The sequence below is a fragment of the Bos grunniens genome, chromosome 1 (assembly GCF_055505025.1).
Source record: "Bos grunniens cultivar Pamir isolate PY7600 chromosome 1, Bosgru_T2T1.0, whole genome shotgun sequence".
Taxonomy (NCBI): domain Eukaryota; kingdom Metazoa; phylum Chordata; class Mammalia; order Artiodactyla; family Bovidae; genus Bos; species Bos grunniens.
The window spans coordinates 15,909,547-16,053,725 of record NC_141165.1 but is presented as its reverse complement, the minus strand read 5'-3'; the positions used below and the strand labels follow the sequence as shown (position 1 = coordinate 16,053,725).

At 44.8% G+C, this 144,179-nt stretch overlaps 2 protein-coding genes and 1 long non-coding RNA gene across 6 annotated transcripts; 2 read left to right on the top strand and 1 right to left on the bottom strand.

The window, feature by feature from the left end:
- The first annotated feature begins 31,947 nt into the window (after positions 1 to 31,947).
- On the top strand, positions 31,948 to 97,918 carry FAM3B (FAM3 metabolism regulating signaling molecule B). Of its 3 annotated transcripts, none has more exons than XM_086340358.1 (8): positions 31,948 to 32,343; positions 37,753 to 37,896; positions 59,768 to 59,891; positions 91,605 to 91,663; positions 93,179 to 93,229; positions 94,303 to 94,390; positions 96,135 to 96,267; positions 97,677 to 97,918. In XM_086340358.1, the coding sequence occupies exons 1-8, from the start codon at positions 32,325 to 32,327 to the stop codon at positions 97,764 to 97,766; spliced, it is 708 nt and encodes a 235-aa protein (XP_086196484.1). In that variant the 5' UTR covers positions 31,948 to 32,324; the 3' UTR covers positions 97,767 to 97,918. The 3 variants fall into 3 exon arrangements, with proteins under 3 accessions (XP_086196484.1, XP_086196624.1, XP_086196549.1); XM_086340423.1 differs by lacking the exon at positions 31,948 to 32,343 and adding an exon at positions 35,971 to 36,139; XM_086340498.1 differs by lacking the exons at positions 91,605 to 91,663; positions 93,179 to 93,229; positions 94,303 to 94,390; positions 96,135 to 96,267; positions 97,677 to 97,918 and adding an exon at positions 62,706 to 62,889 and having other exon boundaries at positions 32,195 to 32,343.
- A 699-nt stretch (positions 97,919 to 98,617) lies between these two features.
- LOC147379052 (uncharacterized) lies at positions 98,618 to 101,800 on the bottom strand. The gene is made up of 5 exons (XR_015142259.1): positions 101,543 to 101,800; positions 100,775 to 100,978; positions 100,534 to 100,597; positions 99,963 to 100,067; positions 98,618 to 99,656 (listed from the first exon to the last, which is right to left on the bottom strand). It is a non-coding gene; the product is annotated as an uncharacterized LOC147379052 (long non-coding RNA).
- A 76-nt stretch (positions 101,801 to 101,876) lies between these two features.
- MX2 (MX dynamin like GTPase 2) lies at positions 101,877 to 139,003 on the top strand. Of its 2 annotated transcripts, XM_086339355.1 has the most exons (15): positions 101,877 to 101,995; positions 108,170 to 108,356; positions 108,461 to 108,769; positions 109,587 to 109,779; positions 111,852 to 111,983; positions 115,382 to 115,536; positions 116,872 to 117,010; positions 119,216 to 119,414; positions 126,403 to 126,481; positions 130,423 to 130,545; positions 130,766 to 130,907; positions 132,057 to 132,215; positions 133,805 to 133,881; positions 135,054 to 135,308; positions 136,946 to 139,003. In XM_086339355.1, exons 3-15 carry the CDS (start codon positions 108,530 to 108,532, stop codon positions 137,183 to 137,185), a joined length of 2,133 nt encoding a protein of 710 aa, XP_086195481.1. In that variant the 5' UTR covers positions 101,877 to 101,995; positions 108,170 to 108,356; positions 108,461 to 108,529; the 3' UTR covers positions 137,186 to 139,003. The 2 variants fall into 2 exon arrangements, with proteins under 2 accessions (XP_086195481.1, XP_086195568.1); XM_086339442.1 differs by lacking the exon at positions 135,054 to 135,308 and having other exon boundaries at positions 101,881 to 101,995.
- The last annotated feature ends 5,176 nt before the right edge of the window (positions 139,004 to 144,179 follow it).

Here is a 144,179-nt window from a genome sequence, read left to right as displayed (position 1 = left end):
AGCTCGGTGCTCTGTGATGACCAAGAAGGGTGGGATGAGGAGGGGAGGGAGCTCACGAGGGAGGGGATATATGGATACATACATCTGATTCACGTTGTTGTACGGCAAGAACCAACACAACACTGTAAGCAGTTATCCTCCAATTTAAAAAAAAATGAGTTAACTCTGTTAATAAGTGCTTCCAGAGGAAAGAAGCACGGGTGGCCTGGTGGTGCTCTCAAAGCATCCCCTGCAGAGCATCTCCGGGAGACCCCTGGACTGGCGGGGGTCTGCAATTCCAACAAACTCCTTCCCTGGTGCTGCAGGTCCTAGGCTGCCCACTGAGGGTCCGACGCCACGACAGCCTCTCTCCTGCCATCCTTTCTTCTCAAATCCAGTGCTTCTCACCTGGGACAGTTCTGCCTCCCAGGGAGAGTTCTATGGTGCTCACAACTGGGGCGATGCCACTGGCCACAGTAGACAGAGAATAGGGCTGCCACCAACCATCCTTCTGGGGACAGGACAGCCCCCAGAGTGAAGGATTATCTGGTCCCAAATAACAAGAACGCCCCCAAAACCTTATGTACTAACTCAGTAGTACCTAATTCTGTCTACATATGGAAGCTATCTGGATTTCTTTTACAAATGTCAGCTCCTGGGCTCCCTTCTGGACGATATCAGCATCTCAGGGGTGAGGCCTTGGTTCTGCACTTGGATGTGCCTCGTGATTCCAAAGTGGGTCCTCAGCTGAGAGCCAGCAGCCTCACCAGCGCCGACCGCAATGGTGGAAGTAGTGGGCTGGGGAAGACAGCTGGGACATGGGGACTTAATTTAGATTCCTAACTCCCAGCACACATATTTTTCTAACTCTGGCTGCCAGTGCGTGGGGAGGGGATTTGCGGGGGTAGGGAGCCCGAAGACAAAGTGCTTTTTGTGGTCTGTTCAGTGTAATGTCCTCCCTTTGCACATGGCAGGGGCGGGGAGCCAGGTGGTTTCCCACTCCAGCCCAGAAGCCCCATTCAGCATTTGTGTTTGTCACTGCTGGCTTCAAACTCCTCCAGGAACCCTACAGGGGAGTTTCCATCTCATCTTTATGAAAACTGTAGAGGCAGGTAGTTAACAATCATCATCATCACCATGCCATCTTAAAGGTGAAGGAACTAAGGGCTGGAAGAATTAGGTGAACTGATTAGAAATGTGGCAGAGCTGAGACTGGAACCTAGAATTTTTAAAGTCAAATTAAACATAGTCTTTACTTTATTCCATTGCTTTCCAGAGTTCATTTGTTCATTCATTTATTCAAAAGGTACTGAAAATTTGCTATGTGCCAAGTATGGTTTTAGTAACTGGATAAATAAGTCTTGAGCTTCCCTGGTGGCTCAGTGGTAAAAACAACAACAAAAAAGCACCAACCTGCCCATACAGAAGATGCAGTTTCGATCCCTGGGTCAGGAAGATTACCTGGAGAAGAAACAGCAACCCACTCCTATATTCTCACCTTTAGAATCCTATGGACAGAGGAGCCTGGCGGGATATAGTCCATGGGGTTGCAAAAGAATTGGACATGACTCTGGAACTAAAAAACAATAAACAAGTCCTATCCATAAGTAGGGCTTCCCTGGTGGCTCAGCTGGTAAAGAATCCGCCTGCAATGCGGGAGACCTGGGTTCGATCCCTGGGTTGGGAAGATCCCCTGGAGAAGGGAAAGGCTACCCACTCCAGTATTCTGGCCTGGAGAATTCCATAGACTGTATGGAGTCACAAGAGTCAGACATGTAAGGTGAATAGGCATTGGAATACAGCATGATAGATGACCAGCAGCCCCAGTCCCACCAGCCAGGTGACAATGAACAAGTCACCAAAACTCACGGGTCCGCAACTGATCCTCAACTGTCACATCTGTAAAGTGGGTCCTACGATTCTGCCCTCCCAGGATTATTGTGGCTGTGAAATGACATCATGGAAGTCACAGGTCCAAATGAGCCTCTGTTCATTCATTCACTGCTCCGTTAAGAGCTGGAGAAGGGAATGGAGGAAGGTGAAGACCAGGTGAAACTGAGCCTATGAAAAAGTGAAAGCTGCTTTTGTTTCTCTCCTTAGAAAGAAGGCAGACACTTTTATTAAACGGGCTTTAAAATTTTTTCTTGTCACCTCTTGAAAACGTGTGTGCGTGTGAGTATGTGTGTACGTGTAACTACTTGTTATTCTTGCAACTTGCTGATCACTGTTAGACTTTGTGAGAGAAAAGCAGCTTTAGATCATGGTTTTTAAAAGGAAAGTTTCCATTATGAGAAAAGAATGAGCCAGGTTCCTTGGCACGATGGTTGTTAGGCAATGCGACCAAGGAGTTTTTGCTTTGCATTCTTCACCAGATATTCTGACTTCTTTCCACATCATGACGTCAAGAACAATCTACAACAGTGATTTTAGTGTTTTTTTTTTTCTCTCAAGAAACATCTCTCCTCCAGCCAAATCCTGTGTTGTTCAAATATCTTAGCTGTCAACACCAATGACTGAGCTAATTGGAGGTATGACTCTTTTTCCTGATCTTGTGGCCTGAATTCCAGCTACAGTTACAGGTAGTAGCCAAAGCACTGTTTTATGAAAATACAAAAATACAAGCTTATTATTACTCCAGGTTGAATCCAGTTTGAGGCCCTTGAAGATCAGGCTTTCAAAGAGGTAAGATTTAGGGATGTCCCTGGAGTTGGACACGACTGAAGTGACTTAGCAGCAGCAGCAGCTGGAGGCATAGTGAGTAAGAATTTGCCTGCCAATGTAGGGGACATGGATTTGATTTCTGGTGTAGGAAGACTCCACATGCCATGCAGCAACCAAGCCCATGTGCCACAACTACTGAGCCTGTGCTCTAGAGTTTGGAATCTGCAACTACTGAACCTGTGCACCACAGTTACTAAAGCTTGCATGCCCCAGCTGACTAATAGGGAGCTGAACTAAGCGAAACCTGGACTTGTCACCCGCTTCGCATTTTCGTAGGCATCCATGCAGCACATAGTTTATTTCTGAGTGCTTCCTCAGTGCCTCAGCGGTGCTGGATGCTGGGGACATAAAGAATAAACATAGTCCTCACCCACCAGGAACCTATAGGCCAGCAGGTGCATCAGCCATCTGGCTTTGTAGCAAATACTCAAAAGACCTGCATGGGGCATCAGGAGAATGAAGGGGAGGTGGGGAGCATTTTCACAGAAACATTTTGATATGGAGATTAATTCTAAAGTACTTCAACCAGGGCTCCTCATACTTCTTCCCCCACCCCCCCACCCCCCCATCCCCCCAAGGATACATGATTATAAACGGACAAAAAGCCTCAGTGGGAAAGCTGAACCTTGACTTGAGGAAGTGGGCAGGGCCATGCTGATGGACAGAGCATGAAATGGGGGCTGCCTGGCCAAGGGAGCTCACATACCAAGCCTGAACAGGGCCATTTCCAACATCCAGCCCTTTTTTTGAATTTACTTTTTATTCACGTCTAGTTGATTTACAATGTTGTGTTCATTTCTGCTGTACAGCAAAGTGATTCAATTATATATATATATATATATATATATATATATATATATATATATTTATGGACTTCTCAGGTGGCACATATGGTAGAGAACCTGCCTGCCAACACAGGACACGTAAAGAGACATAGGTTTAATCCCTGGATCAGTAAGATCCCCTGGAGGAAGGAATGGCAGCCCACTCTAGTATTCTTGCCTGGAAACTCCCCTGGACAGAGGAGCCTGGTGGACTACAGTCCAAAGGATCAGATAGAGTCAGACACAACTGAAGCAACTTAGTATGTATACGTATATGTGTGTGTGTATATATACATATATATGTATATGATATAAACATATATAATCTTTCAAAACCTACTTCTCCATTATGATTTATTACAGGATATTTTTTTAAATTGCAGTATTTACAATGTTCTGCTAACCTCTGCTATATAGCAAAGTGACTCAGTTATACACATATATACTTTTTTAACAAATATTATTTTCCATTGGGTTTATCAGGATATTGAACATAGTTCCCTGTGCTGTACAGTAGGAATTTGTTGTTTATCATCCTATATTCTAATCCCAAGCTCCCAGTCCATCCCTCACCAACCACAATTTCATAGTGATACAGGCCTTCATCAAAAAACAAGAAAAATCTCAAGTAAACGACCTAACCTATCACCTAAAAGAATTCCAAAAAGAAGAACAAAGCCTAAAGTCAGAAGAAGGAAGGAAATAATAAAAATCAGTGAGTAAATAAATAAAATAGAGATTAAAGAACAATGGAAAAAAATCAACAAAACCAAGGGCTGGTTCTTCGAAAGGGTAAACAGAAGTGACAAATCTCCGGCCAGGCTCACCAAGAAGAAACGTGAACCAAGTACACAGAAGAAAGAATGAAAAGACAATAATCTCACCTGATACCACGGAAATACAAAAACTATAAGAAAATACTATGAACAATTGTATACCAACAAATGACAACCTAGAAGAAATGGACAACTTTCTAGAAACATACAGCCTACCCTTTCTGAATGCAGTCTCCTCTGCCTTGAGAACTTGGCTGTGGCCATGGCCTGCAGTGGGGTCATTTCCTTGGGCAATTTAAGCAAACACAACCCCAGGAAAGCCCAGGGTAGTGGCTGGGCCACCAGCGGTGCCCCCTTAGGAGCCTCCCGGGGGGCTCTCCCTGGTAGGGAGAATGATGTGGGCCCAAAGGGAGGAGGCAGGAGAGGCGGCGGCGGGCCCAGGGAACACGTGGGGAGATGTTGGGGGCGCTTAGGAAAGGCGGTGAGGGACCCAAATACCACACCCACGCCAGCATCTGCGGGACAGACGCGGGACAGGTCGTGTGGAGAACCACCTTTCTTCCCCTGGAGTTCACCGGGAGGGAAATCCCGCGCAGATTGGAGTGCGGCCCCCCAGCGGCGGCGGGAGAGGCTGCATAGACTCCGCCACGTGTCCGCGGACCGGCGGGAATGGGGATGGCGTGGGTGCGGCGCCTGCTGTCCAGAACACGCAGAGGCCGGAGGCGGCCATGTGGTAAGAGAAGGGGCGGGAACCAGGGTCAGGAAGGGCCAGGGGCCGGGCGCGATGGGGGCGGAACGGAGATGGGAATCTGGGTGGGGTCTGATCCCGGTTCTGGCCTAGAGGAGACCGGGTTGGGGCTGGATACCAGACGGGACCGCGGGGCCGGTTCGCGGTTTATGGAGACCGCGGGCCGCCATGCAGGCCAACAGAGGTCGGAGGGGCCTGCCTGGGGGTCTCAGGAATAAGCCCTCAGGTGTCCAGCACCTCTGGTTTCCGGGGACGGATACCCCACATCCGGGCTGCGCTTCGCTGGTCCAACTCCCTGGCTCTTCTCAGCACGTGAGAGACTGCACCCCCGACTCCGTGCTTGTCCTCCGAGGGGGCCTTGAGCGAGAACACCACGTGGCCTAGGACCTCCGGGCTGGCCGCCCCCCAGACCCCACCCGAGCGCCCCCAGCAGAAGGTTCCAGAAGCTGCGGCGGGGGAGGGCGAGCTCCAGGGGATCAGAGCCCCTTCGAACCCCGGCTGTTCCCCATATCAGTGGCTTTGGGGTTTCGGCACGTGCCGGGTTGTGGAAAAGTGGACGATGTCTGGAAAGGAAAGGTGGCAGGAAGTAGGGGGACCAGTGGGGGCTGTCGGAGAGACGTCATGAGCACCGCGTGGCACGGGGACCCGCAGGAGTCAGGGAGGGTGGGCAGGACGCCAGGGGGTTGTGCGCGGGTGACTTCTGTAGAGCCCCTGTATCTTCAGTTCTCCAACCACTCCCCGAGGAAAAGCGTTCATAATCATGTGCTTCCGAGCTGGAAGCACCCCAGGCTGGATGGAGGTCCGGAGGGCCGCGATCTTTACCAGAAGATGGGAAAGAAAAGGGGCGGGGTGGGGTTCACGTGGGGTCCCGGCAGCATGCTCTTGGGTTGATGGGGGATAGTTTGGGTACAGGGAAGGGGGTCCTACACGCGCGAGAACTGTCAACACGCTGCAGCTCAGTCCAACTCACCAAACTGAGTTTCAGAAATATTTTCGTTTTCTTCCTTTACATTTTTTTGGACTATTATATACATATGCTGTTGAGTTTTCTTGGTTTTCTTTCCTGAAGGGATTACCTTTAAGAAACATTTTTTTCTCCTTAGAATATCCTAGGACAGATGTCATACAGTGTTTCTTTGGTTGTCCCTTATATTTTTCTTAATCAAAACTGAAATTCAGCTGGTTTTTCTCTTGATAGCTTATGATAGTGAGAGACAAAATGACCCATTACCATGAGAATATCGACCTTTCATGGGGAGCCTTTCCTGCAATGTAGGACACCCGGGTTTGATCCCTGGGTTCAAAGATTGCCCAGGAAGAGGGCATGGCCACCCACTCCAGTATTCTTGCCTGGAGAATTCCATGGACAGAGGAGCCTGGCAGGCTAATCTATGGGGTTGCAAAGAGTTGGACACCAGTGAGCAACTGACACTAACTCTTGTGCATCCAGCCTCCTCCTAGGTATCTTCTCATCCTGTCTCTGAGGTGGCATTGTGATTCCCCCCACCACACACACTGGCTCACACTGAGGGACGGCACCAGGAGATACGGGTCAGTCTGATCCAGTTTCCATGCTCTTCCTCCTAAAATCTGAGCCACTAAAGCCAACAAAACTAGTTTCATGAAGAGTGAAAACTAGCGACAAGGAAAGGCATTTGGGTGTTGGGTTTTTGCTTTTGTTTCTCACACATCTTGCATTCCAGGAAGAATACATAGAATAGTGGACCATCAGCTGGCAGACGGCGAAGAGGGAGAGACATGGCGTGAGGGTCTCACGGTCTGTGTGTGGTCAGTGAGGGCCTGTGCACTTCTGCTCGCCATTCCAGGACCTGGTGACCTCAGTTTAGATGAATCGAAAGGTGAACACTTCCTCTCCAACGTTGGAAGAGCTCTGAGGTGTCAGCCCTTCTACCCTCCTATGACCATCCTGGGCTCTGTCACATGACATGGAGAGCCTTTCTGTCCATGTAGTTGACCAGCCAGCCAGGAGTCTGAACTTCAATCCTAATTCAACTGAGGCCCTGGCTGCCTCAAAGCCCTAGAGGACCAAGCGCAACATGCAAAAATAACGAAATGTCCAAATGCCTGCTAGCTGCAGATGGTCTGTGCTGGTACATTACTTCATTTAATGTCAGCAGCTCTGAAAATGATGTTACTCTTCCCATTGCACAGATTAAAAATAAACCTCAAGGGTCAGGGATATTAAATTAGGTACTCTACATCCATCAGCACAGTGTGGAACATTGATGGAAACACAGGTCTGTCTGACTGCAGTATCTGGTCCTTCCATTTCTAAAGGGTCTGCTCAGTATTCTAGTCAGGCAGCCAGAAACAGCAGTCCTCAAACTTTTTCATCTCAGAACCCCTCTGTAAACTTAAAAGTGACCAAGGACCCAGAAAAGCTTTTGTTTCTGTAGGTTGTGTCTCTGTGTCCGTCGCTCAGTCATGTCCGACTTTTTGTGACCCCATGGACCATAGTCCATCAGGCTCCTCTGTGCATGGAATTCTCCAGGCAAGAATACTGGAGTGGGTTGCCATTCCCTTCTCCAGGGGATCTTCCTGACCCAGGGATGGAACCTGAGTCTCCCACATTGCAGGCAGATTCTTTACTGTGTGAGCCACCAGGGAAGCCTGTAGGTTATGCATTTGTAATTAAAACAGAAAATTTTTAAATATTTGTTAATTCACTTTAGAATAACAGCACTATAGTCATTTTATGTCAACATATTTTTGTGAAAAATAACTTTACTCTCCAAAACAAAATAGTGAAAATAATGCCATTGTTTTAAACTTTTGCACATCTCTTTAATGTCCTCAGCAGAAGACAGCTGGGTCCTCAGGGCGCCTTTTGTATTCAGTCTGTTTTAAGGTGTCGTTTTGGTGGAAGGACTGGCAAAACTCTGGCCACATGAATACGTAGTCAGAACAGTGTGGAGTACCTTTATTTATATTTATTTATTTGGCTGTGTTGGATCTTAGCTGTGGCATGCAGGATCTTCATTGCCTCATGTGGGATCTTCATTGTGGTGCAGAGGCTCAGTAGTTGGAGTATGTGGGCTTCATTGCCCCTCAGCACTGGGATCTTAGTTCCCCAAGCAGGGATTGAACTCATATCCCTTGCTTTGCGAGGCAGATTTTTTAACCACTGAACCACCAGGGAAGTTCCAGTGTGGAGTGTCTTAGATCCTTCTTACATAACTGTGGCTATCCTGCTTTGATCCTATGCCAAAATTCAACAAATGATACTTTTTTTTTAATCATTCCCTATCATTTTCTTTTTTTGACCACACTGTGCAGCATGTGGGATTGTAGTTCCCAGTGTGTGCATGTGTGCTAAGTTGCTTCAGTCATGTCTGACTCTATTGGACTCCATGGACTGTAACCTGCCAGGCTCCTCTGTCCCTGGGATTTTCCAGGCAAGAATACTGAAGGGGGTTGCCATTCCCTCCTCAAGGGGATCTTGCCAACCCAGGGATCAAACCAGCATCTCCTACATTGCAGGCAGATTCTTTACTGCTGTGCTCCTGAGGAAGCCCCCTTAGTTCCCTGACCAGGCATCAAACCTATGCCCTGTGCAGTGGACGTGGGGAATCTTAACTACTGAACCGCCAGGGAAATCCCAACAAATGGTATTTTCTTAAAGATGAGTTGCAATGTAGAATCTGAAAATGAATTTTCCTTACTCTGCTATGTGAAATATAGTGGTCTGTCTGGCACTTGGAGTGGGTCTTTTGCCCTTGCATGATCTTGTATCATTTCTTATCCCTCGTTTGAAAATGCTGGTTCAGTGAGTCACGCAGACCTTCTCAGTAGACAGTGGAAAGCTCCACTGTATACTCCTGGGAGAATGAGAGTGGAAAAGGCAATTCATGTTACAGTGTATCAGTTTGGACCCTGGAAAATCCCTGAAGGGTCATGTGGACCCTTCAGGGGTCCCCTGAGCACACTTTGAGAACTGCTGGTCTGCAGTATAAATTGAATGGTCATTGACGACAAAGCCCTGTAAGAGGACACAAAAGAAATAAAAAATTAAATCCGATGATCTTAACACTTGAAAAGTATGTTTCATTCAGTATGTGAAATTAGGGAAAGGCCAAAAAAAAAGAGAAAACACAGATCACTTAAGTTTGCTAAGCATTAAGAAAAAGCAAAAGCACTTTGGGTCTCATTCTCTGTGTGTGAGTGATGACTGACCTGGGCAGCCACTCATGACCCCCAGTCACATCCATGCCGTGGCTCCTAGGCCAGCCTCCTGTGAACTGATTTCTACTGGAGAAGCTGGGGTGACCAGAAGCATGTGGGGGCCGATGTGGGAGGGAGACAGAAAGAAAGGTAGGCTTGGGGGAGGCCCTGAAGGAAGAGTAGGATACAGTTTAGTGGAGGGGGGAGGTGTCCAAGCTGAGAAAGGACCACCATTATTCCCTCCAGTCCCCCAAAGAAGGATGAAGGCAGCTTGCACTGTGTGCAGCCAGTCAGAGCCAAAGACAGGCTTCAGAGGGGCCACTCGGGTCTGAACTGGCTCTTGACCAGGTGGCTGGCGTGCCCTGCATCGGCCGGACTAAGCTGTAAATGTGCTTCCGCAGCACCGTCCAGCTCTGTCATCTCTGCCCACTTGTTTTTTCTTTTCCTGATAACGTACATGATTGAAGCACTCTTCGTACTTCAATATGTGTATTTTATGCAGTAAAGTACACATATAGCCCTATAACTTTTTATGTAATATTCTTGTGTACTCGCTGCCCAAATAAAGATAAAGAACTTTTCCATCACACCTGCACATTTTCCCCGATTCCTTTCCAACTGAGTATCTTTCCACCCCTGCACTCAGAGGAAACCACCGTTCAGTCTTCTGAACCACAGGTGACTATTATCTGCTCTTGAATGTCGTCTGAATGTGATCAGTCATTCATTCGGTATGGTATGCATGTTGTTTTTGTAACATTTATTGATTTGGCTGTGCTGGGTCTTAGTTGCGGCATGTGGGATCTTAGTTCCCTGACTGGGGATTGAACCCAGGCCCCCTGCATTGCATCTTAGACATTGGACTGCCCAGGAAGTCCTGATATTCATGTTGGTTTTGAGAGTTATCCATGTTGTTGCACTTAACAACAGTGCTTTCTTTTTCTTTTTCTTTTTTTTTTAATCCATGAGTAGTATTTTACCCTGTGAGTATACCACAGTTCATTTATCTTTTTTCTTATTGATAGACTTTCGGATTGTGTGTGGGTTCGGGCTATAATCTTCTGTGGATGCTATCAACATAAATGCCTGCAGTTCATGTTCTAGGGGATGGTGCTGAGGTGGAGTTGCTGCATTGTATACTAAGTGTGTTGGGCTTTATTGGAGACCACAGCAGAATACACATTCTTTTCAAGCTAGCATGAACATTCGCCAAGAGATACGGCTTTCTGGGCCATAAAACACAGTTTAACAAATTTAAAATAATAGAAGCTATATAATGTCTGTTGTCAGACTTACAATGGCATTAAACTGGAAATAAATAACAGATAACTGGAAAATACAAAAATACATGGAGATTAAACAACATGCTTCTAAATAAAACCTGGGCAAAGAAGAATGCGTGCGTGCTAAGTTGCTTCAGTCATGTCTGGCTGTCTGTGACCCTATAGACTCTAGCCCGCCAGGCTCCTCTGTCCATGAGATTTTCCAGGCAAGAATACTGGAGTGGGTTGTCATTTCCTCCTCCAGGGGATCTTCCCAACCCAGAGATCAAACCTACATCTCCTGCATTGGCAAGCAGATTCTTTACCACCAGCACAATGAGAAAATTTAAAATATTTTGAACCAAATGAAAATGAAAACATAACTTATCAAACTTTGTGGGATACAGCCAAACATTGCTTGGGAAACACTTACAGCAGTGAATGCATATATAAGAAAAGAAGAAAGACCCAAAGTTTCTACCTTAGGAAATTAGTGAAAGAAGAGCAAATCAAATCCAAAACAAGTAGAAAAAAAGAAATAATAAGAATGAGAGCAGAAATCAGTAAAATAGGAAATCAACAAAACAAAAAACTAGTTCTTTGAAAAGATCAATAAAATTGATAAGCCTCTAGCCAGGCTAAGAAAAAACAAGAGAACACAAATTACCAATATCAGAAATTAAATTGAAATCATCACTGCTGACTCTATGGGCATTAAAAAAGTATTAAAAGAATACTGTGAACAACTTATGCCTACAAATTCTTAATTTAGATAAGTTGGACCAATTCCTTAAAAGACATGTTGCCGGCCAAAATCTTGGCTTTCTCTGCACACCAAAGACAAATAAAAAAATACAGAGACAGAGTTTGTAGGCAATAGAAAGGTCGCTTTGATTCTCAGCCAGCAGAGAGGGGAATACAGTAGGCTCATGCCTCAAGAACTGTCCTCCTTCCATGAGGAGTCTAGAGGCTTATATAAGATGAGTGCTAGCAGTCAGGAGTCAGTGATGAGGAACAAAGGTGTTAGGATTTTGTTCAAAGACACTCATAGGCTCACGTCAGTCACCCAGTAATTGAGTCCGGCAGTCCAGTGGTTCTGCAGCCTTCTTTCTGATGTGTAAAAAAGAGGAACTACAAAGGGAAGAGGGTGTTGTAAGGCTAAGCAAAGGGTAATTAATACACGTGAAATGTAGCTCTTGCAGACTTAGGGAGCAGAAAAGCAAACTTAGTTACAGACACGCAGAGTAAGGAACAGTTAAAGTAAAAAAGCTAAGAATGTTCAGGCCTCCTCACTGTTTTCTTTATCTTCTTTGTTTGCAGGAAAGAGAAAGAAGGGAGGAAGGGAAATAGGTGTTGCTCTTGTCTGGCTGAGGACAGAACCTCAGTTTTGCTATTTGACAATCACTAGCTGTTCAGGGCAGGGGCCCAGCTATCTCCTTCAAATTTCCTTTGAGAGACATGAACCCTAAGAAATCTTTAGTGGGGTGATGAGGGACAGACTGTCTGTCTTCCATAACTTCTTCAGTGCTGGCATGGGACTCATAGACCCTACCTAGTGGGGGTCACGGAGCACCCATCCTGTTTTATTAAGGGGCCCCTGGGTGAGTTTTGTGGTTATTCCCACAGGATCTGTTTAGGGGAGTGACTGTAATCTCTACATCATCATTATCTTGATGTAAAACTGTTGTTATCTGGAGGAGACAAAACTTAACAGACAGTTTAAAAAAAAAAACAGAGGCCATAGATGAGTAAAAGAGTTATTGTAGCTAGAGGCCAAAGAAGAAGAAGCAAGATACATTTGATGACAATTTTGACTGTGATTCAGATAGGCTCAGTGCTTGGGTCTTCTTGTCCAAACGAATGGAGCAATTTGGACTCGGAAATAGTTGGAGGAATGACAACCTGCACAATAATAGACAAAATAGAAAAAAATTATCCGGATGCTAATTTAGACTTAACATTAGACTTAACATTAGACTTAACATTGAGGAGACTTGTAGCCAGGTAGCCGGTTGTCTGGGTTTATCTAAGTAGGTCTTAACCTTTAATGTGGCTGTTGGTCATTACACATGTGTTTGTTTTTTTGTTTTTGTCAACACATGATCCAGAGCAATTTCATTGTCTAAACATATAATAGTTACAAAAAGAGACCTTTAGAAAGTAAAGTTGTAGTCAGCAGCTGCTAGCAGACTTTGTTTTTAGAATGGCTGATGGCATCCTAAGTCTGACACAGCTCAGGAGACTCGAGTTTTTAACAATATAGGACTTGTCTGAAATACCATTGTGTCACCTAGTTATTTCCATAACTACTCTATTTTGACTTTTATTGTAATTTTTCCTTGTTAGCCAAAGTGATTGTAACCATCAATGATGTTAATGTTTCTCTAGGTATGAGAAGATGTAAAAATCAGGGCTCATAAAAATCTTCTCCTGAAAGTGTCTATCTGAAGGTCTCTTCTGCCAGTTTTTCCAAAGCACAGAGTGCCTCATTCCTAATTTCAATCTTAAACTCCTTTCAGGGGGTATTGAAGGTCAACAGCTTCAGTGGCCATGTTTTAATCTTTGTAGAGGTAGATGGCAATTGCCAACTTGCAGTTGGCAGAGCCCCTTCAGGGTCATGAATCTGACCATAGTTTGGGGATATTACATGACCATTTTGTCCCATGGTGCTAGGAATGCTCATTCCCAGATCTGGTGAAGGTTTCGTTGACAGGTCACTCAATGTGCTATTACTGGACTAGGCCATAAAACAGTATTCAAGATTCTCTGGACTACCTGTACTTACTAGTCCTTGTGGTCCAGGAAAATATTCCCTTTTGTTGTTTCTTCCCATATCTAGACTTACACTGTTACAGTCGTTGACCTTATATGGAACTGCATTTCTCATCAACTGCTCTAAGTCATCTAGTCATCATTATTTTTGTTGGAGGACTGGTTAAACACTGGGTACAGTAAGAAACAATAATCTTATAAAACAGGACCTAAGTAGTGCAGCTAATAACACTGAAAAAGTCATAGTGTAACAGGGAGACAAAAGCATAAGCAATTTGGAAACAAAGGACAAATTAAACAATGATTAATATATACATTGAAGTGAAGTCGCTCAGTCGTGTCCAACTCTTTGCAGCCCCATGGACAGTAGCCTACCAGGCTCCGCCGTCCATGGGATTTTCCAGGCAAGAATACTGAAGTGGGCTGCCATTTCCTTCTCCAGGGGATCTTCCCAACCCAGGGATCGAAGCCAGGTCTTCTGCATTGCAGACAGACGCTTTACCGTCTGAGCCACCAGGGAAGCCCTGATATGATTAATATAACTAGTTATAATTCAGTTGCAGTAAACCATCAAGTCCATAGGAGAGCCAGTTGGAGAAGCTAAACTCTAGCAGGATCAGGTAGGGTGGAAGAGAAAATGTTTTATCTTTGTTTTTATCAACCTGTTGTAGCTCACAGCATAAAAGAAAAGATATTTTTGAAAAACAGAGATTCAAGCTAGTATATTTTCTAAAGTCACAAAGTAATAAATCATATGTATCAGTTCATTCAGTCCCATGTAATTGAATTTTGATGACTCTTAATGACATGCCTATATTAATTAGATCAATAAATTTAAACATTAATACCAGTATCAACTTAATATTGGGTATTTCCCAGTTTACGTGAGCCTGAAATTCATTTTGGTCAGTTTATTTAAATGTAGCATCTTTTCTTAAACAATTATATAGAGCTCCTTATGAATTTAATTTCAATATTACCTTTCAGAAATAGAGATAATCTCATGTAGAATGGGTACACAGACATAAATAGGCAGACAAGAGATCTGATGGCTTCACTTAAAAGCTTAGTAATGAATCAGGCATTACAAGATAAGTTTAATAGTTTATCAGGTACTTATGACCTGTATTCATATTCTGGTTGAGACATTTGCAAGACAAAGACGGTTGTTTAGTTTTTCAACGAACGGTTTTGTCACCTTAAGTTACTAAAGTCAGTGACAAAATTTTTAATCAAACTGAAATTTATTTTACAAGTTCTATATTTTGTAACTTTAGAGTTTAAACGATTATGCCTTCAACGGTTTGTATAAGGCATTCAGCAAAGGCCTTTCTGAATTTATAAATTAAACCAAAGCAGAATTACTGTTTTTATTTTTATTAGCCCTTGTATGTTAGTTTCCAGTTTTTACTTATTTTGTATGGCGCAGGTAACTCTACTGGTTTATTCAGTATGTTAATATTTTCTTAGTGGCAATCTATATGCCTTATCTATCCCACAATATAAGAGTTGTAACCACCTGATATAAAGCTTAAATATATTAATTTTATATACCTTTATCTAAATTCCACCAACTCTTATAACTTTAGTTTTCATTTGGATCCAATCATCAAGCTTTTATCTTGGGGGAGAGTTTAGAAGGCTTTTTCTTTTTGTTCCTTACTTTATCTACTTGTTATAAAAGGTTCTGGGATCGGGTAGAGCCCAGGAAGGCAGATCCTTTCTCCTTTTGATAAGATTAGAGCTCCTGTTAGAGCAATCAGCTCAGCTCTCTGTGCAGAGGTGGAGGGGCGGGGAGTGCAGGCAGGGCTGCTGCGACAACTACCTGCTGCTCCGTAGCTACTCTGTAGCTGCTCCGTATCCTGCATACGTCTGACCCTCCTTCCCTAAACTACTGCCATCAGTAAAGAAGTGCCAATCAGCCTCACTCAGAGGCTTACCTGTCAAATCCAGTTGACTGCGGTAAGTGGTCTTCAAAACCTCCAGGCAGTTCTGGAGGATCTCCTTCTTAGAGAGTGAGGGAAGCAGGGTAGCAGAATTTAAAACATTGGTCACTCCAATGGTGACATTGGGATCATCAAGGAGGATTGCCTTATGTTTTCCCATCCTCTCTGATGTTAACCAGTATCCACCCTTTTGTTCCAAGAGGACCAGGACTTAATGTGGGATGTTCAATGTCGTTGTATTGTTGCAGGAAAGGGACCCCTTCCAGGGCCCAAAACTGGGCTCTTGTCTAACACTCGGAAATGAATTGTCCGAGGAGACACATCTGCTGACAAAGCAAGAGATTTTTTTGGGAAAGGGCACCCGGGTGGAGAGCAGTAGGATAAGAGAACCCAGGAGAACTGCTCTATCACATGGCTTGCAGTCTCGGGCTTTATGGTGATGGGATTAGTTTCCGGGTTGTCCTTAACCAATCATTCTGACCCAGAGTCCTTCCTGGTGGTGCACGCCTTGTTCAGCCAAGATGGATGCCAGAGAGATGGATTCTGGGAGGTGGTCAGACAGGTAGTGCCTCCTTTTGACCTTTCCCAAACTCTTCTGGTTGTTGGAGGCTTATTAGTTCCCTGTTCCTTACCAGGACCACCTGTCATAAAACAACTCATGCAAATGGTTACTATGGTGCCTGGCCAGGGTGGGCGGTTTCAATCAGTGTGCTCCCCCTAACAGTATGGGCAAAGTGAACCTTTCTGTAGATCACAGGTGGTGGCCACTGCTTGTAAGCAAGGGAGCCAGCTGGCAGCTGTCGTGTCCAGCTGTTTTGAAAGATAAGCTACTGGTCAGGGAATGTCTCCCACCAGTTGTATAAGTATGCCCAGGGCCATCCCCTGCCTCTCATGCACACATAGTTTGAATTCATTCTGGAGATCAGGCAGGCCTAGGACCAGAGCAGTCATGAGTTTCAGTTTCAGAGTTTTGTAAGCTTTTTGACAGTGTATGTGTTAGTCACTCAGTCTTGTCCGATTCTTTGGAACCCCTAGACTGTAGCCTGCCAAACTCCTCTGTCCATGGAATTCCCCAGGCAAGAATACTGGATTGGATTGCCATTCCCTTCTCCAGGGGATCTTCCCAACCCCGGTCTCCTGCATTGCAGGCAGATTCTTTACCATCTGAGCCACCAGGGTAGCCCTTTGGCAGTATCCCATCCAAACCAAAAGTTCAGAATCTGCACCTTTCAAAGTATGGTCTAATGGCTTTGCAGTTAGCCCCAAATTTGGTATCCTTTTGTGACAAAATCCCACAATTCCTAGGGACCCTGGAGTTGTCAGTGGCTTTTTGGTTTGTGCTCTAGAAACTTGTTTGTTAGTTTCTCTAATTTTGAAAGGGCCCATCATTTGGTCACCAATAAATTGTATCTCAACAGAGATTCAAGCCATTGTTGTTGTTCAGTCACTCAATTGTGTCTGACTTTTTTTGACCCCATGGATTGGCTCCTCTCTTCATGAATTGTCCAGGCAAGAATACTGGAGAGGGTTGCCTTTTCCTTCACCAGGGGATCTTCCCAACCCAGGGATCAAATCCGTGTCCCTTACATCTCCTGAATCAGCAGGTGGGTTCTTTACCACTAGTGCTCGTGTAAGATGAGAATTCGAAGTCAGGGGTCAGAGATGAGGAACAAAATGTTACAAACTTGTTCAAAGACAGTCACAGGCGGGCATCAGTAACCCAGTAATTGAGTCTGGCAGTTCAGTGGCTCTGTGGCCTTCTTTCTGATATGTTTTATAAAAAAGAGGAACCATAAGGTTAAGAGAGTGTTGTAAGGGTAAGCAAAGGATAATAGGTGCAAAATGTAGCTCCTGCAGAGTTAGGGGGCAGAAAAGCAAACTTAGTTACAAACATACAGAGTTAGGAGCAGTTAAAGTAAAAGAAACTAGGAATGTTCAGGCCTGCTCACTGTTCTTTTTATCTCCTTCGTTCTCAGGAAAACTCATTCCTCTTTTTCCTTTCCCCTGCAACAGACACAATTTGCCAAAACTCACACCAGTAGAAATAGACAACTTGAATAGGCCTACATTAATTAAAGAAATTGAATCGATAATTAATAACCTTCTAAAACAGAAAGCACCAGGCCTGAATTCACCAGTCAATTCACCAGATGAAATTCTGACAGACATTTAAGGAGGAAATTGTAACAATTCTCTATAATCTCTTTCAGAAGGTAAAAACAGAGGCAATACTTCCTAACTCATTCTGGGAGGCTGTTATTACCCTATTACCAAAACCAGACAGGGACATTACAAGAAAACTGTAGACCAATACTTCTCATATACGTGTAAAATTTTTCAACAAAATATTATCAAATCAAATCAACAACATATGAAATGAATTACATACCACAGCCAAGCAGGCTTTATCTTAGCTATGCAGGACTGAATCAATATTCAAAAATCCATTAATGCAATCCATCACATGAACAGGCTAAAAAAGACAAATCACATGATCATATTAATAGATGCATTTGACAAAATCCCAATATAATCACAGCACAGAGTTCTTGGTTAAAACTCTCAGGAAACTAGAAATAGAGAGGAACTGCATCAACTTGATAAAGAATGTCTACCAAAAAACCAACAGCTAGCATCGTACTTAGTGGTGAGAATCTCAGGGCTTTCCCACCGATGTCAGGTACAATCAAGGATGTCCTCTCTCATGACTCTGGTACTGAGCATTCTATCTATTCAGTAAGACTAATAAGAAAAAGAAATAACAGGTACACAGATTGGGGAGGAAGGAATAAAACTGTTCACAGATGACATGATCATCTGTACAGGAAAATCTAAACAATCAACAAAAAACTCCTGGAATTAAGTGATTAGAACAAGGTTGCAGGATCCTGGAACTAAGTGATTAGAGCAAGGTTGAAGGATACAAAATTTATTAACTTGACATTAAAGTCTATCACTTTTTTTATACACCAGCAATGAACAAATAGAATTTGAAATTAAGAACACAATACCATTTAATTAACACCCTCCAAAATTAAATACATATAGATCTAACAAAATGTCTGCAAAATCTATATGAGGAAAGTACAGAACTTTGATAATGAAATCAAAGAAAAATGAAATAAATGGAGAGATATTCTGTGCTTATAGACAGACTCAGTACTGTCAAGATGTCAGTTCTTCCCAACTTGATCTGTAGATTCTATGCCATCTCAGTCAAAACTCTTATGTTATGGACTTTGGCAAACTGATTCTAAAGTTTATTCATAGGGGCAAAAGACCTAAGATAGCCAACACAACTTTGAAGGAGAAGAACAAATTCAGAAGACTGTCACTACCCAACTTCAGTACTTACTGTAAAGCTACAGCAACCACAGCAGTGTGATATTGGTGAAAGAAAAAGCAAATACATCAATGGAACAGAATACACAGCTCAGATATAGACCTACCTAAGTATAGTTAGGGCTTCCCTGGTGGCTCAGAGGTTAAAGCGTCTGCCTGCAATACGGAAGACCCGGGTTCGATCCCTGGGTTGGGAAGATCCCCTGGAGAAGGAAATGGCAACCCACTCCAGTACTCTTGCCTGGAGAATCCCATTGAGGGAGGAGCCTGGTAGGCTACAGTCCATGGGGTCGCAAAGAGCCTGACGCGACTTCACTTTCACTTTTCAAGTATAGTTATGCTTTTGAACTGTGGTGTTAAAAAAGACTCTTGAGAGTCCCTTGGACTGCAAGGAGATCCAACCAGTCCATCCTAAAGGAGATCAGTCCTGGGTGTTCATTGGAAGGACTGATGCTGAAGCTGAAACTCCAATACTTTGGCCACCTCATGTGAAGAGTTGACTCATTGGAAAAGACCCTGATGCTGGGAGGGATTGGGGGCAGGAGAACAAGGGGACGACAGAGGATGAGATGGCTGGATGGCATCACCGACTCGATGGACTTGAGTTTGAGTGAACTCCGGGAGTTGGTGATGGACAGGGAGGCCTGGAGTGCTGTGATTCATGGGGTCTCAAAGAGTCGGACACGACTGAGCAACTGAACTGAACTGAACTGAAGTATAGTTAGCTGATCTTTGACAAAGGAGCAAAGGTAATACAATGGGACAAAGATGGTCTCTTCAACAAATAGTGCTGGAACAACTGGACATACACATTAAAACAGACCTTACACCCTTTACAAAAATTAATTCAAAATTATAAAACTCATAGAAGATAACATAGCAGAAGCCCTAATGGCCGTGGGTATGGTGATGCCTTTTTTGATGCAATGCCAAGGCACCTTCCATGAAAGAAATCATCAATGACCTCAGTTCAGTTCACTCACTCAGTCATGTCTGACTCTTTGCGACCCCATGAATCACAGCACTCCAGGCCTCCCTGTCCATCACCAACTCCTGGAGTTTACCCAAACTCATGCCCATTGAGTCAGTGATGCCATCCAGCCATTTCATCCTCTGTCGTCCCCTTCTCCTCCCACCCTCAATCCTTCCCAGCATCAGGGTCTTTTCAAATGAGTCAACTCTTCGCATGAGGTGGCCAAAGTATTGGAGTTTCAGCTTCAGCATCAGTCCTTCCAATGAACACCCAGGACTGATCTCCTTTAGGATGGACTGGTTGGATCTCCTTGCAGTCCAAGGGACTCTCAAGAGTCTTCTCCAACACCACAGTTCAAAAACATCAATTCTTCAGTGCTCAGCTTTCTTGACAGTCCAACTCTCACATCCATACATGACCACTGAAAAAACCATAGCCTTGACTAGATGGACCTTTGTTGGCAAAGTAATGTCTCTGCTTTTGAATATGCTATCTAGGTTCGTCATAACTTTCCTTCCAAGGAGTAAGCGTCTTTTAATTTCATGGATGTAGTCACCATCTGCAGTGATTTTGGAGCCCAGAAAAATAGTCTGAAACTGTTTCCACTGTTTCCCCATCTATTTCCCATGAAGTGATGGGACCGGATGCCATGATCTTAGTTTTCTGAATGCTGAGTTTTAAGCCAACTTTTTCACTCTTCTCTTTCACCTTCATCAAGAGGTTTTTTAGTTCCTCTTCACTTTCTGCCAAAAGGGTGGTGTCATCTGCATATCTGAGGTTATTGATATTTCTCACAGCAATCTTGATTCCAGCTTGTGCTGCTTCCAGCCCAGCATTTCTCATGATGTACTCTGCATAGAAGTTAAATAAGCAGGGTGACAATATACAGCCTTGATATACTCCTTTTCCTGTTTGCAACCAGTCTGTTGTTCCATGTCCAGTTCTAACTGTTGTTTCCTGACCTGCATACAGGTTTCTCAAGAGACAGGTCAGGTGGTCTGATATTCCCATCTCTTTCAGAATTTTCCACAGTTTATTGTGATCCACACAGTCAAAGGCTTTGGCATAATCAATAAGGCAGAAATAGATATTTTTCTGGAACTCTCTTGCTTTTTCTATGATCCAACAGATGTTGGCAATTTGATCTCTGGTTCCTCTGCCTTTTCTAAATCCAGCTTGTACACCTGGAAGTTCTCAGCTCATGTACTGTTGAAGTCTACCTTAAGGATTTTGAGCATTACCTTGCTAGCATGTGAAACGAGCTCAATTGTACGGTAGTTTGAACTTTCTTTGGCATTGCCTTTCTTTGGGATTGGAATGAAAACTGACCTTTTCCAGTCCTGTGGCCACTGCTGAGTTTCCCAAATTTGCTGGCATATTGAGTGCAGCACTTTCACAGCATCATCTTTCAGGATTTGAAATAGCTCAACTGGAATTCCATCACCTCCACTAGCTTTGTTCATAGTGATGCTTTCTAAGGCCCACTTGACTTCACATTCCAGGATGTCTGGCTCTAGGTGAGTGATCACACCATCGTGATTATCTGGGTCATGAAGATCTTTTTTGTACAGTTCTTCTGTGTATTCTTGCCATCTCTTCTTAATATCTTCTGCCTCTATTAGGTCCATACCATTTCTGTTGTTTATTGAGCCCATCTTTGCATGAAATGTTCCCTTCGTATCTCTAATTTTCTTGAAGTTTTAATTTTATTGATGACCTAGACTTCACTGGAGAAGGCAATGGCACCCCACTCCAGTACTCTTGCCTGGAAAATCCCATGGACAGAGGAGCCTGGTAGGCTGCAGTCCATGGGGTCGCTAAGAGTCGGATACGACTGAGTGACTTTACTTTCACTTTTCACTTTCATGCATTGGAGAAGGAAATGGCAACCCACTCCAGTGTTCTTGCCTGGAGAATCCCAGGGATGGGGGAGCCTGGTGGGCTGCCGTCTATGGGGTCGCACAGAGTTGGACACGACTGAAGCAACTTAGCAGCAGCAGCAGACTTCATTAAAATTAAATACTCTACCCTGCAAAAGACAATGTCTAGAAAATTATGATAAGCCACAGACCTTTAGCAATCTGATTAAGGACTGTTATCCAAAATATACAAAGAAGTCTTAAAACTTAAAAACAAGGACTTCCCTGGTGGTACAATGTGTAGAAATTTGCCTGCCAATGCAGAGGACATCGGTTTCATCCCTGGTCTGGGAGGATTCCACGTGCCGTGGCGCAGCTAAGCCCTCGGGCCACAAGAGAAATCACCACAATCATAAGCTTGTGCACAGAAATGAGTAGTAGCCTCTGCTCACCACAACTAGAGAAAGCCATGAGCAACGATGACGATCCAGCACAGCCAAAAAGAAATAAAACTAAATAAATAAAAATTGTAAAACTTAACAAGAAAACAACCTGTTAAAAAAGATTAAATACCTTGACACCTCACCAAAGAAGACATACAGATGGCAAATACACATAATAAAAGATGCTTCATATCATATGTCATCAGGGAAATACAAATCAAAATGAAAATGAGATACCAGAACACACTTATTAGAATAACCAGAATCTTCAACATTGCATGGTCCACCTCTCACACCCATACATGACTCCTGGAAAAACCATAGCTCTGACCATACAGACCTTTGTCAGCAAAGTGATATCTCTGTTTTTTTAACATGCTGTCTAGATTGGTCATAGCTCTTCTTCCAAGGAGCAAGCGTCTTTTGATTTCATGGTTGCAGTCACCATCCAGAATGATTTTGGAGCCCAAGAAAATAAAATCTGTCATTGTTTCCACTTTTTCCCTTTTATTTGCCATGAAGTGATGAGACTGGGTGCCATGATCTTAGTTTTTTGAATGTTGAGTTTTTAAGCCAGCTTTTTCACCCTCATCAAGAGGCTCTTTACTCCCTCTTTGCTTGCAGCAGCTTTATTAATAATTGCTCAAACTTGGAAGTAACAGATGTCCTATGTACATGAATGGATAAAGAAACTAGTACATTTAGATAATAGAACATTTCAGTGCTTAAAGGAAGTGGGCTATTAAGTCATAAAAGATAGGGAGAAACCTTAAATGTCTATTACTAAGTTAAGAAAAAAAAAAAAGAAGAAGCTAATCTGAGAAGATCATACACTGTATGGTTCCAACTACGTAACATTCCGGAAAAGGCAAAACTGCAGAGACAATAAAAAGATGGGTGGTTGGGGTGGAGTGGTAGGATGACCAGGCAGGGCAGAGGGGGTTAAGGCAGTGAAATGACTGGTATGAGGCCATAAAGCTTAGTAGATGCCATTGTCCATTTGTGCAAACCCTCAGTGCCTGCACAACTGAGAAAAAGGCCTAATATAAACGGTGGGCTTTTGGTGTCTTTCATGTGTCAGTTCATTGTAATGATGTGTCGGTTCATCAGTTCTAACAAATATACCCTCTGGGGGGGACGTTGATAACGGGGCAGGCTATCCCTGAGTGGGCGACAGGATATATTGTCAATTTCTGTGTCTTCTTCTCATTTGTGCTGTGAACCTAAAACCGCTCTAAAATTTTCGTGTTAATTGAAAAAAAAAAAAAAAAAAAGACATCTAGGATGTTTTGATCCCAGGACATAAAGATGTGGTTGCAAACATCCTCTGCTCCAAACATCCTTCATTTGTAATCTGTGTGGTCAAAAGGAAACAGGTGGTCTTTATTACCATTGATTGGATGCTTCCTTCTCTGTCTCTGATCATTCCCTCCCAGGATCCTGTGGATCCTCTTGTTTCCTGGGTTCTGCCCCTTGAGCCAGCCTCTTGCCCCTCACTCAGGCCAGCCTCATAACCCAGCTCCTGTAGCAGGGTGCCACCCACTCCTGACTTGCTGTCTCTTCCTGTGGGATCACTGGTTCACGCCTTATCCCTGTACTCAGTGTTCACCAGAAACTCATGGAGAAACCTGTTCATGTCAGGCTCTGTTCCAGGTGCTAGTGTCCCAGAGATGCTTACAAGGAGGTCCTGCCTTGGTAGAGCTTATATCCTGCTGAAGGAGACAGACAGTATATAGCTCCCCCAAACAAGGAAGAGAATTTGAACAGGTATAGAGGAGTGAAGAGTGAAGAAGAGTCCTAGGGAGGACTGCTTTGAAAAAGAACCCTTTAGAATTATAGGGTTAGAAATAATATACACATACACACACACACACACACACACAGAACAACAACAACAAACAACGAATAGGTTTAACAGCAGGTTGGATAGAGCTGAGCATATGATTAGTGAACTGGAGGGAAAGTCAGAAAAAGCTACACAGAGAACAAATAGAGAAAGGGTGAGCAATTTTGGAGAGACACAGTGATAAGATCTCACAGCTGCAGAAGAAGGGAAGTTAGTTTTCAGAAATTTCGGGGCATTTCAATACATCCAGCTGTACAATGGAGAAGGAAATGGCAGCCCACTCCAATGTTCTTGCCTGGAGAATCCCAGGGACGGGGGAGCCTGGTGGGCTGCCGTCTATGGGGTCGCACGGAGTCGGACACGACTGAAGCGACTTAGCAGCAGCAGCAGCAGCAGCAGCTGTACAATAAACGAGAAAAATCAGAATTGACTTAGTTGTAAAGAAGTTAAATGTCATTACGTTAAAGAATTTTTTGAAGTCTTAGCATTTTATGTGCTGTGAATTTTTGAGATGGAGAATGAAACTTCGGAAGCAAGGATGTTCATAGATACAAGTAGATGGAACTTAGGGATCATAGTTATTAAAATAGAATTATTAGGAGGCCCTGGAGTTGTCTTAATTGATGAGCTAAATAAGCAGATGAACTTACCGAGGAAGGATGTGTGGAGCCACTTTCAATCCTGGAGAAACTTCGATCACTAACTGATGAACTTCGTGACATCTGATGTTTTACTTCACCATCCGTAAAATGGTTCCGATATCTCCCCTTTAGGCTATTGTGCTGTTTGAAAAAGATTTCTCAGTAAAACATCCAAAACAGAGTGCAGGCTTCGTGGCTGGAGGGTAGTAACGGTCCACGAACCGTCAGCTGAACCCAAAGTTCATGGGGAAAGTAAACATGACCTTATTTATTAATGCAAAACAGAAAAAGCTCACAGACTTAGAGAATGAACTTATAGTTACCAGGGATGAAGAAGGGTGCGGATAGATTGAGACTCTGGGGTTGACATGTACACATTGCTATATATAGAATAGATAACCAACAAGGACCTACTACATAGCACAGGGAACTCTGCTCAATACTCTGCAATAACTACATGGGGAAAGAATTTGAAAAAGATGAGATACATGTGTAAAACTGAATCACTTTGCTGTACAGCAGAAATTAATATAACATTCATTGTTAATCAACTATACTCCAATATAAAATAAATTAAAAACAAATTTTTTAAGTTCATGTGGAAAGTAAACATGCACAAATCACTAGAAAATACCTACGTGGAAGGAAATAAGGCAGAAAGAAGAGAACAAAGTCCAGATATGTACAAGATTATCACACACGGCACTTAATATGAGGAAGAGACATTTCAAATCGATGAAGGAAGGTTACCATTCACCAAACAGTGAACAACTGGCTGAGCAGCTGCAGTTTGAATTTCCATCAAAACTTAGTATAGAGGAATCAAATATTTTGATTTAAAAATAAGAAAATATAGGGGAAAGGGAGGGAGAAAAAGGTCTTTCTAAGCTAAAAAAACTATGAAAAGAAAAATCAAACATGTTTTAGCTGACAAAAGAGAAAAATTTGATATCCAAAGTAAAAACAAACAGGGAACAAAATTTTTTATTACCTGCAATAAGGAATTAATAAATATAAAACTGTAAAAACTGTAATACACACTTTATAATTCTACATCCCTGTGTACAGCAGATGTCCCTCTGTGTAGGAAGGGGGGCTTTGCACTATAACCAAGGTGTTCCCCCCTTGCTATTTTAGTTGCTTCACATCAGAATGTGTTTTAAGGGAAGTCCCTTCTTAAACAGCAGTTCTTTCTCAAAGTAAGCAAGTGAAGATGAAAATCGAGCAGTAAAAATTTTCCTTGAAAAGCCCTTAAAGGGAGCCATGCACGAACACTGCTAGGGGGTGGGGAGGAGGGGCACATGTCCGTGAACATAGCCTCCAATCCGGGTCTGTTCTGGCAGAATCTCAGGATTACTGATAGACAAGCTCAGCAGTTCTTCTAGGAATTTATTTACTTTTCTTCACTTGTTTGAAACAAGTTGTTTCAAACTTGTTCTATGTGAGAGGTTTTCATTACAGAGTATTAGTCCTAAAAGAAGGTGGAAAAGAAACAGCTGAGTTAGGGAGCTAATAAACGGTGATCCATCCTTGCTGTAGGACGCTCTGCAGGTGTGGAAAGATGAAGAAAATCTCTGTGTGCGCAAGCAGCAGGCTCTCCAAGATATCTTGAGAGGCAAGAGGTGGGTCAGAGTGAGACTATGTTAGTTTAAGTGTTGGCCGGTAGGGATATTCTTTTTTTTTTTTAAACTTTACAGTATTGTATTGGTTTTGCCATATATCAATATGAATCTGCCACAGGTATACACGTGTTCCCCATCCTGGACCCTCCTCCCTCCTCCCTTCCTGTACCATCCCTCTGGGTCGTCCCAGTGCACCAGCCCCAAGCATCCAGTATCGTGCATCGAACCTGGACTGGCGACTCGTTTCATATATGATATTGTACACGTTTCAATGCCATTCTTCCAAATCATCCCACCCTCTCCCTCTCCCACAGAGTCCAATAACCCTGTATATGAGACAGCAAAAGAGACACTGATGTATAGAACAGTCTTTTGGGATATTCTTATTTAGTTGAATATGTATAAAGAAATTCTGGAAGGACTCCCAAGAAGTTAATAACCTACTAAAAACCTATTGGTTTTCTATTGGGTAGAGAAGATGCAAGAGTAAGGGGGCAATTTATTACTATCAACCTTTTAATATACTTTTAAAAATTGAACCATGGGGACTTCCCTGGTGGTCCAGTGGTTGAGAATCCACCTGCCAATACAGGGGACACAGGTTTGACCTCTGATCCAGGAACTAAGATCACACATGCCGAAGGACAGCTTAGCCCTTGTGGCAAAACTACTGAACCTGAGCTCTAGAGGCTGCGAGCCACAACTTCTGAGCCCGAGTGCCGCAACTACCGAAACCTGTATGGCCAAGCCCGTGTTCCGCAAAGAGAAGCCACTGCAATGAGAAGCCTGCACACTGTAGCTAGAAAGTAGCACCCGCTCGCCGCAACTGGACGCAAGCCTATATGCAGTACTAAACAGCCAGCACAGCCAAAAACAATAAATAAATACAATTTAAAATTTTTAAAATAAAATTGAACTATATACATGTATTATCTAGTCCACAAATTACTTCTCAGAGCTCCTAACATAATCAGAAAAAAAAAGTTAACAACTTAATAGAAAAGTGTGCAAAGTATATGACTAGATACTTCCTGGGAAAACAAACAGGCACCAATCACAAACAGCTTTTAAACCTATGGAAGTATGCAAAGGCCATCACTTTAATGACAGAGTCAATTGGAACAATACTAAGTTTTTTCAACAATACGCTGTATAGATCAAAAAGTTGGATAATGTGTCAGGATGGATATGAAAAATTGGGATTCTCGTGTGCTGCTGGCTGGCTTGTAAATAGGTGTAACTTCTCTGTTGAGCTGTGGGAAGTATCTGGTAAAATTCAGAATTCACATACCCTTTGATTCAGTAATTCACTTCTAGGAATTTACTTTAAATCCACCCCTATATGTCTGCCAAGACAGATGCATAAAGGTGTTTCCTGCAGAATTGTTCATAGTAGAAAAGCCTGGGAAAAAAAAAACAAAATGCCCTTCCATAGCCTATTTAAAGAATAGAGGACTTCCTTGGTAGTACAGTGGATAAGAATCTGCCTGCCAATGCAGGGGACACAGGTTCAATCTCTCCTCCTGGGTGATCCCGAACACCATGGAGCAACTAAGCCTGTGTGCCAAACTACTGAGTTTAGGGCCCAGGAGCCAGAACTACTGAAGCCTGTGTACCTCGAGCCAGTGCTCCGCAACAAGAGAAGCCATTGCAATGAGAAGCCCATGCCTCGCAGCAAAGAGTAGCCCCTGATCACCGCAACTAGAGAAAGCCCAAGCTAAGCAATGGAGATCCAGGGCAGCCAAAAAAGTTTTTTTAAAAAAAGAAAAGGATCACCCAACAATAAAAAATATGGTTAAAAGATCTACAATCCAACAATAAAAGACGGTTCATCAAACAATAAAAAGAATAGAAAAAAATAAAACAACAAAAGAATCCAACGGTAGAAAAGAATACAGGAATCCACTATAACAGGCCAATTCTGTGTGCGCTTGTGTATATAATGCTCTCTGAGATGTTATAACATAAAAGGTAGGTCGTGAAATACCATGTACAAAATTATAGCTTGTGTATAGAAAGGATGAGGGACTCATATGTGGGCTTGGGTGAGATAGCTCTGAAGGCTACAGGAAATGCTTGGGACAGTGGTGGTCTCTGAGAAGGGAACTCTGGACTTGGGGGAAGTACCTGTGAAGGAGAGGGGACTCCTATGAAACAGACTTGCTGGGTGGGGAGGGGCTGTGAGAGGAGAGTTTTGAGAATGAGCTGGTGGCCCAGGAAAGCATGAGGTATGGAGTGGGGATGAAGCAGAGGTTATAGGAGTTTTCAGTGCACATTTATTTTCAAAATTTTAAAAGTAATGTGGCCTTATACCAGCTTCCCAGGTGGCTCAGACAGTAAAGAATCTGCCTACAATGTAGGAGACCTGGGTTCCATCCCTGGGTCGGGAAGATCCCCTGGAGAAGGGAATGGCTACCCACTCCAGTCTGCTCCAGGAAATGAAACAGTTTTCACTTTGATGTGTTTCCAATCTCTTTATATGTACCAGTGTCCACTGTTTGTTCCTGCTTTGCCACTTAACATGTATTTCACGTACATGTTTCATGTGTATTACAAGTAATGAATGCTCCTGACAGCAATCATTTTAAATTCCTTCATAGCGTTAAGTGGTGACAGAGTAATTTATTTGAACAATAACTCCGTCATTTGTCACTCCCGTAGATTTCATTACCTTTTTCAGTGTTGTGTGTACATGGCATTTCTTCTTTAAAGAAAATTCCTTAGTACAGCTCCCCAGACATGGAACCTATGTTGTGTTGCTAAGGAGAACTTGAGGAAGTTTCTCATAGACAGTGTGAGAATCGGGAGTGGGGTCTGGAGTACGGTGATTACAGCAAACTGAAAGCAAACAGTAACCTAACTAAGTACACTGGAAAGTACAAGACTACAAAAGAAACTATAGAAGACACGAAGAAATGAAAAGACACCCAGTGTTCATAGATCTGAAGGTTTAATATTGTTAAGCTACCCATGGGCTTCCCTGATGGCTCAGACGGTAAAGAACCTTCCTGCAATTGAGGACACCCAGGTTTGATCCCTGAGTTGGGAAGATCCCTTGGAGAAGGAAATAGCAACCCACTCCAGAATTCTTGCCTGGAGATTTCCACAGACAGGGGAGTCTGGCAGGCTACAATAGGGTCTCAAAGAGTCAGACACAACTTAGCAATTAACACACACATACACACACACACACACACAAGTCACCTATACTACACAAAAGCAATCTACAGATTCAATGCAATTCCTATCAAAATATTTCTGCTTTTTGCAGAAATAGAAAAATCCATTCTTGGGATCATATGGAATTTGAGTTGATTCTGAACAATTAAAATAACCTTGAAAAAGAAGAATAAAGTTGGAGGGCTCACACTTCCTGATTTCAAAACTTATTATAAAGCAGCAGTCATCCAAAAAGTGTGGTACTGGCATAACGACAGACTAGGAAGTCTTTTCAACAAATGGAGTTGGGAAAAACTGAAAGTCCACATGCAAAAGAATTAGTCCACATGCAAAAGAATTAGTCCACATGCAAAAGAATTAAATCAGACCCTTACCTAAAACCATGTACAAGGAAATTAACTTGAAGTGGATTCAAGACCTAAAACTGTAAAACTCTTAGAAGAAAACATAGGAGGAAAGTTTCCTGACACTGGATTTGATAATAATATATTGGGTATGATACCAAAAACACAGGCAACAAAAAGAAAAGTAGATGAGCCAAATAAAAACTACATCAAACAAGACTTCTGCACATCAAAGGGCACAGTCCTCACAGTTAAAACTATGAATTGGGAGAAATATTTGTCAACCATATGTCTGATCATGAGTTAATGTCCAGAATATTTAAAGAACTCCTACAACTCAACAACAACAAAACCAACCAGATTTATTAATAGGCAAATGACCTGAACAGACATTTCTCCAGAGATAATATACAGATAACCAACAAGCTATGAAAAGATGATCAACAATACTGATATATTAGAGACATGGAAATCCAACTACAATGAGCTATCACCTCACATCCTTCAGGATGACTACTATAAAATAAAAATAATGTGTTGGTGAGCATGCAGAGAAATTGGAACACTTGTAAAATGGACTTATTAGGCCTGTAAAATGGTGCAGCCACTGTGGAAAACAGTATGGTAGTTCCTCAAAAGAATTAAAATAGAATTACCATATGATCCAGCAGTCCCACTTCTGGTACATACCCAAGAGAATTGAAAAGATATTTGCACACCTATGTTCATAGCAGCATCATTTACACTAGCCTAGAGGTGGAAACAACCCAAGTGTTCATCAAGGGATGAATAGATAAAGACAATGTAGCCTATACATACAATGGAATAGTATTTGGTCTTTTTTAAATTTTTTTATTTTAATTGGAGGCTAATTACTTTACATGAATATTGACAAAGCTATACATTGACATGAATCAGCTATGGGTGTACATGTGTTCCCCATCCTGAACCCCCCTCCCACCTCCCTCCACACCCCATCCCCTGGGTCATCCCAGTGCACCAGCCCTGAGCACCCTGTCTCATGCATCGAACCTGGACTGGCGATCTGTTTCACATATGATAATAGTATTTGGTCCTAAAAAGGACTGAAATCCTGTCTCATACTACAACACAGATAAACCTCAGGTTCATTATACTAAGGGAAATAAGCTGGTCGTAATAAGACAAACACTGTATGATTCCAATTATCTGAGATATCTGAAGTACTCAAAGTCTGAAAACAGAAAATAGAATGGTGGTTACCAGGTGCTAGTGGGGAGGGGATGGGAAGTTGATTAATAGGAGCAAAGTTGTAGTTTTGCAAGATAAAAATGTTCTAGAGTTCCGTTGTACAAAAATGTGACTAGTCTTAACATCACTGAACTGTACGCTTAAAAGTGTACATTTATTTTAATTTGGTAAAAAGTGATAAATTTTATGTTAAGAGCACTTTTGACCACATTTTTTTTAAATGAAAACAAACTCAGAGATAAAAGCTCCATCTCTGAAATGAGGTGAGCTCAAGACAAAGATGAGATGAAACCCACACTCCCTTTAATGAGCTGATTCACAGTGTTTGGTGTAGTTGTTAGGAATAGTTGGGAAATGACTTCTGAGTAGCACCATAGAGCAGCTCAGAAAAGCATCCAGAATGAAATGTGCCATGCTCAAGCTGGTTACCCTTCTGGAGTCCTGGGGTGAAGTGAGTTAAAGTCGTTCAGTCGTGTCGGACTGTTTGCCTCTGTAGCCCACCTGGCTCCTCTGTCCATGGACTTCTCCAGGCCAGAATACTGGAGTGGGTAGCCTATTCCTTCTCCAGTGGCTCTTCCAGACCCAGGAATTGATCTGGGGTCTCCTGCATTGCAAATGGATTCTTTTCCAGCTGAACTACCAGGGAAGCTGGAGTCCCAGAGAAAGAGTTAGAGAAGGAATACAGACCTCTGTCTTCTGGGTGGGTCACAGCCAAGCTTCCTTGGCCCCCCACCACCACCCAGGGTACTTTGGAATCTTCTGGGCTTTCTTAAGGGAGCAGAACTTCAGAAGCCAATAGATCCAGAGGGTGGTGCTCCCTGCCTCTTGGGAACTCTTTTTTCCACAAAAGTGACCAACTGCCCTTGGAGCTTTAACTTGCCCTTGGGAGTCTGAGTCCACCATGACTTTCAAAAGCCCCTACACCCTGATGGATATCCGGAGTGCAAGCCATCTGTGGGTGAGAAGCAGCTCTTTCTCTTTGGAGATGGTGCGTCTTCTGGGAAGCTCACTTCCAACATCTGCTGGCCTCCCGCTCAAGCATGCCTGGCCTCCTGGAAATTCAAGGACCTGCAGCCCTGCCATCCTGACCACGGGGCCTGGGACATTGTTCTGTTTTCCACGATCAACTGCCGGAGTCAAGGAGGAAGCAAGAGGCAGGAGGCTGGGCTGTGCAAACAGCAGTGGGCAGAAACTTCTGGAGGAAGCGAAGAGCCTTAGAACAGTGGCTGTGGTGACCTGGACTTTGAACCTGGATTCGGGTGGAACATCTTAAAAACTCAGAATATGGCTATCTTGGCAGTCTCTTGACCTTGAGAGATATTAATTGGGGTCTAGAGCTGCCAACCATAAAGGAAGGGCGTCCTCCCTTCAGAGCAAAACCCTCTGGTTCTCTCTGATCCCCTAGTCAGCCTGGGCTGCTGACCCAGAGCTCCAGGGCGCCGCCAGCGCACCTGCCGCGCTCACCTGCCCGCCCATACCGCCTGGCACACCAGCACACGCATCTGCCCGCCCTCTTTGCCGCCGGCCTGCCCCCCAGGGCGAGTCGCCAAGTGGTCAGTCCAGCCCTCGAGAAGCTCTCTCGGTCGCCCGGAGCTGCGGCCAAGGGTCAGAAGGGCCCGAGCCGCACCTGGAAAATGCGCCCCGTGGCTGCCGGTGAGTGCAATCCCCCACCGGAGGGAGGCGGGAAGGGGGGCCCCGGCACTGGAGAGTCGCCCCCTCGCCCTTCCTGGGACCTGCCACACGGAGCCAGAGGTGGGGGCAGCACAAGGAGGGTCTTCTCTTCGGGGATCAGGGATGCGCGAAGCGAATCCAGCCGTGGTGTGGGCTGAGGTTTCATCCGCCCTCCCGCCTGTCCCCACCGCCCCAGCGGCGTGCAGGGCGGAGAAAAGGGGGGAACCAGTGACTGTGACGCTTTGCCTGGAAAGCAGGCGGTGGCTGAGCGCAGCTGGAGCGGAACCCAGTGAGCCCTTAGGCGGGAGGTGCTCAAGTGCCCCCTCGCTCCAGAGCGGGGAGGGGTCCGCCCGAGCCGGTCAGAGGCCGTTGTGAACTGCACTTGGGGTCCCTCTGGCTGAAGCCAGGGATCCTGAGCCACAGGTCCACCTGACGAACCCAGGGAATTATGAAAAGTGCAGAAACTGAGACTGTTTTAAGTCACCTGTCTGCGGGTGGCTGGGAAGTGGGGGCTCATTATCAAGGAAGGCCCCATTGTCCCTTTTATGACAGTTCCGGTAGCATCTTTTTATAAGACTCCCTACTCCCCACTCCTCACCTCCAAACTACTTGAGCCTGCAGAAGGTTTGGGGGAAAAGTAGGAAAGACACTATTTCATCTCCTAGCACTCGGTTTTCCCAACAGTGGCCTCTGTGCGCCTCGCCCTCCCACCTGCCTGTGAATTCAGGCACTCTGGGGTCCATGTGAACCTCTGGTTCCTGCCACACATTCCCTTTCTAATCGATTTTGCTGTTTCTTCCGTAATCTGAGGAATCTAGATTCCTCCCAGAGTATGGCAGCATAGTGGGAAGAAATGAAAAGATCAAAAGCATTCTCCTGGACTCTCTAGAGGTCAGCCCTCCATCCCTGGGTGGCAGGTGATCTCCTTCCTCCCTGAGAGGCTTATGGTTGTGTGACCACACTGCAGAGAGTCCCACTCACTGCCTTTCTGCTCCATGCCCAACATGTAGGAAAGCCCAGTTTTAAGATTTTTATTGTATTTGTGTAAAATATCCGTGCTTTCTACAAAACCATCTTCCTACAAACAGTACTGCTTTGGGTAACTTGCATGGCTTGCCGGATAAATGTGAGAAGATGCACCTATTTGCTTGGGGGAAAATATATCTCTTGGGGCACTGACTTTTATTACAGCCATTTTGGAAGAATTTTTTTCATTATTTCTACTTTATATACTTGGGCTTTCCAGGTGACGCTAGTGGTAAAGAATCTGCCTGTCAATGCCAGATACAAAAGAGGCGTGGGTTCAATCCCTAGGTCAGGAAGATCCCCAGGAGGAGGAAATGGCACCCCAGTCTAGCATTCTTTGCAGAAGAATTCCATGGACAGAGGAGTCTGGTGGGCTACAGTCCATGGGGCCACAAAAACTGGGACACAACCGAGCATCTGAGCACAACATGTTATTTGGTATATACTTATCATATGATTTTGCTGCTGACTTGGTGGAAAATAATTGAATATCATTAGATTGCTTTTCTCCCTACCTACTACTTTTTCACACGCAGTCCTTGTGATTCATTTGTGAGCTATGTGGTCCTTTCATGTCAAGCTTTGAGGTCACACCGAGTTTGCATTTATCTGGGTGTGGCTGCCAGAGAGAGTACTCACAAAAGGTCAAGGCTATGCCACTTTTGATTTTGTGAGCTAAGGATCTGGCAATGTGTGGAAGTAGCATTTCCCTAGACACTTCAGTCAAGCCCCAGATTCGCCCCGGGTAGGGCTCTAGGAAGGACCTAGGAAGGACACGCAGACTGAAGGAGAAGGGCAGCCACCTGGAGCAGTCATCCTAATTCCTTAAAAGTAAGGGTGCTGGTGGGTGAACTCTGAAAGGTGGGTTACCTTGCAAACCTGCCAAGATGCTCAGGTGTGACACTTCCCAGCCCTACTGCCAAAAAGCCTCATTGACAGGACTGTGACAGTTGTGGCCACTGGGGCTAGCAGGGCCTGGAGCCTCAAAGCTGCTGAAATCCAAGTCTGGTTCACCCGCCCCTCAGCGCCCCCAGCCTCTCAAGGACAAGAAGTGCAGGTGTGGCTGCTCCGGGGGTCCAGGGGATGTGGGTCCCTGTGGGGAGGCTGCCAGTGACAAACAGCATCGTCATCCACTTGATATGGAAGGAATCCCTCTTGAGAGTGCTCTTGTGGGTTCAGGATTGGATGGGCAGGGGGATCCTGAGACCCTCCTTACCAGTATCCTGCCTTAGTGTGCACTGGCTTTGTCCTCTGGCCTAAGTGGTCAGTGCCAGCCTGAAACACCTGAGAATCTGAGGGGGGGGGAGGGGCGGCGAGGGTAGGGCATGCACACACGTGCCCTAACAGAGGGTCTCTGAGGAGGAAGTTCCAACTTCCTACTTGTGCCCAGGATGGCGTTTGCTCTAATGCTCACAGGTGACTGCTGGTGGAAGTGCTCAGGACATGTCTGTGGGCTGATGACAACTTTATTGCCTTTTGAGGAAAGGCCAGATCCTGGTCACAGAATCACAGAAGTTCCTGGACTCTGTGTACTTCCCCTGTCTCCTCCTCCACGTCTGAAGGTGCTGGACCTCTCCTGCTGGGGTAGACCTCCCCCTCCCCGCCCCCTGCACCGGGGCTGGTCTTGAGCCCCCACCTTTCCCAAGAGGAATCCTCAGCCATGCTCCCCACGTGGCCCCAGGTGCTAGCTCCACCACCTGCTCGTGCCTCATCTTACCGTAAACTGGTCCCAGTGCGTGCTGTGGGTCTGCCCTCCCTCCCCAGGAGGGATCTGGCTGCAGATCCTGGCTCCTCCCAGCCACTGTGGGAAATCTGGCCTGGGGGTCAGCAGCTGCACCCCTCCCCCGGAGTTCCAAGTTCATGATTCTCCACGTGAGGATGTCTGGGCTTTATTCTCTCTTCATTATCTTCCCTGTCACTGCCACCGGTTTGTCCTTGTTCACCTGAGGACAAAACCATGCCTCCCTTCGGAGCGGGAAGGCATCAGAGAGGTGGCACCCCGTTCCCTTTCAGTTTCCTCCAAACCAAACAGCAACCCTTTGCTCAAAGATCTCACGTGTGACATTGAGAAGATCTGAATAACCTCCGCTTTGCCAGTTTTCTTCAAGTACGACACTTGTTTGTGAACTGACACACGGGACACAGTGAACTATTGTTTTTGAACCTGAGACTCTGTTGACGCCGAATCCATGTTTCCAGCAGTCGCATCACACGGTTCACTCAGGGCACATCCAGCAGCCTGTTTGGAACACCCTGTGACCCTCACACCATCCTAGGTGTGCGGCACAGACCTGGAGGGGGAGACGTGGTGGGCAGCGATGATGGGCTGACCTGAGGTTGGCCGCGCAGGCCACACCCAGGAGGCCACAGATCCACGCGGGGGCGTTGAAGGAACAGATGGCCAGGGGTCTGGAGGTGGGCACCGTGGGGGCAGAGGGACAAACTCACCCCCAGGGTGCAGATGGAGAGGCCAGCATGGCAGCGGGTCAGCACGGCTGGAGCTCAGAACAGACAGGGGTTTCCGGGACAGCATGCCGGCTTCCCCTGGCCTCTCACTGAGTTTTCTGTGGCTGGTTTTTCCAGCTTGGAGATGTCCCTATGCCAGGAACTGCAATGACCACACTGTCTCAGTCATTTTCCAGCAGGAAGCCTTCTCTGCATTATGCTCTAACCTTCTCAGAAACCGCATGGTTGGAAAAAAGAGGGAATGGATGTTGAAATTATGCACTTGAAAAAAGACTAAATGATCCAGGTGAGGCAGAGGGGCCCTGTTTCACCAGGTGACTACCTAAGCTAACCAGACACACCCCTCCCCAAGCACCTGCAACACTGATGGATATAACCTACCCCGTGTTAGTACAGGTCGGCGGGGGAGGGGCGGGGGAGAAGGGAATCTCTAGGTACTAGGAAGGAAGAGGGAGCTGAGATCCGGGGCTCAACATGGCCAGACTGACAGAGGTTTGCATTTCATCATGGCCAGAGAAAGAGGATACCCAGGGCTGGGTTCTGGAGAGTTGGAAAGGGGGCTGGGGAATACCCCCTGGTCTCTGCTCAGGGCTCTGGGTGGGGAGTCACCAGCCCTCTGACACGGACTAGGTGTCCAGCCATTCAGTTCACCTCTGACACCCACCCACAGGAGGCGCCAGAGCCCAGGCCTTAAGGGCAGTGCCCTCTGCAAAGCTGCCCTGTCTTCAGATGCCAGCCTCAGAGGCCACCCACACTTCTGAGCAGTCGGCTACAAAACTGGGGGTTCCCACAACTCCTGGGTGGGGGTGGGGGGTGGGGTTCTGTAATTTGCTGGAACGGCTCACAGAAACACTGCAAGCACCACTATATTTGCAATTACAGTTTCATCCTTTAGGATACAAATCAGGAGGACCAGCCAAATGCAGGGCTTCCCAGGTAGTACAGTGGTAAAGAATCTTCCTGCAATGCAGGAGACGCAGGTTCGATCCCTGGGTTGGGAAGATCCCCTGGAGGAGGGCATGGCAACCCACTCCAGTATTCTTGCCTAGAGAATCTCCATGGACAGAGGAGCCTGGCGGGCTACAGTCAGGGTGGTCGAAGAGTCAGACATGACTGAGCAACTAAGCACAGCACAGTGTGTTTACTGAAGTGGGCATTTTGTCTAACTGGGAGTCGGGAAGCTGGTTAGTAATGATCAGGGGGCTTTTGGCAATGGTTACAAAGGGGCTCAGTCAGCTTCAGAGGTGACCTTGATTCGGGGTTCTGCTTCCACTTCCGTGTGATCTGTGCAAAGCCTCGCACCTGTGGCCTGCAGCAGAACTCAACAACATCCTTCGCCAGGAACCGTGAGTGTCCCTCCAGCCTTGTCTGAGGATAATGACAGTCTGGGACCATTTCCAGTGTCACAGGGGTGGCTGCCTGCTCATGGGCACCAGGTACCACCCTCAGCACTGGTGACACGGTAAACACACCAGGGTGCCTCCGCCACCCGCTGGGTTTCTGTTTGCTTCCAGGAGCTTCCTAAGTCCCATGGGCTCTGGAGGGAAGGGCCTCGTCTGTCCTTAGGCCAGGCGTCAGGACCGCCTGACGAGCCCTTGATGTGAGCCCATGAGGAAGCTCTGAGACCCAGCACAGCAGCAGATGGGAACCTCAGCCCGACCGCCTTCACATCCCACTCCTGTCACCCGCTCATGTCCCCTGATCCTGTTCCCCTCAGCAGCTGTGCTCAGAAGCCAATGGGCTCCACTGACTGGCCTCAGGCCCTCGCCAGGCCACCGTCCTGAGGAATTCCCCATGGGGCATTCTGCTAAGACTCAAGGGTGCCATCAGGAAGGCCTGGATGGGGTCAGAAAGCAGGTGGGGGCACCCACATGCATCTTGTCATCTGTCTGTCCACAGGCACCCTGAAGGCAGTGTTCTTCATCTTCGCCTCCCTGTGTGCCTGGTACTCCGGGTACCTGCTGGCAGAACTCATCCCAGACGTGCACCTGTCCAGCGCCGTCTACAGCATCCAGAGCATTGGCAAGAGGCCCGTCCTGAAAGGTGGGTACCACGGTGGGGTCAAGGCAAGGACTTGCAGCCCTGCTGCAGCGGTGAGACTGGGCTGTGGTCTCTACTGCCATTTATGTTGATGAAAAAGAGGAGGAGCAGGAGGAAGAGGAAGAATCCTCTACCATAGTTCCCACTCCATTGCCCTGCTCACACCCCGTGAGACCCCAAGCAAGCCATGATGTTAGGAAAACAAGCTTTATACGTGGGATGCATTAAAAATTCACACTGGAATTGGGGATGAAGTGAAATTACAAAATATCCACTAAAAGTTACATTGGAAAATGTGTGAGACCCTGAAGTCATCATCTGTACCCTTTTCCACAATCTCATTGTAAATAGGTAGCTGATATATTTTTCACAGAAATAAATGATACAAAATTAATTTTCACACATATGAAGAGCCAAGTAATGATCTAATGTTATAAAAAACCATTCCTTTTCAAACTTGATTACCTTTTGTGGCCAGAAAAAAAAAAAAAAAGAACTTTTTATGTATTGACTATGACTGAAGTGTTTTTATTTTAAGTAGGATTTTTCGCAGTGAATTTGCTTGTAATCAGATGGATTTTATTGCATGTGGATTATGGATGAGGCCAGTACCCTGGGGGAGACCCTGAATGTTCAGGGAATGGATCTGCTTTCAAAGGGCTGACTTTCTCGTTTTCTCCGATTTTACACAAAATGGGAAGTCTGTTCTGGGTGAGGGCTTGCCTCCAGGAGCTGCCTCTAACCTGATCTTTTTATGTGGGCTAGTTCATGTGGTTTCTGATTCCCACCAGGGGAAAGGGGAGGCCCTGTCACCCTCCCTCGTGACAAAGCACGTCGAGTTATTGGGAACCAAAGGTAGTGCTGAAAGCCAGCAGCTGTGTCCTGGATCCTACTGGCTTGGAGCCTCTGCTCTGGGGGAACTCATGACTGCTCAGGAGTCTGATGGACCCAGAGTGTGGAGGTTGTATCTTGTGATTCGTAGTCTGATGCTCACATGTGTTGACTTAAAAAATATTCACAACCTAAAAGTTGAGAGTTATGTTTTATTTGGTGGGAAATTTTAGGACTTTAGGTCCAGGAGACAGCATCTCAAGTAGCTCTGAGAGAGAAACTCTGAGGAGGCAAGGGGAGGAGTCAGTATATATAGAAGTTTTGCAACAAAAGGCAGGTAGTCTGAACATCAAAAGATGATGGTTAATTAAAGAGAACCAGATATCCCAAGTTAAGGAATTTAGCACTTTAGCACCCAAGAATCTAGGTGCACTGAAATCATTTCCTTTTATTTGCATCTCAGCTCTCTGGGGCCAGTATCCTGTTTTGTGTCCTGAGTTCCTCAGAGCTCACCGTAGGAAGTGGCTTCATTCTGACGGCTGCTAGATGGCAGGTGTTCTTTCCTTCCTGAGTTCCCTCAGGGCTCACCGGCTCTCGTAGGAGGGCTACAATCGCTGATGACTGTGACATCCTTGTTTACTGATATGGCAGGAAATATTCCATTTCTTACGTGGATAAAAGATTAAAAGGGGACAGCATCATCCACAGGGTCAGGCTGGCTTTGCGGCCACACTTAGTCTGGGCTGTTATCCACAGTGTGGCTGGGGGAATGGATGCTCCCCAGGGACAGGTGCCCCCTGTCCAGGTGCCACCTTTAGAGCCCCTCTGTGCCTGGCAGACAGGTGGGTAGAGGATGCTTTCCTGGCCTCAGGACCAGGTCCAAAGACAGAGCACAACTCCTGCAGGCCTCAGGGCCCTGGAATCCTCTGTTACTTTGGGCTCCACACAGAGTTTGTAAATCCAGCTCTCCCTGGGTTCACACCATCTGTCAGTAGATTGGGTGTAGCCTCCCCACCATATCCGTGTGATTTTGCATGCATGGGCAAGTCCCGCTGACTTGGCTTATTTTCTAGAGCCAGTCTCCTCCTGCTCAGGAACCTGGGCAGTGGTTGGAATCTGCCTGGACGGCAGGTTTTCATCCTCTGGCCTCCCTGCCTCCCCCTGCTGCAGCCAGCGCAGCATGTAGGGATCAAAAGTGGTCAACACACAGTTTGGAAAAAGGAAACTAGAGACAGAATTAAAGTTTTAAAGATGGGACCAGGGGACTCATGACCTCTAGGATCAAGGGCCCTGCTGACCAATTCCACACCACTTTTCTTGAGCTCTTAGTATGCAGAAGTATCTGGTTTTTAGATAACATAAGGTTCCCATGCCCCTAGTCAAGTCCGAGTTCGTGCTCTTCTCTGTGTTTGTATGTTACCTCCTAGTACCAAGGGCATCACACAGCCAAGGTCAGCAATCTTCACAGGAACATCGGAAGAACCGTCAGTGTTTCCGCAAGCGGCGTTCTGAACTTGCACTGACCCGGAGTTCCAAGGTCCACACCATGTTCCTCCTTAGCTCGGCAAGGCATGACGAGCCCAGCTAATCAGCCCGATGTATGTTTTCTTTAGATTATACTTAATTGCTCTATCTCACTTTTATTCTTTTCCTATGGTGTTCTTCTCATGACTTAGCCAGAGTAACAGGTAGCTGACTATTAACCCCTGCATTTCCCCCTTTTTGTTTTTGTAGCAGAACATATGTCAATCTCACGACTTCTTTCTTCATTAGTTCTTGGAGGACTTTCATGTGCCTCTGAAGACTAAACAGAAGATTATAGTGAAACAACAAAGCACGTGTAATGTTTAAATGAGACCACCTCTGATACCTTTGATCCACTCAAGAGGACTCAATGATTTAAGGCCCTTTGCTATTCCTTGAAGTATATCTGTTCCTGGTAGTAGTCTAAGAGAAGCATGCTGCATGCCCATGATTTTTGCTTGTTTAATATCTAGAGTAAGGTTGTCAGCCATATAGCCCTGCAAGTGTTGTCTAATATTTTCCCAGGTATGTTCAGATTGCTTATATTCCTGGGTGGGGGGGGGGGTCACACAGAAAGTAGTAATGTTCCAGTCACACTTTAAATGCATTTGTAATTTAAGATTTTGCACTTCTTCCCCTAAGAGTAGCACTGCAGGATGTAGGTTCCTTTCTACATCCACCGACCTGTTGTTAATCTCCTCATCTATATGAGTTTGGGCTCCCCAAGCGGAACTGGCATTTTTATGCCACTCCTGCACAAAAGTGGTGGTTTGTACCATCTGATGGAGAGCTACTCCCGCCACTGCCACTGTGGTAGTGATGGCAATAATGACCATTATGGCGGCAATAAGGAGCCCAATGAAACGCTTGGATCTTTTCAAAATGGTATTTAGTACTGTGAGCAAAGTATGCATGTCAGGGGAGAGTTCCTAAGGCCTGCTTTGAGTTACTGGCAGCCAGACTCCTAAACATCTGCGCAACATCACATAGGAATGGTTACAGTTGAATCAAGCAAGTATATAGTTTGGAATCCTGGCAGGTTAGGTCCCTTTCTGTCTTGTTAATAGTTATAGTGCCAGTCATAATCACATATGGATCCCAAACACAAGTTTGAGTATAAAACGTCCAGTTTGTTGATGTATTGAATGACAGAGTATAAATTGTGGAATGAGAATAATTTCCATCCCAAATTCGATATCTCTTCAGGCTTATGGCCAACTTCCATATTTATGTCTGAGCCCTACCTGATTCGAGCTGTGGCTGTGGCGAAGTCATGCCACTGCCAGGCCAGATAATGGGGTATTCTCAGTGTGTAGTAATAGTAGTGTGATTGCACTCACATACATGCCAATGCAACTTCTTTTAAGGATTGCAGGGTGAGTTACGGTGTAAGCAATTAGAGACTGTATACCCCTCAGGGGACCAGTCCCAGACAATTCCATAGGAACCATTAAGTCAGATCACTCCCTCAGTCCCGCGACAGGTATCCCATTGTATTTGGTCTTGTTGGTTGGCCCATATGGGTCTGTTCTCACATGGGTCTATCTGATGTGGTAGATTATTTTGATTAGTTTCTCGATATCCAAAGCTCAATCCAGAAAGCAAATACTGTTGAGCCTTAGTGTGATTTCTGTTCAAAGAATTTACGGAAAGCCACGCCCGCATTGATAGATTAAGACAGCCCTGGTCAGCACCCAGGCAAACAGGCCAAGGGTCAAAATCCAAAGTACTATTGTAGGGGGTCCCCTTTTCCTTTTTATGAAGGGCAAACGCTTCTCTTCTGGACCAGGGATCCAGGAGGATTCATTAACATAAATAGGGATAGATCCTTCACCCCAATTAACAGGCCTTAGCAATGGGGGAATTAGGTACATAGGCTCAATAGGTATAATTCTTTGCTTCTGCCAAAGTCAGGAGTATACTCACTGCAATGGTTATCAGGGCAAACATAGCCATGATCAGGTTGCCTGGAGTCACTGATTGTTTCTGCTTGGTTTTACTCTACGAGCTGGAATCCACACAGGTTCTAGACCTTCTCCTGGGGAGATACAAGCAAACGCTCTTCCCCATGTAATTAATGTAATTAATTACAATGTAATTACAATGTAATTAATTCCCATGTAATTAACTTCCCCAGTAACAGCATTTGTTAGTGGATCTGCCACCAAATCACAGGCTTAGTTTTATTTGTGGATGTAGCCTGAAAATGTCACTCAGCTGCAGTTTCCGTAGTTTGTGCTGAAATATTCAAAAATTGAGAGTAAATAAAGCTTTCTTCAATATTATTTATTGTCCTGTGGCATCTCCCCCTTTTTTTGTTTTTGTATCATATGTTTAAGTGATTGATTAGCCCTCTCCACTATGGCCTGTCCTTGTGGATTATAGGGCATTCCAGTAGAATGTTTTATAGACCAAATTTTAAGAAATTGTTGGAATGCTCTACTGGTATAAGCAGGGCCGTTATTAGTTTTTAGAGGTTTTGGTAGTTTTATAACAGCAAAACAAGCATATAAATGTCTTTGTACACATTTTGTAGGCTCACCAGATTGAGTAGTGGTCCATATAAATTGAGAGAATGTATCAGTAGTCACATGTATGTAACAGAGATTACCAAAGGAAGATATATGAATTATATCCATTATAACTATGGGTTTCATATGGAACTATATACCATTATTATATCAGTGGCTTAGTCACACATTTGATAATGTAAGGGACAACACTTTTTGAAACAGGCAATATAGAAAGCAATATAGTTAGCAGTAATAGTAAAATCATAAGTAAGAACTTAAGTCAAGAACTTTCATTAGGTATAGCTCAGTAACATCTCCAGGTCATCTGACTTAGTTTGTTAAATGACTATGGCCTGTTGTTAATTTGCTGGTTGTAGATCCTGGAGCATCTGATCTTCATTCAAAGACTGGTTACTGATATAATCTTTAGAAACAAACTTAGAGTGTCCTTTTAAATAACTTAATTAAACCTCTTAGCAGTGTAACATAACCACGAGGAACTAGCCTTCCAGGCTCATCTGTCCATGAATTCTCCAGTCAAGAGTACTAGAGTGGGTTGCCGTTTCCTTCTCCAGGGGATCTTCCCAACCCAGGGATTGAACCCAGGTCTCCCGTATTGCAGGCAGACCTCTATCATCTGAGCCACCAGGGAAGCCCCCTTAGTAAATACAGATCTTATTAACAAAACTAGAACTGAAGATTCAGTGAAACAGATGTTATAGGCCTGACATCAGTTGGGTGGAGATTTCTTTTAGAAATCCTCAGTATACTCTGAGATTTTTGTAAATGTCTGGAAACCGTCCTTTTTACCTTGATGAGGCTGTTCACAACCCAAATGTTTCCAGTTTCTGGAGGAACAAGGTAAAGAGAAAAGAGAAAATGTTTTAATTTTACCCACAGGTGTAAATGACTAAATTGTTTTAAACCATCAGTGACTTGAGGAGAAGAGCTTTTTTATATCTGAAAACAAAAATGAGAAGCCAGTAATATGTCAGACGAAAAGTCATGAAAACTTTAGTCATATTTAGCAGTCTGTTCAATCTCATGTAACCAATCCCTTTGTTCTGTGGTCCTTGCCTGATGACCAAGGACATCAGTAAAAATGATAGTCTGCAAGAAGTTTGTGAAGTTTTTTGCCAATGTCTGTATGACCTGTCCAGCAAAGTGGATGACCCAATCACTGGAGATTGTAGAAAACACATTTTAACCTTTTTTTTTTTTTCTATTGTGAGATATCAACCCTGAAGCCAGGAAAGGCTTTAGCTTATGAAATAAAAGTGAGGTTTGAAAGGGACCCAGGAAAAGCCACGTGGCTGTCTTGGACTTCCCATAGCCCTGACTGTTTGGTTTATGCTGCTACTGCTGCTAAGTCGCTTCAGTCGTGTCCGACTCTGTGTGACCCCATAGACGGCAGCCCACCAGGTTCCACCGTCCCTGAGATTCTCCAGGCAAGAACACTGGAGTGGTTTGCCATTTCCTTCTCCAATGCATGAAAGTGAAAAGTGAAAGTGAAGTCGCTCAGTCATGTCCGATTCTTAGCGACCCCATGGACTGCAGCCTACCAAGCTCCTCTGTCCATGGGATTTTCCAGGCAAGAGTACTGGAGTGGGGTGCCATTGGTTTATAACCATTGTTTATCCTTTTAAAATTTCCTGATGAGGGGTTAATTTTGTAGAAGCAGAATGATCTTTGTCCATGTGTGCCATAGTCTCCATAGATCACTGTGAAATAGCACTCATTCATTTTATCAAAGTAACAAAAGATTTTATAAGCAAGTATGTACTTTGGCCACCTCATGAGAAAAGTTGACTCATTGGAAAAGACTCCGATGCTGGGAGGGATTGGGGGCAGGAGGAAAAGGGGACGACAGAGGATGAGATGGCTGGATGGCATCACCGACTCGAAGGATGTGAGTTTGAGTGAACTCCGGGAGTTGGTGATGGACAGGGAGGCCTGGCGTGCTGCTATTCATGGGGTTGCAAAGAGTCAGACACGACAGAGTGACTGAACTGAACTGATGAATCACTTAAAGACAAAGAAATTTGTATAATCTGTTATCAAAAGCCATATTCCAAACTTTGTTTGGAAGAGAAAACCAAATTCCAGCTTGGTACCAGCTTATATTCACTGTAAAATAATAGCTTTTTTACTTAGTCAAAGTAACAATAAGACTTCAAAGGCAGTTTAATGTCTTAAGAAAATGTACCATGCACAAAACTCTTCTTTCATTTGCTACAAACCTTTTTCACACTTTTTTGTATTCATCACTTCATTTATCTATTTAGCAAATAACCACCGGTAAGTTTAGGCTCACTTCTTTTTTAATAGACTGTAATTTTATTTTTCATACCTTTTTTTATTAAAAACATAAATCTCATTTTCCTTAAACCATAAACTGTCTTTTATATTAGCATTTTGTAGATTGGTGAACATAAATACCAGTTTTAATTTTTTCTTAACAGAGAACATCTCGGGATGGCACTAAACATATTTATTAATAATCCAAAATCTCTTTAGTTTCTCTGTTAGTGTTCAGTAATTAATGTTTCAAAATCTTAATTTGTTTGGAAATGACCTAGCTATTTAATAAACTTTTATCATTTAGTTTAGCACAACCCTAGAAATTTAAGTTACCCCAGTCCTCAGATTATTTTAGATAGACATTTCTATAATATAATCATTTTAGTAGAGTTTATCTAAAAGTTTTCATCTCATATATATTTGTATGTGTGTGTTATTTTTGAAGTTTCTTCACTCGAGTTACTTTCCTTGTCAACAGATTTAGTTTACATTAAGCCTAGGCACAATCAAAGTATTACACAATGTTGATGACTCAAGACATAATTAGCTTAACAAAAAAACATTAATGTTGGATAGTTAATATTGAATATTTCTCAGTTCGTGTGAACCTGAAATTAAATAGAGCTCATTTATAAATTAACCTCATATTATCCTAAAACAAAGACACACACTGAGATACAGATAAATTTAGACAGACAGACGGACAGAGATCTCATAGTTTTCCTCTTGAAATTTAAAATGTCTCTTTGCCTCTTCTTTTTTTTTTTCTTGGTTTAAGTTCTACCAATTTGTTCATGGCTGGAGTCCCAGATAGAATGGGCTGTGTATCCCAAGGACAAGATAAGAGTTAACTTCAGGTTTTTTCCCAGGCCTGTTTTTGTTTCTCAGGCAGAATTGAAGCTCCAAAAAAGTATTTTAACAAGTCAACTTTTTCCTAATTGTACATGCAAGAAGAACCGGTTTTGCAATTTCAAAAAAGATTTTATTTTAACCAGTTTTCTCTGGAGTCTAAAGAATATCCTGGCCACTCAGTGTCAAAAATGTCATCTCTCTTTTTTGTAGTCATTGTTTCATAGCTAAAAAATAAACCAAAGCGTGTTCAAATGGGCTCTAATGACAGGTGTGGCCTGACTGATAAGATGTTCCAGCAGGGATTGTCTCTCTGGAGCGGTGAGGTCTTCTCTTAAAGTAAAGAAAGCCTGTCCTTTAACCTCTATTTTCTCCCAGGCTCTTCTGTAGTATCGCCTCACCTGTTCTATAGCCTGATCTTCCATAAGCACTTGATCTTGAGTTCTCCCCCAATTTCCACTGCCTATCAATTGATCTGAAGAGATGGGGATCTACCTGACTTGGTCATGAGCTTCCATTATCAAAAGGGAACCCTCAGCTAGTCCTTGCACTATTCCCATGATGAAAGGAGAATTTACTCCATAATTCTGAACAACTTGCTTAGGTTCCTTTAATATTTTGAATCTGCTTGTGTATAGCCTCACACACCCCACTAGGATTATTAGGATCTGTCCCAGGAGCTATCCGTTCACGTATTGTCAAAGGAAACGCCCTAGCCATAACCTCCAAATCACCCCTCCTGTCGAGCGCCAAAAAACCTTTCTGGAGGGGTGACAGAACTGCTGTCTGTCCTAAAGAAGCAAAGGCTTGAGCTGCTCCAGCAGTTAAGACAAGAGGGGGAGGAAGAGGAGGCAGAGGAAATTCCTTTCTTAAACAAAGGCAAAAAGGAACTGCAGCTTGTTCTACCCCCTTGGGCTCTGTATATTCAAGTCCTCCCTCTGATGGGGTTTCACATTCATCCTCACTCCCTTCTGAGCTTTTAGGGGTCGGAAGAGGTTCCAAAGCAGATTTTCAGTGTCCAATTGACCTGATAGATGCAGGCAAGGGCACTCCCTTGCAAAGAAGTTTCTCTAATTCACTACCTACCTTCTCCCATGTTCCTAAATCTAAAGAAGGGAACCGCCAGCAATGTTTCTCAATGGTTGGTGAAAGCTCCAATAGCCGGCCCTCACTGATTTTTGTCCCCTCCTCCACCCCGGTGCCTCACCTCTTAAAAGCTGCCTTACAAGGCATATATACGGCGAAGGCAATGGCACCCCACTCCAGTACTCTTGCCTGGAAAATCTCATGGATGGAGGAGCCTGGTAGGCTGCAGTCCATGGGGTCGCTAAGAGTCGGACACAACTGAGCAACTTACACTTTCACTTTTCACTTTCCTGCATTGGAGAAGGAAATGGCAACCCACTCCAGTGTTCTTGCCTGGAGAATCCCAGGGACGGGGGAACCTGGTGGGCTGCCGTCTCTGGGGTCACACAGAGTCGGACACGACTGAAGCGACTTAGCAGCTAGCAGCATACGGTGGCGGGTATTGTTCCGAGCTTTTTGAATTTCCCATGCTTAACCCCGGTTTCAATGCCTGAGAGAGTGTTACTTACTGCAAAGGGGGATTTCCAGAGGCCTCACCCCACTTTTCCTCGGGACCCTGCTACAATTGTTTAACTTTAGCTTCCCTCTCAGCGATCCTTCACTTTCGAGCCCCACATTGGGCACCACTTACTGTGGCCAGAGCAGCAGGTAGGGATTGAAAGTGGTTAACGCACAGTTTGGAAAAAGGAAACTAGAGACAGAATTAAAGTTTTTTTTAATTAATTTATTCATTTTAATTGGAGGCTAATTACTTTACAATACTGTAGTGGTTTCTGCCGTACATTGACATGAATCAGCCATGGGTGTAGATGTGTTCCCCATCCTGAACCCCCCTCCCACCTCCCTCCCCATCCTATCCCTCCCTTCAGGGTCATCCCAGTGCACCAGCCCTGAGCACCCTGTCTCATGCATCGAACCTGGACTGGTGATCTGTTTCACATATGATAATTTACATGTTTCAATGCTATTATCTCAAATCATCCTACCCTCGCCTTCTCCCAGAGTCCAAAAGACTGTTCTATACATCTGTGTCTCTTTTGCTGTCTAGTGTATAGGGTCATTGTTACCATCTTTCTAAATTCCATATATATGTGTTAGTATACTGTATTGGTGTTTTAAAGATGGGACCAGGGGACTCATGACCTCTAGGATCAAGAGCCCTGCTGACCGATTCCACATTGCTTTTATTGAGCTCTTGGTACGCAGAAAGTATCTGGTTTTCAGATAACATAAGTTTCCCATGCCCCCAGTCATCCCAGAGTTAATGCTCTTCTCTGTACTTTTATGTTACCTCCTAGTGCCAAGGGCATCACACAGCTGAGGGGCAGCAATCTTCGCAGGAACATCAGAAGAACCATCAGTGTGTGCACAAGCAGCATTCTGAACTTGCGCTGACCCAGAGTTCCAAGGTCCACACCATGGTCCTCCTTAGCTCAGCAAGGCATGACGAGCCCAACTAATCAGCCCGATGTACTTTTTGTTTAGATTATACTTAGTTGCTATATCTGGCTTATATTCTTTACCTATGCTGTTCTTCTCATGGCTTACCCAGAGCGACAGGTAACTGACTATTAACCCTTACATCCCCCTTCTCATATTTCACGGGGAGATTAGGACTTTGTGGAAGGTTCTGTGCTCGCCTCCACGACAGGACAAACACACAGTCTCCCTCCCCCTGAGGGGTAAGGCTTCCCACGTCTCTCCTCCTTGACCCACTCCTTCCTTTCCTCCCTGTTGGGCTGTCCCCCAGCAGGCCTACAAGCCCTGCACTTGCCCAGTTTCAAGACCCAAGAAAGCACCCAGAGTCAGCAACACAGACATCATTGGTTTAATGGATGGGGGGCTTACACATTGGAATCAGGGTCCTGGGGTGACACCCACACTCACTGTGCTGCCAAGGGAGCAGGTCCTGGTGGCAGGTTTTGCTCCTGGGGGAAGGGGGAGGTTATCAGTTACAGGGGACACTGAACCGGGTGGGCTCTTCGGTTACCAGGGAAGCCAGCAGAGAGGCAGGCCCCTCACTGCCCCTTTAATAAGAACTGTCACTAGGTGGGCCTGGGACAAGTGTTGTAGGAAGGAAGGTCAGGCAGGTGAGTGGATGGATGTTAGGCAAGCACTGGTGGAGCCAGGGAGGGACAGAGAGCAAGAGGACAGCCATCTTCAGTGGTCAGAACCTCTGGACTAGGAGTAGAGGTGACCTGCCATGGACCAGGCTGCCCTCACTTAATTAACTAATTAATTTAAAAAAAATTTTTTATTGGGAAAAAATACAGTGTAGCCTTAGTTTCTGCTGTACGGCAAAGTGAATCAGCCACATATATACTGAGTAGAGTTCCCTGTGCTCTACAGTCGGTTCTTATTAATTATCTATCTCATACATGTGTTTGTGCTCAGTCCCGCAGTCCTGTCCGACTCTTTGTGACCCCATGGACTGTAGCATGCCAGGCTTCTCTGTCCATCACCAATTCCCAGAGATTGCTCAAACCCATGTCCATTGAGTTGGTGATGCCATCCAATCTCATCCTCTGTCATCCCCTTCTCCTCCTGCCTTCAATCTTTCCCAGCATCAGGGTCTTTTCCAATGAGTCAGTTCTTCACATCAGGTGGCCAAAGGACTGGAGTTTCAGCTTCAGCATCAGCCTTCCAATGAATATTCAGGACTGATTTCCTTGAGGACTGACTGGTTTGATCTCCCTGCAGTCCAAGGGACTCTCAAGAGTCTTTTCCAACACCACAGTTCAAAAGCATCAATACTTCAGCACTCAGCTTTCTTTATAGTCAAACTCTCACATCCATATTTGACTACTGGGAAAACTATAACTTTGACTAGACGGACCTCTATCAGCAAAGTAATGCCTCTGCTTTTTAATAAACTGTCTAGATTGGTCATAGCTTTTCTTCCAAGGAGTAAGTGTCTTTCAATTTCATGCCTGCAGTCACCATCTGCAATGATTTTTTATTTTGGAGCCCCCCAAAATAAAGTCTTTCACTGCTTCCATTGTCTCCCCATCTATTTGCCATGAAGTGATGGGACCAGCTATCATGATCTTTGTTTTTTGAATGTTGAGTTTTAAGCCAGCTTTTTCACTCTCCTCTTTCACTTTCATCAAAAGGCTCTTTCGTTCTTCTTTGCTTTCTGCCATAAGGGTGGTGTCATCTGCATATCTGAGGTTATTGGTATTTCTCCCAGCAATCTTGATTCCAGCTTGTGCTTCATCCAGCCCGGCATTTCACATGATGTACTCTGCGTGTAAGTTAAATAAGCAGGGTAACAATATATAGCTTTGAGGCACTCCTTTCCCAAATTGGAATCAGTCTGTTGTTCCATGTCCTGTTCTAACTGTTGCTTCCTGACCTGCATACAGATTTCTCAGGAGGCAGGAAAGATGGTCTGGTATTCCCATCTCTTTAAGAATTTTCCACAGTTTGTGGTGATCCATACAGTCGGAGAAGGCAATGGCACCCCACTCCAGTACTCTTGCCTGGAAAATCCCATGGACGGAGGAGCCTGGTAGGCTGCAGTCCATGGGGTCGCTAAGAGTTGGACATGACTGAGCGACTTCACTTTCACTTTCATGTGTTGGAGAAGGAAATGGCAACTCACTCCAGTGTTCTTGCATGGAGAATCCCAGGGACGGGGGAGTCTGGTGGGCTGCTGTCTATGGGGTCGCACAGAGTCGGACACGACTGAAGCGACTTAGCGGCAGTAGCAGCATACAGTCAAAGGCTTTGGCATAGTCAATAAAACAGAAGTAGATGTTTTTCTGGAACTCTCTTGCTTTTTCAATGATCCAACAGATGTTGGCAATTTGATCTCTGGTTCCTCTGCCTTTTCTAAACCCATCTTGAACATCGGGAAGTTCACAGTTCACATACTGTTGAAGCCTGGCTTGGAGAATTTTGAGCATTACTTTGCTAGTGCGTGAGATGAGTGCAGTTGTGCGGTAGTTTGAACATTCTTTGGGATTGGAATGAAAACTGACCTTTTCCAGTCCTGTGGCCATTGCTGAGTTTTCCAAATTTGCTGGCACGTTGAGTGCAGCACTTTAACAGCATCATCTTTTAGGACCTGAAACAGCTCAGCTGGAATTCCATCACTTCCACTAGCTTTGTTCGTAGTGATGGTTCCTAAGGCCCACTTGACTTTACATTCTAGGATGTCTGGCTCCAGCTGTGTGATCACATCATCATGGTTATCTGGGTCATGAAGGTCTTTTTTATACAGTTCTTCTGTGTATTCTTGCCACCTCTTCTTAATATCTTCTGCTTCTGTCAGGTCCATATGATTTCTGTCCTTTATTGAGCCCATCTTTGCATGAAATGTTCCCGTAGTATCTCTAATTTTCTTCAAGAGATCTCTAGTCTTTCCCATTCTATTGTTTTCTTCTATTTCTTTGCATCAATCAACGAAGGAGGCTTTCTTATCTTTCCTTGCTCTTCTTTGGAACTCTGCATTCAGGTGGGTATATTTTTCTCCTTTGCCTTCAGCTTCTTTTTTCTCAGCTATTTTATATATACATTATTAATGTGTATCTTATACACAGTAGTGTATATATGTCAATCCTAATCTCCTAATCCATCCTTTCCCCCACTTTCCTCCTTGCTCTCTCATTTTACTTATTTCTCCCTTTATCCCCACTTCCCTCTCTGACATCACCCAGCATCCCCCAGGCCTCTGATGCATCTCCTCCTTGCTCTCTCATTTTATTTATTTCTCCCTTTATCCCCACTTCCCTCTCTGACATCACCCAGCGTCCCCCAGGCCTCTGATGCATCTAATGACACCCTTCTGATGAACACCTACTTGCATGCCAGCTTGTCCTGTTTTGCAGGCGTGCATTTCGGTGCTGCAAGGACCTGGTTCTTGGTGTTGCTCAGCGCCATGCCTGAGGCCCTATCTGCCTGTGGGTGCCTCTCCTCTGAGGCTGCTCAGGCTGCATGGTGCCTGGGGCTTGAGTCTTCGCATTTCCCTCCTCTTTCTCTTGGGAGTGGGACCAGCTCCCTATTGCCTCCGGCTTGTCACCACACGGATGCTGTGTAGCAGACATCCCCACAGGTCTCCTCGTGGACACGGCTGAAACTTTTTTTGGTATTTACATACCCAGGAGTGGAACCACACCGCACCTGTCAGTTCAGGTGACTCAGTCGAGCCTGACAGCTTTCCAGAACTGGATCCTGTCTCCCGCCGTCCTCAGCAACAGGCGCAGTTCCCAGCTTCCCAAGTTTCCCAGTGGGACAGGCACAAAGCGGCAAGTTGCCACTGTGACGAGCATTTCTCAGGCTTCCAATGACCTTTGGAACGTCAAGCCCAATTTAGACAACTACAGTCATCCCCCTTATCTGTGGGAGATTGATTCCAGGACCTCTGCAGATGCCAAAGTGCACAGATGCTCAGGTGCCTTATATAAAATGGCGCAATTTCTGCATGTTACCCCCCCACATCCTCCTTTATACTTCATCTCTTTTTCTTTCAATTTTATTGCGATATAATTGATATACAGGTGGATTCTTTACCAGCTGAGCTACCAGGGAATCCCATAATTGATATACAGCACTGGATATGTTTGGAGGCTTCTCTGGTGGTCAGTAGTAACAAATCCACCTGGCAATGCAAGAGACATGGGTTCAGTCCCTGGGTCAGGCAGATCCCTTGGAGGAGGGCATGGCAACCCACTCCAGTATCCTTGCCTGGATAATCCCATGGACAGAGGAGTCTGGCGGGCTACAGTCCATGGGGTCACAAACAGTCGGACATGACTGAGCGACTAAACAACCAAGTATAAGTTTAAGGTGTGCAGCATGATGACTAGACTTACATACATCATGCGATGGTTTGCACAAGTTAGTAAATATTCACCATCTCATATAAACACAAAGTTAAGGAAATAGAAAAAAATTTGTGATGAGAACTCTGAGCATTTGCTGTCTTAACAACCCTCCTACATACTTTAAATCATAGCTAGGTTACATACAATGCCTAGTACAATGTAAATGATATGTCAATAGTTGTAAATACAATGTAAATGCTATGTAAAGCATTGCCTGCCAGATGCAAATTCAAGTTTTGCTTTTCGGGTCTTTCAGAAATTTTTAAAAATCTTTTCAGTTCCTGGTTGGTTGAGTCCAAGATGTGGAATCCACAGAGAGAGGAGGGAGGGCTGACCTATTTTTCTTTCTGACAGGCAGGAGGAGGAACAAGGGCCAGTTGAGGGAGGAACCCCAACTCCCTGGTGCCCAAGCACGCTAGGCCGTCATGCAGCTGTGCTTCTCAGAGAACTGCCAGCTCTCGCTTTCCTTCCTGCTCTCAGCTGGCAGCCTGCTGCTCCTGCCTCGGGCACCTGTCATGCAGGGGCACGCAGAGGCCAGACCTGGGGCTCAAGGGCCTGTTGCTGCTAGAACCCAGAAAAGAAGGGTGAGGAGTGACTACCCGCTACTTCAGTGTCACAGCTTATTTCTAGGAGAAATAAACTTTATATATATATATATATATATATATATATATATAAAATATATATGTGTGAAAGTGTTAGGCACTGTTTATGACCCCATGGACTATAGCCCACCAGGCTCCTCTGTCCAAGGGATTCTCCAGGTAAAAATTCTGGAATGGGTTGCCATTTCCTTCTCCAGGGGATCTTCCCAACCCAGGGATCAAACTCAGGCCTCCCATACTACAGGCAGATTCTTTACCATCTGGGCCACCAAGGAAGCCCATAAATATGTATATATAATACATGTTATATATAATATATAATGCATATATTATATATAAAACATTATATATAATACATAAACTATAACATTAATATATTAATAAAGTATATTAATACTTTAATATATTGAATATACTATCATTGAATATACTATATATAGTATATATAATATATTTGATATATTTAACATGTATTTAATATATATGATATAATATACTTAATATACTATATATAATTTAATATACTATACTAATATAATATACTTTAATATAGTATTATACTTTAATAAAATATAATAATAAAGTATATTAATATTACTATATATAAGGCTCCACTGGTAGAAGTATATATTAATAGATACATATATTAATATATACCATGTATTAATATGCATTAATATGTTATATAATATATTAATATATAATGTATATAATATATATTAATTATTATAATGTATATGTATACAGGCATACTGTAGTTCATGGGGTCACAAAGAGTCCAATATGGCTTAGCAACTGAACAGCAAATATGCATATATATATGTGTGTGTGTACATACGTATATATATATATATATGTATATATGACTGAAGCACTTTGCCACACACCTCAAACTAACAACATTGTAAATCAACTATGAGCTATTCTTCCATAAAAAGGAAACCACTCACTGCTATTTTCTCAACATAAAAATGTATTTGAATCTTACTGAAATCATATTAAATACATAAAACTGCATTTGATATGTTTGCAGGCACAGCCCTTAGCTGAATCATAAAAAGACAGGCTATTTTTTAAATCTTCCCAACATTTTTGCAAAACGGGCTCTCTTGCCTTATGGCCTTCTCCTTCCCTGTTACTCAGAAGTTGAATTCCTCACCTGAGTTTAACTTCTCTCTGCTTTCTGGGCTGTGTCATGGAATCCCTTACGGAGCAGGCCTGCTCAGGAGATAGCTAGCACAGGGTTAATGGCTGGGAACATGGTTGGTTACACCCAGGACGTTGTTGGTAACCATGGACCCTCAGAAGCAGCATGGGTGATGCTTTGCCCAGGTTCCGGAAGACAGGCTGCCTCTTTCACCCTGTGGGAATATTTGTCCCACTTATTTGTGATGTTACCAGGCCCTGTTTGCTTCTCTTTTTCCAGCTGGCTTAAAAATAGAGTAAAATACCATTTCCGGTTCCACGCCCTGCCTCCCATACTAATCTGCTCTCATTCTGTCTCCAAACTACCACTTCCACTGGGGGTCAGGAGGTACAGTGTCCCCATGACCTTGGGATATTTTAAGCAACACTGGGGCTGGGCCATATTAGACCTTCCATCTTGCTGGTCACACCACAGCTGTCTGCACGCCCAGAACTCAGTGAGGACAAGAGGGTTATGTAGCCAGGGCACCCACCAGCATGGTGATGATGGCAGAGGGCCTGGAAATGTTGCCTTTCTCCAAGAGCAGGGGGAAGAGGAATCTCAAAGAAGTCCTGCCAAGAAGAGCAGGGTCCACTGAGCAAGTCTGTGTCCTTGGGAAGAGAAATACAGGTGGCAGGCAGGATGAGTGTGGATCCCACTTTAGGAGTGTTCTCTCTAGACAGTACAGAGCCTCCTTGGCTTACCTTTTTTGAGGGCTGTGCTGGGTCTTCATTGCTGCTCGTGAGCTTTCTCCAGTTGCAGCAAGTGGGGGCCTCTTATTGCAGTGACTGCTCTCCTTGTGGAGCACAGGCTGTAGACATGCAAGCTTCAGTAACTGTGGCTTGTGGGTTCAGTAGTTGTGGCTATAGGCTTAGTTACTCCGTGAATGTAGGATCTTCCTGGAGGAGGGATCAAATCCTAGTCCCCTACATTGGCAGGCTGATTCTTAACCACTGGACCACCAGGGAAGTCCCGCTTCCTTGACTTTACAATAGAGTTGCATCCCAATAAACCTATCATAAGTTGAAAATATCACAGGTCAAAAATGTATTTAATACACCTGAACATCCTAGCTTAGCCAAGTTTACCTTAACTGGGCACAGAACATGTACATTAGCCTACAGGTGGGCAAATTCATCTATCACAAAGTCTGTTTATAATTGTGTTGATTATCTCCTGTAATTTGCTAAAAACAAAAAAACCAGAATGGCTGTCCACATACCGGTTATTCACCCTTGTGATCATGCGGTTGACTGGGAGGAGCTGTGACTGCCACTGTCCAGCATTACAAAGGCACTGGACCCCACAGCACTAGGTGGGAAAGGATCGTTGTTGTTCAGTCACTGAGTCGTGTCCACTTTCTGCGATCCCATGGACTGCAGCATGCCAGGTTCCTGTGTCCTTTACTATCTCCCAGAGTTTGCTCAAATTCATGTCCATTGAGTTGGCAATGCTATCTAACCATCTCATCCTCTATCGTCCCCTTCTCCTCCTGCCTTCAATCTTTCCCAGCATCAGGGTCTTTTCCAGTGAGTCAGCTCTTCACATCATGTGGCCAAAGTATTGGAGCTTCAGCAATAGTCCTTCCAATGAATATTCGGATTCTCTGCCACTGAGCCACCAGGGAAGCCCTGGGAAAGGATAGAAATTCACAATTCAAAGTATAGTTTTCTCTGAATTCATATAGTTTTCTCTGAATTCATTTCTTTCACACCATAATAAAGATGAACCATCATAAGTTCATCATAAAGATGAATCATCATAAGGAACCAACTGTACACACTCAGGATATCAGCAGAGTCTGGAAACAGACTTTAGGCAGCGTGTTAGTTACATTTTTAAATATTATGCTCAGTGTGTTTTTAGGTAAACTACCCCTGAATTCAAAGTAATGAGCATTATCATTAATTTTTTAAAAAACTAAAATAAATACACTTTCATGTTCAAAACTGAGAAACATTGAGAAGATACTGTATTTATAGCACTTTCGCATGTTAATAGTTGGACAACTTGCTTTAAATTTAGGTAACTGGAGATTAAGAAAAAATGTATTTAGTATATTATATGAAAATGTAAGTGAGGTAACATATATGTTCATATATGTTATAGATAAACTGTTTATATATTGTTAATCCATGTTTTCCAACTTTGCAGATGTCCTCTGCAGGCATAGAAAAGTCCAGAAGAAAATATACCAAAAGAGAAAACAGTGATGATTACTTAGAATAATACATAAGACTTTTTCCCTTCTTTTTGCCTTTCTATTACTTTCAATTTTTTTCTTCAGAAATTAGATTAAAAAAGATAAAATCCCAAGGTCCTTTGTTATTACTAAAAGCAAACCAGAGCTGCTGTAGCACATGTACAGAAAGCCCTGACTCCAGGTTGCTCATCCCCTTTGTAGTGGGGGAGCAGGTTCAGTGGCTCTGAGTTTTCTGCCAAAGTAAGTAAGGTTTCTGCCTCACCAAAGGGCCAGATGTCCATTCACTTGTTACCGAACCAAACCTTGATATGCTCACCTTCTTGCAGCAAAGCCAGTCTGCTGACACTGGGTTGTACTGCAGGAAAGTACAGCATTTATTCCAGGTGCAAAGCAAGGAGTCCAGGCAGCTAGTGCTCAAAAGACTAGAACTTCCTGATGGGTTTCAGGGAAGCATTTTTAAAGGCAACCTGAGGGAGAGAGCCTTAGAGTACATGATCAACTTGTGCACAGTTCTCTGATTGGCTGATAGAGAGGTGACAGGGCAGGGTACCAGGGGTTAACGTAATCACTCCTGAGGCTCCAGTAGGTCTGGAATATACATGCTAATAGTGGTCATCGGGTGGCTTCCCAGTGGCACTCACTAGTGGTAAAGAACCTGCTTGCCAGTGCAGAAGATGTAAGAGATGTGGGTTCAGTTCCTGGGTAGGGAAGATCCCCTGGAGGAGGGCATGGCAGCCCACTCCAGTATTCTTGCCTGGAGAATCCCATGGACAGAGAAGCCTGGTGGGATGCAGTCCATAGGGTCACAAAGAGTCAGACACGACTGAAGCAACTTAAAACACACACAGTAGTCATTGGGTAGTTAACCTCTTCCTTTTGGTGGTGGTTTTAGAACCTGGAAAACAACTCAGTGATGCGCATGAGATACTGTTAGCCCTGCTGTGGACTTCAGGGAGGAACTAAAGATTCTGTCACTGCCATATGGCTGATTTACTGTTTGAATTGTTACCAGTTCTCCTGGCCCAACTGCTACTTTTGTCATATACAATCACATACCTTCAGTCATTAATCCTTGAGTCAGGCTTTTGTGACTCTGGGGAGTCCTGGGAGACTAAGCTCTTCTACAGACGAGAGGCAGGCAGAGGACTGTGGGGCCAGGGGGAGAGTGGGGATCTGGCCCAGGAAGACCCCATAGGGTCCTGCTCCGTTACATATTTGTTCAACATGTTGATGGAGCAGCTGCTTGTGCTGCACACCCACTAGGTGCTGGGGGTGCTGTGAAAATAAACAGATGACATCCTGTCCTCATGCAGAAGCTTTTAAAGAGGGAACTATGGGGTGTTAAACAGTGATGAGCGCTAAGCAAAAGAAAATAAAACAGGGCAAGCTGGACGGTGCGAGGTGGGTTGAAGCTTTGGTTAGTGATGGGGGTAGTGCCAGTGAGGGGAAGAAAGGTGTGAAGAGCTAAGTGCGATGTTGGGGTGCACCCCCCGCAAGAACTCTGTGGCCTCCTGGGCACCAGGACTGGGCATGGACCAGCATCCGCATGATCCCCAAGCAGCTCAGCCCTGGTCCAGCTCAGCCCCATGGCGCTTGGCCATCACAACACTCACGGGTAGTCCTGACTCCCACAGCAGGGCCTCCCAGCCACCCTGCCGGCCGAGCTTTCATCCAGGTAGATGAAACAGAAGAGCACTGCAGGGATCCATAAGGCAGCATGTCCCCACTCAAACTGGAGGAGTGGGAGCACTTTCTGATTTTCATTTTTTTCTGGAGACTCAGGATTACAATTTAAGCCCAGCACAAGACTCTGGGTTCTGTGGGTGATGACAGATAGCTGCACCTGTGAAAGGAGGGAGACACAAGTGATGGCAACGAGGCACCCAGTAGTGGGAGATGCAGGTAGTGCCCAGGGCTGGCTGACCCCATCCTCCCCAACTGCTGCCCTCTATTGCTGGGCAAGACATCTCTGGGGCCTGCCACCACTGACATAGCAGCCCAGGCAGAAAACCTCAGTGTCTCCAGCTTAAGGGAAAGGAGAGAGGTCAGCCAGGGCCAGAGTGGTGTTGTGGAGGCAATCTGAACGTGGGTTGGAAAAGAGTTTCCAGACACAGAGCATCTCAGAAGGGAGTGAGTTTATAGAGACCAAAGAGCAGAGATAATGTGGGTGCTGCGAGCTAGCAGGCTGATACCTCCAGACAGACCAGGGAGAGCCGACCCCTTTCGTGGATTAGTAGCCAATTTTTATAGCCTCAAAACAAAGAAAATTTGTGCTGGAAGGGTGGCATTAGTTGATTGGTTAGGGTGAGCACTGGAAAGGGCATTTTTGCCTAATATGGAGTCAGGAAGCCTGTTCATGAAGATTAAGGGGTGGCTTTTGGCAACGATGAGGTGACCTTGTTTCTGGGCTCTCCTTCTGGCCTTGGTACAAGGTCTTGCACCTGTGGCCTGGGGGCAGGACTAACAGTAGTCAGGAGTGTGTGTGTGTGTGTGTGTGTGTGTGTGTGTTTTAGGTATGTAAATTCAGAAGCTGGACAGATGTTCCACAGGCTACTGGTTGGTTCACCATAATACTTAACGATTAAGAGTGATTCCCAACTCCTTTTAAATGGTTCCACCTACTCAGCATCCCCTCCTTTTGCATATTTGGTATTTGAATACAAAAGCAGGTTCAGTTAGCTTCACATCTTCCCAGTTTTCCTCTACCACTACTGGCATGGGAGGCCATTCCCTCCTCTGGGGGATCTTCCCAACCCAGGAATTAAACCGAGGTCTTCTGTGTTGTAGGTGGATTCTTCACCATCTGAGCCACCTGAGAAGCCCTCTACCACTCCTGGGATTTGCCAATACGAAGTCCTGGGACAGACAAACTGCCATTCATAGCCAAGCAGTGGTTTCTCCTGATCAGTACTGTGTGGTGCTAACTGTTACATTCTTGTTTGTTGCAGCCCCAACCCCAAAAAGGCAAAAATGTGACCACTGGTCCCCGTGTCCTGAAGACACCTACGCTTACCGGTTGCGCAGCGGGGGTGGCAGGGACAAATACGCCAAGATCTGCTTTGAGGATGAGATGTAAGTATCAGTGCAAGAAAAGAAAGCCTAGCTCCCCTGCGTGGTTGTTTGCCTTCTCTGAGGCTGAAAAGTGAAAATGAAAGTCGCTCAGTTGTGTCTGACTCTTCCTGACCCTATGGACTCCTCTGTCCATGGGATTCTCTAGGGACGAATACTGGAGTGAGTTGCCATTTCTTCTCCAGGGGATCTTCTCAACCCAGGGATCGAACCCAGGTCTCCCGCTTTGCAGGCAGAATCTGAAACTGACTAGGCAACAAGTCTGTCCCAGGAGAGAAAGGCATGTCTTGGACTTCAGCCAGAGGCTAGGGGCATCCGAGGGGAGCTGAGAAAGCCTGCTGTGCCCATGGTGGGGTGGGGACACATGGATTGTCTCTCGTGGTTTTATGTGTCACATGTTGAGCTTCCATCTGACAGCAGTCAGCACAAAACTCAGGGCTTTCCAGGCGGCACTAGTGGTAAAGAACCCATCTGTTAATGCAGAAGATGTAAGAGACGTGGGAGTTCAGTGCCTAGGTCAGGAAGATCCCCTGGAGAAGGAAATGGCAACCCACTCCAGTATTCTTGCCTGGAGAATCCCATGGACAGAGGAGCCTGGCAGGCTCCAGTCCATAGCATCAGAGTCAGACATAACTGAAGTGAGTAAGCACGCTTGCACACACACAGCACAAACTTCAGGATATATTTTGCACTCTAGCCGTTCAAAATCAGGGAAACACCAAAACTCAGGACATAGCTGTCCTTGCATTTGGGTTTTGAGTCTCACCCTCCTGAATAGTCAGTGTCATCTCTCCCTACAGCCCACACCCCTTGCTCAACTCAGTCCAGGTTCCCTGCAACTGCCTTACCCTTAATAGCCCACTAATCCCTGGCACTTGGAACACTCCTAGCCCAGCGTGTTCCATGACTAGAGCTGCATAACAAAGTACACAGACAGTGCAGCTTAGGCAAGAGACATTCATTCTCTCACACTCTGGAAACCAAATGCCAAGATCAAGGTGTGGGCAGGGCTGGTTCCTTCTGGGGCTGCTAGGGAATGTCTGTCTCAGGCTCTCCCCTTGACTTGCAGATGCCATTTTCACCCTGGGTCTTCACATCACCTTCCCTCCTTGTGTCTTGGTCCCAGATTCCCCTCTTTGAAAGGACACCGTTCATATTGGATTGTTGTTGTTGCTCAGTTGCTTAGTCATGTTCAATTTGTTGTGACCCCATGGACTGCAGCACACCAGGATCCCTGTTCTTCACTATCTCCTGGAGTTTGCTCAAACTCCTGTTCATTAAGTCGGTGATGCCATCCAACTATCTCATCCTCTGCCACCCCCTTCTCCTGCCTTCAATCTTTCCAGGCATCAGGGTCTTCTCCAATGAGTTGATTCTTTGCATGATGTGGCTAAAGTATTAGAGCTTCAGCTTCAGCATCAGTTCTTCCAAAGAATATTCAGGGTTGATTTCCTTTAGGATTGCCTGGTTTGATTTCCTTGCTGTCCAGGGGACTCTCAAGCGTCTTCTCCCACACTACAATTTGAAAGCATTAATTCTTCGATGCTCCTCCTTCCTTATGGTCCAAATCTCACATCCATACATGATGATTGCTGGAAAAACTATAGCTTGGACTAGACAGACCTTTGTCAGCAAAATGATGTCTCTACTTTTTAATACACTGTCTAGGTTTGTCATAACTTTTCTTCCAAGGGTCAAGTGTCTTTTAATTTCATGGCTGCAGTCACCGTCCACAGTGATTTTGGAGCTCAAGAAAATAAAATATGTCACTGTTTCCACATTGTCCCCTTATATTTGCCATGAAGTTATAGGACCAGATTCCATGATCTTAGTTTTTTGAATGTTGAGTTTTAAGCCAGCTTTTTCACTCTCCTCTTTCACCCTCATCAAGAGGCTGTTTCATATTGGATTAGGGTCACTCTAAAGAACTTGTTTTAAATGAGTCATCTCCTCAAAGGTCCTGTGTCCAAATGAGGTCACATTCTGAGGTTCTTAGGATTAGTATAACATTTGAACTTTGAGGGAACACAGGGTAACCCACAACACCCAAATTAAGGATGGTTTGGGTGATTAAGTGATTACTGCAGATAAAAGAAACTGAGTGCTCCTAACCCTGAGTAGGAGGTCATTTGGAATCATCCCACCAATTCCCCCAAAGCCAGGCCAACCCTCCCTTCTTTGTTAGTTACTTGTTGCCTAGAGCACTTGGCTCATTCACATTTTCCTCCCTCCATCTCAGTCACTTGTCTCTGCACACACCTCATCCACCAGGGAGTGGGCAGCATGCTCAGAGAGGGGGTCAGATTCAGTTCCACATGCCTTACTTGGTCCTGGCATATCCTGTGTTCAGTATTTATGAGTTGGGTAGAAATAGCCCCTCTATGGGTCCATCCCTTCTCCAAGCCCCATTCACTCTGCCAGACAGTTTATTGACAAACGTTCATCCACCAATGAACCCCCGGGGGTGAGGCACTCAGTGGAGGGACCCTGACATGGAACATGTGGCTCCTGCCCAAGAAGCTGACATCACAGTTCAGGGTTCGCCACCTCAACCCCATGGCCACAAGGGCCTGCTGGTTCTGTGTGGTGGGGGCCTCACTGGGCATTGCAGGCTTGGCAATTCCCCAGGCCTCCACCCACTGGATGCCATAGAGCCTTCCCCCCTCCCTCTGGCTATGACAACAGCACTCATCCCAGATATTGTCACATGTCTCCAGGGTGGCATAATCCTACTCCCCACCCCATTAAGAACCACTGGTATGGAGAGAACAAGTTGGCAGAGGAGTAGGTGGACGTGGAGTACATCTCTCTCCACAGATACATCAGGAATACACCTTCAGACACAGAAGTGCATGTGGAACACCAGCTGAGAGCCAACAGGAGTACCTGACCAGTGGAAAAGAATATATAAAACCATGCAAAACTCACTAGCATGAAGGAACTACGGGGAAAAACTGGAGTGTTAGTAGGACTGGACCTCGGCGGGTGGGGGACTGAAGCAGGGGTCCAATCCCCACATCGGGTTAGTTGTCTGAGGCAGAGGAGAGACATTTAGGGCTGAGAGTGAAAAAGCTGATCTGTGGCAGCCTAAATGAAATGAGAATCAGACAGTCCTTGCCACAGCCATACATACCCCGGACAGGGACACAGGTCCTCTGGAAGACACAGCGGCTAGGAGCTGAAGTTTAGGGATTGTGGAGCAATCCCAGGGGGAGGGCTGCTGATGACTATGGAGAGGTGGATTGAGGGGATGTGAGGTAAGAGATTGTGGAGAAAAGATTCCTTTTCCACTGCTCCACTGGGCAGCCATAGGAGCAAGGCGAAACTGCTGAGTCACATGTAGTGGGTGGGGCCATCACCATAGGCTCTCTCTCCCCACATGCCAGCACTGGCAGCTGAACAATAGAGAGGCTGGCCTGTCAAACGCCTGATGCACTGAACTACAGAGCAGGACCCCACTCGGGGTGCTCCTTTAAGTGCCTGATGCGCTGATTTACAGAGTAGGACCCCAGTCAGAGGGGCCCCCTCTGTGTGCCTGAGGCACCAAACAACAGAGAAGGACCTCAGGGAAGGGAGCCCTCTAAGTGTCTGAATGGGCAGAGTTATGGAGAAACACTGGCCAAAGAGGCCTTCTGATCGCCAGCTACAAGAGGCTCGAAAAAAGACTCTGATAGAGCCATAACTCCTGCGGTGGAGGCAGTCTGTGTCCCTGCACACTTGGTGCCGCCAGGGTCGCCGCAAGCCAAGCAGCTGCGCTGCCTTCATGTTCAACTCTCACTGGGGCAGAGCTGCCACAGGCAAAAAAAAGTCTTTCATCCATGTGCGCAGGGTCGCTTCGCTCACGTCTGACTCTTTGTGACCCTGTAGACTGCGGCCTGCCAGGCTTGTCTGTCAGGGAGGGGGTTCTCCAGGCAAGAATACTGGAATGTATTGACCAATACTGGTTGCCATACCCTTCTAGAGCACTGTGTTTCCTGCTGCCCTAGCCGCCAACTCCCCTGAGTTACCTGGTGCTGCCAGAACCCCTGAAACCCAGGCAGCTTCACGACCTCCATACCTGGCCCTCACAGGGGTAAACCCAAGTCCTCCAGGGAAGACTCAGGAGCAAACTTCAGTGGATGACCCACATACAGAGGTGGAAATAAAACCACAATTGAAACCCAGGGGCAGTGTGGCTAAGGAAGACCCAAAACCTTCCCACCAGCTGTACAAGCTGCAGACAAAATCCACACAATCGACTAGGCAGACTCTGTCTATGAAATATATAAAAGGGCACTGAGAGCTCCCACAGAAGAAAACGCACTAGTTCTGATAGCTGTGGACATTGGAGGCAAGAACACACAGGAGAAGGACCAGATTAGAATCTGAGCTGCCCCCACAGCAGGTACAGAGATCAGCACAGTGTTGGAGGGCATTCTAGGGAGGTGAGGTGGACTGTGACTCCAAGCCAAGGAAAGGACTCTGACAGCAGTGACTCAAGAAAAAGGTTTATTATTCTTATGTTTTCACTTGTTCTGTAGATTTTTTGGATTTTTTCCCCCTTTTATCCCCTCTCTGTTGGAGTTGACGATTTTATCAGCACTATGAAATCTAATTAAGCTTTTGAGCTTGTTTTTTTTTTTCTCAGCCACATTTTCTATTGTTGTTATAAACCTCTGCCTCTATGTTGGGCTTTTGCAGTTCTGTGGAGTTTTCCTTTTTTTTTTTTTAATTTCATTTTTATTTTCTCTTTTTTAAATTTAAAATTTTTTAAACCTGTTATTATTTTTTCTACATTTATACCTTTGTTTGGCTTTCTTACTGTTCTTTCCCCCTTTAAATTAATCTTTAATATATATAAATCTTCTTCATCTACCTCGATTTAACCTTGCATGTCTATTCTTTATTTCTTTCCTTTCCTCTCAACATATTTGTTACTTTTGTTTTCATTGCTTTATTTCCCCCTTGGCACCTTGTTTTAGTTTTGTTTTCCAGTTTGTGCTTTAGTTAGCTTTGTTCTTATAACTGGTAAATATAATTTTTGATTTCTTTGTTCGCTGGGTCAATCTACTGTACTTTATTTTTGTTGGACTGTTTTCTCTTTGCTCATGGGTGTATATGTATATGTGTATATTTCATTTTTTAATTCTCATTTGCCAGTTTTCTAACTGCCATTTGTCTGCAGTTCATCTTTGGTTTCTCATTTTTGGATATTTGTTTTAATCTCACTTAATGCCATAACAAACCACTTGTGGAATCTTCGTTCCTGAAAAGAGATCAAGCCCTGAGCCTTTGGAGTGGGAGCACTGACTCCAAGACCCTAGACTACCAGAGAACTAACTCTGCCGCTGCTGCTAAGTCGATTCAGTCATGTCCAACTCTGTGCGACCCCATAGACGGCAGCCCACCAGGCTCCGCCGTCCCTGGGATTCTCCAGGCAAGAACACTGGAGTGGGTTGCCATTTCCTTCTCCAATGCATGAAAGTGAAAAGTGAAAGTGAAGTCGCTCAGTCGTGTCCGACTCTTAGCGACCCCATGGACTGCAGCCTACCAGGCTCCTCCATCCATGGGATTTTCCAGGCAAGAGTACTGGAGTGGGGTGCCATTGCCTTCTCCGGAACTAACTCTAGGGAGTATCAAATACTGAGAACTCACATAAAGGAAACCAGTTGAATACAAGACCTGGCATCACCCAACCACCAGTAGCACCCTGTGCAGGATGCCTCATCTAAACAAAACAAAACAAAAATGCAAACCCAATCATCAACAGACAGGATTACCACCTAACTCAACCTTGACCATCAGAGGAAAAACAAACAAAAACTCAGCACAAATCTCACCCGAAAAGAAGCTTACACAAACCTCTAAGGACCAACCTTAGAGGGCAGAAACCAAAAGGAAGAAAGACTTCAACCTTGAAGCCTGGGAAAGTTCAGTTCAGTCTCTCAGTCGTGTCTGACCGACTCTTTGAGACCCCATGAATTGCAGCACCCCAGGCCTCCCTGTCCATCACCAACTCCCGGAGTTCACTCAAACTCACGTCCATCGAGTCAGTGATGCCATCCAGCCATCTTATCCTCTGTCGTCCCCTTCTCCTCCTGCCCCCAACCCCTCCCAGCATCAGGGTCTTTTCCACTGAGTCAGCTCTTTGCATGAAGTGGCCAAAGTATTGGAGTTTCAGCTTCAACATCAGTCCTTGCAATGAACACCCAGGACTGATCTCCTTCAGTATGGACTGGTTGGATCTCCTTGCAGTCCAAGGGACTCTCAAGAGTCTTCTCCAACACCACAGTTCAAAAGCATCAATTCTTTGGTGCTCAGCTTTCTTTACAGTCCAACTCTCACATCCATACATGACCACTGGAAAAACCATAGCCTTGACTAGATGGACCTTTGTTGGCAAAGTAATATCTCTGCTTTTCAATATGCTATGTAAGTTGGTCATAACTTTCCTTCCAAGGAGTAAGCATCTTTTAATTTCATGGCTGCAATCACCATCTGCAGTGATGTTGGAGCCCAAGAAAATAAAGTCTGAAACTGTTTCCACTGTTTCCCCATCTATCTGCTATGAAGTGATGGGACCAGATGCCATGATCTTCGTTTTCTGAATATTGAGCTTTAAGCCAACTTTTTCACTCTCCTCTTTAACTTTCATCAAGAGTCTTTTGGGAAAAGGAGACCTCAAACATAATAAGTTTAAAAAAAAAATAATGAAAAGGCAGAGAAATGCTACACAAATGAAGGAAAAAAACTAGAAACACAGAAGTACAAGTAAATGAAGAGGAAATAAGCAAACTACCTGAAAAATAATTGAGAGTAATGATAGTAAAAAATGATCAAAACCCTTGAAAACAAAATGGAGAAAATGTAAGAACCAATTAACAAAGACCTAGAAGAATTAAAGAATAAATATACAGAGACAAACAACACAATTACTGAAACTAAAAATACTCTAGAAGGAATCAATAGCAGAACATCTGAGGCAAAAGAATGAATCAGTGAGCTGGAAGATAAAATGGTGGAAATAATTTCTGAAGAGAAAAATAAAGTAAAAAGAATGAAAAGAACTGAGGATAGTCTCAGAGACCTCTGGGACAATATCAAATGCACCAACATTCAAATTATACAGATCCCAGAAGAAGAAGAGAAAAAGAAAGAGTATGATAAAATTTTTTAAGAGATTATAGTTGAAAATTTCCCCAACATGGAAAAGGAAGTAGTCAACCAAGTCCAAGAGGCACAAAGAGTCCCATACAGGATAACCAAGGAGAAACATGCTAAGACACATACTAATCAAACTAACAAAGACTAAACACAAATAAAGAGTATTAAAAGCAACAAGGGAGAAGCCACAAGTAACATACAAGGGAAACTCCATATGCTTAGCAGTTGATCTTTCAGCAGCAACTCTGCAGACCAGAAGGGAATGGCAGGATATAGTTAAAGTACTGAAAGGGAAAAATCTACAACCAAGACTACTGTACCTGTCTAGGATCTCATTCAAAATTGATGGAGAAATAAAAAGCTTTTCAGACAAGCAAAAGTTAAGAGAACTCAGTACCACCAAACCAGCTTTACAACAAATGTTAAAATGGCTTTTATAGTCAAGAAGTACAAGAGAAGAAAAAAAAAAAAAAGATCTACAAAATCAACTGCAAACAATTAAGAAAATGGCAATAGGAACAAATATATCAATAATTACTTTAAATGTAAATGGATTAAATGTTCTAACCAAAAGACACAGACTGGCTGAATGGATACAAAAACAAAACTCATATATATGCTGTCTACAAGAAACCCACTTCAGACCTAAAAAGCACTTATAGACTGAAAGTGAAAGGATGGGAAAATATATTCCATGCAAATGGGAAGCAAAAGAAAGCTGGAATAGCAATCTTCATATCAGACCTTAAAATAAAGATTACAAGAGATAAGAAAGAACACTACATAATGATCAAGGGATCAATCCAAGAGGAAAACATAACAATTGTAAATATTTATGCACCCAACATAGGAGTACCTCAATACATAAGACAAACACTAACAGACATAAAAGGAGAAATTGACAATAACATAACAATAGTAAACTTTAACACCCCACTCACGTGAATGGACAGATCATCAAAACAGAAAATTAATAAGGAAACACAAGTGTTAAATGACACATATGATGAGATGGATCTCATTGATATCTTCAGGACATTCCATCCAAATGCAGAAGAATACACCTTCTTCTCAAGTGCACATGGAATATTCTCCAGGATAGACTACATCTTGGGTCACAAACCAAACCGCAGTAAATTTTAAAAAATTGAAATCGTTTCAAGCATCTTCTCTGACCACAATGCTATGAGACTAGTTATCAATTACAAGAAAAAAGCTGTAAGACACACAAACACATGGAGATTAAACAACATGTCTCTAAATTACCAACAGGTTACTGAAGAAATCAAAAGGGAAATCAAAAATTTTCTAGAAACAAATGACAATGAAAACACAACAGCTCAAAACCTATGGGATGCAGCAAAAGCAGTTCTAAAAGGGAAGTTTATAGCAATACAGTCTTACCTCAAGAAACAAGAAAAGCACCAAATAGACAACCTAACTTTACACCTAAAACAACTGGAAAAAGAAGAACAACAACAACAACAACAAAAAAACACACCAAAATTAGTAGAAGGAAAGAAATCAAAAACTCCAGCGGAAATAAATGAAAAACAAAAGAAAGAAACAGTAGTAAAGATAATAAAACCGAAAGCTGGTTCTTTGGGAAGATAAACAAAATTGACAAACTTTTAGCTAGACTCATCAAGAAAAAAAGAGAGAACAGTCAGATCAACAAAATTAGAAATGAAAAAGGAGAGGTTACAACAGACAATGCAGAAATACAAAGGATTATTAGAGACTATTATAAACAACTATATGGCAATAAAAAGGATAACCTGAAAGAAATGGACAGATTCTTAGAAAAGTTGAATCTTCCAAGACTGAACCAGGAAGAGATAGAAATTATGAATAACTCAATTATAAGCATTGAAATTGAAGCTGTGATCAAAAATCCCCCCAAAAACAAATGCCCAGGACCAGATGGCTTCACAGGAGAATTCTGTCAAACATTTAGAGAAGAGCTAATGCCTATCCTTCTAAAAGTCTTTCAAAAAATGGCAGAGGAAGGGACACTTCCAAACTCATTCTACGAGGCCACCATCACCCTGATACCAAAATCAGACAAAGACAACACAGAAAAAGAAAACTACAGGCCAATATCACTGATGAACATAGATGCAAAAATCCTCAGAAAAATTTTAACAAACAGAATTCAGCAATACATCAAAAAGCTCATACACCATGATCAAGTTGGGTTTAGTCCAGGAATGCAAGGATTCTTCAATATATGCAAATCAATCAGTGTGATACACCATATTAACTAATCGAAAGATAAAAATCATATGATAATCTCAATAGATGCAGAAAAAGCCTTTGACAAAATTCAGCACCCATTTATGATTAAAACTCTTCAAAAAATGGGCATAGAAGGAACCTACCTCAACATAGTAAAGGCCATATATGATAAACCTACAGCAAATATTATTTTCAATGGTGAAAAACGGAAAGCATTCTCCCTAAGATCGAAAACAAGACAAGGATGTTCACTTTCACCACTATTATTCAACATAGTTGTGAAAGTCCTAGCTATAACAATCAGAGAAGAAAAGGAAATAAAAGGAGTCTAGATTGGAAAAGAAGAAGTAAAACTCTCACTGTTTCCAGATGACATCAAACTGTACATAGAAAACCTTAAAGATAGTACCAGAAAATTGCTAGAGCTAATCAGTGAATTTAGCAAAGTAGCAGGATACAAAATCAATACACAGAAATCACTTGCATTTCTATATATTAACAATAAAAAATCAGAAAGAGAAATTAAGGAATCAATCCCATTCACCATTGCAACAAAAAAAAATTAAATATCTAGGAATAAACTTACTTAAGGAGACAAAAGAACTGTACACAGAAATTTATAAGACACTAATGAAAGAAATCAAAGATGACATAAACAGATGGAGAGAGATATTCCATGTTCCTGGGTAGGAAGAATCAATATTGTGAAAATGACTGTACTACCAAATGCAATCTACAGATTCAATCTGATCCCTGTCAAATTACCAATAGTATTTTTCACAGAGTTAGAACAAAAAAATTCACAATTCATAGGGAAACACAAAAGACCCTGAATAGCCAAAGCAGTCTTCTTGAGAAAGAAGAATGGAGCTGGAGGAATCATCCTTCCTGACTTCAGATTATACTACAAAGCTACAGTCATCAAGACAGTATGGTACTGGCACAAAAACAGAACTATAGACAAATGGAACAAGACAGAAAGCCCAGAAATAAATTCATGCACCTGTGGGTACCTTATTTTTTTACAAAGGGGGCAAGAATATACAATGGGGCAAAGATAGCCTCTTCAATAAATGGTACTGGAAAAACTGGACAGCTCCATGTAAAAGAATGAAATTAGAACACTTCCTAAAACCATACACAAAGATAAACTCAAAATGGATTAAAGACCTAAATGTTAGACCAGAAACTATAAAACTCTTAGAGGAAAACATAGGAAGAACACTCGATGTCATATATCAAAGCAGGATCCTCGATGACACACCTCCTAAAGTAATGGAAATAAAAACAAAGTAAACAAGTGGGACCTGATTAAACTTAAAAGCTTTTGTGCAACAAAGGAAACTATAAGCAAGGTGAAAAGACAACCCTCAGAATGGCAGAAAATAATAGCAAATGAAACAACTAACAAAGGATTAATTTCCAAAATACACAAGCAGCTCATACAACTCAATACCAGAAACACAAACAACCCAATCAAAAAGTGGGAAAAATACCTAGACAGACATTTCTCCAAAGAAGACATACAGATGGCTAACAAACACATGAAAAGATGTTCAACATCACTCATTATTAGAGAAATGCAAGTCAGAACTACAATGAGATATCACCTCACACCAGTCAGAATGGCCATCATCAAAAAATCTACAAACAATAAATGCTGGAGAGGGTGTAGAGAAAGGGGAACGCTCTTGCACTGTTGGTGGGAATGTAAATTAATACAGCCACTATGGAAGAAGGTACGGAGATTCCTTAAAAAACTAGGAATAAAACCACCATATGACCCAGCAATCCCACTCCTAGGCATATACCCTGAGGAAACCAAAATTGAAAAAGAGACCTGTATCCCATTGTTCATTGAAGCACTATTTACAATAGCTAGAACATGGAAGCCACCTAGATGACCATGGACAGATGAATGGACAAATAAGTTGTGGTACATATACACCATGGAATATTCAGTTTCAGTTCAGTCGCTCAGTGATGTCCGACTCTTTGCAACCCCGTGAACCACAGCACACCAGGCCTCCCTGTCCAACACCAACTCCCAGAGTTTACCCAAACTCGTGTCCATTGAGTCGGTGATGCCATCCAATAATCTCATCCTCTGTCGTCCCCTTCTCCCACCCTCAATCTTTCCTAGCATCAGGGACTTTTCAAATGAGCAGCTCTTTGCATCAGGTGGCCAAAGTATGGGAGTTTCAGCTTCAACATCAGTCCTTCCAATGAACACCCAGGACTGATCTCTTTCAGGATGGACTGGTTAGATCTCCTTGCTGTCCAAGGGACTCTCAAGGGTCTTCTCCAACACCACAGTTCAAAAGCATCAGTTCTTTTGTGCTCGGCTTTCTTTATGGTCCAACTCTCACATCCATACATGACTACTGGAAAAACCATAGCCTTGACTAGACGGACCTTTGTTGGCAAAGTAATATCTCTGCTTTTTAATATGCTATCTAGGTTGGTCATAACATTCCTTCCAAGGAGTAAGTGTCTTATAATTTCATGGCTGCAATCACCATCTGCAGTGATTTTGGAGCCCCAAAATAAATTCTGTCTAAGGAAATGGCAACCCACTCCAGTGTTCTTGCCTGGAGAATCCCAGGGACGAATCCCAGAGAATCCCAGGTGGAGCCTGGTGGGCTGCCGTCTATGGGGTCGAACAGAGTCGGACACGACTGAAGCGACTTAGCAGCAGCAGCTGTTTCCACTGTTTCCCCATCTATTTGCCATGAAGTGATGGGACCAGATGTCATGATCTTCGTTTTCTGAATGTTGAGCTTTAAGCCAACTTTTTCACTCTCCTCTTTCACTTTCATCAAGAGGCTCTTTAGTTCTTCACTTTCTGCCATAAGGGTGGTGTCATCTGCATATCTGAGATTATTGATATTTCTCCTGGCATTCTTGATTCCAGCTTGTGCTTCATCCAGCCCAGCGTTTCTTATGATGTACTCTGCATATAAATTAAATAAGCATGATGAAATATACAGCCTTGACGTACTCCTTTTCCTATTTCGAACCAGTGTGTTGTTCCATGTCCAGTTCTAACTATTACTTCCTGACCTGCAGACAGGTTTCTCAAGAGGCAGGTTAGGTGGACTGGTATTCTCATCCCTTTCAGAATTTTCCACAGTTTATTGTGATCCACACAGTCAAAAGCTTTGGCATAGTCAATAAAGCATAAATCGATATTTTTCTGAAACTCTCTTGCTTTTTCGATGATCTAGCGGATGTTGGCAATTTGGTCTCTGGTTCCTCTGCTTTTTCTAAAACCAGCTTGAACAACTGGAAGTTCACGGTTCACGTATTGTGAAGCCTGGCTTGGAGAATTTTGAGCATTACTTTACTAGCGTGTGAGATGAGTGCAATTGTGTGGTAGTTTGAGCATTCCTTGACATTGCCTTTCTTTGCGATTGGAATGTAAATTGACTTTTTCCAGTCCTGTGGCCACTGCTGAGTTTTCCAAATTTGCTGGCATATTGAGTGCAGCACTTTCACAGCATCATCTTTCAGGATTTGAAATAGCTCAACTGGAATTCCATCACCTCCACTAGCTCTGTTCGTAGTGATGCTTCCTAAGGCCCACTTGACTTCACATTCCAGGATGTCTGACTCTAGGTGAGTGATCACACCATCGTGATTATCTGGGTCGTGAAGCTCTTTTTTGTACAGTTCTTCTGTGTATTCTTGCCACCTCCTCTTAATATCTTCTGCTTCTGTTAGGTTCATACCATATCTGTTGTTTATTGAGCCCATCTTTGCATGGAATTTTCTCTTGGTACCTCTAATTTTCTTGGAGATCTCTAGTCTTTCCCATTCTATTGTTTTCCTCTATTTCTTTGCATTGATCACTGACGAAGGCTTTCTTGTCTTTCCTTGCTATTCTTTGGAACTCTGCATTCAAATGGGTATATCTTTCCTTTTCTCCTTTGCTTTTCACTTCTCTTCTTTTCACAGCTATTTGTAAGGCCTCCTCAGACAGCCGTTTTGCTTTTTTGCATTTCTTTTCCATGGGGATGGTCTTGATCCCTGTCTCCTGTACAGTGTCACGAACCTCAGTCCATAGTTCATCAGGCACTCTATCTATCATATGTAGGCCCTTAAATCTATTTCTCACTTCCACTGTATAATCATAAGGGATTTGATTTAGGTCATACATGTATGGTCTAGTGGTTTTCCCTGCTTTCTTCAATTTAAGTCTGAATTTGGCAATAAGGAATTCATGATCTGAACCACAGTCATCTCCCGGTCTTGTTTTTGCTGACTGTATAGAGCTTCTCCATCTTTGGCTGCAAAAAATATAATCAATCTGATTTCAGTGTTGACCATCTTGTGTATTACTCAGAATGGATATTACTCAGCCATAAAAAGGAACACATTTGAGCCAGTTCTGTTGAGGTGGATGAACCTAAAACCTGTTATACAGAATGAAGTGAGTCAGAAAGAGAAAGATAAATATCACATTCTGACACATACATACGAAATCTAGAAGAATGATACTGAAGAACTTATTTACAGGGCAGCAACAGAGAACCAGACATAGAGAATAGATTTATGGACATGGGGAGAGGGGAGGAGAGGGTGAGATGTATGGAAATAGTAACATGGAAATTTACAATACCATATATAAAATAGACAGCGGATGGGAATTTGCCGTATGGCTCAAGTAACTCAAACAGGGGCTCTGTCTCAACCTAGGAGGGTGGGATGGGGAGGGAGATGGGAGGGAGGTTCAAAAGGTAAGGGATATATCCCTATGGCTGATTCATGGTGAGGTTTGACAGAAAACAACAAAATTCTGTAAAGCAATTATCCTTCAATTAAAAAAAAGAAGAAGAACCATTGGTATAGATGGAGAGAACAGAGTTTGCCAATGTCCATGGTAATACTTTCAACAGTACATGAACCGTGAACTTCCAGATGTTCAAACTGGTTTTAGAAAAAGCAGAGGAACCAGAGATCAAATTGCCAACATTCGTTGGATTATCAAAAAAGCAAGAGAGTTCCAGAAAAATATCTATTTTTTCCTTGTTGACTATGCCAAAGCTTCTGACTATGTGGATCACAACAAACTGTGGAAAATTCTAAGATGGGAATACCAGACCACCTGACCTGCCTCTTGAGAAACCTGTATGCAGGTCAGGAAGTAACAGTCAGAACTGGACATGGAAAAACAGACTGGTTCCAAATAGGAAAAGGAGTATGTCAAGGCTGTATACTGTCACCCTGCTTATTTAACTTATATGCAGAGAGCATCATAAGAAATGCTGGGCTGGATGAAGCACAAGATGGAATCAAGATTGCCTTGAGAAATATCAATAATCTCAGATATGCAGATGACACCACCCTTATGGCAGAAAATGAAGAACTAAAGAGCCTCTTGATGAAAGTGAAAGAAGAGAGTGAAAAAGTTGGCTTAAAGCTCAACATTCAGAAGACTAAGATCGTGGCATCTGGTTCCATCACTTCATGGCAAATAGATAGGAAAACAGTGACAGACTTTATTTTTGGGGATTAAAAATCACTGCAGATGGTGACTGCAGTCATGAAATTAAAAACACTTACTCTCTGGAAGAAAAGCTATGACCAACCTAAAGAGCATATTAAAAAGCAGCGACATTACTTTGCCAACAAAGGTCCGTCTAGTCAAAGCTATAGTTTTTCCAGTAGTAATGTATGGATGTGAGAGTTGGACCATAAAGAAAGCTGAGCACTGAAGAACTGATGCTTTTGAACTGTGGTGTTGGAGAAAACTTTGAGAGTCGCTTGGACAGAAAGGAGATCCAACCAGTCAATCCTAAAGGAAATCAGCCCTGAATATTCATCGGCAGGACTGATGTTGAAGCTGAAACTCCAATACTTTAGCCACCTGATGCAAAGAACTGACTCACTGGAAAAGGCCTTGATGCTGGGAAAAATTGAAGGCGGGAGGAGAAGGGGATGAAAGATGGTTGGATGGCATCACCAACTCAATGGACATGAGTTTGGGTAAACTCCAGGAGTTGGTGATGGACAGGGAGGCTTGGCATGCTGCAGTCCATAGGTCTCAAATAGTTGGACATGACTGAGCAACTGAACCGGACTGAACTGATGGTTATGCTGTATGGTAATTGTGAGTCCCTTGGACTGCAAGGAGATCAAACCAGTCAATCCTAAAGAAATCAGTCCTGAATATTCATTGGAAGGACTGATGCTGATGCTGAAGGTAAAGCTCCGATACTTTGGCCACCTGATGGGAAGAACTAACTCACTGGAAAAGACTGATGCTGGAAAAGATCAAAGGCAGGAGGAGAAGGGAACAACAGAGGATGAGATGGTTGGATGGCATCACTGACTCGATGGACATGAATTTGAGCAAGCTCCTGGTGTTGGTGATGGACAGGGAAGCCTGGCGTGCTGCAGTCTATGCGGTTGCAAAGAGTCAGAGTGGACACAACTGAGCAACTGAACTGAACCTAATTGATATAATTTCAGAGGTGATGGCCTAATGAACAGAATTGTCATGAGATAGGTTGAAAACTTAGCAGGATCCCTTGGAAAGGAAGAGGTAGGAAGACCTGGGAGGACTGGGCACAGGGGGTCAGGTTGCTTATCTAGAATCACATCATCAGAAGGGGGTTAGTCAGGCTCAGACTCCAGAGCCTAGGAGTCGCCCTGCTCCACAGTTCCGGACACCTTCTCCAGACCATGACATAGGAGTATATCATCCTACCTGGTACACACCACCTCACTTAAACACTAACTTCATATGACTCCCTCTGAGGTAGTTACCATTATGATTCCCATGATACTGACAAGAAAACCAGTCACAGAGAGGTGAGAGGTTCAATCACCTGCCCCCCCATCACATAGCTGTTAGTGACAGGACCAGGATTCCACCCTGGGGAGCGTAGGATCTGCTGAGTGGACCACCTTGAATCCAGTCATCTAAAGGAACCACTAAATCTTTCTATGAATGTGTAGCACCCAATGATAGCTTGCCTGCTTCCAACAATATTCTAGATGTTTTTCAGAATTCAATGCAGAATAAAGCAGGATAAGCAGAAATAAAAGCAAATTAAAAGGAACAGGAATAAATGCGGCCAGATGCCACGACATTTGTTTGTGGCTTTAGCATTGTATTTTTCTCGTTACTGACTCCTGGAACAGACAGTTCAGGTTGTAGAGACCTCGTTGTCTTATATAGAAAAGAAGCAGATTTGTGTAGAATGACAAGTATTTTGTTGGTTTTTTTTTTTTTTGCATTTCCTTCAGCCCTACAAATGTCATGGTCTGGGCACCTGCAGGCACTCCTGCCCCGGGAACAGCCCCTCCAGCTGTCAGCAGAGCTCCCTCCTCACTTACATCCCTGCCTCTGATCAGCAAGATTATACCATACTCTCGTTTCCCTGTTTTATCTGCTGCCTTGCCCCAGTAGGTCAGCTCTCTTTCTACTGTACCACACAATTTCTATTCTCTTTTCTTGGGCTTCCCTTCTGACTCAGATGGTAAAGAATCTACCTGCAATGCAGGACACCTGAGTTTGACCTCTGAGTTGGGAAGATCCCCTGGAGAAGGGAACTTGCCCCTTGGGAGCTTAGCTGTCTTCTATTATATCACACAATTCCTGTCCGCTTTCCTTACCATTGTTCTGATTAATTCACTATACTGTCATCATGGTTTGAGCAAAATTCATCCTTTACATGATTATAACTGTGAGCATAAAATTCAGAGACCTTTAATTGATTGGAATATTTTACCAAGTGAGAACCCAACTTCTGGCGAACAAGGATACTTCCAGCTGGAAGGTGGTTAGGAGGTGTGGCTCCCAGTGCTCACGACTGGGTTTATAAATCTTGTATGAATAAGTGCCTTGTCTTCTAGTGTGATTTGTTACTAGAAACTTACATGTTTTTGTATTGCATGAGCTAACTTGTTCATAACTGCAAGTTCATGATGACATGAAGAAAGTGTAGGTTTTGTTTAAGGTCAAAGTGAGCACTGGGGGGACATCAGGAAGGTTTTAAGTTTTGGTTATGTGGCTGTGAGGGTCCGTCTCAGGATATATTCAAACTCTAGCCTCTGGTTTTTTACTAATGGGATGAAGCAAATGTTCTTCACGACTGAAGCGTGTTGTGTACAATAATTATGTTTTGTTTGTGGTCGACTCTCTTGGTTTTCCATGAACTTAATGTCAATTTAATCCCTAAATTTCCTCCAGTTAAAATAAATCTCTCACATCAGATATTTGCCAACTTCACCTTGGGAAGCTTCTGTTCCGCTCCAATCAGCCAGGTTGTCCTGAAGCCACTGTGTGTCTGTCATCCCAGGACCCCTCTCTAACACCACTCTGGATGACCTCTGTCTCCTTCTCTGCAGTTGGAGCCCCTGTTTCCTGGATACAGTACCTTCTGCTTTCTTAGTTTTCACCTTTGTTTTGCTGGAGCACACCTTCCAGTAACATCTTGAGAAAAGGGTACAAGGGGAGGTAATTTTTTTTTAAGATTCTTTATGTTTAAAGTGTATTCATTCCCACTCACAATCAACTGATAGTTTGGCTGAGTACAGACTTATTGATTACCACATACTTACTACAGTGTTACTATATAAATGGGCTTCCCTGGTAGCTCAGCTGGTAAAGAATCCACCTGCAATGCAGGAGACCCCTGTTTGATTCCGAGGTCGGGACGATCCCCTGGAGAAGGGATAGGCTACCCATTCTAGTATTCATGGGCTTCCCTGGTGGCCCAGACGGTAAAGAATCTGCCTCCAATGCAGGAGATCTGGGTTCAATCCCTAGGTTGGGAAGAGCCCCTGGAGGAGGGCATGGCAACCCACTCCAGTATTCTTGCTTGGAGAATCCCATGGACAGAGGAGCCTTGTGGGCTACAATCTGTAGGATCGCAGAGTTGGACATGACTAAGCACAGCACAGCACTGTATAAATAGCATCCACTTTGAATCTTAAGTCATTGCCTGGAATTAAGCAACTGTCCCTCCAGCAACATTTGAGTAAGGTGACTGTGAGATTGCACTTCTCAGATTTCTAGTGGCAGGAAGTTCATTGAGGAAGAGTTCCAGCTGCTGCATTTTGAAATCCCTAGCAGGTTTGCTGGAGACCAGGCTTCCCCTGTCTGCTTCCAGCCAGTGACTGAGGACTGTTACAGAAAAAAAAAAAAAAAAAAAATGTTCATGACACTTTGTGAAAATGGCCAGTCAGACTTTATTCAAGGGAGTGATGGCAGTAGATGTGGGGACAACTGCTGTGAGGTCCTGCAGTGAAGGTGAGAAATAGGATTCAACTCCAGATACATCGTGGGCAAGAAGTGAGAGCCAAGAAACAGTGTGGAGACCACGGATGGAAGCCTACCAAGAGGAAGCACCGGGGATTAGGGCATTCTGGCTAAACAGGCTAACAAGATTCTTGCTAAAGGTGGGCCATGGTGATCAGACATCACCTAGAGGCTAGGAGGATAAGGAAACTGATTTTATATGGGTGATGATCAGATATCAAAGGGGAGACATTTAACCACACCTTTAAACTGACTTAGCAGAATTCCTACTTAAATTGGAGGATGTGAAGATAAACACTGAAGTTTATCCAAAGTCACGCCTAGTTTAAAAAGATTTCAGGGCAGGGCTTCCTTGGTGGCTCAGTAGTGGTAAAGAACCCACCTGGCAATGCAGGAGTTGTTCAGTCACTCAGTCGTGTCCAACTCTTTGCGAGCCCATGAACTTCAGAATTGTAGGAGACACAGGTTCAAATCCCTGATCTGGGAGGATCCCACATGCTGCGGAGCAACTAAGTCCAAATTGATCCTGTGCTGTAGAGCCTGGGAGCCACAACAACTGAAGCCGGAGCTTCCTAGAACCCATGCTCCAGAGCAAGAGAAGCCACTGCAATGAAAAGCCCACACACTGAAACTAGAGAGTAGCTCCCACTCGCCACAACTAGAGAAAAGTCTGCACAGCAACCAAGACCCGGCACAGCCAAAAATTAAATAAATAAATAAATAAAATGATTTTTAAAATTTGAAAAAGAGCTTGGAGAGCTTGAATACATTTTGGCCAAAAAGATAATAACCCTTGTCAGAACCTAGAAGCAGGAAGCTCCATTCCTGGGAAACACAAGCTCAGCTGAAGGCCAGATTGAGGTCTCAGATGTCCAGTGACCTTGCTGTAACCTCCTGAGACTGCCTAGCAGCCTGGGACATGTCCACCCCAGCTTTTCCTCCCCTTAGAGTCAGGCTTGAGTTGGGGTCTGCCCACCATCCCTGTTATCTTCTCTATTTTCACAACAAAAATTCTTGGCATTTAGCTCTGTTTCATTATCTGCTTCTCAGAGGACTCATATGAACACAATGAGAATGATGGCTTCCTCATAGTCTGTCCAACAAAGCATGTTGACCCATATTTTTATTTTTTTCCATTCCAAGAGAAGAATGTTTATCTCAGATAGTGTTTTACTCTCATCATTCTTGCTGTGAGTGAACCCAAGTGAATCCAGGGTCTTTTCATGCTAAAAACACCTAGCTGTATGTCAGCTCTCCCCCTCTATGTCTATGATCTGTGCTTGGTTGAATCCACTGATGTGGATCTGGCAGATACAAGGATCAGCTATGCAACTTCAGCACTTGGATTTGGGTATCCATGACAAATCCTGGAACCAACTCTTTGCAGAGACTGAAGGAGGATGATATGTCCTGTGAACTGTTCATATCTCTTGCCCATTTTATTACTATCATTGGGCTTCTAAAATTGATTTCTTTATGTATTAAGGTAGTTAGCCCTTTTGTGTTGTAAAACTGTTCTCCATACTTTGCTTTTTATTTTTTAGACACCTTTTTTAAACATGCTTATCCATGAGTTCTTTGGTGGCTCAGATGGTAAAGAATCCACCTGCAATGCAGGAGAGCTGGTTCTGATCCCTGGTTTGGGAAGATCCCCTGAAGGATGGAATGACAAGCCTCTCCAGTATTCTTGCCTGGAGAATTCCTATGGACAGAGGAGCCTTGTGGGCTACAGTCTATGGGGTCACAAAGAGTCAGGCATGACTGAGTGACTAAGCGCAGCACAACATGATTTAGTTTTGGCTTCCCAGGTAGCCCAGTGGTAAAGAATCCTCCTGCCAGTGCAGGAGCCACGAGAGACATGGGTTCAATCCCTGGGTCAGGAAGATCCTCTAGAGTAGGAAATGGCAACCCACTCCAGCATTCTTGCCTGGGAAGTCCCATGGACAGAGGAGTCCATGGGGTCACAAAGAATTGGACATGACTGAATGACTAAGCATGTCCATGCTGTAGTTAATGTAGGACCTTTAACAAAGCAAATACACCCCATATAGTGAAAGCAAAAGTTTAAATATTTGAAAAGCAATGAAAACAACACAAGTATAAAAGCATCACACTCACACACACAAAAAACAAATATATCTCACATGTTAATAAGTGGCCTATAAACTGCCAAGGTGACTCTTAGATGAATCACAGCACAAAATTCCCAAATTATGCTGTATATTAAAAACATGTACATACAAAATAATTGAGATCACAGGGCAAACCAGTACCCTGAAAACTGGAGAGACAGGCAGATTCATAGAATCACAGCTTACCTGGAGCAGAGAGCTCAGCTGGAGCCTGCATTAGGTAGGAACCCTTAAAGGTGAAATGACTAACTGCTGGAGATTGAGCTTGGACAGGCTTGAGAAATTAACTCCTGGAAGCCAAGCCTTGGAGGAGCTCCTAAGCCTTCCTGAGTTTTTCCTCCAAGAACCCTAACAGGCTTTCGGAGTGAAAATCAAAAGAAAAAAAAAATCCCCTTGAGCTTCTGGCAGTGGCAGTGAAAAGGTGCTGTGCGGTGCTGTGCTTTGCTAAGTCGCTCAGTAGTGTCTGACTCTGCAACCCCATGGACTGTAGCCTGCCAGGCTCCTCTGTCCATGGGGATTTCCCAGGCAAGAATACTGAAATGGGTTCCCATTTCCCACTCCAGGGGATCTTCCCCATCCCAGGAATCAAACTCAGGTCTACCACATTGCAGACCGATTCTTTACCAACTAGGGCTTCCCTGATAGTTCAGTTGGTAAAGAATCCGCCTGCAATACAGGAGATTCTGGTTCAATTCCTGGGTCCAGAAGGTCTGCTGAAGAAGGGATAGGCTACCCACTCCAGTATTCTTGGGCTTCCCTTGTGGCTCAGCTGGTAAAGAATCCACCTGCTATGCAAAAGATGTGGATTCCATCCCTGGGTTGGGAAGATCCCCGGGAGAAGGCGAAAGGCTACCAACTCCAGTATTCTGGCCTGGAGAATTCCATGGATTGTGTAGTTCACGGGGTCACAAAGAGTCGGACATGACTGAGCCACTTTCACTTCTTTACCAACTGGGCTACCAGGGAAGTCCAAGAATACTGGAGGGAATCCCTTCTCCAGGAGATCTTCCCCAACCCAGGAACCTAACTGAGGTCTCCTGCATTGTAGGCGTATTCCTTACCGGCTGAACTTCCAGGGAAGCCAGTAGAAAAATAGCCCTTTTGAAATAAGTTCACAGTGTTCTGTTCTCCTTAACAATAGCCTGCCTTCAAGGGAAGTGGTTTTACCAGAGTCTAACCAATGTAGATTTTAACAAAGGCTGACCTGTGTTGGGGAGGAAAATACCCAACTCCAGGCCCCTCTGGCCTTTCTGTCTCACCTAAGGAGTGAAAGAAAAAATAAGGTCACTTGTGAAGGCCACAACCCAGGGGCACAGGCTCACTGAGAGACTGAGACCTAGTCACATGACTAGAGAACACGTCCTCATCCGACGTCTCTGTACCACATAATAGGGCTCCTGTAAAATAACAAAGGATTAAAGCTGAGAAGAACCAAAAGTCTCAAACCCAGTGTTAAAGAGTCTGTTGTTGTTCAGTCCCTAAGTCAAGTCTGGCTCTTTGTGACCCCATGGACTGCAACACACCAGGCTTTCCCATCTTTCACAATCTCTTGGAGCTTGCTCAAATTAATGTCCATTGAGTCAGTGATACTATCTAACCATCTCATCCTCTATCACCCCCTTCTCTTCCTGCACTCAATCTTTCCCAGCATCAGGGTCTAAAAAGCCTATAGGGATACTCAAGAAGGCAGGGAGAAATGTTAGCCTCTGACACAACCCAACTCTTTGCCAGATGAACATAAAGTTCATATTAAACACTGAGTTATCTATGTCTGGCTTTCAGCAAAAAATAACAATGCTTATTAAAAGTAAAAACAACAACAACAACAATTTAAAGAGACATAAAAAGCATCAGTAGCTTATCCAAATATAGCAGAGATTTTGGAATTAACACAAAAGGAATATTAAAACAACTATGGTTAATATACTAAGAGCTGTAATGGAAAAAGTGGGCAGAATGCAAGAACAAAATGAGTAATGTAAGCAGAGACATGGAAATCCCAAGGAAGAATCAAAAGGAAAAGGCAGAAATGAAGAACACCTTTGATGGGCTCATTAGTGGACTAGACACATCCAAGGAAAGAATCAGTGAGCTTAAGAATATGTCCGTAATACCTCCCAAACTGAGAAAAGGAGAAGAAAAAAAGAGAAAAACTTGGAAAAACAAAAAAGAAGAGAACATCCAACAACTGTGGGACACCTTCAAAAAGTATAATAAATGTAATAAGAATACCAGAAAAAGGAAAAGAGAAAGCAACAGAAATATTTGAAGTAATACTGCTGAGAACTTTTCAAAATTAGACACAGACTCCAAACCACAGATTCAGGAAGCTCATAGAATTCCAAGTAGGATAAATACCCCAAAATGTACACCTAAGTAAACTGTATTCAAACTAGAGAAGATTGAAGACAAAAAAGAAAATCTTGAAACTAGCCGGGGGAGGTGGGAATAGCCACAAAACAAAAAACACCTTACCTGTAAAAGAACAGGATAAGAATTACATCAGACTTTCCTTCAGAAATCATGCAAGCAAGAAGAAACCATGCAAGAAGAAATTGGAGTGAAATATTTAAAGCAAAGTGAGCATACCATTTTAATTCCCTATCTATGTATAAGAGTTACAGTTTAGACACTATATTCACCAGTGCTTGGTATGGTCAGTCTTTCTAATTTGGACATTCTAATAGGTGTGCAGACTGTGGTTTAAATTTGCATTTCTCTAGTTACTAATAATGTTGAGCCTCTTTTCGTGTGTTTATTTGTTGTAAGTGTATTTTGTTTTGTGAAATACCTATTCAAATCAGCTCATTTTTAATTGGGTTGTTTTCTTATCAATTTCGAGGTTTCTTTATATATTTTGTATTCAGGCTCTTTATTAAATATAAGATTTGCATACAGATTTTCCCATTTTGTGTCTTGTGTTCTTCTCCTAGCTGTGTTTATCAAAGCCCAGAGAATCTTAACTCTAATGAAATCTAATTTACCAGTTTTTGTCCTTCTACAGAACATGTGTTTCATGGCATATCTAAAAACATTCTGTCTAACCCAAGGTCACAGATTTTTTCTCCAAAGTGTTCCAAAGTTTCTTTTAAATTTCTGGAATTTTGATAGTTTTAGGTTTTCACTTTATATGAGATGATATATCCATTTTGATTTTTTTTTTTGCAAATGATGTGAAATGTGAATCGTAATCATTTAAAAATGTGGCTAATTTTCTACAACCATGTGTTCATCACACTGTCTTTCTCTACTGAATCCTCTATGGAAACTCTATTTCCATATGAGTTTTTGAATAAACTTATAAATGTCTATACAAAAAGCCAACTTGATTTTTTTTTTTTAATTGAGATTGTGTTGGATCTCTACATAATTTGGGGGAAATTGACATCTTGGTAATATTGAGTCTTTTACTCAGCTCCATTTATTTAAATCTAATTTGTCTCAGTAATGGTTTGTAGTATTCAGTGTATGCATCTTACAGACTTTTGCCATTTTTAATCTCTAAACATCTCACACTTTTATGCTATTGTGCATTTTTTTTAAATTAAAACCTACAAAATAAATTTAAATTTTTAATTTCCAATTTTTTGTTGCTAGTATATAAAAGCAGTTGATTTGCATTGCTGTATAATATTGGATTGCATAAATATAGTACAATTTATTTATTCATTCTCCTGTTGAATGACATTTGGGTCATTTATACTCTGGAGTTGTGATTAATCCTGGTGCTATAAATAGTTCTATTCATACTTTTGCTGCATATGTGCATATATTTTGGTTGAGTATTGGGGGAGGGGCATAAACACCCTTAGTTTCAATGACTAGGACTCATAAGACTAAAAAAGAGTTAATACTACAGATAAAATTTGTTACAGCAAAAGACATGGAGCAAAAGCTACTGAATGGTTTGCTGGTGGAGAATTTTCTAAGTTTCAAATCTCTTTATTTGAATGTCTTTTTCAAATATCTTTATTTCATCTTCATTTCTAAAAGATTTTTTTTCTGTGATGAGTTGGCTATTATTTTTCTTTAAACTCATTCAAGATACCATTCCATTATCTTCTGGCTTCTATTGTTTCTCTTGAGAGGTCAACCAACAATCTAAAAGCTGATACTGTAAAAGTAACTCTTTTTTTCCCCTCCCTCATCACCTTAAAGACTTTTTTCCTTGTCTGTGGTTTTCAGTACTTGCACCTTCTTTGTCTATTGTTTTTGTTGCTTTATCTTGTTTGGAATTTATTTGGCTTCTTAAATATGTGCCTATTGAAGTCCATCATCACATTTAACAAATTCGTCATCATTGAATCTTCTGCCCCATTCACTGTCTCCCATACTTCTAGTACTCTTGATGAAACGTATGCCAGACTTGATTGCTATGTTCTCTGTAAAATCAGTTCAGTTCAGTTAAGTTCAGTCGCTCAGTCACGTCCGACTCTTTGCAACCCCATGAATCACAGCATGCCAGGCCTCCCTGTCCATCACCAACTCCCGGAGTTCACTCAGACTCACGTCCATCAAGTCAGTGATGCCATCCAGCCATCTCATCCTCTGGTGTCCCCTTCTCCTACTGCCCCCAATCCCTCCCCAGCATCAGAGTCTTTTCCAATGAGTCAACTCTTCGCATGAAGTGGCCAAAGTACTGGAGTTTCAGCTTTAGCATCCTTCCCTCCAAAGAAATCCCAGGGCTGATCTCCTTCAGAATGGACGGTTGGATCTCCTTGCAGTCCAAGGGACTCTCAAGAGTCTTCTCCAACACCACAGTTCAAAAGCATCAATTCTGTGGCACTCAGACTTCTCCAACTCTCACATCCATACATGACCACAGGAAAAACCATAGCCTTGACTAGACGGATCTTTGTTGGCAAAGTAATGTCTCTGCTTTTGAATATGCTATCTAGGTTGGTCATAACTTTCCTTCCAAGGATAGACTCCATTTATTGTTTCCCATCTTTGTATCTCTGCCCTTCATTGTGGACAGGGCTGTTTTCAGTTCCCTAATTCTCTTTTCTACTGAATATCAGATCAGATCAGTCGCTCAGTCATGTCCGACTCTTTGCGACCCCATGAATCCCAGCACGCCAGGCCTCCCTGACAATCACCAACTCCTGAAGTTCACTCAGACTCACATCCATCGAGTCAGTGATGCCATCCAGCCATCTCACCCTCTGTCATCCCCTTCTCCTCTTGCCCCCAATCCCTCCCAGCATCAGAGTCTTTTCCAATGAGTCAACTCTTCGCATGAGGTGGCCAAAGTACTGGAGTTTCAGCTTTAGCATCATTCCTTCCAAAGAAATCCCAGGGCTGATCTCCTTCAGAATGGACTGGTTGGATCTCCTTGCAGTCCAAGGGACTCTCAAGAGTCTTCTCCAACACCACAGTTCAAAAGCATCAATTCTTGGGTGCTCAGCCTTCTTCACAGTCCAACTCTCACATCCATACATGACCACAGGAAAAACCATAGCCTTGACTAGACGAACCTTTGTTGGCAAAGTAATGTCTCTGCTTTTGAATATGCTGTCTACGTTGGTCAGAACTTTCCTTCCAAGGAGTAAGCGTCTTTTAATTTCATGGCTGCAGTCACCATCTGCAGTGATTTTGGAACCCAGAAAAATAAAGTCTGAAACTGTTTCCACTGTTTCCCCATCTATTTCCCATGAAGTGATGGGACCGGATGCCATGATCTTCGTTTTCTGAATGTTGAGCTTTAAGCCAACTTTTTCACTCTCCACTTTCACTTTCATCAAGAGGCTTTTGAGTTCCTCTTCACTTTCTGCCATAAGGGTGGTGTCATCTGCATATCTGAGGTTATTGATATTTCTCCTGGCAATCTTGATTCCAGCTTGGGTTTCTTCCAGTCCAGCGCTTCTCATGATGTACTCTGCATATAAGTTAAATAAACAGGGTGACAATATACAGCCTTGACAAACTCCTTTTCCTATTTGGAACCAGTCTGTTGTTCCATGTCCAGTTCTAACTGTTGCTTCCTGACCTGCATACAGATTTCTCAAGAGGCAGATCAGGTGGTCTGGTATTCCCATCCCTTTCAGAATTTTCCACAGTTTATGGTGATGCACACAGTCAAAGGCTTTGGCATAGTCAATAAAGCAGAAATAGAGGTTTTTCTGGAACTCTCTTGCTTTTTCGATGATCCACCGGATGTTGGCAATTTGATCTCTGGTTCCTCTGCCTTTTCTAAAACCAGCTTGAACATCAGGAAGTTCATGGTTCACATATTACTGAAGCCTGGCTTGGATAATTTTAAGCATTACTTTACTACCGTGTGAGATGAGTGCAATTGTGTGATAGTTTGAGCATTCTTTGGCATTGCCTTTCTTTGGGATTGGAATGAAAACTGACCATTTCCAGTCCTGTGGCCACTGCTGAGTTTTCCAAATTTGCTGGCATATTGAGTGCAGCACTTTCACAGCATCATCTTTCAGGATTTGGAATAGCTCAACTGGAATTCCATCACCTCCACTAGCTTTGTTTGTAGTGATGCTTTCTAAGGCCCATTTGACTTCACATTCCAGGATGTCTGGCTCTAGGTGAGTGATCACACCATCGTGATTATCTAGGTCGTGAAGATCTTTTTTGTACAGTTCTTCTGTGTATTCTTGCCACCTCCTCTTAATATCTTCTGCTTCTGTTAGGTCCATACCATTTCTGTCCTTTATCGAGCCCATCTTTGCATGAAATGTTCCTTTGGTATCTCTGATTTTCTTGGAGATCTCTAGTCTTTCCCATTCTGTTGTTTTCCTCTATTTCTTTGCATTGATCACTGAAGAAGGCTTTCTTATCTCTTCTTGCTATTCTTTGGAACTTTGCATTCAAATGGATATATCTTTCCTTTTCTCCTTTGCTTTTCACTTCTCTTCTTTTCACAGCTATTTGTAAGGCCTCCCCAGACAGCCATTTTGCTTTTTTGCATTTCTTTTCCATGGGGATCGTCTTGATCCCTGTCTCCTGTACAATGTCACGAACCTCATTCCATAGCTCATCAGGCACTCTATCTATCATATGTAGGCCCTTAAATCTATTCTCACTTCCACTGTATAATCATAAGGGATTTGATTTAGGTCATACCTGAATGGTCTAGTGGTTTTCCCTACTTTCTTCCATTTAAGTCTGAATTTGGCAATAAGGAGTTCATGGTCTGAGCCACAGTCAGCTCCTGGTCTTGTTTTTGCTGACTGTATAGAGTTTTTCCATCTTTGGCTGCAAAGAATATAATCAGTCTGATTTTGATGTTGACCATCTTGTGATGTCCATGTATAGAGTCTTCTCTTGTGTTGTTGGAAGAGGGTGCTTGTTATGACTAGTGCATTTTCTTGCCAAAACTCTATTAGTCTTTGCCCTGCTTCATTCCGTATTCCAAGGCCAAATTTGCCTGTTATTTCAGGTGTTTCCTGACTTCCTACTTTTGCATTCCAGTCCCCTGTAATGAAAAGGACATCTTTTTTGGATGTTAGTTCTAAAAGGTCTTGTAGGTCTTCATAGAACCATTCAACTTCAGCTTCTTCAGCATTACTGGTTGAGGCATAGACTTGGATTACTGTGATATTGAATAGTTTGCCTTGGAAACAAACAGATCATTCTGTCGTTTTTGAGATTGCATCCAAGTACTGCATTTTGGACTCTTTTGTTGACTATGATGGCTACTCCATTTCTTCTGAGAGATTCCTGCCCACGGTAGTAGATACAATGGTCATCTGAGTTAAATTTGCCCATTCCAGTCCATTTCAGTTCGCTGATTCCTAGAATGTTGACATTCACTCTTGCCATCTCTTGTTTGACCACTTCTAATTTGCCTTGATTCATGGACCTGACATTCCAGGTTCCTATGCAATATTGTTCTTTACAGCATCGGACCTTGCCTCTATCACCAGTCACATCCACAGCTGGGTACTCTTTTTGCTTTGGCTCCATCCCTTCATTCTTTCTGGAGTTATTTCTCCACTGATCTCCAGTAGCATATTGGGAACCTACTGACCTGGGGAGTTTCTCTTTCAGTATCCTATCATTTTGCCTTTTCATACTGTTCATGGGGTTCTCAAGGCAAGAATACTGAAGTGGTTTGCCATTCCCTTCTCCAGTGGACCACATTCTGTCAGATCTCTCCACCATGACCCGCCTACCTTGGGTTGTCCCACGGGCATGGCTTAGTTTCATTGAGTTAGACAAGGCTATGATCCTAGTGTGATTAGATTAACTAGTTTTCTGTGAGTATGGTTTCAGTGTGTCTGCCCTCTGATGCCCTCTTGCAACACCTACCATCTTACTTGGGTTTCTCTTACCTTGGGCGTGGGGTATCTCTGCACGGCTACTAAAGCAAAGCGCAGCCAATGCTCCTTACCTTGGATGAGGGGTATCTCCTCACCGCCACCCTTCCTTCAATGTAGGATAGCTCCTCTAGGCCCTCCTGTGCCCAAGCAGCCACGGCGTGGGGTTGGTCTCCCCAGCCACCGCCCCTGGCCTCGGGCTTGGGGTTGCTCCTCCCGGCTGCCGCCCCTGGCCTTGGGTGTGGGGGCATGGGGTAGCTACTCCTACCCGCCGCCCCTGGCCTCAGGCTTAGGAGCGTGGGGTATCTCCTCTCGGCCGCCGCCCTGACCTCTGACACGGGGTAACTCCTCTTGTTGCCGCCCCTGACCTCGGACGCTGGGTATCTCCTCTCGGCCGCCCCCCCGACCTCGGATGTGGGGTAGCTCCTCTCGGCCGTTCCTGCGCCATCGCAGGCTGGCACTCTTGGCCGCTGCCCCTGACCTCGGACGTGGGATAATCTGCCGTTAAATTATTAATTTTAAATATTCTATTATCCGAACTTTATTTTTCTAATCTATCTTTCTTTTGTAGTTTCCAGTTCTGAAATCTTCAGTCTTATCTGTCATCTTCTTGAACATATTAAGTATGGTTGTTTGAAAGTCTGTTTGATAATTCTACTATTTGGGGTCCATGAGTCTATCCTTATCATCAGTTTTTTTTTGGTTGTGTTGGTTCTTCTTTATGTTGGCTTCTCTCCTTACATGCAGTATGCCAGAGAGTGCATTTGATAAATTGCTTTGCTTTGGGTTTTGTTGTTTGTTTTGTTTTTTACTGAGGCATTAGATGGTATTATCTTCTACTGAGGATTTTTTTTTTTTTTTTTTGCTTCTGATAGGGATGCAGAATCTTTAGCAAAACAGAATGATCTGAATATATGTTAAGGATTGAGATTTATTTTTCTGAGCCACCCATTGGACTTAAAACAGCATCACAGCCATGCAAGTTCTTTTTTTTTTTTTTTTTTCTGATTCATTTTCACTTCTAGGATTCAATTCTTTTTGACCCCAACCCAAACAAAAGTGGAGGGTTTATCAGGGCCCTCCCTTTGGTTGGCCCTAGCTTCCAACCTTTGTCCTCCTTGCCTCAGATGGTTGTCAGAAATGCTACTCATCTTTTGTACTTTCTCTGAAATCAGCAAATGGTCCTAGTATTAAAGTGACTTTAAATGCTGGTCACCACCTTGAAATTTAGCCTTCTCAAAAATCTTGGCTAAGAATGCTTTACTACTTACTAGGTAATCTAGCATACTTCAGCAGATCTTCTTTTTTTTTTTTTTAAGTTCCATTTAAAAAATTTTCCCTATAAGAGAATAGATTTATAATACCCATTTTTTCTTTCTTCAGATTGTTATAGGATATTCTCTAAAATTGCCCCCTAAAAGCTACTCTCTGCAAAAGGACTTAGTTTGGAAGATCCATGGGGACTTTAGGTAAGCATGGCAAGAACAGAATATTCCAGGGCCGTATTTACTGTTCTAAAGCATGGAAAGAGGAGGACAGCTTTCAAATTCTTTTTATGAAGCTATCGTATCATTGATTCTAAAACTTGACAGAGGATGCGTGCACACATACAGATGGACACACACACACAATTCCAGAGGTCTTCAGTAATGTTTCCCATTTCCAGGATAGTCAGTTTTCTCCTTGGTTTTAAGGCATAATCCGCTTGAACCTGGGCATTTCATATTCTCCAATTTAAAAGTAAAAATTAAGTGAGATAGTGAATGGAATTTATTTAAGGAGATAAACAGGGTTACTTTTTGTGGTTGGATAAAAGGATTCTTTGTTGTTCAGTCGTTCAGTCATGTTCCACTCATTATGACCCCATGGACTGCAACAGGCCAAGCTTCCCAGGCATCAGCAAAAGCTCTGTCAGAGCAGTGAGCGGAACAGGATGAATAGAAGCTGACACCAGAGTTGGATCAGACCCAGCTCTTTTCATTCACCTCTTGTACCTCATTTTTTCCAGCCAGCCAGGCTGAATGTGTCAGTCATGTTTGCCACCCCCTTCTCTGTGTGTCTCACATCCCACCCATTGTCGAAGCCCAGCAAGTATACATCTTCAATATCTCTTTACTTTGCCATTTCCTTTCTCTTCCTATTTCTCATCTCCTTGTTCATGGTCTAGTAAACTTTAATTAGACTATGCAAGTAACCAGGTAAAGTATGTGTGTGTGTGTCTGTTTGTCTACAGACTTTCTGGCTTCTAATGCTTTCTATTGGTGGTTGTTCTCCATATTTATATGGTTGGAAAATGAATGCCCTCCCATGAGGAGGTTAAAGCTTCAGTGAGAGAGTGTTTGCAGAAATGCTGTGCTAAGCAAACACTGGTGTTTCTCTCCCTGGCTGTTTGTGTAGATTATGAGACTATATGCAATTCCCAGATTCCGTGAGGGATTCCATCTACAGACCTGTGTGTAGGGATGGATATGCATACAGCAAGTGTAGGGATGACTTTCAAGGGAGCTGGGCCAAAGCCAGTGTATATCTACAAGGAAATGATAAGTGACAAAGGATAAATAGTAATTCTACCAAGAGAAGATCTTATAGAGCAGGGAGGGCTGCTCACTGCTCAGCGAGAAAGTTCTGTGATTGATGCTTATTTACATTTCAGGCTCATAGGAGAAAAGACTGGGAATGTTGCAAGAGGAATAAACATTGCCATTGTCAACTGTAAGTTATTAAATGTTTTCTTTAAAACACGTCTAAAAGCTTTGTGATTGGGTATTCCGTGGTACCTTGGGTTTCTTTATGATTTTTGCACACAGTCTAGTCTAGGTTTATATTTTAATGCACTTAAGAGTATATATTTAACTATTTTTACAATGCCTCACTCTATAAATTTGTGATTCTTCCCCCCAAAAAATGAAATCGGATATAAATTTACTAAGTTTTATTGGTGTATAATTGCTTTGCAGTGTTGTGTTAGTTTCTGCTGTATGATATAGTGAATCAGCTATGTGTGTATATGTATCCTCTCCCTCTTGGGCTTTGCTCCCTCCATCCCACCCTTCTGGACCACACAGCACCAAGCTGAGCTTCCTGCGCTTTATAGCAGGGTCCCACCAGCTATTTATTTTACATATGGTATTGTATATATGTCCTAAATTTTCAACAAGAGATGAATGGATAAAGAAGATGTGGTACAGCCACTGAAAGGAACAAAATAGGGTCATTTGTACAGACATGTGGACCTAGAGTTTTTCATAGGGTGAAGTCAGTCAGAAAGAGAAAAACACATATCCTGTATTCGTGCATATCTGTGGAATCTAAAACGACTTTAAGAAAACAAAGAAGGACCTGCAGAAGTCAGAGCTAAAACAGGATCAGCAGACCTGAGCACACAGACGCCCTGGGGGTGGGCCTCATGTTTGCTCTGCTGCCTAGCAGAGGGTGATACCAGTTCCTACCTTGTCTGATGAAAAGACCTCAGAGAAGCACAGCCTGACCTCCTCTTAGGCCTGGAAAAGAACACCTGTCCCTTTTGCCACTGGGACCCCTGACAGTAAGGACGGTAGCAGGTTTAGGGAAGGGGCTTCCAGTGGTGTCTGTCCCTGTGAGCGAAGTGAGCACAGACTCCTGTGATCGCAGGCTGTAGGATCCTGAGGAATGTGTGCCTGCTCTGATAATCAGGCAGGAAGATATACAGAGGGAGCAGAAAGGGCTGAGGGCGGCCCCAGTGTTCTCAGGAAGAGGCAGGTGCCCTGCGCAAGAGCATAGATGAGAATCTAACTGGAAGCAGGTGGGAGGGAAGCTCTGGGCAGATGAGGAGCCCTACCTTCCTGACCCACATCCTTGGGGGCCCCTTCAGGGAAGGCAGGCCTTTCCTTCAGGTGGGACCAGACATCATGCTTCCTAGAAGACAGGGAGAAGGAACACACCATTTTCAGAACTTTGGTATTATTGTTCAGTCTCTCACTTGTGTCCAACTCTTTTTGACCTCATGGACTATAGCCCTCCAGGCTCCTCTGTCCATGGGATTCTCCAGGCAAAAATCCTGGAGCAGGTTGCCATTTTCTCCCCTGTGGGATCTTCCAGACCCAGGCACTGAACCTGCGTCACCTTCATTGGCAGGCAGGTTCCTTACCCCTGAGCCACCAGGGACGCCCATTTTCAGAACCGCAGTACCACACGTGCACCCTGAGTCTCCATGAACCATCTTTCAAAAGCTGTTTCTTTCATTTCCAGATGTGACTGGGAAAGTGATAGCAACACAGTATTTCGATATGTACGAAGGTGGTAAGAAAACTCTTTTCTTCTTAAATTTAAAATGAATTATATCAAATTAAAATGAATTGAGATTAAAAACCCGCAATCAAAAATGTCAAACGTTCTTATTCTGTCTACCAAGAAAGCTGCCAGAAGTGCACGTGAGTGCTCTAGAATGGTCTGACACAATCCTTGTGGTCTCTAAGTGAGTTTGTTTCAGTTGGAAGGCATGATCTAGAGAGTGTCTCTTCTCTGCTCACACTTGTCCTGGAACTTTGCTTCTGCTCCTTCATCAGATAAAGGAAAAGAGAAAACATCTCTTTTTGTTTTAAACCAGACAGGTAGAATAACGTGCTCAGTGCCCAGTCCTGAATGTCATCATATATATCGTTGTCTTCCCTGTGATGGGCTTGTTGGTCGGCATGACTTTGGAGACCATGTGCCCACCCTCCTCCAATGATCCCTCCATTCTGGGCTCTGAATCTCCACTGCAGTTATTTTTATTTAACCCTGAGAATTAACAGAAACAACTCTTTGTAAAGGTAATGGAGAGGAACAATTAAGAAGTATCCCAATGCCCTTGGGAATACTGTGTTTTCACTGTGTCATTAAACTTGATCGTAACTATAAATAACAAGCTCCAATGGTAAATAACGGGGTTTGAGCTGAGCCTTTGTTTTCTCCCTGTAAGAAACAGAGGGGTCTCTTAGCAAAGACTTACCTGTCTGGGTCAGGCATGTATGCCTCCTATTGCTCCTCAGTGTCCTAGGGCCACTCAGCTCTAAGATGGTCACACCAGGTCTGGTGCTTTCTCAATGATTGTAGAGAAAAGCCCACCTGATCTGTGAAGTCATTGCTGGTTGGTTTGAGAGTCAACCACAAGAGTCTTTATGATCTGATCGTGCTGCCCACTTCACGTGGCCCCACCGTGGAACCCAGGTCATTTACATGAGGGCACTAGAGGATCAGGTGCATGGTGGAGAGACAGCTCTAGAATCAGAGGTTCAGAACACAGAGCACAGAGCTGAGAGCAGAGCAACCTCTAGGGTCACAGCCTCAGCTGACGGAGAAGGTCCTAAATCTGATGTACGTTGACCCGGCAGATAACTCTGGACTGATGACAAAGTTTATTCAAAGCGCTCCCTCGAAGTCCTTGCTCTTCATGGTAACCCACGATGATGGCAGCAGCAGGTAAGTGTACAGTTGTATCACCGCAGGGGCCAGAGTCAGAGATGCCAGCTGAGGGCAGAGTGCCAGCCCTGTCAGGGTCCCGCAGGACACCCTTTGGGAGAGAACAGAGCTCCAAGGAACAGGAGGCTCCTTCAAGGAGAAGGAATGGGAGGCCACAATGAACAGATTGCATTTCCACAAAAATGATGAGCTGGTGGAGCACATGAATCCTAGAAATAAGAACTATTTCCAGGTAGCAAGACAAACTCATCACTGACAGTAAATAAAATAGCAAAGCTAACCCTTGGCCAGAGAGCTAAACACAGAGTGGGACTTACACACACACACACACACACACACACACGTGCACTCAGATACAGTGCTTTTATGAGAGAGAAAGTGACCTGGCTCAGTGTTTCTCCAGATGTGCTCGTCTAAGTAAACATGTGCATCTTCACTGCATAACTTCCGAGAACCTCAAGGTCCTGATATGCATTGTGACTTCCCAAGATGGGACTACTGAACAAGACATTTCCCAGATGTGTTTGAATTCAGATCTTCTTCTTTAATAGGGTATCTTCCCGGGCGGAAATTATTTGGCATATGCTTTGAAAAACTTGGATTTAGCCCACTTAGGAAAATCTGAGCTTATTTTTTTCTTTTCCTTTCTGCCCTCTTTCCTTTGTGAGCTCTAAATGGCAGCTTTCTACAAAGTAAGATTGTTTAGGGCTTCCCTGGTGGTTCAGCTGGTAAAGAATCCGCCTGCAATGCAGGAGACCTGGGTTCAATCCCTGGGTTGAAGATCCCCTGGAGAAGGGAATGGCTACCCACTCCAGTATTCTGGCCTGGAGAATTTCATGGACTGTATAGTCCGTGGGGTCACAAAGAGTCTTAACGAAACTGAGTGACTTTCACTTTCAAGATGTTTAGGTTTTTTTTTTTTTTTTCTTTTTTGATACTGACTTTTGTGAATATGAAAGATACAGTTTTGACATTTGCTTTCATCTTTCAGCATTTTCTGTCTGTTTTATTCTGTGGTCAGTAAACAGGCAGCAGCAAGGACCGGAAATTATGTTGTTTGGGGGTGAGGATAATTGGACCATAAGCCCAGGGCTTTTCAGAATTGAGAATTAAAACTCTGTGCCCAGATTGAATCTAAAACGGTCCTTTGTTGTTGCTGTTCAGTCATTCAGTCACATCTGACTCTTTGTGATCTTCCCTGTCCACTGTCTCCCAGTTTTCTCAAACTCATGTCCATTGAGTTTTGAGTTTTTTATTCATCATCTAACCATCTCATCCTCTGTTGCCCCCTTCTCCTCCTGCCCTCCATCTTTTCCAGCATTAGGGTCTTTTCCAAAGAGTCCTGGATGTGGCTTTATGGGTAACTAGAGGCTTCCCAGATGGCTCAAGCAGTAACAAACCTGCCTGCCAATGCAGGAGACACAGGTTCGATCCCTGGGTCAGGAATATCCCATGCAGAAAGAGATGGCAACCCACTCAAGTCTTCTTGCCTGGGAAACCCCATGGACAGAGGAGCCCGGCAGGCTACAGCCCATGGGGTTGCAAAGAGTCGGACACGACTGAGCACACATGCACACAAAGATGTGACACACTCAGCCAGTATTCACGTCTCTCTCCTGCCCTGTGCCCCAGGATAGCAGATGCTGCTTTAGAAACCTGTCCTAGGACCAGACTGTGTTCTAGGGTACACACCCAAGTCTGCAGGTGAGACATTCATAGGCTTCCCCCCTTTGCATCCCTCCAGGCTGAAGGAAGATGCCAAGAAGGCCATAGAAGCCCTGGGAAGTACAGAGATCAGGAACATGCGATTCAGGTCAAGCTGGGTGTTTGTGGCAGCAAAAGGCTTTGAACTTCCTGCAGGAATTCAGAGAGAAAAGGTGAGTGGTTGTTAAACATCCCTTCTTCTCAGACAGTTACCGTATGTCCTAGCAATTCCATTCACAGATGCACAGACAAGAGAACAAAAACACATATTCGCACAAAAACTTGCGCAGGAATGTGCTATTACTCCTAACAGCAAAAAAGCAGAAACAACCCAAAGATTGGATGAATGGACTTAAAAATGTATAAATAAAATAGATATAAGTGCCCACTGGAACATTATTCAGGCACATAAAGAAATGAAGTATTGATATATGCTGTGACATGAGTGAACCTTGAAAACACACTGAGTGAGGAAAACCAAAACCAAAAGGCCGTATACCGTATGATTCCACGTGTATGAAAGTTCCATAACAGTCAAAACCCAGAGAGAGAAAGTAGATTAGGAGCTGACTGGGTTATGGGGCATGGTGAGTGGATATGGGCTTTCTTATTTCAGGGGTGAAAATGTTTTCGTTTGTGTTTTGCCAGGATGTGGCTTGCAGGGTCTTAGTTCCCTGACCAGGGTTTGAATCCAGGCTCCAGCAGTGAAAGCACCAATTCCTTACCACTAGACTGCCAGGGAATTCCCAGAATATGTTTTAAAATTGAGTGTAATGATGGTTGCATGTCTCTGAATATACTGAAAACCACTGAGTAACCACTTTACCATTAAAACCAGTAAAAACCACTTTAAATAGATGAATTTTATAGATATGCAACAAGCAACACAGGTTTACTATATAGTACAGGGAACTATAGTCAATATTTTGTAATAATCTATAACAGAAAATAATCTGAAAAATAATATATGTGTACATGTATAACTGAATCACCTTGCAGTATACCTGAAACATAAGTCAGTTATCAGTTCAGTAGCTCGGTTGGTCTGACTCTGTGCAAGCCCATGGACTGCAACACGCCAGGCTTCACTGTCCATCACCAACTCCCGGAGCCTGCTCAAACTCATGTCCACTGAGTCGGTGATGCCATCCAACCGTCTCAGAAGGGGATCCTCTGTCATCCCCTTCTCCTGTCTTTAATCTTTCCCAGCACCAATGTCATTCGTTTCCAATTAGTCATTCGTTGCATCAAGTGGCCAAAGTATTGGAGTTTCAGCTTCAGCCTCAGTCCTTCCAATGAATGTTCAGGCTTGATTTCCTTTAGGATGGACTGGTTGGATCTCCTTGCAGTCCAAGGAACTCTCAAGAGTCTTCTCCAACACCACAGTTCAAAAGCATCAATCCTTCAGCACTCAGCCTTCTTTATGGTCCAACTCTCACATCCATAAGTGACTACTGAGTAGGCTGGAGCAAATCCCGTTCTAGGAATTGATCCTCTTTTCTTATTTTGCTCACAGCTGGCACATTAAACATTGTTGATTAGATGAATGGATACATTAAATCCTTTTCTTTCCTTTGTACAGATCAACCACTCAGATGATGTGAAGAACAGGTATTCTGGCTGGCCAGCCGAGATCCAGGTAGAAGGCTGCATACCAAAAGGGCCCAGCTAACACTGCCCCGCCTCGATAAATGGGCTTCTTATAGACAAATGCATCCTGAATGGACTACTGCCCTTTTCCAATGGTCAATATTTGATGAATATTTCAGGTTTGTCAACCAACCAATCAAAATATTTGCCAGTTGTATAAAATCTTGTCCCACAGACTTTTTATGCCAGTGTTTATAGAGTGAAGATGTTGAGCTGAAATACACGGGAGTGTTCAAGAGGATTCAGTGACATCACCTGGGAAGCAGCCCCTGCCTGTCCAGGTGTGGAGCTATTTTATCATCAGATCCAAGTTTGACCCATGTGGTCCAGATAGCTCTGCAGAGAGAAAACCTTTATTCTCCGACCACGGAGCACACCCTTGTTATGGACGGTCATCTCACAGGGACAATGAGCAGCAGCCATAGGGCTTAGCTACCTTCTTGGGTCAACCTTCTTGAGCTCTCCCTGCAGGTCCCTGAACTTATTCATTCATCCCACAAATGTGGGTGCGCCTAACTCAGGCACAAGCAATATGATGGTGAAGAGATTCAGTGTCTGCCTCCATGCAGGGGTGTTGCTCCAGTGGCACCTTGTTTAACAGGATGGGGAGGAGGGATCTCTGATGGGCTGGGTGGGCAGGGGCTGCTCTCAGGAGGACCACTGTACAACCCAGACTTCCTAGGAGACACACAGTAGATCCACATACCAAGATGCCCAGTGCCTTGGGGTTAAGAAAACCAAGTCATTGCCAAATGCTCTTTCTGACCTCCCTCCCAAATCTGGCTCCCAGAAACGATAGGAGACTTTGATACCAGCTTGATAGTGCTTATCCAGCCTCCAGTTTCTCATCTATCCATAGAGGGGTTGGAACAGATGAACGGTTTTCTTTTTTTTTTTTTTTTTTTGAACGGTTTTCAAGTACGTTTATCAGCAGGCCTCCTTTTAAAAACATGGCAGTATGTGTCACCCTGAATTTCAGCATCCTTGCAGGACCCGACTCCCCAAGTCTCAGTGGCTGACAGCAGTGCTGAGTCCTCCATGGTTGTAGACGGGCTGCAGGGCAGTGGAGGCTCAATTCTGAGCATGGGGGCCAGGCTGAAGGAGGGTCCCTGTCGGGCATGGAAGCCAGAGAGAGCACAAGTGCAGATGTTTGCCAGAGCTCCTGCCAGGACACATGTGAGCCCTCATCATTGCATCCCGCTGCCAACCAGGGTGAACGTCAGCCTCCTGGCAGTGGCGGGGGGTGACCGTCGGCCCCTCAGGGAGCCTGCGTCTCTTTCTGCAGAGGAGTCTGCAAACCACTCGGTGGGATCTTGGCTGGGGCCCTGTTACAGGCTAGACTCTGTTCCTCCCTGACTCGTGAGTTGAGTCATAACTAACCGGCAGTACCACAGAATGTGACCTTGTGTGGAAATAGGGTCACTCTTGGTGTAATAAGTTCAAGTCAGGTGGCCCCTATCCAGTGTGACTGGTGTCCTAACAAAAAGGAGAAATTTGGACACAAACAGGCCATCAGAGAGAACCCCCTTCTGGGCTCTGAACCACCTTAGAGGAGGCCTGGAAGGGAACTTGAGGGTCACTGAAAAGGCAGCAGAATGGAGATCCCAGGAGGGTGGGGGCTGGAGGAGGGAGGGGTGATCAGGACTTGAAGGGCAGCAGACTCCTCTCAGGACTCACGGTGGGCGCCTGGCATTACACACTTGTCCAGACCCACCGGGCGTCCAACCCCAAGAGTGACCCTACTGTAAACCATGGGCTCTGCGTGATGACAATGTGTCAGTCCGGGGGTCACCCCTCTGGAGGGGGGGGAGGGGGGGTCGACAGAGGGGAGGCTGTGCCTGTGATGGGGGGTGAGGCAGGGAGTCTAGGGGAAATCTCAAAATCTCTGTATCTTCCTCTTTTTACTGTGAACCTAAAACAAATAAAGTCTATTACAAAACAAAGCTGTCAAGGAAACAGACTCAGATGGGCAGCCACCCATCCTGAGCGTCTGTCCTCTCTCCCCAGACGCCCCACCCTGCCCCCATGTGGAAGTCAGCCTGAGCCTCCCCTACCCCCAGCCCTACCCTAAGAACTTTCCCAGCAGGGCCGCCCCGCCTCTCTCTGCTGCTGGAGAGCGGGTGGACCTGCAAGGACTGCCCCTCCCATGAGAAGGCAGGGCCTCTAACCTCCACCCTGTGAAAGGCAGGCACTTCTGAGCTCTAAGAATCTCTATTACCAATATGCCTGGATTTTTTGACAGGCTTCCCTGGTGGCTCAGCGGTAAAGAATCCGTCTGTCAATGCAGGAGATGCGGGTTCAATCCCTGAGTCGGGAAGATCCCCTGGAGAAGGAAATGGCAACCCACTCCAGTATTTGTGCCTGGAGAATCCCATGGATAGAGGAGCCTGGTGGGCTGCAGTCCAAGGGGTCTTAAAAGAGTGATTGAACACACACACACACACACACACACACACACACACTGGACTTTAGACATCACAGATTCAGAAATGGAGCATGTTCCTGTCTAAGGAGCTGAGCCCCTCTACTGCCCAGCAGCCCTTTGTCACCCCCTAGCCCAGACAGACACTGCCCACCCAGGCCTGTCCTCCGTCCACAGGCACCATGCATGCATGAGGGCAGACAGCCTCCTAGCACCTGCCCTGAGATGGGTCACCATCATTCCCCAGCCCCGCCCCTGCACCGCTGGAGCAAGGGGGGTCCAGACAGTGACAAGTTGGGGGATTTCCACCCACAGAGGCCTCTGCCACTCCACCACCCTGCACAGACACACACTTAGAACTCCTCACCTGTGCACAGGCTCCCAGTTCCTCACCTCCTCAAGCCATTAGTGGGGGAGACACTGCATGGTCTCTGCGCAACCAAGAAAGCAAACTCAGAAGGAGCAGTCCTGCTGAGGGTGTATGAGCACCCGGGCCAGCCCTTCCTCGGAGGGTCAGTGGGCCGGGTGGGATGAGGGACCCCGGCCAGGGTTCATCACCAAGCTCCGGCCTGAAACCCCGGACAGCAGTTTACGAACTAGTCCAGCACCTTGATGCTGCTGAGGCCCTGATCCTTCCCAGAGAGACTTCCTGAAGGGCATGCCGAGGGGCGCTGCTGTGCTGCTGGGGAGGGTGGGTCCTCAGCCACCTCCTTAGCGAACTTCCCTCGCTGCCTCCATGGAAGTGGTCCCACTTTGTCTGGCCTCTGCAGTGTCTTCCCTGTGCCTTTCCTGGAGCTGCAAAGGCATCCACCCTGTGACACAGTTGATGAATCAGAAAACTCACTGCAAAGTCAGCTGTCCAGTTCTTCCCTCCATCTTCCTCCTCTGCCCAGGGGTCTCTGGATGGATGACCTGGGCATCAGGTCCTGCAGGACGCAGATCCTGGAAACTCCCCCCAGGACCTCTTCATGCCAGGCTTTGAAAACCATCTTTTAAGCCTCCAAATTTCTTCTTTAGAGGAAATTTTGCCCACAAGTCAGGTGAATGAGCAAAAAAGTGCTCGGGATTCATTTTATTAATTTTCTAAGATTTTTTGTTTTGTTTTGGAAAGCCTCATGGGTGTGACGCTGAGACGGAGGCAGAATCCCCCCATCCTGTGCCAGCCCAGAACCCCCAGGTCTCCTTGGGGCCCCCAATACTCTGGTGATGGGAGTGCCCAACTCACCCTCACTTCAGTCACAGCGAAGGGAGGGCTTTGGGACCCCCAGGGGGTGCATACCTGTAGTTTTGCAGGCGAAGTAACCCACACAGGACCAGGAAGTCAGGCTCACTCCTGGGAACCAGCCCAAGTGTGAGGGTACGCACCTCGCACTTACATGAAGGATGCTGTGGAGGAGCTGTGGATGTCCCTTCCTGGAATGTTCAGAGCTTAATACGGGCAGAGAGTGGCAGCACACAGAATCTCAGAAAGGCCTGGGCAGCGCCATGCTAAGTGACCCATTCTCCAAGTGTGGTCAGCCCCGGCCTGCCGGAGAACCTGTTAGCCCCGTTACCCGCGCCCCCCCACCCCGCCCCTCCCTGTGGTTCACTAGCCCACCAGGAGACTGATGCAGCTGAAGTCAGGATCACTGTGTGAAGCAGCAGGAAATGGATGGACGCTTCAGGTTTCATTTCTGTGGCAGGCTAATGGTTTCGTTTCTAGGGCAAGCCATTAGTTTCATTTCCCTTACTTCTGGGAAAGCAAGCCACGAGGGCAGGAGGGATCCTATAAAAAGAAAGGGAGGAATGGGCAGAGATGACTTGCCGGCCTCCCTCCTACAAGTGCACAGGTAAGAGCTGGGTCAGTGCGGGGAGGGCTGCTTATTGCGTCTTCCTGCAGCAGATCTGCTTCCTGATAAACGTGGCTTGTGCCAGAAGGCTGGAGGCAGAAAGATGCTGTTTCTGAAGTTGCCTGCGTTGTGCGCTGGTGCGGGCCCCTAGCCATCCCTGCATGCACGCTCTAGAAAGGGAGCGGCGGGACTGGGAACACAGGGGGTCCCCATCTCCCCGAGTCTGGCCAAAGACCTTGTGACCACTCAGAGGTGGCTTCTGGAACTTCCATGGAAGTTGCACATCCTGAGGAGGGGAGAGAGTTTCATGCTCTGTGAAGCTGTGATTTATAATAAGAAATATATTAACTATAGTCACCTGCTGTACATTGCATCTCCACAGCTAATAATGTGTAGCATTTTAGAAAGTTGCTAAGAGAGTAGAAGGCTTCCCAGGTGGCAGTAGTGGTAAAGAACCCGCCTGCCAATGCAGGAGACTCAGGAGATGCAGGTTCGACCCTCAGGTTGGGAAGATCCCCTGGAGAAGGGCATGGCAACTCACTCCACTATTCTTGCCCGGAGAATCCCATGGACAGAGGAGCCTGGGAGGCTACAGTCCATGGGGCTGCAAAATAGACACGACTTAGAGACTAAACAATAACAACAAAAACAGTAGATCTTAAAAGTCCTCATCGCAAGAAAAAAAAAGTAAGTATGAGGATAGATATTAACTCATCCAGGTGACTATTTCATAATATTCACAATTGTAGGGGAAAAGGAGAGATTATTTGGTCTGTGTCAGTTCCAGCCTAACAGGTGTTCCTAAAACCCTCAGAAGGGAGGAGAGCGTCGGCTTCTGTTATGCTAATCAGGTGGTGTCAGGTCCCTGTGTTATGTTAATGAGATGGGAGCCGGTTACCTAGGTGAGCGGTCACGTGACAGAGGACTGGCACTTCCAGCCACTCCCTTCCTCCCGGAAGAGAAGCAGGGCAGGAGGTTGAGTTCAATCTCTGATGGTCAGTGATGAAATCACTCAGGTCTATGCAATGAAGCCGCCTGAAAACCCGAGTGTTTGGAGGGCTTCTGGAGCGCACTGGAGATGCGGGAGAGCAGCGCTCGCAGACGGAGCGTAAGCTCCACCCTCGCCCGGCGCCTGCCATCTGGCTTTTTCCGAGCTGGGCTTCCCTGGCGGCTCAGCTAGTAAAGAATCCACCTGCAATGAGGGAGACCTGGGTTCGATCCCTGGGCTGAGACGATCCCCTGACGAAGGAAAAGGCCACCCACTCCAGTTTTCTGGCCTGGAGAATTCCGTGGACTGTATAGTCCATGGGGTCTCAAAGACTCGGACGTGACTGAGCGGCTTTCACTTTCACTTCTCTTGAGTTGTGTCTGTGTGCGTGCGATTTCACTCAGTCATGTCCGAATCTTTGTGATCCCACGGACTGTAGCTCAGCAGGCTGTCCATGGAGATTCTCTGGGCAAGAACACTAGAGTGGGTTGCCGTGCCCTCCTCCAGGGGATCTTCCCCACCCAGGGTTCCCACCCGTGTCTCTTTTGTCTCCTGCATTGCAGGCAGGTTCTGTAAAGAACTAGCGCCACCTGGGAAATCCTTTTATAATTAACCTGTGATCTAGTCAGTGAAAGGTTTCTGCTCTAGCAGATTATTCAAACCCAAGAGGGGCGGTGGGATGAGGTTGGGGGTGTCTTTGCTAGCAGTTTGCATCTGAAATGGGCAGTGTTGACTGGGGAAAAAATGCACATGAGATTTGTGAGTTAAGTTCTATTTGGGGCAAAATGAGGATGGTAGACTGGGAGACAGCGTTTTGGATAGCTCTGAGGAGCTGCAACAAACAGCTAGTGGGGAAGTCAGTAATATCTGATTTTAGTGAAGGGCGTACATGCAATCAAGCACGCATTTCGGCAGAAGCTCACTGCTAGTCATGAGGAGCAGATGTCACTATTACTGATTTTAGTGCTTTTCTAGATATGAGGAGATTCAAGAATTGTGCTCATAAAATCTTCTCCGGAAAATATCTATCTGAATACCTGTTCTGCCAGTTTTTCCCAGAGCACAGAGGGCCTTGTTCCTGATCTCCATCCTGAACTACTTTCAGGGGAGCTACTGCAGTGGCTCAGGATTTAATCCTTGTAGAGTTAGATATGTGTGTGTGTATGTGTGTGTGTGTGTGCTCAGTCACTCAGTTGTGTCCAACTGTGACCCCATGGACTATAGCCCAACAAGCGCCTCTGTTCATGGGATTTCCCAGGCAAGAATACTGGAGTGGGATGCCATTTCCTTCTCCAGGGATCTTCCTGACCCAGGGATCAAACCCAAGTCTCCTGCATTGGCAGGCATATTCTTTGCCACTGTGCCACCTGGGAAGCCTAGAGACAGATGACAAGTGTCCATTTGCAATTGGCAGCAGGATGGGGTGGGGGCAGGTGAGTAGGGTGCACCCCATCTGATAATAGTCTGCTGTCATCTCCCGGTAGATAGTGTCTGAATTGAGTCAACTGTTTGATGATATAGAATGACACACTTTGGAACTCGTATCAGAATTGAAGCCCCAAAGCCTGATCTCAGAGCTTCAGGATCCCTCTTGCTTGAGGCAGTAGTGGCCAAGAGGCCTCCTGACACTGTTTCTCGAGGGGCAAGGACACCTGCTTTCTAGCATTTGCTGATTCCCATTGTAGCATGAACTGGTGGATTATTACACCTTCAGAATTTTACTTAGAGACAGATATGATGCCAAGTCCACCCAGCAAAAAAGGCACTTGGGGGGAACAGATTAGGTATAAACCATGATGCTTTTGAACTGTCTGGAGAAGACTCTTGAGAGTCCCTTGAAGAGCAAGGCGATTAAACCAGTCAATCCTAAAGGAAATCAACCCTGAATATTCATTGGAGGGACTGATACTGAAGCTGAAGTTCCAAAAATTTGGCCACCGATGTGAAGAGCCGACTCATTAGAAAAAACCCTGATGCTGGGAAAGGTTGAAGGCAGGAGGAGAAAGGGATGACAGGATGAGATGATTGGATGGCATCACCGATTCAATGGACATGAATTTGAGCAAGCTCTAGGAGACTGTGAAAGAGGGAGCCTGGCATGCTGCAGTCCATGGGGTTGCAGAGAGTCAGACACGACTGAGTGACTGAACAGCAATGGTGTGTGAGTGTCCTAGGGTTGTCATGGCACAGTATCCCAGACTAGAGGGCTTACAAAATGAAAATTTAGTCTCTCCCAGCCCTGGAGGCTGGAAGATTGAGATGGAGGCATTAGCAAATCCTCCTGAGATTCTGCATAGAGTCCATCCCTGTCTCTTCCAGCTTCTGCTCATTGCCAGCACTCCTTGGCACTACTGGGGGAAAATATCTGAGGATGCTGCCAGCAGGATGAAAACCAAAAAGCAGAGGCCTTTTCATGGGATCATACTTTCTCTAGACACTTGCTGAAGGGTCATGTATTTTGTAAGACGAGGAATTTCGTGGAGGAGACTGGCCCCATGGGAAACAATCAGATGCAGAACAGAGAAAAGGCTAAACCTCAGGGACTCAGAGAAATGAAGAATAGAAAGATGCAAAACAGCTGTAAAAACCCAGATTTAGTTTTAGTCCCCAACCAGTGGGAGGGGCTGGCTGAGAGTCTTTTCCTCTAAAGCTAGCCACAGGGCATTTGAGGGCTGCGTGCCAGCAATTCCTGGCCCGGAAGTGCCTGCTTCATCCCCCAGCAGCCCCACACATCGGGAATTGGCTGACCATAGATTGGGGTTACCTGTAAGATTGGCCTTCCACCCAACACTCAGCTGAGCAGTCTTACTGCCCTCATCCACAGGAGGGAACAGAGGTGCTGTCTTAGGATTTCAGCACCGAGATAAGGGTGCTCCCTCCACTGGACAGCCTTTGCAGGGCTCCCCCAGGAGCGGGGCCGAGCCTGGGGGGGTCTCCCTTTCCTTAGGGTCTCCAGGTCAGTGGGGCTGACTGCTCAGAAAAGTGCAGGTAGAAGACTTCTCCACCTCCTTCCAGCCCATACCCAAATGTCAGGTCTAGCCCCAGCCATGTCAGGAAAGGCCAGGGCACAGCCCGGAAAGAGCAAGGCAGAGAGGACCAGAGGGGCCAGCCCCCAATCCCAAAGAAAGGAGCCGCCCCTGGGCTGGGCTTTCTGAGCCCCCAGGAGACAAGTGTGCTTCTCCCGGTTCCCTGAGCTCATTCTGACCTCAGGACCTTTGCACTTGGACTTGCTCTGCCAGGAAGGTTCCTCCCCAGGTCCTCACATAATAGTTCCTCTCTTCATTCATTTCCTGTTTTCTGTAAACACGGACACGCCCTCAAACAGCCCCTGCCTCCACCTCTGACACTGACCCCAGCATCTGTCACCCACGCCCTTTCGTCCAGACACTCCATCGTCACCTGGGGTTGCATTACTGCAGGCTTCTTTACTGGTCGGCTTTCTTGTGTTTTTTTTTTGGGGGGGGGGTCCCCCTGACAGAATGTGTGTACCGGAGACAGGGATTTCATCTGGCTTGCTCACCACTGAATCCTCATGGCAGGAACCACCTCGCACATAGTTGGTCCTCGTATTAGTTTGCTCAGGCTGCTGTAACGAAGTGCCGCAGGGTAGATGGCTTAGACAACAGAAATTTATTTTCTCCCAGTCTGGAGGTCAGAAGTCCAAGACTAAGGTGTCAGCAGGGTTACTTTCTTCCGAGGCCGCCTGGGCATGGAGACGGCGGTCTCCCCGTGTCCTCATCCGCTCTTGCCTCTGTGTGTATTTGTCCTAATCTGTTTTTTCTAAGACACCAGTGAGATTGGATTAGTGACCTTGTTTACCTCAATCACCTCTTTAAAGGGCATCTCTCCAGTATAGACATACACCGAGGTCCTAGGGGTTAGGGCTCTGACCTATGAACTTGGGGACACAATTCACCCTGCATCAGTCCTCAAAACACATCTGTTGAATGAATGAATAAGTGAATGAACCACCCGCACTTTTAAAGCTAGGCCAATGGCACACACAAGGCGATGAATGTGCAGATCCAGTTTGAGGGAAGGTAAAAAAACCTGGCCCAGCATTCAGAGGTGGCATCAAATAGGAAAAGGTAGGTTAGGACCAAATTCTTTAGGAACTTTGTTCTGAAAGAAAAAGACCCCAGAAGTTTTTAGAAAGCGCAGTGACAGGATGAGCCAGGGTTTAGACGGAAAAGGGCCACAGTGTGTGCAAGGGTGGAACCACTGTTGTGAGGAGGGGATGGATGGAGGGCTGGAAACGGGGCACACATGGATGCCCCAAGGGGCAGCTATGGGGTAGGCACCACCTCAAGACTCCAATCCTCCCCACTGGTTAGTGCCCTGGAGCTGGCCTGACAGATGCCCCCAACTCAGACACACAGGACATCTATTCTCTCCCGGTTCTCAGGCCAGAAATTCCAGGGTGAGGTGTCGGTAGAGTTAGTTCTTCCCAGAGGCTCTGAGGGAAACCCCTTTCAGGCTCCTCTCCCAGCTTCTGGGCCCCTGATCCCCTCGGGGGTCCCTGACGTGGGGCAGCGACCCTCCAGTCTCTGCCTCCGTTGCCCTACAGCCAAGGGGCTCTGAGTCTCAAACCCTCTCCGCCTGTCTCTTCTTGCATTTCGGGCCCACCGTCATCCCCAGATCTGCCTCAATTCCACTGCAAGTAGACTTTTCCAAATAAGGTCACAGTCACATATCCAGGTGGACTCGCATGGGAGGGAGCGAAGCCATCCAACTCACTGTCTCCATTCTGGCCCCAGTAGTGGGGTGGCTGGGGGCTGGGCATAGTGGGAAAGTGTTCATGACCCAGAGTCCCTGGCCGGCCTCTGGGCCCTGACTCAGGCCAGTATCTAGACCTCTGCGCTTTACCTTCTTGACCTGAAAAAGTGCATATTAGGCACTGACATGCAGGGTTGCTGTGAAAATAGCATCATAGGTTGCTGTGAAATGAGCATTTCAGAGCAGTGCTGGGTGAGGCCAGCTGTCTCTAGGCGGAAGACCACCTGATTATAGGTCCCACAGAGAAGTAAGAGACCCCAGAAACCTTTTCTCCCAGAATCTCCAGCAGCCTGACCCAGCCTGGGTGAGAAACAGCGATGGCGGGGCAGAGATTGGCTACCAAGGGACCCTGGAGGGGCTCCCTGTCATCTCTCCACGCCTTACTGCTTCCTCTTCGCCCTGAGCTGTAGGTGACGACGCGGAGCCCAGCAGAAGTGACAGCAGAACCTTCAGACTCTCCCGTGGAAGCGTGGAGTCCACTTGTCTCCAGGCCCACCAACGCCCCTTTTGTGTTCTGTGCCCGTTTGCTGCCATCAGCCCCGTCTGCAGACAGGCCTGAGCTGGGCTGCTGGTCTCCCCTGAGTCGGTGAGCAGCAGGTGAGTTGTAAGGGATTAGATGAGGCAGAGCTGGAAGAAATACAGCCCCCAGGAAGGTCTGCTGGGGGACCTCTGGGCCACATTCCCGTCTTGCGTCTTTGCAGAGCTTGCCTAGAGGACCAGAGGCACTGAGCCCCGAAAACCGCACACCCCAGCTCTCCGAGCAGACAGTCATGTCGATGTCCTTCAGGCCTTTGAAGTACAAGAGGCACACTCAGACTTCCACTCAGCACCGCCCAAAGCAAGACATTTACTTCCATCAGCAGCCACCAGGGCCACCACTGGGGCAGACAATGAGTCCCCCACAATGGCAGGTGGAAGAGAGCAACCCGGACTTCCTTCCCAACAACTTCAATCAGCTGAATTTGGACCCTCAGCAGCCAGAAGCAAAAGGGGGCCAACAGATGTCAAAGGTAAGGTGAGAGGAGGGTGGGTCAGGAAGGGTGCATGCATGGGGAGGGCTGGGGGGATGTGGAGAGAAGTGTGTGTGTTAGTCACTCAGTCGTGTCCGACTCTTTGCGACCCCATGGACCGCAGCCCGCAAGGCTCCTCTGCCCATGGGATTCTCCAGGCAAGAGTACTGGGGTGGGTTGCCGTTTCCTCCCCCAGGGGATGGATCTTTACGACCCAGGGATGGAACCTGGGTCTCCTGCATTGCAGGCAGATTCTTTACCATCTGAAAGAAGGTGGAGGGGTTGGGGGGAAGTGGGGAATAAAACCTACCAGTCTAGTCCAGTCCCCATGGCACAGCTGGTGCCCTCCCCCTCCCCCAACCTTCTGGGCACTTCCAACAAGCCCCAGGGGCAGACACAGTCTCTGGGGCACCATGACCTTCCTGGACATGGATCTGGGGCCTCCGTTCTCTGTGCTGGGGTCTCCTGCCTGGGAGCTTTCCCTCCAACTGTGACTGCCACAGTCATACTGCCAGCCACCCCCTACCCCAGCCCTGCAGGCCCGGGGTGGGCTTCTCCCCTCCCTCCAACTGGGAGTGCCTGCCCTCGCAGGGCCATCTCCCAACTCACACGGGCACCTCCACCTCCAGCCCACAGCAGTGGAAGCCAAGCCTCTGCAGGAACAAATGCAGAGGCCTTGCCTCTGGCACACCTGGGTCTGCCTCTCGCCCCTCCTGTCTCCAACCCCACATGAGCAGATTCACCAATTCAGTCGCAAATTCCAGAAAGCGATGGGAGTCCATCAAAGGCCAAGGCTGTGAGTCTGTGTCTCCTCCAGGGGCCGGAAAACAACCTGTACAGAAAGTATGAGGAGAAGGTGCGGCCCTGCATTGACCTCATCGACTCCCTACGGGCCCTGGGCGTGGAGCAGGACCTGGCCCTGCCCGCCATTGCCGTTATCGGGGACCAGAGCTCCGGCAAGAGTTCCGTGCTGGAGGCTCTGTCGGGGGTTGCCCTCCCCAGGGGCAGCGGTAAGTACTGCTGGGGCAGCCTCCTGCAAGCCACAGAGCATCCCAGGACCAGTAGGCTCAGGAGAGGTCACGGGAAGCCCCCCTGGACCGGTGATGTGGGCAGGGGGCGGTGGGGGGGTGGACCTGGATGCTCCTGCTGCCCCTAGGTTCTGAGTCCTCTTTCACGTGGCAACAGTCATTGCTGGGCTTTGTATCAGTTGGTTTCTTTCTAGTCCTCTGCTGCTGCTAAGTCACTTCAGTCGTGTCCGACTCTGTGCAACCTCATAGACAGCAGCCCACCAGGCTCCCCCATCCCTGGGATTCTCCAGGCAAGAACACTGGAGTGGGTTGCCATTTCCTTCTCCAATGCATGAAAGTGAAAAGTGAAAGTGAAGTCGCTCAGTCGTGTCTGACACTTAGCGACCCCATGGACTGCAGCCTTCTAGGCTCCTCCATCCATGGGATTTTCCAGGCAAGAGTACTGGAGTGGGGTGCCATTGCCTTCTCTGTCTAGTCCTCTAAGACTCTAGAAACATTTCTATGTTAATTTGTTAGTTTCTGGTAACATGTAATGTCTTTTTGAAGAATTTTCTCAAATTTGAGAAGCTACTAGCCAGGATCATGGTGTGATAAGACACAACGTTTCATTTTAAAAAATAAATTTTTTTTTTGGTCACCGTCTCAAGGCATGTGGGCTTTCAGTTTCTCAACAAGGGGTCAAACCTGCACCCCCTGCATTGCGAGTGCAGAGTCTTAACCACTGGACCACCAAGGACGTTCCTGCTTCCTTTCAAAAAAAACAAAAGACAAAAAAATTTAAGCCTGTGTAGAATTAAGCATGGCAACCCACTCCAGTGTTCTTGCCTGGAGAATCCCATGGACAGAGGAAACTGGCAGGCTACAGTCCATGGGGTCTCAGAGTCGGACAGAACTAACTAACACTACTACTACGATCGTCTGGGCTTCCCTGGTGGCTCAGTCGGTAAAGAATCTGCCTGCAGTGCAGGAGACCTGGGTTCAATCCCTGAGTTGGGAGGATCGCCTGGAGGAGGGCATGGCAACCCACCCCAGTATTCTTGCCTAGAGAATCCCATGGACAGAGGAGCCTGGCCGGCTACAGTCCATGGGGTCACAAAGAGTCAGACATGACTGAAGTGACTTAGTACACACACATTCAAGCACAGAATGAAAAAGCTGTCATACATTCTGACAATGAAAATAATTATAAAGGGGAAAAAAGGATGGACCTGGCACCCTAAGGTGGGTAGTTTCCCCTGTCCTGATTCCCTCTCATACCCATCTTCTTCCAGCACTGCCCATCCGTCAAAAACAACAGGAACCCAGGGAGCCAGGGCTGCCTCCTGGGCACAGAGGAGGGTATGGGGGCTTCATGGACCCTGCACAGCCCTCAACAACCACCCAGACCAGGAGCCCCGGCCTGTGTGCCCTCCCAAGCATGGGCAGCCGGTCCTTTACTCCAGGGTCTCCTGTGAGATCCCCATCAGCCCAACTCTGGTGTGTGATGGAGTCAGAGTGGACACCAGCAGCTCCTCCTCTCCACCCTGGGTTCAGCATTTCCAGGAGAAAAGCAACAGAGCAAAGCGTCTGGAGGCCGGTGTGGCCCTGGCAGTCTTTCGGGGCAGGCAGGAGCCCCTTACAGTAGTGCTTTGGGCTCCCTCCATGCCCGAGTGTCAGGGGCTGGGAGGGCTGGATGGGGTCAGGTAGATCTCACTGCTTCCCTCCCACTCCTACCCCAGTCCTGGCCCTTGGCTGCCACCTGGTCTGTGCCTGAGGCCTTCCTAGGGCCGGGGGTAATTAGTGGGGCTGGACTGAGTCCTCCCTAGAGAGGGATACAGAGTTCAGACAAGGCCTCTGAGGACACTGGGGAGGATAAGAGCAAAGGGTGGGGCTTCCCTGGTTGTCCAGTGGTTAGAACGCCATGCTCCCAGTTCAAGAGATGGGGGTTCGATCCCTGGTCAGGGAACCAAGATTCTACATGCCTTGTGGTGCAGTCAAAAAAGAAAAGAAAAGGGCACCTGTGAATGCTTCTTTTTAAGGGAAACTTAGAGGCTGTTTGGGAAACTCTCTCTCAGGAATCATCACCCGGTGTCCGCTGGTGCTGAAACTGACAAAGCGGGAGTGTGAATGGACCGGGAAAATCACCTACCGCAACATTACGCAGCAGCTGCAAAATCCCTCCGAAGTGGAGTGGGAGATTCGGAGAGGTAGGGCCCTGCGGGCATCTGCAAGTCGGCTCCTTCTCCCCCTGGGGTCATCAGCGGTCACCCAGGCCTCTCCAGCTCCACAGCGAGCACCGTCTCTTCTTTCCAGGCTTTCCCACGTGCCGGCCCTCTGCCTCTCACATGTCCCTCCTCCTTCCTACATAACCCTACCCTTTTGTGACTGTCAGTTTACCTGCCTCTCCTCTGGGAAGTGTCCCGGGCAGCACTCCTGCTTCAGCTACCCTGGTCAGTGCTGGGGACGTGTGTCCTGAGGTGCTGCTCTAACCTGAAGTGTCTGGTTGCCTGTGGCCACATCCCTGTCCCCAAGCCCTGAGGTTTTCCCCAAGGCAAGCCCCGCCCACCCATCACTCCTAGAAGTACATCCAGCTCTTGAGATTAGCCTGAGGGAACCACCAAATGAGAAGGCTCAGTTGCTCCTGGAATGTCTTCCCAGGTGGCGCTAGCGGTAAAGAACCCCGCCTGCCAATGCAAGAGACATAAGAGACACAGGTTTGATCCCTGGGTGGGGGAAGATGCCCTGGAAGAGGGCATAGCAACCCCCTCTAGCCTTCTTGCCTGGAGAATCCCATGAACAGAGGAGCCTGGTGGGCTACAGTCCATAGGGTCACAAAGAGTCGGACATGACTGAAGTAGCACGCACACACGCTCCTGGAATCCACTTCCATACCCACTCAGAGGGGACCCTGGAGGTCATCCCCTCGCAGCCCTGCCTCCAAGGTCCCTGAGCCTGCCCACCCCTCCCCAAGGCATCTTCCCCTTCCTGCTCTCAAGCTGGGCTCAGCCAGACAGGCAAAAATTCCCTCTGATCATAACAAGAAACTCTGTGGCCATAGCTTCCATTCTAGGGAGATGGGCTTATGCCTCACTGAGCAGCAAACTGCATCTGAGGCTGGGGTTTTCACATGACTCCTTGGGCTCAGCTCCCTGAGAACCCTGTGTCTCCAGCTAGCTCACCAGAGGGATCACTCCCCAAATTGCAAGGTGCTGCCTCAATTCTAGATCCACCCCCAAAACAGGAACTTCCTGAGATCTTCACCTGGCAAGTTTCCTAGCTTCAAATGATAAAAGCTCTGCACTGCCATGCCTGCTACACCCATCCTGTCCACATGTGCCCAGCACATCCTTCAGCGTGGCTGAGATCTGCCCAGTCTCTCTAGCTGTGAGCTCTGTGGGCAGGTCTGGGAGGGTACGTTCTGTGAACGTGGATGAATGTTCTGTGTAAGGATGAGTAATGAGCATCTTTAGAACAGCATCTCTAAAGCATCTATAGCATCTGGGAACTCTGGTCCACTGCAGGTAGGAGTGTGAGTTGGTGCAACTACTTTGGAAAATTGACAAAATATCCACTAAGGCTGTGTGCACACCCCATGACACCTCAAAACTCTAATCCTGAGTATCAGTTCAGTTCAGTTGCTGTCATTTCCAACTCTTTGCGACCCCATGAACTGCAGCACGCCAGGCCTCCTTGTCCATCACCAACTCCCAGAGTTTACCCAAACTTATGTCCATTGAGTCGGTGATGCCATCCAACCATCTCATCCTCTGTCGTCCCCTTCTCCTCCTGCCCTCAACCTTTCCCAGCATCAGGGTCTTTTCAAATGAGTCAGCTCTTCATATCAGGTGGCCAAAGGATTTCAGTTTCAGCTTCAACATTAGTCCTTCCAATGAACACCCAGGACTGATCTCCTTTAGGATGGACTGGTTGGATCTCCTTGCAGTCTCCAAGGAACTCTTGAGAGTCTTCTCCAACACCGCAGTTCAAAAGCATCAATTCTTCGGCTCTCAGCTTTCTTTATCCCAAGTATACCCCAGCCAAAATGTGTACACAAAGTCGCTTCTAGAATCTCTATAGCAGCACTATTGTGATACCCGGATGGCGCTGGTGGTAAAAGAATCTGCCTGCCAATGCAGGAGACATAATAGATTCAGTTCCTGGGTCGGGAAGATCCTTTGGAGGAGGGCACAGCAACGCACTCCAGCACTCTTGCCTGGAAAAGCCCATGGACAGAGGAGCCTGGCAGACTCCAGTCCATAGCATCGCAAAGAGTCAGACATGACCGAGTGACTTAGCAAGCAAGCAACTATGATTACCCATCCCCCACCCCCCAGCCCCAACCCCCCCACACCCCACAGACTGGATCAAGACACAGAATGGCAATGAAAAGGAACAGCCCTCAGCCACAAGCACCAGTATAAGGTAATCACACAAACGAAATGTTGAGCTGAGGAAGCAGGACCAAGAGAGGGCTTCCCCAAGTGGCTCAGCAGTGAAGAATCCACCTGTGATGCAGGAGCCACAGGAGACTCGGGTTTGATCCCTGGGTCGGAAAGATCCCCTGGAGGAGGGCATGGCAACCCACTCCAGTAGTCTTGCCTGGAGAATCTCATAGATAGAGGAGCCTTGCGAGGTACAGTCTATGAGGTCGCAAAGAGTCAGACATGACTGACTTAGCATACATGCACACATGCATGATACCAAGAGAAGACATAGTTTACGATTCCTTTTATAATTAGGTGGGACCACAGGAAAATGCTCGTCTTGTAGGTCAAAAGTGATTATCCATCAGCAAATTCACTTAGCTCAACCAAGTATAAAGTACAAAAATGGGCAAAAGAGTAGATGCTGGTAAAGCTTAAGATAAGCGCTACTTTACCTGAGGGCTAGTGATCCACAGGGAGAGAGGGGCTTTAGCAGGGTAGGGGGCGCTAACCATGTTCTGTTTCTTGATATGTGTTTCTGTGACACCAATGGGTCCCACCTGTGAAACTCACCAAGTCACAGGTTTAAGACAAAGGGTACTTTCCTGTACGTATGTTTCACTTCAATACAGAGTTACAAAATCATAGCTTAAGTAGTGACAGGGCTGCTGCTGCTAAGTCACTTCAGTCATGTCCGACTCTGTGCGACCCAATGGACAGCAGCCCACCAGGCTCCCCTGTTCCTGGGATTCTCCAGGCAAGAACACTGGAGTGAGTTGCCATTTTCTTCTCCAATGCATGAAAGTGAAAAGTGAAAGTGAAGTTGCTCAGTCGTGTCCGACCCTCAGCGACCCCATGGACTGCAGCCTTCCAGGCTCCTCCGTCCATGGGATTCTCCAGGCAAGAATACTGGAGTGGGGTGCAGTGATAGCTAAAACAGGAAACATTTACAAAGTAGCCTGGTTGCCATCATTCTCCCACCTCCTAATCTCTAAAGAACTAGGCAATTCATCAGGTCTGTGCTTAAATTGCCTCCCTGTTTCTCACCTTAGGACTGTCCCCAGATACAGGTGAGACACACAAATAGGTGAGGAACATAAATCTGCCCACAGATTCCACTGCTTTTGCTTGGTTGGGTTCTTCATCTGGACTCAGGGTTTCTCCTCTCTTGGTCTCCACAGCCCAGAACATCATAGCTGGGAATGGACTTGGCATCAGCCATGAGCTCATTAATCTGGAGATCACCTCCCCTGAGGTCCCAGATCTGACCCTCATTGACCTTCCTGGCATCACCAGGGTGGCTGTGGAAAACCAGCCACAAGACATCGGACTGCAGGTGAGCCTCCTGCAACTTGGGAGTGGGCCCCACGCTCAGCAGGGGGCACTTCTGAGGTCTCTGCCGGTAGCCCCCAGGGCTCTGGTGCACCTTCCCAGCCTGCTCTCAGTAGTTGAGGAAGAGGCTGAAGAGGAGAGTCTAGGGATAGGGCCTCATAGTCGGGGTCTGACAAGGGCCCGGCAGCCATGGAAACAGGTAAAGCTGACTCTGTAGGCCTGGAGATGTATAACGCACACCCTGCCCAATGCTGTCTTGTGGAAATATGGATCCAGTGTTACCACTATCCTAATATTTAAAAGAAATCAGACATTGGATTTTTACATGGGATCTGCCAATTTTAGCCACAAGTTTTTTAAGTAATACTACGTAAGTCAATCAGGACGCAGATTGTGGTCTCTGGCTGGGGACAAGAAGGCTGGTACAGTGGAGGCATGAGAACCGCAGAGCAGTTCTGACCGATACAAACCAACAGCTGCTGAGCCTGGGGCTTCTTTACCAAAGACCTTCCCACTTAAGGTTGCCTGAGAACATAGTCATCACAGGGATGCCAGAATCACACCTGATCTCTGGCTGGGTCTACCCTGAGACCAGCCTTGTCAAGCCTTGCTAAGCCAGCTCACATGGAGGCCAAGGAGGCAAGGACAGTCTCAGAAGCAGGGTTGCTGTCCAGGGTGTAAAGAGACGGGGTGGAGGAGAGGGAGAAAATGAGATCCTCTTCCCCTGGGACTGAGGTCACAGATGCCCTCTTGCCTTTTCCGAATCGGGGGAGTGCACTGACAGTGTTGGGAACCCAATTACAGCCCAACTAAGACCATGGCAGTCCCTCTTGGATGGGTCTCTGCTGGCCCCACTGTCTTAGGCACTTGATTACTCTTTCTTCCTCAACATCCAGATCACCATTCTCTGTCTCTGGGAGCCTTGTAATTAGGTCATTCCCCTTCCTGAATTAAGGGACTAATTCCACACTTCCTACCCTGCTTCACTCAGCAAATGGGTGGGATTTCCCAGGGCATGACAAAAATGCTTGCCTGGGGTCAGAGCATGCCTCTTCCTCCTGTTGTCAGCTCAGAAGCATCCCAGGGAAGATCTGTTAAGGAAGGAAATCATGGGAATCAGGGAGCCTTTGGGAAAGAAGAAATACCAGTGATGAGCTCTGGAGGATAAGCAGGACATCAACAGAGAGCTCAATGGGGGCAGGTGGTCAGACATTCTAGAGGAAGGGTATAGGCTAAGCCAAAGCTCAGAAGTGTGAAAACTGGGTGGTGCTCTGGGATGACCAGCTGTGCTCTTGGGTGACCAGAGATGTGCTCTTCCTTTGTGACTCCCTGGCATCAGATCAAGGCACTCATCAAAAAGTACATCCAGAGGCAGGAGACCATCAACTTGGTGGTAGTCCCCTGCAACGTGGACATCGCCACCACAGAGGCGCTGAGCATGGCCCAGGAGGTGGACCCCGATGGAGACAGGACCATCGGTAAGAAGAAAGCACCAAGCTTCTTAGAGGACAGGAAGCCGGGGGAGACCCCTCAGATATTTGGAAGGTCCTGGATGTAATAGCTCTGTTAGAGGTGCCCACATCCTGCATCAGATACAAACTCTGTTCCCAGGGAAACTCTGTGGGTTCAGGGTGCAGTTGAACACAGCAGACGGGTCACCCTCACTCATGGTCAGGGCTAGATGTATGGCCAATATTTGGAGGTTCTTTGCCCTCCTTCCTATTGTCCCTTATTTGCATTCTCAACCCATTCTGGATCGGGGAGGAGAAATGCCTTATTTTCTCTCCCACAACGGTCCAGAAAGGAGGAAATGACTGGCCCATCAACTCTGCAAGTCCACAGGAAAAATTCTTGTGAGTCTTTGGTTCATGGAAAAGATCCTGCCAGGGCGTGTATGAACGTATTCCGGGAATACACTTACAGGTTTACACTGCAGCACAGGTGTCTACAGAGTTTATATTCAAGTAGAACTCTTCCTTGGGGAGATGGGTGCTCTTAAATTCCTTTTTAAAAAATGTCCCCCACAGAAGGCATTATAGGGGATTTGGTTTAAGAGCACAGATTGCCTGTGTTTCAATCCTTGCTCTACAACTTACTGGCTACATATCCTTGGGCAAATGAGAGCTGCTATTTTTAAAATTCTAATAATATTACTGAATATCACTTCTCCCCAGTCACTTCACTTACCCATTGAGCTTACTTTCCTGAAAACGTGCCAGTCATTTTCTTTGACTAAATGGATACCCAGTATATTACTGCCTTTTCCACTTTTTTTCCAACAAATGCCCAGGTTTCCAATAAGGATAAAAATAACAGTAGGGGAATACAACTCAAGTTTAATGTGTTATTATATGCCAGACTAGACTTGTACCCTGTTACCTGCTGACTTCTACAGGCATCTAGAATACATTGAACCAGAGAGAAAACTCAGGTTTGGGGTCATCCACCATTATGCAATCATAAGTCATTAGGGATGTCTCATTAAGGACCACAGAAGACAGTTTCATCTGTTAAGTAGATAGATCTATTTGGATATCCATCTCTTTATAGAAATTGAGTAATACTTCTTACTAGTAGTTTTCTATTCTTCTCATGGGGCTTCCCAGGTGGCTCAGTGGTAAAAAAAAAAAAAAATCTGCCTGCCAATGCAGAAGACACAAGAGACATGGGTTTGATCCCTGGGTAGGGAAGATTCCCTGAAGAAGGGAATGGCTACCCACTCCAGCATTCATTAGCCACAAACTCTGATAATCTGTAAGCTTTCACTAAATATTAAGTATTATTGTTGTAAATTCAGTTAAGTACTATACACAAAGAGTATACACAATAAGGCCTTAGTATATTCCAAACAGCCTTATAACAGTGTGCAAATTTTCCATGCATTCAAGGTTAAGTATAGAAATAGAGAAAAGTATGCTAAATTTAAAAAAAGAAATGGAATACACTCAAGTACACAGCAGCCAAAAGGTGGAAGCAAACCAAGCATCCACCAAGATCACAGTCGCTTGGAATTCAAAGCCTTCAGTCCAGTGTGAGCGAGAGGAGTAAGGGCAGGAGAGTGGGAGAGGAAGGCAGGGAGGATCTCAAAGGAGGTACCACTAGAGGGGCAGAGTGAGTCTGTGACAGGAGACCCTAGAGAGTCACAGACCCTCCTTACAGTAGGGAGTGATGTGCTTTTGGAGACATGGTGATGGAGTGAGTTGGTTCTGATGATGCCAGCTGCCTTAGTGTTGGGGACTCAGAGGGCACCCAAGAGACATTTGTTAAATAAATTACACAAGGCAATTAATGAGTTGAGTGACTGGATGAGCAAATAAAAATACAAGTGATAGGAATGAAATGGAATGAAAGAATGAGCTGAGAGGCACTGGGCAGAAAAGACTCTTGGTCGTATCAATCTTGATAAAGAAGAAGAAAGTTGGAGGCATCATAATTCCTGATGTTAAGTATATTACAAAGCGACTGCGATTAAAGCAGTATGGTGCTAGCAAAAAGAATAGCAAGCCCAGAAATAAATCCATGTCTGTATAGTTAGCTGATTTGGGGCACAAGTGGTAAGAATATACAATGGGAAAATGATAATCTGCTGGTCTTGGCCAAAAAAGACCCCATAGCCTAGAAGTGTTCAATATATTTGAAGAGAAAATTGACCTTTCCACTGCCCTCCTCTAATCATCTCACAGGGATCCTGACCAAACCAGACCTGGTGGACAAGGGCACCGAGAAAGGTGTCCTGAAGGTCATGCAGAACCTCACCTATCATCTCAAGAAGGGCTATATGATCGTGAAGTGCCGGGGCCAGCAGGATATCACCAACAAGCTGAGCTTGGCAGAGGCAACCAGGAAAGAAACGATGTTCTTTGAGACGCATCCGTATTTCAGGTAAGATTCTTTACGACAGCCTTGGACTCGATGGAAACCAGCCCTGCCTACCAGAATTGGCCAAGATGATTACCATATTTAAAAATTATACAATTAACTTCAGTTCAGTTCAGTCACTCAGTCGTGTCCGACTCTTTGTGATCCCATGGACTGCAGCATGCCAGGCCTCCCTATCCATCAATAACTCCTGGAGTTTACTCAAACTCATGTCCATTGAGTTACTGATGCCATCCAACCATCTCATCCTCTGTCGACCCTTTCTCCTCCTGCCTTCAATGTTTCCCAGCATCAGGGTCTTTTCAAATGAGTCAGTTCTTCACATCAGATGGCCAAAGTATTGGTTTCAGCTTCAGCATCAGTCCTTCCAATAAACATCCAGGACTGATTTCCTTTAGGATGGACTGGTTGGATCTCCTTGCAGTCCAAGGGACTCTCAAGAGTCTTCTCCAACACCACAGTTCAAAAGCATCAATTCTTCAGCACTCAGCTTTCTTTATGGTCCAACTCTCACATCCATACATGACCTATTGGAAAAAAGATAGCTTTGACTAGATGGATCTTTGTCGGCAAAGTATTGTCTCTGCTTTTTATTATGTTGTCTAGGTTAGTCATAACTTTTCTTCCAAGGAGCAAGCATCTTTTAATTTCATGGCTGTAGTCACCATCTGCAGTGATTTTGGAGCCCCCAAAAATAAAGTCTGTCACTATTTCCACTGTTTCCCCGTCTATTTGCCATGGAGTGATGAGACTGGATGCCATGATTTTAGTTTTCTGAATGTTGAGCATTAAGCCAACTTTTTCAGTCTCTTCTTTCACTTTCATCAGGAGGCTCTTTAGTTCTTCTTCGCTTCCTGCCATAAGAATGGTGTCATCTGCATATTTAAGGTTATTAATATTTCTCCCGGCAAACCTGATTCCGGCCTGTGCTTCATCCAGCCCAGCATTTCTCATGATGTACTCTGCATATAAGTTAAATAAGCATGGTGACAATATATAGCCTTTTCCTAATTGGAACCAGTCTGTTGGTCCATGTCCAGTTATAACTGTTGCTTCCTGACCTGCATACAGGTTTCTCAAGAGACAGATCAGGTGGTCTGGTATTCTCATCTCTTTCAGAATTTTCCAGTTTGTTGTGATCCACACAGTCAAAGGTTTTGGCATAGTCAATAAAGCAGAAATCGACGTTTTTCTGGAACTCTCTTGCTTTTTCAATGATCCAACAGATGTTGGCAATTTGATCTCTAGTTCCTCTGCCTTTTCTAAAACCAGTTTGAACATCTGTAAGTTCACAGTTCACATACTGTTGAAGCCTGGCTTGGTGAATTTTGAGCATTACTTTACAAGCATGTGAGATGAGTGCAATTGTGCGGTAGTTTCAGCATTCTTTGGGATTGGAATGAAAACTGACCTTTTCCAGTCCTGTGGCCACTGCTGAGTTTTCCAAATTTGCTGGCATATTGAGTGCAGCACTTTCACAGCATCATCTTGCAGGATTTGAAATAGCTCAACTGGAATTCCATCACCTCCACTAGCTTTGTTTGTAGTGATGCTTCCTAAGGCCCACTTGACTTCACATTCTAGGATGTCTGGCTCTAGGTTAGTGATCACCCCATCATGATTATCTGGGTCATGAAAATCTTTTTTGTATAGTTCTTCTGTGTATTCTTGCCACCTCTTCATAATATCTTCTGCTTCTGTTAGGTCCATACCATTTCTGTCCTTCATTGAGCCCATCTTTGCATGAAATGTTCCCTTGGTATCTCTAATTTTCTTGAAGAGATCTCTAGTCTTTCCCATTCTATTGCTTTCCTCTATTTCTTTGCACAGATCACCAAGGAAGGCTTTCTTATCTCTCCTTGCTCTTCTTTGGAACTCTGCATTCAAATGGGTATAACTTTGCTTTTGTCCTTTGTTTTTTGCTTCTCTTCTTTTCACAGCTATTTGTAAGGCCTCCTCAAACAGCCATTTTGCTTTTTTGCATTTCTTTTTCTTGGGGATGGTCTTGATCCCTGTTTGCTATCATGAACCTCCATCCATAGTTCTTCAGACACTCTATCAGATCTAGTCCCTTGAGTCTATTTCTCACTTCTACTGTATAATCGTAAGGGATTTGATTTAGGTCATATCTGAATGGTCTGGTGGTTTTCCCTACTTTCTTCAATTTCAGTCTGAATTTGGCAATAAGGAGTTCATGATCTGAGCCACAGTCAGCTCCCAGTCTTGTTTTTGCTGACTGTATAGAGCTTCTCCACCATTGGTTGCAAAGAATATAATCAGTCTGATTTTAGTGTTGACCATCTGGTGATGTCCATGTGTAGAGTCTTCTCTTGTGTTGTTGAAAGAAGGTATTTGCTCTTGTGTGTGTTCTCTTGGCAAAACTCTATTAGCCTTTGCCCTGCTTCGTTCTGTACTCCAAGACCAAATTTGCCTGTTACTCCAGATGTTTCCTGACTTCCTACCTTTGCATTCCAGTCCCTTATAATGAAAAGGACATCTCTTTTGGGTGTTAGTTCTAGAAGGTCTTGTAGATCTTCATAGAACCATTCAATTTCAGCTACTTCAGCATTACTGGTTGGATTACTGTGATATTGAATCATTTGCCTTGGAAACGAACAGAGATCATTCTGTCGTTTTTGAGATCGCATCCAAGTACTGCATTTCGGACTCTTTTGTTTACTACGATGGCTACTCCATTTCTTCTAAGGGATTCTTTCCCACAGTAGTAGATATAATGGTCATCTGACTTAAATTCACCCATTCCAGTCCATTTTAGTTCGCTGATTCCTAAAATGTGGACATTCACAATTAGCATAACCAACTGTTTTCATTAGTTTGGTATTAAATGCATTGGCTTACTTAAATCATTTTTTCTTGAATTCCGAGGATGACACTGATTAAAAATTGAAGTCGAGTATTTCACAGGGCAAGGGTCCCCAACCCCCAGGCCATGGACCATTGCAGGTTTGTGGCCTCTTAGGGACTGGGCCACGTAGCAGGAGGTGACTGATGGGCGAGTGAAGCTTCATCTGTATTTACAACTGCTCCCCATTGCTTATGTTACCACCTAAACTCCATCTCCTGTCAGATTAACAGCAGCATTAGGTTTTCATAGAAGCACAAACTCTACTGTCAACTGCTGATGTGAAGGATCTCGGTTTCAAGATCCTTATGAGAATCATCCCAAAACCATTCCCCTCTGTGGAAAAATTGTCTTCCAGGAAACCAGTCCTTTGTGCCAAAAAGGTTGGGAACCACTGTCATAGGGCATAGCACACTTTGGTTTCCCAAAATGTTTTCCCTTGCTCTCTCTTTTGAGTCCCACAAAGTCTTGAAAGACGTTGGGATTTTTTCCACTGAACTGGATACTTTTTTCCTTTCCTTTTATTTAGGAACTTGCTGTTCCTGAACCATGGGGGAGAGGGTAATAAGATATAGTGGTCACTCCCACTTTAAGGAGTGACTGTGGGAAACTGGTGAATTTTTGCAGACCTGGTTTACTACTTACTCTGTGCCTTTGGGAGATGGCTCAACCTCTCTGAGCTTCTGCTTTTTCATCTGCTCAGAGAGTCCTGCTACTGCTTCATGGGATTAGGTTTAGGATTAAATAACATGGCACATGCAAATGTTCTGGCCAGCACACCATAAATATCACCTTGGTTCCTTCTTTCTCTCTGCTCTGGCCCTGAATGACAGAAATAGAAGGTTTTCAGAAGTATTGAGGGTTACAGCAGAGAAGACTGCTGCCAAGCAAAGAGAAGATTCTGTAACAATCACACACGTGGTTTTCAACCCTGAGCAAGCAACAGAATTTGTGGGTTATTGTTGTTCAGTCACTCAGTTGTGTCTGACTCTATGTAACACTAAGGACTATAGCATGCCAGACTTCCCTGTCCTTCACTATCTCCCAGAGTTTGCTCAAACTCATGTCCATTGAGTCAGTGATGCCATCCAACCATCTCATCCTCTGTCATCCCCTTCTCCTTTTGCCCTCAATCTTTCCCACCATCAGGGTCTTTTCCAGTGAGTCAGGGGTTCATATCAGGTGGCCAAAGTATTGGAGCTTCAGCTTCAACATCAGTCCTTCCAATGAGTATTCAAGTTTGATTTCCTTTAGGATTGACTAGTTTGATCTCCTTGCTGTCCAAGGGACTCTCAAGAGTCTTCTCCAGCATCACCATTTGAAAGCACCAATTCTTCAGTGCTCAGTCTTCCTTATGGTCCAACTCTCACACCCTTACATGACAACTGGAAAAACCACAGCTTTGACTCTACAGATTTTGTTGGCAAAGTCATGTCTCTGCTTTTTAATATGCTGTCTAGATCTGTCATAGTTTTTCTTTCAAGGACCAATTTGTGGGAGAGTTTGTTAAAATTCAGCTAGCTGTGCCATCCCAGAGTTTCTGAGTTCTAAGGTAGGCCCCCAGACTTTCTAACAAGTTCCCAGACTTTCCTGGTGGCTCAGCAGGTACAGGATCCACCTGCAATGCTGTAGACTTGAGAGACTTGAGTTTGACCCCTGGGTCAGGGAGGTCCCCTGGAGGAGAAAAAATGGCAACCTACTCCAGTATTCTTGCCTAGAAATCCCATGGACAGAGGAGCCTGGCAGGCTACAATCCAAAGTGTCTCAAAGAGTCACATGGCAGTGACTAAGCACAGGCACAATTTCCCAGTTGAGGTCAACGTTGCTGGTCCAGGGACCACACTTTGAAAACCCTCTTCAACGTCTTTGGGAAAGTTAAGGCTTGGATGAAAAAGTGTGCTGAAGTTCTTTGTCACTGAACATCTGCGTTTCAATCCTTGTGTGCCCAAGTGCTGGGACTCAGCTCTTTTACAGCAAAGATGCTCGCAGCAGCACTGGAAAAAGTGATCCTACTGGGTCCTTCGTGAATTTATGTTAAAGGTAAACACTTTGCAGCCAGACCACCTGGTCTGTGACTCTGGGCAAGCTGCTTAACATTCCCGTGCCTTTGCCTTTCGCTCTCTAAAATTGGTTGTTCAATGATTAAATATTTGTAAAGCCCTTAGAATGGAATAGGCACTTAGTACAGACCATGTAAACATTTTTAAAATTTAATTTTACTATGGAAAGAACATTTAACATGAGGCTCACCCTCCTAACAAATATTTAAGTGCACAATGTGGTGTTGTTAAGTACAGGCATGATATTGTTCGGCAGCTCTCTAGAATGTGTTTATCTTTCGTAACAAAAACTTTTTGCCCTTTGATTAGCATTCTTCATTTCCTCCTCCCCACAACACCTGGAAACCACCATTCCTCTCTCTGATTGCCTGCGTCTGACTGTTTTAGATAGAGCACATAAATGGAATCATGTAGTATTTGTCTTTCTGTGACTGGTTTATTTCACTTAGCATGACATCTTCAAGGTTAATTCATGTTATCACATACTGCAAAATTTCCTTCTTGTGAAATGCTGAATTATATCCTATTGCATGTATCTACAATTTTCAATCCATTTATCTTTCCATGAACATTGAGATTGTTTCTACATCTTGGCTCTTGTGAACAGTGCTACAGTGAACAGAGGAGCCCTAATAAATCTGTGAGATCTTAATTTCAATTCTTTTGAATAAATGCCCAGAAGTGGGATTGCTAGATCATATGGTATTTCCATTTTTAATTTTTTACAGTACTTTATTGCTGCTTTCCATAGAGGCTGCATCATTTTGAGTTCCCATCAACAGTATACTAGTGTTGCAATTTCTCCACATCCTTGCCAACACTTGTCTTGTTTGTTTTTTTTTAATATTATCCTAACTGATATGATGTGATATTTAGTTGTGGTTTTGATTTGCATTTCCCAGATAATTAGTGATGCTGATCATCTTTCCATGTGCCTTTTGGCCATTTTTATGTTTTCTTTGAGGAAATCTCTATTCGAGTCTTTTAGCCCATTTTTAAATTGGGTTATTAGGGTTTATTTGCTAGTGAATTGTGGAGTTCTGTGCATATTTTGAAAGTTAACCCCTTATCAGATACAAGGTTTTGCAAGTGTTTTCTCCCACTTTGTAGGTTGCCTTTTGCTCTGTTGATTGTTCACTTGCAGTACTGGAGTTTTTAGTTGGACATCATCCTACTAGTCTATTTTTGCTTTTGTTGCCTGTGCTTTTAGTGTCATATTGATGAAATCATTTCCAAGGTCGATATGATGAAGATGATCCCCCATGTTTTCTTCTGGGAGTTTTACAGTTTTGGGTTTTACATTTAAGCCCTTAATCAATTTTCAGTTGACTTTTGTGTCTAGTGTAAGAAGAGGCTCCATTTTGCTGTGGTTACCTAATTTCCCCAACACCATTTGTTCAAGTGGTTATCCTTTTCCCATTGTGTATTCTTGGCACTTTGGCAAGAATCAGTGAACTGCATAGCATGGGTTTGTTTCTGGGCTTGCTATTCTGTCCCATAGGTCTCTGCTGTTGCTGTTTAGTCACTAAGTCATGTCCAACTCTTTGCAACCTCATGGACTCTAGTCGGCCAGGCTCCTCTGCCCATGGAATTTTCCAGATGAGAATACTGGACTATATCTGTCTTTATTCTAGCTCCATACTGCTTTCATTACAGTAGCTTTGCAATATAGTTTAAATCAGAAATATGATGTCTCTAGCTTTCTTCTTCTTTTCAAGATTGATACACCTAATCAGGGATAAATATTTGCTATAAGAAATAAAATACTAGTTTGGGCAAGTCACTTAACCTCTATGAAATTGTATTGTTTTGCTTTTCCTGAAAAAATGACTTACCACTTGAGTTTATTGGGACACAAAAAGAAAAAAAAAGTAACCTCTCTAGTACTATGCTTGCCTAGGTGTGATCTTGCTCCTTAATTATCAACTGTCCTCATGTACCACCTGGCTTTTCTGATGGTGTGTGTCGCTCCACGGAACTGAGCTCATCTACCCACTGATAAGGTACAGTACTGGAAAGTGATCCTAAGGGCCCTTCTTAAATTCATGTGTGTTCTGTCTTGTTTCAGAGTTCTTCTGGATGAAGGAAAGGCCACAGTGCCTCTTCTGGCAGAAAGACTTACCACCGAGCTCATCTGGCACATCAATGTGAGTCAGTAGTTGAAGTTGCAAGCTATAAAATAAAATGACAGCCTTGGGCACTTCCCTGGTGGTCCAGTGGTTAAGACTTAACCTTCCAATGCAGGCGATACAGGTTCAACCTCTAGCTAAGATCCCACATGCCTTGTGGCCAATAAACCAAACATAAAAGAGAAGCAATATTGTAACGAATTCAATAAAGACTTTAAAAATGATCCACATCAAAAAACAAATCTTAAAAAAAAAAATGACAGCCTGTCCAGGTCACTTTCTTAGTTATGGGTTGACTAGGATACTCCAGTGAAATGTCCAAACCAGCAGATAAATAAGAACATTCTGAAAACCAAATCACTCCTGGTCAGAGGCTCACAAAAGAGCTTCTGAAACAGAAAAGCAGTAACTGCATAGTGTTGAAATAAAGAGTTGAATCTGTCAATTTGGGGCAAGCAAAGAGAGAAGAAAAATTCTAACAGCAGGTTAGCAGTGTAAAAAGGAGTGAATATCGAGTTAGCAAATTTTTAATAGTTTGTTAACAATTCACAATATAAAAATCACTTTCCTTTTAGACTTCCTGATGGAACACTGGTTAAGACTTCACCTTCCATTGCAGGGGTGCAGGTTGGATCCCTGGTCAGGGAACTGAGGCCCCATGTGCTTCAAGGCCAAAAATCCAAAACATAATACAGAAGCAATCTTATAACAAATTCAATAAAGACTTTAAAAATGGTTCATCTCAACAAGTCTTTAAACAATAATTTAAAAATATAAATATAAAACATTTTCCTACCTTCAAACTTGTAGGAAATAAATGTTCGGTTTTCAGTGATTCTCAAAATAAGAAAACCACAAAGTTCTCATGATGTCGTTGAAGGGGGACTCTGGCTTAGTGCTTATTGAGAAATAGAATATTTATAGCCATCACCATCACCACTGTGGGCTCCAGGACCAGGCACCAGCCACTGCATCTGCATACCCCCATCAAGAGGATGACTTGAGAGTTGGACCATAAAGAAGGCTGAGCACCAAAGAATTGATGCTTTCAAATTGTGGTGCTGGAGAAGACTCTTGAGAGTCCATTGGACAGCAAGGAGAGCAAATCAGTCAATCCTAAAGGAAATCAAACCTGAATATTCATTGGAAGGACTGAGGCTGAAGCTGAAGCTCCAATACTTTGGCCATCTGATGTGGAGGGCTGGCTCATTAGAAAAGACCCTGATGCTGGAAAAGATTGAAGGCAAGAAGAGAAGGGTGCGACAGAGGGTGAGATGGTTGGATAGCATCACTGACTCAATAGACATGAGTTTGAGCAAACTCTGGGAGATGGTGGAGAACAGGGAGGCCTGGCATGCTGCAGTCTGCGCAGTTGCAAAGAGTCAGACACAACTTATAGACTGAACAACAACAAATCAAGAGGATAATGGCCAGAACATGCAGAGGAAAGAGTGGCAGGTGTCCATACTAAAAATAGTCCTCCTATTAAAAATATTAAACCCACGCAAGCTACACAAGGACCCTTTCAAAATAGCCCTCTGAGACCACAGTGGATAATCATTTCTCCTAAACTCTCTGAGTAAGAGAAATACAAGTAAAATGAAGATGCAGAAGAGCAACTCTCAATTAAAAGGCCAAGAGAATGCCCCTGAAAGAACAATGAAAGAGACTTCTTCAGTCTCATAGATGCTGAGTTCAAAAGGGAGATAATGAAAATACTGGAGGAATTAAGAAAGGCCATGGATAGAAATGCAGGTTAGTATAAAAAAGGAACTAAAAACTATAAAGAGGAGCAAAAAAAAAAAATTCATTTGCCAAGATGAAAGCTGATCTAAAGACAATAAATAGCAGAATGAATAATGAAGAAGAATAAACAAGTGATCTGGAAGATAGAATAATGGAAATCACTCAGTCAGAACAATAGAGAGAAAGCCAAATGATAAATGGAATATTTGTCATGCTTGCCTGAACCATTGTACATGAGAAGATGAACCTTGAGAACAGAGGTGGAACCTAAGGGCTGGATCCCAGTCCGTGCTACATTGCACGTTGCATGGAAACAATGAATTCTTTTGAACCAGAAAACACATACTCAAAATATTTGTTTGTAGAGGGGCAGCATTTCTCAAACTGTGTATGGTGCTTGTGGTAAAGAACCTGCTTGCCAGTGCAGAAGACAGATGTAAGAAATGTGGGCTAGATCCCTGGGTTGGGAAGATTGCCTGGAGGAGGGCACGGCGACCCACTCCAGTATTCTTGCCTGGAGAATTTTTGCCTAACACACAGGCAAAAATGTTACCTAGAAAATTTGTGTCAATTCATATTCCTGGGCCCTGGCTGAGCTTCTGAGTCAGTAGGTCTGGTGTGGGGCCCATGAATTTGTTTTTCTCAGGTGGTCTTTGGGAACATACTTGGAGAAGTACTGATTCTGGTGAAATCCCTTCAGTTTGCAGCAGAGAATTCTAAAAGAAATAACCCTGTCTAAAAACTACGCTGCTAGTACTAAATCACTTCAGTTGTGTCCGACTCTTTGTGACCCTATGAACTGTAGCCTGGCAGGTTCCTCTGTCCATGGGATTCTCCAGGTAAGAATACTGGGGTGGGTTTTTGTGCCCTCCTCCAGGGGATCTTCCCAACCCAGGGATCTAACCCACATTTCTTACATCTGTCTCCTGCATTGGCAAGCACTTTCTTTACCACTAGCACTACTGGGGAAGCCCGTCTAAAAGCTATATCTCCTATCTAATTGAGAAAAGCATCTTTTTTAAAAAGATGTTGTATTTTGATAATTTTTTCATAACAGTTCTCAACATTTAAATATTGAACTTAAAATTTTGAATTTCAGTTTTGTACTATTTTAAATTAATTTTAAAATTTATATCAAGACGCAATCATGATCGTTTGAAATACCAGGAAAAAGATTAATACCTTTCTGCCTATAGATACAAACTGTCCAAAGAGAGAGAGGAGAGACCTTATCAACTTCTTGGTACGCTACTCCACAAACTTCCTCTAAATCCCAATAGCTCATTCTGCCTGGCTGACTACACTAACATCCTTCACTCAGATATCTTTAGCTGCAGTTTTTACCTGCTCGGGCTGTAAAGGTGTGAGCAGCTGTGAAGTAAAGTCTGCTGCTTACCACCTCAGTGATGATATCAAACAGTTTGTCTCTCTGAGCCTTTTCCTCTCTTGTGAAAAACAGGCAACAAAGTCATGTGCTTTGTACCACAGCGCAGGGCTTCACTAAGATGTAAAGGACTTGGAATGATGCTCAACCCAAAGATAACCCTCCTCGGTGCCCTCTCCATCGTTCCTGCTCCTCCACTTTGTTAAATTGTCATCGCAACATTGACTGCTTTGGACCTTTGCCAGCCGACACCAACACATAGGCATAACCTCTTCCAAAGCACCGTTTATCAGTTTATAACACTCAAATGTTATAGGGAACATTTCACTAAGGAAACCTTCCATTATATTCAAAGGTACTTGTTATCTCAACGAAAGCTCTGAGTCAAACAAACAAAAAACCCAAAACTGGCCACCACCGATCCCCTCCCCACTCTGGTCACATGACAGAGCTGCAGAATTCTCAACACCAGATTGTTCAAGCATTGCATCCCGAGTCCTCCTTGAGTTCTTAGCAGGAGTCGCGCTCAACAAGAGTCACAGGATAATAGAAGCTGAATGCTTTCAAACGGGATTCTGCCCATACACCTAAGATACCCGTCAGCTAATTTCAGCAAGCGGCAGCATTTCCTTGTTTGCTCTTATCAGGGAAGATCCCCTGGAGAAGGAAATGGCAATACACTCCAGTGTTCTTGCCTGGGAAATCCCAGAGACGCCTGGCAGGCTACAGTCCCTGGGGTCACAAAAGAGTCAGATAGGACTTAGCGACTTAAAAACAAAACAAGTTCATCACGCTGCAGCCTTTCATTGCTTGCTCTTGTTTTGTTCAGAAATCGCTCCCCTTGTTAGAAAACCAAATAAAGGAGAAGCACCAGAGGGCGACAGAGGAGCTGCAGCAATATGGGGACGACATTCCCAGCGATGAAGGGGATAAAATGTTCTTCCTCATTGAGGTGGGGATTACCCAGGACTCCCTGTTGCTCTGCCCTCCTTGTTTCTCATGAGGTGGTGGGTGTGGGGAGGGGGTAGGGGGTGGGGGATGTATGAGGTGGGTGGTGGGTCATCTCACCCCCTTGGAGCCCCAGCCCCCACCCCACCATGCACGGCTGATCCAGATCCCTGCTCTTTAATACAATTACAGCACAGATTGATGATTTTATCTCATCTTTTCAGAAAATTAAGGTATTTAATGAGGACATTGGAAAGTTAATAGAAGGAGAAGAAATTGTAATGGAGACAGAGTCTCGCTTATGTAACAAAATCAGAGAGGAGTTTACAAGCTGGATACTCATACTTACCACCAATATCGAAAAAGGTAAGTCCTGGGACAGGGCTTCCCCAAAAGCAACATCACGTTTACCAAGACCAGAAGCAACTTCTGGCACATAAAAATTGTGCAAAGAGCCGACTGTGCCCATACTACGGACCTCTTAGTATCTATAACAGCTTCCCAGCCATTCTTGTGGAGCACGGCCCTTGCCAATTCAATAGTAGACCATTCCACCACCTACTTCCAACTATCTCCTTGCTTCTGTGTTTTGAGGCTCGGCAGTTTCTCTTACCCTGTCTCTTTCCTCCTCTTTACCCCCATTCCGAGATCAGCAAGGTTTATGCTTTGACAACAAACTCCTTACTTCCTCTGGCAGAGTTCCAACTTCTATCTGCTCCAGCCCAAAGGCCAATAGGGTGTGTGCCTGTGTGGTGTTGTAGTGTGTGTATGTGTGTGTATCTTTGCTTTGACACTTTAAAATCCATATTTATTTATTTATGTTTGGCAGCACTGGGCCTTCATTGCTGCACACACGCTTTCTCTAGGTGCAGAGAGTAGGGGCTTCTTTTGTTGTGGAGTACAGACTCTAGGACACTCGGGCTTCAGTCATTGCTGCATGTGGGCTCAGCAGTTGTGATTCATGGGCCCTAGGGCGTGGGCTCAGTGGTTGCGGTGCATGGGCTTAGTTGTCTTGCAGCATGTGGGGTCTACCTGGACCAGGGATCGAACTAGTGTCCCCTGCATTGCAAGGTGGGTTCTTAACCACTGATCCACTGAGGAAGCTCTGTTTTGACATTGAATAAAAGCAGCACTATCCCTTCCATGGTAAGAGCCTTCCAGCTACATGTAGCCTTGGAAGAAGAGCTGTAAGGGCCACAAGAATTTTTTGTTTCTATTTTCATTTAATTAATCAGATTTTTTTCCTACCAATTATAAACACTCAGCTTCTCTCCTGGCATGATGACTCTCAACTGAAACACAATGGAGTATAAAAAGATTTTTGTTTCTTAACAGTCAATATTTCTCAAACTGGCATTATCAGGCCACAGATAATTATTTTCATGATTAAAAGAAACTCTATTTAGAAACATTGCCATAGGATTCGTTGGGTAAGCAAGACTTGAAAAAAATCCCTATCTTTAAACTGTCTGTGAAATTATTAGAATTTATCCTGGTGGTTTGTTTTCGTTGCAGTTAAAAGTGTCCTTAACGAAGAAGTCTCAAAATATGAAAAGAAGTATCGAGGCAAAGAACTTCTCGGATTTGTCAATTACAAGACATTTGAGACTGTCGTGAAGCATTACCTGGGGCAGCTGATAGACCCAGCACTCAAGATGCTCCAGAAGGCCATGGGTGAGGAACTCTCATAAAAAAACTTTCAGATTGTTACCCTTGTACCTCCCATAGGTCTCATTGCTTGGAGGGAGAGATTTGAATGGAAGTATCAAACACAGCCTGTAGATGTTTGTCCACTTAGCGGGAGGGGGAGAGTGTTGTCAAGGCTGTATATTGTCACCCTGCTTATTTAACCTATATGAAGACTATATCATGTGAAATGCCAGGCTGGATGAAGCACAAGCTGGAGTCAAGATTGCTGGGAGAAATATCAATAACCTCACATACACAGATGACACCACCCTTATGGCAGAAAGTGAAGAACTAAAGAGCCTCTTCATGAAAGTGAAAGAGGAGAGTGAAAAAGTTGCCTTAAAACTCAACACTCAAAAAACTAAGATCATGGCATCTGGTCCCATCATTTTATAGCAAATAGATAGGGAAACAATGGAAACAGTGACAGACTTTATTTTGGGGGGCTCCAAAATCACTGCAGATGGTGACTGCAGCCTTGAAATTAAAAGATGCTTGCTCCTTGGAAGAAAAGTTATGACCAACCTAGACAGTGTATAAAAAGCAGAGACATTATTTTACTAACAAAAGTCTGTCTAGTCAAAGCTATGGTTTTTCCAGTAGTCATGTATGGATGTGAGAGTTGGACTATAAAGAAAGCTGAGTGTTGAAGAATTGAAGCTTTTGAACTGTGGTGTTGGAAAAGACTCTTGAGAGTCCTTGGACTGAAAGAGATCCAACCAGTCAATCCTAAAGGAAATCAGTCCTGTATATTCATTGGAAGGACTGATACTATAGCTGAAACTCCAATATTTTGGCCACCTGATGCAAAGAATGGACTCATTGGAAAAGACCCTGATGCTGGGAAAGATTGAAGGCAAGAGGAGAAGGGGACAACAGAGGATGAGATGGTTGGATGGCATCACTGACTTGATGGACATGAGTTTGAGCAGACTCTGGGAGTTAGTGATGGACAGGGATGCCTGGTGTACTGCAGTCCATGGGGTCGCAAAGAGTTGGACATGACTGAGTGACTGAACTGAACTGAACTGAGAGTGTGTATGAGCTTTATGTACCTCTTACCTAAGCCTGGATGACGCAGTGTGTGGAATAATTAGCTGCTAACCCTGCAGAAAGGGGCTCCCAAGTGGCACTAGTGGTAAAGAGTAAGCTTGCCAATGCAGGAGACACAGATGTCGTGGGTTTGATCCCTGGGTCAGGAAGATCCCCTGGAAGAGGAAATGACAACGCACTCCTATTCTTACCTGGAGAATCCCATGGACAGAAGAGCCTGGAAGGCTACCATCCATGGAGTTGCAAAAGAGTTGGACATGACTGAGTGACTAAACAACAGCGGCAATCCTGCCGAGAATGCACACCCAGGAAAGGACCAGAAGTTGACAGGATCTGCTTAGGATGGGGGTGGATTTGGTGTCTCCATGGTATTATGTGCCATCCCGCCTTCTCTCTTGGTCTGTAATCTGAGGAGCTCAGCACCAGAATGGGGCCAGTGTATCATGATTTATCCTCCTGTGTCTTTAACCCATTTCATTCCTGCTTGCATTTTGCTGATGTTTCGTTCTTTCCTTGGTCAGAAATTGTCTGGCAAACTTTCAAGGACACAGCCAAAAAGCATTTTGCTGAATTTTGCAATCTGCATCAAACAGTCCAGGTAAGCTCCCGCAGTTTGCTTGCTTATAGTCTGCCTGCCAGTGCAGGAGACGTGGGTTTGATCCCTGCCTGGGAAGATCCTCTGGAGAAGGAAATGGCAACCAACTCCAGTATTCTTACCTGCTGCAAGCATAGGCTGTTCTGGGGCCAGGAAAGTTCAAAGGCCCCTTCCCCTGTAGCATCCTGGAATGAACAGAGGTCTGGGTGAGGGATGAACAGAGGTCTGGGTGCAGCTTCCTGGCTCCCAGCCAGCCACTTCCCTCCACCATCTGTACCTTCTCCTGAGTCTCATCAGAAGCCAGGATCTTGTGTCCTTCCATAAAACTCCTCGTGGAAGTGGTGCACAGTCCATTTCTGCTCTCAGGCCCCCAACCTGCAAGGAGAGTGAGTTGTCACATACGTATTTGTGTCCACATACACTCCAACGAAGAACCTGCCCTTGTGAAGCTCTCACTTTCTCTCTTCTCGCAAACCGTTGTCTCTGCCTTCAGTGCACAAAAATCCCTTTGAAACTCAAAAGTCAACCTGTAACCCAGTTCCACCAAGTCATCTCTCCCTTTCCTGGGACACCCTTGCCCATGTGCATGACTCAGGAGTCGCAGGATTTCTGAGAAGCACAGAGATGGCGCTGTTCTCCCATGGTGCTCATTAGCACCGGATGCATTCTTGAATGCTTCGATTCAAGCCAACAACAGAGACAAGAGTGATGGGCTTGAACCTGTGGACTAAACCGTAACTGAGGAAGCAGAAAGGCAGTAACATGCGAGGAAACAGGTTGGGGCCAAGAGAAAGAGCAGACAGGTGCTCGCTTCGGCAGCGTATATACTGACAAACACACAACAGGCAGGAGAGAGGGTGAGCATGGCATGTGCAAGGCGGGGAGCCACAAGAGGCAACAGGTGAGGACACAGCGGAGGGCAAAGTGGGAGCTTCTGAAAATTGCTCGAAAAGTCTCACACCTTCGTTGACCTCGGATTATTTTTAATTCAGTGTTCAACGGTACTATAATAATAGTACAGTATTATAATAAGTAATAATAGTACGGTATTATAATAAGTAATAATAGTACGGTATAATACGGTACTATAGTAATAGTAATAATACTTCCTAAGTTGTTTAAACAGCAGGGGAAGAAAAGGGAAAGTAATGTATTTCTCTTCCTTATTCGACCAGAACAAGATCGAAGACATAAAAACAAAACAAATGGCAGAAGCAGCAAATCTGATCCAACTTCAGTTCAGGATGGAGAAGCTGGTTTTTTGTCAAGACCAGATTTACGGCGTGGTTCTGAACAAAGTCCGAGAAGATATTTTTAATTCCATGGGAAAGGCTTCAGAGACGCCTCAGTCGAAGCAGCCCTTTTTAAATGATCAATCTTCGATTTCCTCCATCGTTGAGATTGGGGTCCACCTGAACGCATATTTCATGGTGAGCATGTAGGGACACAGGTCAGTGTGCTGTGGTCCCTACCGAGCAGAAAGCAGGTATCCTGGTGGACAGCTGCTTAGCTGAGCAAAGAACAGGGCACTGCTGCGTACAAAGCCCTTTAGGCTGTGAAAACCTACTCATATATCATCTCATCATAGTTTTACAGTAACACTGAAAGGGAAAGAGTTAGTTGCTCAGTCAGGTCCGACTCTTTTAGACCCCATGGACTATAGCCCTCCAGGCTCCTCTGTCCATGGAATTCTCCAGGCAAGAATACTAGAGTGTGTAGCCATTCCTATCTCCAGGGGATCTTCCCCACCCCAGGATTGAACCCTGGTCTCCCACATTGCAGGCAGATTCTTTACCATCTGAGCCACCAGGGACAGTAACCCTAATAAGACACTTTTAATTAATTTGCCCCAAATCAGATTTTTCATCTTAGCAGAACATGTACTCAAAATTGAAGAAGGCAATGGCACCCCACTCCAGTACTCTTGCCTGGAAAATCCCATGGATGGAGGAGCCTGGTAGTCTACAGTCCATAGGGTCGCTAAGAGTCAGACACGACTGATCGACTTCACTTTCACTTTTCACTTTCATGCATTGGAGAAGGAAATGGCAGCCCGCTCCAGTGTTCTTGCCTGGAGAATCCCAGGGATGGGGAGCCTGGTGGGCTGCTGTATACGGGGTTGCACAGAGTCTGACATGACCGAAGTGACAAGGCAGCAGCAGCAGTACTCAAAATTAATTCCAACTCCAAAGTTCATTATATTTTATTCTCTGCATAAATTCCAAAATTACTATGATCAGAATACAGCAAAACATAAGCACTAACTTTACTGGCTATGTTTTAGCTTTCCTGCATGTTCTCAGAGGGTACCCAGAGTGCCTCAAACTCAAACTAAGTCCCACAAAGTGGAAGTGAAAAAGCCTGTCCCTAAATTTTGCGGTCCAGTTGACTTCATGGTTTCTAAGGCTTCATCCATTGATTAAAGTATTAGGGTGCATGGAAAAGAAGGTAGCTTTTTATTTTAGTTGAATTTTTATTTATTTATTTGGTTGCATGGAATCTTAGTTGTGACATATGGGATCTAGTTCCCTGACCAGGGATCGAACCCAGGTTCCTTGCATTGGGAATGCAGAGTCTTAGCCACTGGACTACTAAGGAAGTCCAAGAAGGTAGCTTTTAAACTACCCAACTCCTGAAACCCTTTCTTGATTAGGATAGAAAGTAGAGTGACCCAGATGTGGGGTCCAGCTGTCAGGCAAACTGGAGATGCTGATGAAACGAGTGAATGAAATAAGCATTGAAATATGTCCCGATCATCTCCCAGAAGGGACCTGGGGTTCACTGCCAGGAGGTCTCTCCAGGGAGGAGAGTGGAAGTGAGGAGGAGATCCCTTCCAGGAAGACTGGGATGTCCAGAAGGTGGCTGGTTCTGCTGGCCTTCAGGTGGATCTTAGTGTCAGAGGGAATACCTGAGTAGTGAAAATGAGGCAACCCAAATAGATCCTTCCCTTGGTTGGTACTGACCACTGGAGTGGAGGTGGACAGGACCCCAGGACTTAGCATGCATCCAAGGAACTTCTCTCTGCAACCATAGACCCCTCCAGCTGACCTCTTACCCCTTCTTCCAGGAAACCAGCAAACGTCTCGCCAATCAGATCCCATTCATCATTCAGTATTTTATGCTCCAAGAGAATGGTGATAAGGTCCAGAAAGCCATGATGCAGCTACTACAGGACACACAGCACTATTCCTGGCTGCTTCAAGAACAGAGTGATACAGCTACCAAGAGGAAATTCCTGAAGGAGAAGATTTTTCGGCTGACTCAGGCACAGCAAGCTCTCTACGAATTCCCCCATTTCAAGGGGTAAATGCCAAAGGAACAGCAGTACTTCTGGGTTTTGCTTATGTGCATGATCATTAAGGGAGGTGGTCCAGGAATTGGCCTCTTGTGTGGGGCCAGACCTCTCTGCTGCTGTCTGCATCTATCTCTGCTGTACTGCACTCAGAACAAGAGTTTATATCTGAAGTCCTGAGCCGTTCAGAGCTGTCACCTCCTCCAGGAGGTCTTCCCGGTCCTCTGTGAAGAGGGGTCTCTCCAGTCCTTGGGCCCCATAGCTCCCAGTTACAATATTCTTAAATACTACTGCCATTCTTTGTTCACTTGTCACCCCTCCCCATTAGATTAGGAGACCTCAGAGAGGTAAGGTCAGTTCTTATTCTTTTGTATTTCCAGAATCTTGCGTGGCCTCTGGCGCATAGTAGTTCACTTAATAAATATCTCATTGAACAAATGAATGACGGGGATTACCTGAGGCTGTGGCTTAAATCCAGTTTGGTTGTTTGGAATGGTGTCCCTGAGCTGGTCCTTTTCTTATAAATTCAGTCGTACCACCTGCTTCACATCATTTGCTGTGATGGTGTTTCCCAGCCCCCCTAGAGGAAACCAGCTGAGTGATACCATTTTTAATTTAGTTTCTCTGAATGCAGTGAGCTCCATTGCTGTATTAAGTCTTAAAGAGAAATTTAATAATGAAAAACATTTTTTTAAAAAATATAGAGCTTCACAACAGTGGTCATCTCTAGACCGGGGGATTATGGATAATTTTATTTTCTCCCTCGAACTAAGCTAATGACTTCACAGCAATTTTAGGAGAGTTAAGTGAAACCATTTTTACAAACTGTGTGTCCCAAAGCAGGTGTTCAAAACTGCCAGCAATTTTTCCCTCTAATTTTTCTTTACCTCTAGGTCTATAGAGAAGTCCTCAGCTCTAAGACTCTTCCAGTCAATTCTTACATTTAGTTCTTTGATATTTTGACAATTTTTGTATATCATGTTAGATAAGCATCCTTTTGCATATGGATATCCAGTTTTCCTAGCACCATTTTTTTTAATGACTGTTCTTTCCCTATTGATCTTAGTTCCCTTGTCAAAAATCATTTGACCATATATGCAAGGACTTGTTTCTGGGCTTTCTGTTCTATTCCATTGGTCTATATGACTGTCTTTATGACATTACCATACTGTTTTGATAATTGTAGACTTGTAAGTTTTGAAATCAGGAACTCTGAGTCCTCCAGCTTTGTCCTTTTTTCCCATGAGTTTTGGCTGTTCAGGTTTCCTTGAAATTCCGTATGAATTTTAGGATGAGTTGTCCTATTTTTGCCAAAAGAAAAGGTCATTGGGATTTTGATAGAAATTGTAATGAATCCATAGATTGCTTTGGGTAGTGCTTGCATCTTAACAATATTAAGTCTTTCAATCCGTGAACATAGGATGTCTTTCCATTTATTTGTGTCTTCTTTAATTTCTTTAAGCAATATTTTATAGTTTTCTGTGTACAAGTTTTTCAGTCCCTTAGTTACCAAGTATTTTGGTCTTCTTGTAAATGGAATTGTTAATTTCCTTTTCAAATCATTCACTGCTAATTTACATACATGTAAATTTACATATATCATTTTTATGTGTTGATTTTATATCTTGCTACTTTGTTGAATTCATTCTTAGTTACAATAGTTTTGTGGTATATTTATGGTTTTTCTAATACACACAAGGTCATATCATCTGTGAAGCAAAATCATTTTGATTCTTCATTTCTGACTTGGATGCCTTTTATTTCCATAAATTGCCTAACTACTCTGTCTAGAACTTCCAATACTATGTTAAATAAAAGTGGTACAAGTGGGAATCCATGTCTTACAAATTTACTCTGATTTTAAAGAAGTGTAATATCAAAATTGAAGATTATGAGAAAATTTAAAAGACAAGCATTGGTCTCAGTTTAGGTATCATACTTTTCTTATTTTTGGCTTTCCCTCCTCATTTTATGAATTGGGTCACAGGTACAAATAGTAGCAGAACTAAAGAAAAGAATCAAATCCCTTCACAGTATAAATGCAGTTGTGAACAATAGAATCTAAGAAAAATGAAATCTGATGTTATCATTTGTGTCATAACTTGTATAGTCAAAGCTGCCCCTAAATACTTGGTACATTTCACACATGTGTACACATGCATTCACACCTGTGTGCACATGCACACAGCCTCAACCAAGCCTTCTCACTTACCACGTCAGGACTGACCCCAAAACTTAGGTGCGAGGCATCTGGGGAAGATGCTCAGTATCAGGTGTGTAGGTTTCCGGGGACTCCAACACAAGGCACCACGAGCTGGGGAGCTTAAAACAACAGAAGTTTGTTCTCTCACAGTTCTGGACGCCAGGAGTCTGAAATCCAGGTGTGGGCAAGGTTGGTTCCTTCTGGAGGCATTCTTAGTCCACAAGGACAAGCAAGGATCAGCCCTGGCTGATCCAGGGTACTCGAAGGAGAGACGGCGTCGGCGAGGGTCAGGATACGATAGTTTCAATTAGATATTAATTAGAGATATAAAGAGTAATAGAATAAGGATAGCTCAGTAGGAAAATTCAGTGGAGAAAAGAGGCTGAGTAGCTTGATTTACGCGGGGGACCAATAAAACTTCAAGACAAGAAGCTTGCACCACTTACGTAGGCCGCAGGCGTCCTTCCGTTCTCCCGAAGGAGAGGAGACACTGAGGCCTCCCCGGTCGGATCTTAGAAGCCCAGGCAAAATTAGTAAGCTTGGTGGGTTCCACGCTCCAGATGGAGACTCAGCCGGAGGGAGAGAGAGACATGGGGAGACCAGTATTTTGAGAAACTGATCCCCATTCTTTATTTTCCAGAGTCTGTTTTTATACACTGAGATGTTATACAAAAGTCACGTGGGGACAGCAGTCCTGACTTTTATTAAAGTCAGGTGCTTCACACAAATGTATACAGAGGTCTTAGGGGTGTTACATCATCTTCTGGCCAGGGGGGCCTGCTGACAACTTACGACCCTCTCCTTGTGACAGCGGTCAGTCAATCAGGACACTTATTTCTCCAGGGCTGATTATTCTCAAAACAGACGCCACCCAAATAAAGTTACATTCCTACAGGGTGAGGGTGTAGTGGATTTTAGTTAAGGAAAGAATTTACTTAGCCTAAGGTCTAGCGTGATTAATATCAAAGGTTAATACTTATTCCTTCTATATATTCATTAATGTGTGTAAGGGCAGGGGATGTGGAGACTTAGCAACAAACATTGGCTCAACAAATGAAAAACCCTTCACCAACACAATTTCTAATTAGCCCATTATATTTATACTAATAGTTTTCTAACTTCTCTAAGGAACCTGTTTTTAGAAGGTTTAAAGCATCTCGTGCCTCTCACGGTTGGGAGGCTGTGAGCAATCACATGTGGCCGGACGAGCCTGTCAGGCAGGCTAGAGAACCTTCAGAGGAGTTTGTAGGTTAAAACACTCTTGTCACACCCAAGAGTTTTTATTGACTGGAGCTCTAGGTTAACTCCTTCTCCGAAAGAGGTGGTGGGGGACAGCCCCCCGTAAAGTCAGAGGTGTAGGTAAGAGCACAAAGTAGTAAAGTAGGCAGGCTCTGGTTATGGGGTAGACGCTCGAGGATTTCCAGGGGGACTCCTGAGGCTCGATCCCGCCTTTGCGTATGTCGAGCCTCCTTCCTCATGACCTTTGCCATGGGCGGAGTACCTCACTCTGGCCCCCAACACTTACTCATTTACAGCTGGTGGTAGCAAGCGGGTCAGCCACGGTTGCTTACATTTTGGCAGAAACTCAAGGACAGGCAGAGGAGTGGGAAAGTTTAATAGTGGGGTCGGCGGGGGGGGGGGGGGGGCGCGGAAATGAAGGTTCAGATTGCACTGAGAAGCTGCTCCAAAGAGAAAACAGAGAAGCCAGGATATTTATGAACATTTTTTGCTAGGAAAAACATGTGTGTGTGTGCAGGCTCCATCATGTCCAACTCTTTGCAACTCCCTGGACTGTAGCCCATCAGGCTTCTCTGTCCATGGGATTTCCCAGGCAAGAGTACTGGAGTGGGTAGCCATTTCCTCCTCCAGGGGATCTTCCTGACCCAGGGATCAAACCCGGCTCTCCTACATTGGCAGACAGATTCTTTACTGCCTGAGACACCACAGAAGCCCAAGAAAAACATGTGGTCAAGCAGAAAATGATTACTGCTGGTCACAAAGAACAGATATCTCAAGTTAATGATTTCAGTGCTTTTCTAAATAGGAGAAGATGCAAGAATCTGGGGCCCTTGAAACTTTTCCTTAGTGTACATCTTCACGATTGGTATCTAAGGGCTGGTGTATCTAAACACAGAGTGCTCCTTGTTTTTTCCCCCTCCTGTGTTCCCCTCAGGTGCACTGTGAGTGGGCAACTGTGGTGCCCAATGGCTTGATCCTTGTAGAACTGGAATGTCAGGCAACAATTCTTTTTCTTTACAGTCTTAAGTTAAAAGTGGGGACAAAAAAGTGAGACTTTATTGGTAGGGACAGAGTAAAAGGAAGAAGGAGGTGATTAAATAGTTAATCCCACTAGGGATTGTAAGTAAAGAAAAAGTATGGGAGACCCTTGTAAGTGAATGATCACTCAAGATAGTGCTCAAGTGGTTTTCGAAACCTCAAAACCAAGCAGGCTCGCTTAGCAACAAAACCATGCAACAGAAACATGAAACGTGCCCCCAAACAAAAATACAATGGTGGCATGAGACTCACATCCTGCCCAGTGAGCTCAGTAAGTTAATAATTCCTAGGATACCATCCTCTGCACTGCTGCTGCTGCTGCTAAGTTACTGCAGTCGTGTCCAACTCTGTGCGACCCCATAGACGGCAGCCCACCAGGCTCCCCCGTCCCTGGGATTCTCCAGGCAAGAACACTGGAGTGGGTTGCCCTTTTCTTCTCCAATGCATGAAAGCGAAAAGTGAAAGTGAAGTCGCTCAGTCGTGTCTGACTCTTAGCAACCCCATGGACTGCAGCTTTCCAGGCTCCTCTGTCCATGGGATTTTCCAGGCAAGAGTACTGGAGTGGGGTGCCATTGCTTTCTCCAATATATATATATATATATATATATATATATATATATATATGGAAAAGGTGACATACTAAAACCTAAGCTGATTTTCTATTTTTAGCATATGTTACCACCATTTTGCTCATTTCTGTTGAACATGACAGTCCAGAATTGACCGTGTAGGCACAAAAAAACTCGCCTGCCTGAAGTGGAGCTGATGATGGAAGTGTGACATCTATTCAAGAAAGAGGAAGAAAGTGGTCTTTTTCCCCTCTCCACTTTTACTTTGATTATAAAACTGGATCCCACTAATTTCTTGAGGTGCAACACCCTCTTGCCTGCCTGCTTATAAGTCACATAAACTTCATATTCTAATAAATCACTTCATATCTATCACACTACCTCTTGCTGAATTCTTTCCTGTGCTCAGACATAAAGGACTTGGAGGCCCCAGAAATGCCATCTGGTGGTTACATAATAACCGAATTGAAACTGTGCACCCCGTTCCTCCTCTGCCCATGGAATTCTCCAGGCAAGAATACTGGAGTGGGTTGCCACTCCCTTCTCCAGGGGATCTTCCTGACCCTGGGATGGAACCTGGGTCTCCCACATTGCAGCCGGATTCTTTACCATCTGAGTCACCCGGGAAGCCCCACACAGAAACCAGTGATAAATGGATTCGTTCCTGCCATATCAGTAAACAGTGATGTCACAGTGATCAGAGACTGCAGCCACAGCTGATGGTGAGCCGGTATCCCCGAGGGAACTCAGGATGGAAAAGAATATCTGCCACCTAGCAGCCCTCAGACTACAGCTACACCCTAATTGAGCCCTGAGGAAACAGTATGTGAAAACAAAGAATCCTGGCCTCAGATAGGTGAGGTGCATATCAAAGGAATAAGATTTCAGTGAGCCCAAACTCTGGCATCTTCCCATACTTGGAAAAGTGCTCAACTCCTTAACTTGAGACACCTAGTTTTCTTTTAGCAGCAGTAATCTTTCGATGATCCAAGTACCTGTTTGCTGCAAAAACTTCTACTCATCCTGGCTCCCCCCATTGCCTCCTCAGAGCAGTTCTCTCGGGTTTACTTGAGATCCTGCCTCCCGGGCTTGAAGTCCTAAAAATTCCTGCTGAATAAAATGTAACTCTCAACTTTTAGGTTCTAAATAATTTTTTAGTCAATGTATGCAACCCAGATGTGCCTGTGCAGAATGCCAATGACCTCAGCTTTTTCCTCCATCTCCATCACCTTTCTCCAACTCTAAGACCACCCTGCTTACCCCATAAATATTCCAACTCCCTCATATTCTGGGAGGTGGATCTGAGACTTGTTCTCTCTTCCCCACTCTTGGCTGCTTTGTGAATAAACTCTTTCTCTGCTGCAAACAGACCTGGTTTGGTAACAAATCCCTGGTCATTTGAAGCTAATTGTTCCAGGAGTTACTGTTTGACGTCCCAGACTATTGGAAACAGCGATCTGACTTCCTACAAGTTGGCCTGAAACAGACTGGCTTTCTTGGTTGGCTACCGCAAAAAATGGATTGGTTTCCTAGACAAGTCGCTCCAGCCTAAAGGTCAGATTTTTCACATGTGGTCTGACCATTCACTGTATGTTAAGCCTCTGACAGCTTACAGAGAAGGGAAGGAGGTGAGGAAGTAAAGTAGAAGAAGTCCTGTAAAATATCTCCTGGTTTCACCAGTCTTGGGGAGGGGTAGGTTAATTTCTTCTTTCCTGCAGCCATTCAGAGATGGGTAGGTCCGGGTGTCTCCCTGTGAAATGAACAAAAGCAGTTATGTTTAACATCCAGGCAGAGGGGCAGGGTTCCCTGAGATCTTGCGGGGCCTTCCTTTCTCCTCTACCCTTGGATACTGTAGACCTGCTCCTACAGGTGAAATCTGCTTTGATCAAAATCTGGTGATCTGCCTATGCTTGAATATGATCCCTCCTGAAGCTGATTCCAGCCTCTCTACCCCCACACT

Bases quoted from the DNA above. Each gene is read 5' to 3' on its own strand.
- FAM3B (XM_086340358.1), top strand. The intron at 91,664-93,178 runs GTAAGTTATTAA...TTTCATTTCCAG, and splicing joins AAACATTGCCATTGTCAACT to ATGTGACTGGGAAAGTGATA. The intron at 96,268-97,676 runs GTGAGTGGTTGT...TCCTTTGTACAG, and splicing joins CAGGAATTCAGAGAGAAAAG to ATCAACCACTCAGATGATGT.
- MX2 (XM_086339355.1), top strand. From the start codon at position 108,530: ATGTCGATGTCCTTCAGGCCTTTGAAGTACAAGAGGCACACTCAGACT. The intron at 108,770-109,586 runs GTAAGGTGAGAG...TGTCTCCTCCAG, and splicing joins GGGGCCAACAGATGTCAAAG to GGGCCGGAAAACAACCTGTA. The intron at 132,216-133,804 runs GTGAGGAACTCT...TTCCTTGGTCAG, and splicing joins GATGCTCCAGAAGGCCATGG to AAATTGTCTGGCAAACTTTC.